This window comes from Mustela lutreola, chromosome X (genome assembly GCF_030435805.1).
Source record: "Mustela lutreola isolate mMusLut2 chromosome X, mMusLut2.pri, whole genome shotgun sequence".
NCBI classification, from domain to species: domain Eukaryota; kingdom Metazoa; phylum Chordata; class Mammalia; order Carnivora; family Mustelidae; genus Mustela; species Mustela lutreola.
The window spans coordinates 30163904-30288844 of record NC_081308.1 but is presented as its reverse complement, the minus strand read 5'-3'; the positions used below and the strand labels follow the sequence as shown (position 1 = coordinate 30288844).

The window sequence follows — 124941 nt, the reverse complement described above, 5'->3', positions numbered from 1 at the left end:
AGATTCTTTCTGTTCCTTACAGGCCAGTTATGTAAACACTAAGAGAAAGAAAGAATGTTAAATGTCTCTTTAAAGCTTTCTTTTGAAATGCACAGGAAAGAGATAAAGTGCAAGCTATTGATTTTCATACTCTAATGACACAATTAGAAACAGGAGTAGCAAAAGGCTTGATACTCTGTTTTGGATTTTGTTTAGTTTTTGGTGTTTGCAAGGTAGGTTAACACAGCCTCTCCTGCATTCTTTTCTATCATTTTTAATTAGAGAAGTACACTCCATTTGCCATGCACATGTGCATGTGCATATGAACAAATCCATAAAATTGAAATTTTGCATCATGTTTGTGTATATAAATGGTGGGTGTACTTGGAAGGAAATTTAAATGAGGCAATAAAATGCACTTGTATGGTTGCCAGAAATTTTTTCTTGAAGACCTAAATAGAGCCACATGTAATTGAATAAATTTTCTTGTATTGATAAAATCAGTTTGAACAAAAAGTACATATTTTTGTTAGGATATCCTTTCATGTCTCTTATGAACCCTTACATTTTGAAAGGTTCACAGAACTCTTTTCTGCCAAAAAATACTGTAAATCATCTGCAAGCCTATCCTATATTTAATCTCAGACTTTCAAAAGTATGCATATTTGACAGCCATAAGTTCTAATATTTTCTATCACTTTTCCTTTCAACTGCCTTAGACTCTAATTTGATGGAGTAACATCATTCATATGGTGTATTACATTTTCAAGATAAAGTAACTTTCATTTATATGTAGAATTCTCATGAGCAAAACACTTACAAACATGTCCTGCCTGGTAATTATCCATAACCCACTTTCTCTGAATACAGAGGACATGGAGACATAACTTTGCTCTGATTTGACAAGGGAAAATCCTTTGCCTTCAGAGATTTCATTGTGAACATGAAACAGGAAAGCGTTTTCAATTTGCTCTGCCATGATGGCCATACAGCCTGTTAGCAGTTTCTTTTATTAAGCCAGGTCCATCCTATGTCAATACAGCATACCATTTAAGTCATTTGGGTTAGAAAGTAAATTGGTAGTGAAGTCATTTTCTATTCTGTAAAATAATCCACCGAATACCTGAATTTCTGAATTTATCGAATTCTCATGACCTTCTGTTAATAGCTTTTCAGAAGCAGAACCTTAGGTGGGATTAAAAGAGCAAATAAATATTAGAATTATGTGCTTAGTATTTTCACTAGAAGCACTAATTTACTTGAATAATTTAACTTTTATGACAACTATTGGAATGTGGTATCATAGCTACTTAATGCCAAAGTTAAGATCGGACTAAGTAACAAAATACCATCTAATAAAATGCCAACAGTTTTTCTTATATGAGACAGGTCTTCAGACTGTTTGGGAAGTCCTCAGATTTTTTTAACAACTACATGTTGCTATGAGCAGAGAGTCCATATATCTATAATTAGAAAATCTGTTTTCGAAGAGTCACCAGCTGGGTGACTCACACATTTATATTCCAGCAGTAAGTCTAATAGTTCCAAAGTATAACTAAGAGAACAGGAGCTGAACTGTTCAAGAGGGAAGAATAATATGTGGTGTTTCGAAGCCAAGATTAACAGCACACAAAGAATGGTGTTCTTTATAAAACTAAAGCTGTGTTGAGTGGTTCACCAGAGAAACTCAGTTTTGGCAAGCAATTATTTCCAAGTTGAATGACTTCATAGGAATAATGATTATAAAGGAAACTTGGAACAAGTGCTGGAAAATCATGTCACCAAACCAGCAAAAACCTTGAATACTTCAATTTCTGCATGTGACCAGAATTAATGAAGAAAATAGTATCTAAACATATATATATATATATATATATATATATACACTAATAGCCATATATACTAATTATATATAGTAGATAATTATACATTACATATATGGGATGGTGGTACTGATGACTGCCACTTGGCAGCTTTGAATTTATCATTATAAAGGTAAAATAAACAAACAGCCTATTTTTAAATAAAAATACGGTTCACAAGAAGAGTTTAAAGAAATTGTTTGAAGTCTGAACAGACTTGAGCTCACTATGAACGAGGGATTACACTGTTAAGGGATAAATGGAGGAGATAACTTGTGTTAACAGATACCTCGTGCTAACTCGTTGATACCATGTATTAACTGAAAAGACATAATGCTCTCATGCTTGAGAACCTCTCCCACACACAAACTTCTCTATCAAAGTGTTTTTGGAGACTTTTGTGGCCATATCACTGCTCAGTGGGAATGTAACAACTCGACATCAAGAACAGTTTTCCAATTTCTAACATTTAGGAGATTCTTCTTAAACATTATCTAGCTATTATGATCGCATTACTTATTTGTATAGTGATGTGTCCGAAAGAAGCAAAATGAGAAATTGTAATCATTGGAAAGGAAAAATTTTCCTCTACCATTCAAGTTTATTTATTTATCTTTTTGGCTAGTCTTAAGAATTAAATTGATATGAGACAGCTAAACAGGAGAAAATCAAATTTAACTATGTACATATGGGGACTCTATAAGATGATGAGGCTCACAGGCAGTCAGGCATTTCAGCTAAGAAGCAGGTAGGGGTCTGGGGCTACAAAGGGAAGAAAGGCAATTCACTGGAAGATGAAAAAGTCAATGTTTGGTAAACAGTATTTGCTGAGCCTTCCAGAAACAATAGGACATAGAGAACTTGGCTCAAACAGGACTAGCTAGGGTTCCTCCCTATGGCACCTAGTTCATATTATACTATAGTTATCTGTGGTGATAGCTCTCTCTGGGAGCAGATCCTCTGTCTAAATCCTTTCAAGCAGTTATGGGAGTAGCAAAAAAGAAAAACTCCTTGAGTCATCTGTTTGTTAAAAACAATCAGCCTAAAGTAATCCACAGGCCAAAAGACACATTTGAGGAGGAAAATTTTGCTTCCCTAAATAATAAAACATTTAACACTTACGATAATGAAAATTATGCTTCTCATTCAACTCCACCCTCTGAATGCTGTTCACTGTTGGAAAAATTTTGGCATAAATTTGACATAATATAGAAATCCTTATGGAGGTGTAATGTTTCATATAAAATTTTCAGTTATATTTTCTGAAGACCTTGATATTTTTAAATGCTGCTCAATGAAGCAGAATTTTGGAAAAGTCTATTCTCAGGGTATTTCTGTGCAAGCCTCAATATTTAGAACATCTTTCTAGCCAATTTTCAAGACATGGAATACTTTGAATTACTTTCTCCCATTTCTTCAGGCCTGTATAAAATTATTTTTTCCCTATCTGTATCAAAAGTCAATAAACATTAGTACATAATTTGGCCAGGCCCTTGAGCTTTAGCAAGTTCAAGTATGATCCTATACACCAGGATCCAATCTCCTACTGCCAATGATTGGATAACATTTTTGAATTAGAAATGTTCTAGAAGTTGAAGCAAACACTAAGACTTCTCATACCCATTCAAACCAAAAGCACAGTTTGGCTTCAGTTAGGTTTCTTTGACTATTGTGCCGTTTGTACAGGGAAAACACATGCAACATGCTATTTTCCTAAACTAAGGCTGGTTTTGATTGATTAGTAGAAATATGTAAAAATTTCATGCATTTATATGCTTAGAATGGTTTTCATATTATCTATTTTGGAACTGGAACGTTTTTAGATTTACAACTTAATAGAAATACAAAGTTACAGTTAGAGTAACGATTGGGGAAAAATATCTATAGGAAAAGGAGATCAAACAGCTAGATCTTCAAAGTCTTACCATTTAGTCATAACTATGTGGTGTAAGACTGTGAAGGTATGAAAGCAGAAACCAGACAGGTTGTTGTAATTGATTAGCTTTGGAGTGTGTGCTCCACCCATAATGATTTTTCTGAGAACAGTGGACGACTTGGCAGGCGACCATATTTGCACCACATGACCCTGAACCCCTGGTCAGAGGTAATTACTGCAGAGATGGTTCCTGCCTTAAGCTAGCCTCGTCTGTTTCTCTTGCCCATTAATTTGGAATTGGTCTCTGCATGTAGCTAGTAATAAAATGCATAAACCATGGGGTTTTGGGGTATGTGTGCAGGGATGCAAAGAAAAACTGCAGAGAATAAAGGAATGAAATAGATATGCAGAAAGAAGCAGACAAGAAGGACGATGTAAGACCCAGAGAGTGGGAAAGTAAAGTGAAGCTGCCTGTGTTCCATGAAATACTCCCGTGTCCTTCCAATAATTTCCTGTTTTGATTAAACCAGTTTTATTTGGAACTAATAGAACTTCTGTTAGACAAAGCACCCTTCATTAGAGAGTTCAATATGTAGGTTGTGCTAAATGTCCAAAAGAGAACTGGGAAGATTTCCTGGCACACTTCTCATCCCAACCCAGGGTGCCCAACACTCCATTTCCCTGTCAAAATTTACTCCCACTTGTCTTATTCACATTACAATGCTTCATTCACAGTATAATATGGCTCAGTGAAAAGATTTTAATGTAAATTTCCCCTTCTCTGTACATATATTTTCCAGGATCAAAGTCATATGCTAAGGAGGAAAGATCAATAATTATCAGATGGCAGAAAAGCTGCCCTGGAATCTCGGAAGCCACTTATGGTAATTTCTCCCCCATCCTATATCTAAAATGCACTGGCAATCTACATTAGCCCCTAAGAGTTGTTGTGCTGCACAACCCCAGAGAGCACCATTCTCATGTGTTCTCCAAGAATGCCAGTCTTGCTGACTTTGCCTATTTCTTTGAATTTATGGCTTATTTTGAGGATTTCAGACTAATATCTCACACACACAATATATTTTTTAAATATTTTATTTATCTACTTGAGGGAGAGAGAGAGAGAGAGAGAGAGAATGAATGAGCAGGGGGGAAGGGCAGAGGGAGACAGAGAGGGAGAGAGAAGCAAATATCCTGCTCTGCAGAGGGCCCAATGAGGGGCTTGATCCCAAGACCTGGAGATCATGACCTGAGCTGAAGGTAGACACTCAACCAACTGAGCCACCCAGGTGCCCCTCACATGCACAATATTATCATCCAAAGTTTCCATTACCTTTACTCTACTGCTGCTTTGGGCTCAGGTGAATCAAGCCCAAGTAGAATCAAGCATTTTGGAACAAACCCAGTAACAGCATATAGTTAAAGAGTCTACTCATCCAACTTCTCTGGAGATTTGATCTGCATGGCTGCTTAAGCAAGTCAATCTGATGGTTACAGTTATTCTTAAACCATCCTTTGGCTACATAGTGGCTCCAACACATGACAAAGTAGTTACATACAAGCACAGACAACTAAACCCAAGGTCAAAGATTTAATCTATGATATAGATACTAACAACTTCAAGCGGAGGATTGTTCTTAAAAGAAAGAACATCAGACCAACAATATTTAGGTGTTTACATGACATAATAGGATGAAATTTTTAGTTCTTGGTGCAAAGTATTATAGGCAATCAAATTATCTGTCATCTCCACAGCTTTCATCCAGGGGCTAAGTGATCCACTTTGAGAGGTATTTTTTGTTCTTGTTTTATTGGTTTTTTTTTTTTTTCTATTTAATTTCAAAATGAAGTTCTATTGATTGATGTGAATTTTAGCCTTGACGGACATTTATTCTGTGACTCTGGATGACAGCTGATGGCCTCGTGCCCTTAAGACCAACTGATTCATTACTACTGGTATAATATATGATCCCTTCATTCTGTGAACAGTATCTTCAGATTGTCCAGGAAGCCACATGTACACACAATATTAGACAAAGAGTGGCTCTGACAACTAGTACTATTGGGTAAAGAGCCCGTTAAGACTTAAGTGATAGAAGGCTTCAGGGATATGGTGGACTTTCTCTGGCCCATTTTAGTTGTTTCAGTATCTGATATCACTAAATATCCTACATCATCATTTTTCTCATTCATTTACATTTCTCAGGCCTTCAAAAGATCCTTGAACACATCTAACAAAAAATTCAATCCTTTAGCACATTCTTTTTTCCCTGGCCTGTGCAGCAAAGGCCATTTGTGTTTTGAAATACCAGCAACTGTCCCATTTCCTCGGTTAAGGGAAAATACATGCCTTGGTATTTTCCATTCTTATTTGGATCTAATAATGTGAGGCAAAACAATTTTGCAATCCTGACTCCTTCTTCAGGAAAATGACATAAGAATCCACATAACAATCACAGTACAAGGCATTTAGGAGTGCTGTATTTTACACACTATATTTAAATGCTTCAGGAATAAGAATAGAGTCTTAAAAATACATCAGGTCAGGAACTGCTTCCTCCTTTCTCCAGTCTTTAAATGCAAACACATGCATAGTGACAACTCTCAGAAAAATAGCCCTAATGAGAATTTCTCCCTTTCCCAAGGGGTGCCCTCTGCCACCATCTATTTATGGAATAATAGTGGGCTCCCTCCTTCATTCTCATATCCTACATTTAAAAGAGCAATTTCCATTTTTAAAGTATTGCTGAAAGGAAAGAAGTCATCTTTTATCACAGTCAGGAAAGGTCAGCAAGTCAGTAATCCTCCATTCACTTACTGACAGAAATATCCTTCCCTCCCACAGCAGACCAGAAAAGTGATTTATTTGAGATTGGCATTAATACATAAAATGTTCAGTACACCTAGCTATGCCTGGGCAATCCCTTACATGGTCCAGAGGCTTCTTTTATTACCTGCTAAGGCTGTGAATTGAATCTGTTGGAGCAAGCATTGTAGATAGGATTCCCAATATCCTCTCAAGCACTCTTCCATAATATCTGATCCTGTCAAGGCCAAAATATTTTCATAACGAAGACGAACCAAAAGCGCTTTTTGCTTCTGTGCCCAGATGTTGACCTTTCCTTTATATTTGGGTGCCCACACACATGGACGACCCTATTTCCAGAAGTTTTCTTTGTTTCAACCTGCATGTTTGTTTTTTAGTCCTCTAAATATTCACTACGTTTTATTGTGTCTTTAATATGGGCCCAATGTTGTACAAGATCAAGGGACATTTCTAAATGTATAATCTGAGACTTCACAGGTCTTCTAATTCAAGGGGGCAACACAAGCATTGCACACAAAAACAATAATTTTGCCTCAAATTATGGAATACTTGAGTTCTCAAAGTAAGTCCACTGATTTTATTACAACCTGATACTTTAACAATATAGAGTAAATAGCAATATTCTGACCAAAATTAATACATGGTTAAACAAAATGATACATGTAAGAGTCAGTCTGGGTTTTCCTGTCCAGTTGTAGGTTTAATGTTTTCTTTTGGGAAATCTCTACCTGTGACTTGTATCTTGTACAATCTAAGATACCACTGGTTGTTAAGACCTTATGTACCAATAAGAAAGGAAAAACCAAGATTGTGCGGAGGAATGGTCTAACAGCAGTCCTCTGATTAAAACTGGGTCTAACCAAAGGCAATAGCTTCAGTATAAAACTAAGCAACTCAGTAGAGTGGCTACAGAGAAAGGACCGGCAAGGGAAACTTAGTATTACAACCTCGACACTGGGAGGCAAATTTGAACAACTAGTCAGTACTCATGCAGGTTTGAGGTCTAAATTCACACTTTTAGTATGGTCCAAGAAATCTCAAGCAGAGAATTTAATTTAAAATTGTCTCAGATGGATTGTGCCTGAAGTTGGCTGGCAAAAGCAAATGAAAATTCTCTCTGGAAGTCCTTAACATTGACCTAAGCTGACAAAGATTGAGGGTGCACTTGATTATAAGAGACACTCTGATTTCACAGGTGCAATAAAATATGTTTTAGGATTAATGAAATATGGTTATTACTTATTTGTAAGTGATTAAAAGACTTTCACCTCAGAATTAGCTCAGATTAAAATATCTGAGATTTAAGAAGAGTTATCATATGTTTTAGTTATTATTTTTCAGTGTCTTTAATTTTAGGAGACTTATCTATTCATCTTCCGAGATACGTTTCCAGCATAGCAATCCCAGGCTACTATGTCACTTATTCACAAAATAATAATGGTAAAAATATTAGATAAGAATTGAAGTAGTTCATTTGAAAGATTTGTTCTCTATAAAAGCAAACATTTAAAAACACGTGGTGCTTAATGGCAGCTTAGGCTAATGGAATACCAATAAACCAGAATATAATCATGTAGGTGTGCTTCCATATGAGATGTTTTAATTAATATTGTTTGTTTTTAAATATTTTTTTATTGTGAAATAAAATACACACGAAAGTGTACAAATTCATATGTGGAGCTCAGTAATTTATCATGGAGTGAACATCCGTATAACCATAACAAAGACCAAAAAACTGAAAGTGTCATGCTTCTCTCATCACAGTCCTCCCCATTTCCGCCCCCTCTAGAGAGTCATCTCCTTATTTCCTTTTCCAAAAAAAAAAAAAAAAAAAATAGCTTGACCATATAACTATTCATCCTTATATATTACAGTTTTATTTAGTCTGAACCCGGGAAAACAGACTCATGCAGTAGTAGTTTTGTTTCCGTCTTAGTTTGTTCAACATTACGCCCTTGAGATTTATCCGTATTGTTGTGTGTAAATTGTAGTTTGTCCACTTCACTGCTCTTTAGTATTCCATTATATGAAGATGCCACAATTTATTTATCCATTCTACTGTGGTTGGACATATAGTTTGCTCTCACTTTGGACTACTACAAATATTGATGGTATGATTATTCTTGTATAGATCCCTTGATAAGCTGTACACACACTTCTGCTGTGTATTTATAATTTGGAATGTAATTGATGGGCTCTTGGGGGAATTCACAAGTTCAAGTTAATAAGTATTTCCAAGCAGTTTTTGGAAGCAGTAGTATCAATTTGTATGCCCATCAGCCATGCAATAAAGTGTCAATTTTTTCAGGTTTTTGTTTGTTTGTTTGTTTGTTTTTAGTCATCTGGCCTGTGGAAATTTTTTTCAATGACTTTTAAGAATAAATACAAATTTGCATATAGCATTGTAGGATTAAACTGTCAGGATTGAAAACTACTGACAGGCTCAGACAATGAAACAATGACAATAAGGTAAAATTCAGCAGGAATGATACAAAGCTACTTCATCTGATCAGTACAAGGAGACTAAGTGTCACAGAATTTCACATAAAAAAGATGGCGGGAAGTTATGAAGGTGTTATGGTCAGTAAAAAAATTGGTATCCAAATCTGCACTAAGCAGGGTCAGTTTTCTCAAAGCAGAGCTTGTAAATGCCCAAGCCCTAAGGAAAAGTTATCATTTCTCTCAGTAGATGATTGTTAGTTAATGAATAAGTTGAATGAAGGAATGACTGAATAGTTTGTGTTCAAAGCTGAATACTAGAGAAAGACACTCAAGAGCAAAGCTCTTCTGAGCATTCTTCCTCTTTCCTATTTCAGAGGACAGAGACAATTAGGTGACAATTATCAGAGGAGAAATAAATGATTAAATAGGAAGCAGTGAAATCAAGGGTAGGATCTTTTGGAGACACTGATGAAACAATAGGTTTTGTATAAATCATTTAAGTATTAGTTATGCTTTCTGGAGAACTTTCTTTCCTTGTTCTATTTCATCTGTTTTATTTTTTAGGTTCCTTTTTTTCTTCCCTTTTGTTCTAAGTTCACTTTTTCTTTCTCTCTTTTTAAAAGTGTCAGTTCTGTGTTTTATTTAAAAAAAAAAAAAAAAAAAAAAGGACACCAGCAGACAAAAGCCTCCCAAATCAAGAAGTCCCACTTCTGGCCATACCTTGCTTAGCTTAGGTACACCCTTCCACCGAGAGTCCTATTTCTCTTCAGTTCTCCCCATTATTCATTTCACCCAGTGTAGCATTCTAGTTTTTTTTTTTTTTTTAAGAAAATAATAAATTTTGGAGGGGAGATGTTTGATATATATATATAAATGAAAAGTCGAATGGAATTAAAAAAAAAATCATGCCCATAGAGAATATTCCATGTAAATAAAGTCACACCTCATAAACTCAATGCCTATTAGCATCTCCAGACTTTTCTTTTTTATGTTTATTCCAATTTCTAGGCATAATCAGCTTCTTGTTTTGCACCATTTGTATTTGCATGCCTCTTAGAAGCTGAGGAATAAACGCCTGTTTCATTGCTATTTCCCTAGGTTATTTTGGTTCAGTGGTCTGATGTGTGTAACGCTTCATAAAATTAAGAAATATCTTATTAATGCCTTCATTTCCCCTTCAGGTTTTTTTGTCTGTATGATCTATGCTACAGATTACATTTACTGTAAACTTAATCTATTTTTAATGACACTTGCCAAGAAAACCATGGCTTTATTTTTCTGTTTACTTGGTAGTTGCCGAGCAAATAGCAGCGGTCTATCACCAATTCGGAAGGAAGGTGGCATGCTAAATTTCACCATTTATCAGTTTTCCCTATGTAACTGGTATATCAAAGAACAGTGCATTTTAAATCATCTAGTGCTTGCCTGGGGTTTCTTTTTTTATGAGACAAAGAAAAAACTTAGTTGGAATTTTACAGCATCTTTGAAAAAGAGTTGCAGCTTCATAATAATGACTTATATTTTTAGTGTGCTTTAACATTGACAAAGCACTTTCAAAAAAATAATCTCATTTCATCTTCACAAGAACAAAGCCATTCAGTATACTAGTTAGGATATGGCCTCTGAAGCCCAGCTCCATAATTTCAAACCTTTCCTCTGTCATTTATTGTCTCTTAATATGACCCAGGGCAGTTCATTGAACTTTTCTCTGGGTCACAGTGTCTTCTTTTGTCCAGAGAGGATGATAATAGAGCCTATAGATTTGTTGTGTGCATGAGATGAGAGAATCATTTATATTTGTTAGTTATTGCCACAATAATATGAGTACTGATATAAATCCTCTAGGGTATATGACTAAAAGTTTATAGTTGGAGGTTGGCTATACTAATCATACCTGATTTCCTGAACAGGTCTAGAAGTTGGCTGAATGTCAGTTGATCTAGAATGGCCTAGGCTGGAATGACTGGATGTTCTTAACTCTGTCTAGATGTGTCTTATTCTCTAGCATCTGTCCTGGACAGATTCCCGTAGTAAAATAGGGCAAGCCCCATTGCTAAAGTTCACTTCAAACCTCTGCACGATCTCACCCATGCTAATGTTCCATTGACAAAAATAAGTCAAGTTGTTAAGCCCAGGGTAGGTCAGCCAACTAGTGATGGGAGGACACTGAAAATATATTTTTGCAAAGGGCACAAATACAGAGAGGGGTAAAACATTGATGCTATCATTGTAATCTACTACAACATGTGGAACATAACAAAGTACTTATATGAAAAGATTCAATAAATGTATAACTCTTACTATTAGGTTGATCCAAATGAATGATCATTTTTATAGATAAAAATAATCAAATATCAGCAATTTTATATGATTCAAGCTCAAATTACCATTACAACTTCCTGTAAAAAAGAATTACCATCTACAGTTTTCAGTGGAAGAATCTAAAGCCTAATTAATTTTTAAGGTTACTCAACTCATAAATTTTAGCCTTTTATTTCAATGTAGTCTTCTGACTTTAAATTCAATTGTCTTCTCTTACATTATAGCAGCATTATGAGATTCTTGGTGATAGATAAATGATTGTAACTATGACATGACTTTATATATAATACAGTCATAATTTTCTCTCTTTTTTTTTAAAACAGGCTTTAATTCAATTTATTTTTCTTATTAAAAAACTCTGTGGTGGCCACATCTGGAACCTGTGTTCTCTGCAGAGAAACTCTGGTGTGAGTCTTTACAAGATGGTCAGTGAATTCCTAATAGGGTGACTTGGTGAACACAATCTCTTTCCAGAGGTCATAGGTGAGATAGCCACAGGTCTTGGAAATGACATCAAAAGTGGCCTTGGTGAGGCTGCCTAGGGTGGCAGTGCAGCCCCGGGGTGAGGTATAGCAGGTGTCAATACCGGCTGTCATCAGCAGCTTCTTGGGCAGCGCCTCTGGGAGCAGGGACGAGGCGCACCAGCACAGAGCCACAGAGACCAGTCAGCCTTGCATGGTACAGTACAGGCTTGCCGATCTTGCTCCACCAGTAGCTTTGCCCCACAGGGACAACGGAAAGTTTGGCCAGGAGGATGGCCCCACAGATGGCAGTGGCTACCTCTTTGGAGCACTTAACATCCAGACCAGTGTGTTGATTGTAATCGCCCATGACAATAAATGCCCTGAACATGGTCTGCTGACCAGCACCAGTTTGCTTTTGCACAGGGATAACCTTCAAAACATCATCCTTGAGGAAAAAGCCAATGATCTCAGAGCCCTTGATGGGATGGGAGAAGAGACAGATCTCCTCCCAGTCATGCTCTTGATCAGGTGGCCCAGCTTGTCGATGCACTCCTTGTCCTTGGCCTTGCCTCTGAGAGCCCCACCCCCAACCATGGCCAGGACCAGGTCTGGGCTGCTGCTGCCTAATCCTCCAGCCTCCCATTCCAGGGCCCCAGGGCCCTCTAGGGCCCTCCAGGCCCTCCTGCAGCACCGGCGTCATCTGCTATTTGGTGTTTTCTCAGAGAAGCAGCTAATTACCCAGCTCTTTATCCTCATAAAACTCATGCCGTGCCAGTGAGTACAGGCATCTGAAACACCTGGTCTTTTGCCAACACTAACCCTGTAGCATTCCATCTCCTGGTTACTAGCTCCCAGAAATAGAAATGAAGTTGGTAGTAGCTAAATGCTATATTGGTACTCTCAGAAAAGCCATCCCAAAAGCATTTGAGAATTTATGAGTTATAGCTAAATATATTATTTCATGCTTATTTCACTTGTATGTTCCTAAACATGCTGGCTATGGTATTTTTTCACATGTATTTCTTGTTTGTATATCTAATTATATTTTAGCCAGTTAAATAGATACATTCTGTATAAATACACATTTGGATTATTTTTACGTATGTGCCTATTACATATTTAACATTAAACTATGCATCGCAGGGGCATCTAGGTGGCTCAGTTGGTTAAGCTCTGCCTTTCACTTGGGTTATGATCCCAGGGTGCTGGGATCCTGTCCCAGTAGACTCCCTACTCAGCAGGGAGTCTGCTTCTCCCTCTCCCTCTGCCTGCTGGTCCCCCTGCTTGGACTCTCTCTCTCTGTCAAGTAAATGAAAAAAATCTTAAAACAAACAAATGAAAAAAAACTATGCATCACAATGTTTTTAGAGATGCTCTGTGCACTGTCTTTCACATGGCCTCTACTCAACAAATTGCCTTAGATTAGTAAACAGACATAGAGTTACAATACAACTGATGTCCCTATACGTGGATTTGGATGAGTCAATTAAATGAACATCCAAATCAAATTATTCTTACATTTACAAATCATGTTTCATATAGCTCAGAAGGAGAGAATATTTGCAAGGAGCAATAAGCTATTAAAGCTCCTCATTATAACATATTGCTGCTGAATTAAGTTTCCTTATCTGTCAGTTAGTATGTTATTTATAACGAATCTAATTTCACTCCTTCCTTTCTACTCACACTAGGGTCAGGATCTCGGAAGGATTCTTCATTCTCTGAAAAACTGGTAATTTCAAGACCCCAGAATTCTGTTACTTAATGCTTTTTAAATTAAATGATTGCACAGATTTATTTTGTTGGTGATGTCAGATCAAGACAGACATATATTTATTACTGGTGTAAATAGCCACAGTATCTTTTTAAAATTTTTTTATTTCTTTTCAGTGTAACAGAATTCATTGTTGATGCATCATACCCAGTGTTCCATGCAATACGTGCCCTCCATAATACCCACCACCTGGCTCCCCTAACCTCCCACCCCCCCTTCAAAACCCTCAGATTGTTTTTCAGAGTCCATAGTCTCTCATGCTTTATCTCCCCGTCCAATTTCCCTCAACTCCCTTCTCCTCTCCATCTTCCCATGTCCTCCATGTTATTTGTTATGTTCCACAAATAAGTGAAACCATATGATAATTGACTCTCTCTGTTTGACTTATTTCACTCAGCATAATCTCTTCCAGTCCTGTCCATGTTGCTACAAAAGTTGGGTATTCATCCTTTCTGATGGAGGCATAATACTCTATAGTGTATATGGACCACATCTTCCTTATCCATTCGTCCGTTGACGGGCATCTTAGTTCTTTCCACAGTTTGGTGACCGTGGCCATTGCTGCTATAAACATTGGGGTACAGATGGCCCTTCTTTTCACTACATCTGTATCTTCGGGGTAAATACCCAGTAGTGCAGTTGCAGAGTCAGAGGGAAGCTCTATTCTTAATTTCTTAAGGAATCTCCACACTATTCTCCAAAGTGGCTGCACCAACTTACATTCCCACCAACAGTGTAAAAAGGTTCCCCTTTCTCCACATCCTCTCCAACACACGTTGTTTCCTGTCTTGCTAATTCTGGCCATTCTATCTGGTGTAAGGTGGTATCTCAATGTGGTTTTAATTTGAATCTCCCTGATGGCTAGTGATGATGAACATTTTTTCATGTGTCTGATAGCCATTTGTATGTCTTCATTGGATAATTGTCTGTTCATGTCTTCTGCCCATTTTTTGACATGATTATCTGTTTTGTGTGTGTTGAGTTTAAGAAGTTCTTTGTAGATCCTCGATATCAACCTTTTGTCTGTACTGTCATTTGTGAATATCTTCTCAACAACAAAACCAATCAAAGGACAACTGATAGAATGGGACAAGATATTCACAAATGACCTAACAGATAAAGGGCTAGTATCCTAAATCTATAAAGAACCTATTAAACTCAACACCCAAAGAACAAATAATATAATTAAGAAAAGGGCAGAAGACAGGAACAAACATTTCTGCAAAGAAGACATCCAAATGGCCAATAAACACATGAAAAAGTGCTCAACGTCACTCGGCATTAGGGAAATACAAATCAAAACCACGACGAGATATCACCTCACACCAGTCAGAATGACTAAAATTAACAAGTCAGGAAATGACAGATGTTGGTGAGGATGTGGATAAAGGGGAACCCTCCTACACTGTTGGTGGGAATGCAAGCTGGTGCAACCACTCTGGAAAACAGCATGGAGATTCCTCAAAAAGCTGAAAATAGAGCTACCCTACGACCCAGCAATCGCATTATTGGGTATTTACCCTAAAGATACAAATGTAGTGCATGGGACACATGCACCCAAATATTTATAGCAACAATGTCCACAATAGCAAAACTATGAAAGAGCAAAGAAGCCTCACACTTCTCAAGCATCCTGTTTTCTGCAGGGGGCCCGAAAAGTGTGTGTGCATGGAACACCTGCCATATGCCATCTAAAGGAAGTATGAGGAGAAGGGGACACATCACAGTGTCTATAGTTGATTTTTATTTCTGTCTTGTACTAGTTGGGTAACTATAGGAAAGATATTTAAGCTCTATATTCTCTAATATTTGAATAAGCTGTAACACACAGTGTTAAATGGCATCATATGAGATCTTGTGTACACTTAAGTACCACGCAGTAGTTGGTCAAGCTATGAGCTGCAGAATCCAGAGTCATCTGAGAAATAGAGGCTGATACATCTAGTAAAGGAGAAAATGTAAAACAGCCCACACAGCCTCTAAAGCTGAGGAATTTACCCATCAAATCTTTCAGTTATGGTACTTTATTTTAGGGGGATTCTTTTTTTGCATATTATAATTACCACAGATTATTTTGATTTGAGAGCGTAGACTGCAATGTTTTTTAAATTTCTCTTTTACTGTGATACAGCAAGAAATGCATTTTTATTTTAGATCATTATATACATGCTGCATACATATATACACATCTGAAAGAAAAGTTTCATGAACTGTTGCTTACCTGCATTGCTGCCTAATATTTTCTACTCTGCCTTGTTCTACTATAATTTTTTAAATTTTTTTTAAAAATGGTGATCAGTATCCCAGCAGCAATGTGTCACAACATATGTTTTAAAATACTTTGAAGTATGACAGATCAGAATATAAATCCCAAATCATCCACTTACTAGCGTAGTGACTGTGAACAAATTAAATTCTCAGATTCATTTGTAGAATAAGAGTTATAATAGGAATAAACCTTATGTCATAGAAACACAGTGAGGATTATATCAGATAATTAATATAAAGCACAAACTATAGTATATGCTCATTATTTGGGGGTTTCAAATCACTACCTTTAATTGCATTAGAGATAAAGTTTTAAAAATGTATCTGACTGTATTCTATCAAATTCAGAAAGGTCAGATAATAATCTGGACATTTCAGATCTCAAATTTCTTACTCCCTTGACTATGTCATATATAGAGAAATCAAATATTATTTTAGGAGATTTAATATCCCTGAAGACACCAACTTAATATCTAAACACCACTGTCCTAGTTTGGTGGGAAAGGGCATGAATGCTTTGGAAGCAGCATTCTGGAACTTGACAAGTGCCTCACTGCACAAAGCCATTGAGGACACTGGCCTGGTATAATTTAACTCTGTTCCTGAAAGCTCTAAATCCAGGCCAACATTTGTAAACACTATTGCACGATTGATTGCAATGTCACTCTGGTCTCTCTTCTCCCTCCTTACCCTCCTTCATTTCCCAGCATGACTCAAAGTTTAAATTTATCTGAACCTTCCAAGTGTGTCTAAGAAAAGTTTATCATTGTTAGTCACTTAACCTCCCTGGGCTTAGAATACTTGGCGAAACCCAAATGTCTTATTTCATACCAGAACTCTCCCCGTTCACTACTGGTGCGAGAAGCAGAAATTCAACTTAATTTAATTTGTATTTTCTCCCTAATTTAGTAATGCAAATTATTATTTTCTGCCTTGTAGATGCTACAATGCACAATGCAACTGAGACCCTGTTGGCTAGTAACCCAGATAAGTGAATCAGTGGAAATGTTTACAGGGAAGCAAATGACATGCTTACTTAAAATTCATTTCTCTTTAATGACAAGAAAATTTAATTTCAAATTTCAATCTACAGGTGTTTGCTAACAGACCTTTCCAGCCATTAGGTCATTTCTTATCACCCACCCTCTTTTGCCATGCCTTATAAATACTGTTGACAATGGGTTTCAAAACATTTTGCTGGTATGTTATATTTCTAAGTCCTATAGATTGCTTATCATGTCCTCTTGATATCATCTGAAACAATGTGTTTTTATGAGGAAACTGGATGATTACTTAATTGCAGTGTTTCTGTTTTCACTGTACATGCTACTGAATAGAAATGAGGGTAATATAGTCTCCTACATAAAATTCCCTAGCTAAGCTAGAAATATGATTTTCATATCTCACTCATCAGGTGACTCTAAACCAAAATAATCCTCCATCTGAATGGAAATATTTCATGCCTGGTTTCTGATGGAAAGAAAAGCGTATTTTGATCCAACCTATTTCAGTTACTTTTCCATTAAAAAATCCTTAAAAATATTTTTGTGACCTGTAAAATGTTCAGGCAGCCTTAAAGATGAAATAAATTTAAACTAGCAGGAAATATTATTAATAAAATCACTTAAGTGTTCTGTGTTTAATTACAAGACCTTTGGAAAAAATCTCACTGTGGAATGAGATACACTCAGATTTCAATGAGAGAAATTTTAGGATTTGATATCTTGATAAATTGAACCTCAGGAAAAATATGGGAAAGGTTTATCATTCACAAAGTAGTGTCTTCATTATGTGTAGGCAGTCTGTATTTTTAATTATTTTATTGCATCTTTGTACCCTTATAAAAGGTGCTTAATTCCAGGGTTTCTGGTTTAATGGTAATGACCTGTCTCTGCTTAGGTTCCTGTCTATTGTATCGGGTAAATTTTGGGCTTGTCACTTCAATGACACTGCGAGTATACTGTTGAAATGTGTGTGTAATCTGGGGTGCATGGCTGGCCCAGTTGGTTAAGCATGTGCCTTCAGTTTGGGTCATGATCCCAGGGCCCTGGGATTGAGTCCTGCATTGAGCTCCTTGTTCAACGGGGAGCCTGTTTCTCCCTCTGCCTGCTGCTCCACCTGCTTGTGCTCTTTCTCTGACAAACAAATAAAATCTTAAAAAAAAAAAAGTATGTGAAATCTTAAGACACTCCAGTTTGCCCAAATACAATGAAAATGGTCACATCAGTTCTAAGAACTAGAATTTGGGCCAAAGGACCAAACAAAGAAAAAAAAGGCTAAATGAATGAAATGGATATGACCAGAGTCATGAACACAAGTACCTATGTGCCTGCCGAAATAACATAAATGAATGAGATTGGTTGTATGAAAGACACATTGGAGAACGGCAGGGTCTCTGTGCCACTGGGATTATAAGAATTTATTTGATCCTAAGCCCAGTTGCTAGGCTTATTTGAAAATGTGGGTTCAATGTTTCCAGGTCTTCCTATTTTCTAAAAAAGTTAGAAACAGATTCCATTTTTATTTATTTATGTGATAGGGAGAGAAAGAGCACAAGCAGGGGGTGCAGCAGAGGAAGAGGGAGGAGCTGACTTCCCGCTGAGCAGGGAGCCTGACAGGGGACTCCATCCCAGGACCCTGGGATCATGACCTGAGCCAAAGGTAGATCCTTAACCAAATGAGCCACCCAGACACCCTAGAAACACAGACTTCTAGGTTGAAAATATTGGCAGCCATTTTAAAAAATTACTTAAACATTAAGTTATAATAACTTTTGTTGTTTTTTTTTTCAAATTTTATTCTTTTCATTTTGGTAGTTTAATTCAGAATCCAAATAAGATCCACACTCTGCAGTTGTTTGACAGAGCTCTTACGACTCTCTGTTTTTTAAGTAGCCCCACACTGGCCGTGTGACCTCACGACCCTGACAGAGAGTTGCATGCTCTCCTGACTGAGACAGCCAGACTCCCCAAATTTTGTTAGTTTTTTTAACTTAGAGTCCTCGTTCTTCCAAACTTTTAAATATAATTTATATATATATTATTTATAGAGATTTTAAATATGTACTATGATAAATTTTGATAATGCATATACTCATCTAACCTTTACCCCAAACAAGTTATAGAATGTTTCCTTTACCCAAAAAAGATTCCCTTATTCTCAGTTCCGGTCAATTCCTTACCTGACAGTTAAGAATAGTTCTGATTTTACGATAACTTAGATTGACCTTTCCAAATACTTAATATAAATGGAATGATGCAGCCAATTTAGGTTTGGCTCTTTTTGCTCAATATAATGTTTTTGAGATTCATCCATGTTGTTACATTTGTTAGTGGTTTGTTGCTTTGAGTGGCTTAGTAGTATTACATTCTATTCATCTCAAAGCATTATGTAGACCAAGTCTCACGATAGACTTGGCCTGCAGGAAAATGGTAGGTTATTTCTGGATTGGAAAGAAGATAATGGGTGAAGGCAAAAAAAAAAAAAAATGCAGAAAGGATGAAAGAATAGATGATTATTGTGCTATGGGAGTGTTCGAATAAAACAATATAAAATAGTGGAAAGAGAAGGACTGGAAAGCAGAAGAGAGCAAAGGACCCCGTAGGTAGGCATTTCAAGAATCCGGGTGCGAGAGGGTCATAGAAGCAACAAAGGAAGTGAAGAAAATAGCTGATTCTGTGATGTGGGTATTTTCTTGTTCACCCAGTGTGTTGGAGTTGCTCAGCCAGTTTCTGGATTTCTTTTAGAGAGAATTGCTCTGTGTGTAGCTGTAGATTCTATGTGTTCATTAGAGGAGGTGGATTCAGGAGCCTCCTACGTCACCATCTTGTACTAAAATCCTTCTTATGGCTTCAATAGTACCCTTGATATTCTGCTACATGGATGACAAAGATTGTGCTTTTTTTTTTTTTTTTAAGGATTCTGTTTCTTTTCTATCTTCCTTTCTTCTGATCATCTCACAGTAGCCTCACTCTTTAATGATTTAGCAATGATTATCATTTTCCTAACTTGTGAACGTTAAGTTCACATTGTAAAATTATCTTTGTATTGATGATAGTTTAAGGACAGGTCATATTTTTCCTATTTATCACACTTAAGAGAAATAATCTGGGGGCACCTGGATGGCTCAGTGGGTTACAGCCTCTGCCTTTGGCAGGTCATGAGCCCAAGGTCCTGGGATCGAGCCCCACATCCAGCTCTCTGCTCAGTGGGGAGCCTGCTTCCTCCTCTCTCTCTCTCTCTCTCTCTCTGCCTGCCTCTCTGCCTACTTGTGATCTGTCTGTCAAATAAATAAATAAAAATCTTAAGAAAAAAAAAGAGAAAAATATCCATTCTGTTTTTCATCAGGATCTCATGCTCTGTCTGCAATGAAACCGAATCACAATTCCCTAACAGTGCAGAGAACTTCCAACAAGGCCATTGCCATATATAATCATTCAATAGTCATAGAGTAGATATAATAGAAATGACTTCTCCTTGAATCTCAATATTCTAAAATTACTATACTTCAGTCCAATTCCCTTCGGTTGATAATTATTTGCCTCTATGTTCTGTGTGTGTGTGACAATTTAATACTTGAGGCTTTTTCAATTCTGAGGTATTCCATACCTTAGAGGATTTTGGAATCAGTCTCTCAGCTACCAACAATGCTATCTTCTTACATTCCTAGAGACGGTTTGGTAAACCCCTTCTGAATTGGATTACATTATATGAACTAAAATGTATTCACTTATATTCTGTTGCTAACAATGTAGACAAGAATCATTTTAGCCTAAAACTCAGTCCAACAACAAAATATTTTACTATGAATCAAGGCCAGAGTAGATAATGACATACTTCCATGTTGTTTAGAAGAATAGTTTTTGATAAGAAATACTAAATTAAACTCTCCTAAACAATAAGGAAATATATTTTCTTGCATACCAGGAAGACTAGAGGTAGTGCAGGGTCAAGTATAGAAACATCAGTGATTCACCGATTCAGTAAAATATCTATTTCTTCTTTGCTTTCCTTAACAACTTCTTTTCAAGAAAATGCCAACAGCAACGAGGGTATTTACTTTCTTGTTTAGTAAAACAAATAAGAGTAACTTCTCTTCAAAACATGGAATAAAATTTATTCTGATCTAACTTAGGTCACATGACCTTTGTGGAGCAAGAATAACCAGAAGAAATTCTATGCTCTTATTCCTTTGGCAAATGGGAACTCCCTCTGGAGCAGGAAATGAAGTACATACCTAAACAAAACTGAGGTTCTGTTAGGAAGCAGTTAAGTGTGGCTTCAGCTATTTTCCATTCTGCTGTATTTTCTATTCTACTATCTCCTGAGATTTTATTTATAACACATGGGCATTTAACAGCTATTCATGCCATTTAACATGTGAAAAGGTGGGAAATGAAATTGCATTGGAGTCTAAGTACATAGTGGCTCACAAAATGCAGACACTGAACTTTTATATTGAAGAAATTATTCATAACTTTCAGGAACAAAAATCTTTCCAAATTGTTTATTTTAATTGGGTGTGTTTCCTGGCTGCAGAAATAAATAAAAGCTGATTTTAAATTTGTGCAGTATGTCTTCAAACACCAGAGATGTGCTGAGTCATTGATAAATAATTCACTTAGCCTGGCAACAGATGAACGAATTTCTGAAAGCTGCAGACATCTAAGTTTCCCCATACTTTTCCTTTTTGAGATTAGCTAGAACAGAAGAATGATGGGATTCTAATCAGGACCAAAAAAGGGCAGCCTCTTTAAATTTTCAGCAACCTGCTATGGTGAATTACAATGTCATGTCTAATCATATTGTTTGTGTCAAGAGTCCTCTGGTCTGCTGCATCTAAGTACTGCAAATAGTTGCAAATAGTTGATATTTCCACCAGAAAACAGCTCCATTTGCAAATTAACACACCTCCTAAAGGAGAAGTGATAAGCAGGAAAATAGGATAATTCTACTCCAACTAATTTAAAAGTAAGTTTGAATTCACTTTATCCAGACCACTAATGTAGTTTGTGATTTTTATCTGATTTTTATCCAGCACTGCAGATTAAAGGGTATTTTAGGGAGCATTATTCAATAATCTGCCTGGTGTATTCTCCAATATCCCTGAGCAAAATAAATTAATCCCCCCACTGCCCTTGCCAAAGCCAATAACTTAGATTCACAAAAATAACAGGAGTTTTATGGTTTATGTAGATTTGAGTTAAAAGTTGACAGGGTGCCTGGGTGGCTCAGTTGGTAATGCGTCTAACTCTTGATATTATCTCAGAGTCATGAGTTCAAGCCCTGTGTTGGGCTCCGTGCTATGCATGCAACCTACTGAAAAAAAAATTTTTTTTAATTAAAAAGAAAAAAATAAAAAGTTAAATTTTTTTTTTTAATTTTAGATTTTTTTTTAAATTTGTCAGAGAGAGAGAGAGAGCACCGGCAGACAGAGTGGCGGGCAGAGGCTCCCCGCCGAGCAAGGAGCCCGATGTGGGACTTGATCCCAGGATGCTGGGATCACGACCTGAGCCAAAGGCAGCCACTTAACCAACTGAGACACCCAGGCATCCCAGAAAAATAAAAAGATTTAAGAAAAGAAAAGCTAATGTTGACTGTAGAGTCAATAAATGTGCTTTGGTGACCTTGAATAACTCTTAAGAATAGAGCCAGGGAACAGAAGGTTGTTTTCACTGAGGTTCCATGGGTATATATCATAAAATATTTGTAGGTCAAACAAACTGGAACAGAAAAGAAAAATAATTCCATGATGAGCCAATGTCCCCTTGTATTATTCAGCTTAAAAATCTTTTCCCAAAGAATTAATGTATACATTTTTTAAATTGCTGAATTAAATTTATATATAATGAAATAAGCATTAATGCAAGTACACAATTCAATGACATTTTATTGTAAATGTGCCTTATTTTTTATTGCTAAATATTATTTCATTATATGAACATATCACTTTACTATCTTACTAATAGACTTTGGGGTTATTTCCAATTTTTGGTTATTATGAATAAGACTCCTATAAACATTCTCATATAAGGCTTTGTGTAACCAATATTTTTTTTTAAAAGATTTTATTTATTTATTTGACAGACAGAGATCACAAGCAGGCAGAGAGGCAAGCAGAGAGAGAGAGAGAGAGAGGGAAGCAGGCTTGTTGCAGAGCAGAGAGCCCGATGGGGGGCTCGATCCCAGGACCCTGAGATCATGACCCAAGTCGAAGGCAGCAGCCCAAACCACTGAGCCACCAGGCGCCCCCAATATTTTTAACTTCAAGCGAATACCAAGGAGTGGGAAAAAAAAATACCAAGAAGTGGAATCAATGAATTATAAGGGTGGTATATATTTAATTGTTTAAGAAATTGCCAACCAGTTTTCCAAGTGGTTGTACCACTGTGGTTTTAATTTTCATTTTCATGATGTCTAATAACATTGAGAATCTTTTCATGTACTTATATGTTATTCACATATCTTCTTTCAGGTAGCATTTAAGTATTTTGTCCATTTTTATTAGCCATTTTTGAGAGATTTTTATATATTCTGGACACAAGTCCTTAGATATATTTGTTGTTAATATTTTCAACCTCTGTGTTGCTTGCATTTCTTTTTAAATAAAGACAATAAAGACAAAAATTGAAAAACAGAATTCTTTTTTATTTCAAAGTCCAGTTTATTATTAAGTTCAATGTTTTTTGTGTGGCTGCTCTAAGAAATCTTTGCTGATTCTGTATTTGCAAAGATATTCTGCAATATTTTTTAAAGCTTTTACAGTTTTACTGTTACATTTAGATCTTAATCTACCTCAAATTATTTTTTGTGTATCATGTAAGGAAGGAGTCAAGGTTTTTTTCCCATATGGTTATTATACCCAACTTGTGGAAGATATTTTCCTTTTTCCTTTGAATTACATTGAACTCTTCCTTGAAAATCAGTTGAGAGTTTAAGTGTGAGTCTTTTTCTGGTAGATCTATTCTGTATTCTCTGGTGTATTTGCATATCTATTTATAATACGGCAATACCTGAGAATTGCAGCATTATAGAGAGCCCTCAACTTAGGTAGTCCAAGGCCTTTAAAATAGAAATTTAGTCATTGGAATCCATCAAAATCCTTGAGGAGAACACAGGCAGCAACCTCTTCGACCTCAACCGCAGCAACATCTTCCTAGGAACATCGCCAAAGGCAAGGGAAGCAAGGGCAAAAATGAACTATTGGGATTTCATCAAGATCAAAAGCTTTTGCACAGCAAAGGAAACAGTTAACAAAATCAAAAGACAACTGACAGAATGGAAGAAAATATTTGCAAATGACATATCAGATAAAGGACTAGTGTCCAAAATCTATAAAGAACTTAGCAAACTCAACACCCAAAGAATAAATAACCCAATCAAGAAATGGGCAGAGGACATGAACAGACATTTCTGCAAAGACGACATCCAGATGGCCAACAGACACATGAAAAAGTGCTCCATATCACTCGGCATGAGGGAAATACAAATCAAAACCACAATGAGATACCACCTCACACCAGTCAGAATGGCTAAAATGAACAAGTCAGGAAATGACAGATGCTGGCGAGGATGCGGAGAAAGGGGAACCCTCCTACACTGTTGGTGGGAATGCAAGCTGGTGCAGCCACTCTGATTTTAAATGTTATTTTAAAAATAAACATGTGAAGGTATAAATTTCCCTCTATATATCACTTTAGTATCACCCCACAAACTTTGGCATGCTGTTTTCATTTGAACTTCGTTGGATATATTTTCTAATTTTCTTTGTGATATATTCTTTTACCCATGGATTATTTCAAAGTGTTGATTAATTTCCAAAGTTTGGGGAATCTTCTAATTATCCTACTATTGTTGATTTCTAATTTATTTCTGTTGTTTTCAAAGAACATACTCTGTGAGTGTTTAGTCTTTTCAGATTTATTGGTACATATTTACTGCCCGATATATTGTCTATCTTGATAGAAATTTTATGTGCACATGAAAACTATGTTCAGTAATTGTTGAGGTGATCTATAAATGTCAATAAGGTTGAGTTAGTTGATAGTGTTGTTCAAATAGTCTACAGCCCTATATGATCTTTTGCCCACTTGTTTTATCAATTACTGAGAGAAGGGTAATGAAATAGCCTACTATGTGGCCTTTTGTGTTTATTTTAGCTCTGTCAGCTTTTATTTCATCTATTTTATAGTTCTCTTATTTGATCCATTCACTTTTAAGATTGTGATGTCTTCCTAATGAATTGGCAGGGTTTTATATTGTTTCATTTAAATCTATCTTCTAAGCTATTTCTTTTCTATTTGTCCCTTACATTTTTTTCAGTCCTCATTTATTGTTTCTTTTGTGTTATTTGAATATTTGTAGTCTTTTATTTGATGTCCTCTATTGGATTTTGTTTCTTATATTTGTCCTACTTGTACCACTTTCTCTTGGGATTATAATATGAATCCCTAATTTATCACAGTCTACTTAGAATCACTATCATACTACTTCATGTAAAACTTGAAACATTTTAAAAGACTATGATTCACAGGGTGCCAGGGTGGCTCAGTTGGTTGAGTGTCCAACTTCTGATTTTGGCTCAAGTCATGATTTTGGGGTTGTGAAATTGAGCCCTGTGTTGGGCTCCATGCTGGGGGCATGGGACCTGCTTAAGATTCTCTCTCTCCCTCTCCCCCTATTGTTCCTTTCAAAAATAAATAAATAAAAGAGTATGATTTTATTTTCCCTCCTATACTTTGTGCTATTTTATTATACGTTTAACTTCTACATATATTAAAAATACCAAGATATATTATTTATGCTTTAAATATCAGTTTTTTCTTTTTTTAAAAAATAGATTTTATTTATTTATTTGACAGAGATAACAAGTAGGTAGAGAGGTAGGCAGAGAGAGAGGAGGAAGCAGGCTCCCTGCCAAGCAGAGAGCCCAATGCGGGGCTCGATCCCAGGACCCTGAGATCACGACCTGAGCAGAAGGCAGAGGTTTTAACCCACTGAGTCACCCAGGTGCCCAAATATCAGTTTTCTCTTAAAGAAATATAGAAGCTAAAAGAAGAAGAGACAGCCTTTATATTCACCCACATATTTACCATTTCTATTACTTTTCTTTTTTGTTGTTGTTGTTGTTATAGATTTGAGTTTTATTCTAGTGCCATTTCTCTTTAGCCTGAAGAACTTTCTTTATCATCTTTCAGAGCTTAGGTCTCGTGGCAACAAATTTCCTCAGCTTTTGTTTATCTGAAAATGGTCATTATACCCTACTATTTTTCATTTTTAATGGTACAAATTACATAAGGTAAAATTAATCTTTTTAAAAAAATATTTTATTTATTTATTTTGAAAGAGAGAGGTAGAGAGAGCCAGGGGGAGGGCAGAGGGAAAGGGAGAATCCCAAGAAGACTCCACATTGAGCACAGAGCCCAATCCCACAAACTTGAGATCACTACAGAGCTGAAACCAAGAGTTGGATGTCCAACAAACTGAGCCACCCAGGTACTCCAGATCTTTTTTTTTTTTTTAATATAGTTCTGCTAGCTTTGACAAACTCACATAGTCAAATGTCTTCTTAATCAAGATATAAAACAATGTCATCACCCAAAATGTATTCCCATGTGATCCTTTAAAGTCAACTCATCCACACTGAGGAGGGTATGTGCTATGGGGAGCACTGTGAATTGTTTAAGACTGATGAATCACAGACCTGTACCCCTGAAACAAATAATACATTATATGTTAATAAAAATAATAAAATAAAAAATGCTTGATATAAAAAAAAAATAAAGTCAACTTATCCACCTACTACCAGTCAAAAGCAACCACTGAACTACTTTCTGTCCCCACAGTTTCACCTTTTCCAAAAAAATCATATAAATGAAATCATGCTCTATGTAGCCATTTGATACTAGCTTCTTTCACATAACAAAATACATTTGTGATATAACCAAGTCATTGCATATATCAATAATTCATTCTTTTTATGCAGAGTAGTATTTCGTCATGTGGACACACCACAATGTGCTTATCCATTCTGCATTTGAAGAATATTTGTGTTGTTTCAAATTTTGGTGACTATGCATGCAGAAAGCCACTATAAACACATGTGAACAGATTTTTGTATGAAAATATATTTTCATTCATTTTGCTTGTGTAAATACATGGCGTGTACATTTAACTGTATAAGAAACCACTAAACTATTTTCCAAAGTGGCTGTACCATTTAGCATTCACTAGTGATGTATTTCCAGGTGTTTCACATCACTGCCAGTACTTATCAGGATTCTTTTTTTTTTTTTTTTTTTTGGTCATTCTAATAGATGAGTAGTGATACGTCATCACGATTTTAATTTGGATTTCCCTAATGATTAATAATATTAAGCATCTTTTCATGCACTGATTTGCCATTTGTGTATTTTCTTTGGTGAAGTTGTTTGTTTAAAATTTTTTCCCGTATTACTGATTTTGGTTAATATATTCTGGACATAAATTCTTTCTCAAATATGTGACTTGCATATATTTTTCCCTGTCTTTGGTTTGCCATTTTATTGCCTCAACCATGTCTTCTGAAGGGCAGACATTCCCATAACGACCACACCACACACACACACACACACATTTGCTTCTGAAGACACCTAGAATTTCACTTAAATTGCTAATTGAAACAACTTTCATGCTCTTTCTTCAGCACACCACTTCTTCTTATAAATATTTAAATTATCATATTAAAAAAGAGACATAGAGAGAGAAAGTGTATGTAGCTAAAAAATTTTTTAAGTAAATACTTATGAACTCATTCCAATATTATGCACTGCCTTGACATAAGATAAAAGTAGAAGAGCCTCAAATGGGGTGACTATGAATTCTCTTTCCCACTCTGCTCTCATGGAAAAGATTCCCTAGCCAAATAACACTCCCCATTAGGTAGATCAGAAATAAGGCTTAGTTCACTGCCAAGTGGCAGAATTATTCAAAGGAGCCAATGACAACCAAGGTGCACTCCACCCTTTTGATACTACAAAGCCTGTCTCCCCACAGCCTGTTTTCTTACTCTGGTTCCAAATGCAACCTCTTTGTGGTTCTGTATAGTATATGAAATCCTTTTTCCCTTGCCTGTGAGTGCATGTGATAGTAACAAACTACTGCTCTCAATCTAAAAAACAAACAAACAAAAAAACCCAAACATTCCTTATTTTGATAAAGTTCAACTTACCAGTTTCCTCTGTTTTGTATTATGCCTTTGGTGTTATGTCTGAGAAATCTTTGCCTAACTCGGGGTCACAAATATTTTTCTTATGTTTTCTTCTATCATCCTCTTTTTTGAAGGATATTTTCAATGGATATAGAATTCTGAATTTATAGGTTTTCTTTCTTCTCTTTTTCTTCCAGCATTTTATTTTTTTTTATTTACTTTTTTTAAAGTAAACTCTACGCTGATGTGGGGCTCAAACTCATGACCCTGAGAACAAGAGTCACATGCTCTACTTACTGAGAAAGTCAGGTGCCCCTCCTCCAGCATTTTAAAGATGTTGTTCCAAAATGTTATGGCATCAATTACTTTTGGCGAAAGGTCATTCACCATTTATATTGTTTTTCCCAGTAGTCTACTTAGGTTCCAACTCCCTATTCTATCACCTCAAAAGTGGCCCCAGATAAAAAGGCAGACTGAAAAGCAACTCATCTCATGTGTTTCCTTCTCTTAAGTATCAAAGCTTTGAGCTATCTATGCTCAATACCTAGACATTATTACCACAAATAATTTGTGAAATGTTATAGTACTTCATGATAAGAGGGTAAGTCTGACACCTGTTACTCCATAATGGCTATATGGAGAATTCTAGCATGTTTAATATTCTTACTCTTATTTCTTCCATCCATGTATGCAGCAATCAATAATATATATTTGGATACCAACTATGAGAGTGTGCTTATTATTAAAGAGGCAAAGACATGGTCCCAACTATTAACTAGCTTATAATATTTTAAGCATATATATTTTTTAATTAACTTATTTCATTTTTTTAAATTGAAGTATACTTGACACACCATGTTATATTAATTTTAGGTGTACAACATAATCATTCAACAACTCTACACATTATGCTATGCTCACCACAAGTGTAGCTACCATCTGTCGCCATACAATGTTATTACAATACCACTGACTATATGTCCTATGCTGTACCTTTCATCCCTGTGACTTATTCATTCCCTATTGAAGGTTTATACTGAAAGAGAAAACAGGGCATAAAATACAAGTTTTGCAAACTTCTTGAAGCTCAAATATATCAAAATTTCCCTAATCACGGGTTGATAACTCTATAATAAATGTATGATTTCAAACCTCATAGTTGCTCAGCATTACCTTCTATTATCACCAATTGAAGCCCTCACCCATTTCTCACAGTAATAATTCTTAAGTTTATCTCTCTAACACTGAAACAGTTAAACATCCTTACTATAGATCCACTTACGGATAGTATGTTGACCATCTTCACATATATCTTCTCTTGCTCAAATTCAACCCAAATGTGTATATTCAGACCTGCGTGAAACTGGCCAATTGGGGGGCACCTGGGTGGCTCAGTGGGTTAAAGCCTCTGCTTTCGGCTCGGGTCATGGTTCGGGGGTCCTGGGATCGAGCCCCACATCTGGCTCTCTGCTCAGCAGGGAGCCTGCTTCCCTCTCTCTATGCCTGCCTCTCTGCTTGCTTGTGATCTCTGTCTGTCAAATAAATAAAATCTTAAAAAAAAAAAAAAGAAACTGGCCAATTGGGACCATTCTCTAGCTCATAAGTGTCAATGGAAGGAATGTACTTATTTGCTATTTGGTTGAAGTATTGTTAAAAGGATCTCCAGAATTTATTATTTGTCTTCCTTTTGCTTTAGTCTTTGAAAAACTGTTTGAGCTTGGAAATAATTCTTGAACAACTGTTTAACTTTCATAACAAATATTTCAAAGGAATAAACACTTGTATTTATGGTTTTAATCACTTAAATAGAATAATCAGGAAAAACCACTTTATTCTAGGTCATGTGCTAAGGGGGCAGAGCACAAACATACATGACTCATTTTTTACCCATGAGGAGTACACAGCTTAGAATGAGAGAAGGACATGTTAACAAATTTTGTGAATATAATTAAATTATAGTGCAATTATAGTGTTCTTGTGTGAGAGAGAGGGAAGAAAAGGGAGAGTGTTAGGGGTTTGGGGAAGTGGGAACATGTTCTTTACCTTTGTGAGAGACTAACTGGCCTTTTGGTGTAAAAAATGTGTAGAAGAGCTTAACCCAACTCATTTACTTCAGGAAAAACTGGGCTGAGCATAAAACCTTGACAAAAACCTCTTCTGGTCAACATTTGAACCTATAATATTGATTGCAACAGTGACTCTGAAGTTCTGGACCCAGAGGTTACAAATCTTTTTGCCAGCAGGATGCAGTCTGCAGTTTGACATGTGAGCACCTCCATCTCATGGCAGGGAGTTATTGATGGAAATTGCCTGATCCAGCCTCAGATGTGGCCCAATACAAACAGACCAGAGACATGACATGGATGTGCCCTATACCAAGAAATATGCAATTTGGAGTAAGATTCTTGGAACAGCCAAAGCTGAAGTCAGCAGGTGCTTTGTCAAACAAACCTGAGCTTAAGACCAGCAAAATTCAGGGCAAAGGTGGCAGCCAGGCAGCAAGGCAAGGTTTGAGGCAGAAACACCAGCAGGTTTTAAGTGAGGGGTCCCTTACTGAGTGTGACACTATGGGAGGCTGGAAGCCTGACATGTCAGTCAGCAAAGGGAAGGACAGTCATGTCACTGAATAGGACTGATACAAGATTGTCAGTGTAAATACCAGTATTTTGTGGCTTATAAAATGATTGCATCTACAGAAAAAACCTCCAATCCCAACAGTTGTGTTGCATTTTTAATGGAAGCAGGTCTTCTACCACGGTTCCTAAGGAAAAGGCAAATTCTATTAAAAATTCAACTTGCTTCTCAGAAGAGTGACCAATGCTATGATAGGAAGGCAATACAAGGCAACACATTTTCAATGCAGATTGTATCATAACTTTGGGTGCTTAAAGGAAAGCACTTAGTTTCTCAAATTACTGCACAAAGTAATCTATGAAATGAAAATCCTTGCAAACACCAAGTGCACTCCTAGAGCACTTGAAGTACTTGGCAATCATTCTGAAGCTCTTTATTAAAACCCTAAAGCTCACTAAACCCTGCACATCAGATGAAAAAAAAGTCATTTTGAATTATTCGTGGAGGTCAAGGGGATTCTTCAGTTGATACTTTTTAAAGTTTTCCTCTATTCCCTGCATTAATGATGATACCGGACAAAGATATTATTGTCCACAGATTGGTGTAAATGATTTGGTTTTAGCAAAATACTTCTGCTAAAGTAGTCTCATAGAAGGCATGAACTTGTCAAACATATGGGCAAAGTTTTTGCTCTCTCTCCAAGCTTCAATGCCCTTCATATGTAAAATGAAGATATTGAGGGAAAATTGGAAATCTGTTCTAGTGACATAATCCTTCTACATATGGGCAAATGATTATACACTAAAAATGTCCATTGTCACTTAATATAAAATATTAGTATTTTGAAAAAAATCTAAATATCCAAAACCAAGTTATGGTATAGTTGTTCAATGCCTTATCATGCAACTGTATAGAATCACATTCACAAAGGGCTCTAGTGGTGTGTGAAAGTACCTGTGATACAGTGTGATATTTTTTAATTAGGAAAGAATATCTATTTTTTTCTTTTGTTGCTTGTGCTTTGATTTTGGTGTCATATTTTAATCTTTTTAAAAAGATTTTATTTATTTCTTTTTGACAGAGAGAGAGTGTGCAAAAGCAGGGGCTGCTGCAGAGGGAGAGGGAGAAGCACACTTCCTGCTGAGCAGGGAGCCTGAGGTGGGGCTCCATCCCAGGACCCTGGGATTATGACCTGAGTTAAAGACAGACACTTAATGGACCGAGCCACCCAGGGGCCCTGTGTCATGTTAATTTTTATATAAATTTCATGTAGAGGCTGAGGGAAACAGGTACTGTCATAGATTGCTGTTTGCCACCAGCTTTGAGAAATGGAGGAGAATTTGGTAATATTGAACAAAACCACAAGGCATTTATCCTTCAATTTAGCAGTCCCAGTTCTCAGAATTTACCCTAAACATATGACTCAAACAATGTGAAAATACATATGATCAAGGCTATTTATTGGGATTACATATAATTGCAAAATATTGGAAACTGCCTAGATGCCTGAGCTTAGAGATAGGTTGAATAAACTATGATACGTATGCATGAGGATTATACAGTTGTGAAACATAATGAGGAAGATCTCTGTGAACTGATAGTGATTTCCAGGGAGATGATATTAAGTAAAAAAGGCAAAGTGCAAAAGGGCATAAACTTATGCTACATTTGTGTGTATAGAAAGATGGAGATAAGAAAACGTGCATATGTCTGCTTATCTTTACAAAAAGAAACACAGAAAACAATGAATCATTACACATATGGAGGAACAGGGTGGGAAAAATACAGAAGGGAATGAATGACACTTCTCTGAATGCATCTTTTTGAATATTTTTGACTTTTGAACATATGCTAATATTTTACATATTCAAAAAATGAAATTAAATCAGAATGAGGAAGGAAAAAATCTAAAACTGAAAGCAAATGGAAATAAATGAACTTTATTTTATTTCAAATGATTTTCATATCTACATTGGGGAGAAAGGCAGAAAGGACTAATACAATTAATTTAGGAATGAGGCATTTGATTATATATTCTTAGTCTTGGGCAAGGTTGTGGGGAGGACAGGAGATTTGTAAATAAATTTTTATTTTTTTTGAAGATTTTTATTTATTTATTTGAGGGAGAGAGAGTGCAAGAGAGCACGAGAGGAGAGAAGGTCAGAGGGAGAAGCAGACTCCCCATGGAGGTGGGAGCCCGATGTGGGACTTGAGCCTAGGACTCCAGGATAATGACCTGAGCCGAACGAAGGCAGTCGTTCAACCAACTGAGCCACCCAGGTGCCCAAATTCTGATTTAAAAAAAAATTCTTTTAAGATTTTATTTCTTTTAAAGATTTTTTTTTTCTTTTTATGTATGTATGTACTTATTTATTTATTTATTTTAGAGAGAGAGAGAGAGAGAGAGAGAGAGCACAAACAGAGGGTCGGGGGAAGGAATAGGGGTTGAAGGAGAAGAAGACTCCACAATGAGCAGGGCTTGATCCCAGGACCCCATGATCATGACCTTAGCTAAAGGCAGACGCTTAAGCACCTGAGTCACCAGGCACCCTGTGATTTCTTTCTAAAAGATTTCTTTATTTTACTGGTTTGGAGGAAGCAACTCTTAAAGTAGCATATGAGCAAAACCGATGATGTTGAGAGGCAGTGTTCTCACCGTGGAAGAAGGGACATTAAAGTATAGAATGTGAGGGGAAAAAGGCATAAAATGTGGAAAAGGCAACAGAAAGCTCTGTGGAGATGGATTAGATTTGGAAGTGTCACTGAGAATCCATGATTTCTAAAATGCGCATATGTGTGTATGTGCCCTAATCCATTTGCATGTGTGTATGTATGTGTGTATGCATGTTTGGTTGTATATTTAGATACCTGTGTATACACAGGCATATTTTCCTTGCTCTATCCAGTAAGAGGGCCACAGAGCAAAGTTACTTCAGGGGCAATGAGCACATATGACACCCAGATCTAGATCTCCAATATCATTTCTCATGAAGGAGTCAGGACTCCTTGGAGAAATAAATGGTTGAGTCCAGGAATGAGGCAGACAGATACAAGATAAGCTTAGAGCAATTTGTCCATCTGAAAGTAAGAAAGAGTAAAGAAAAAGTTGGTAAGTCAGTTCATAAGAGCATAGGAATAACTTGACAGGGCTCCTACTAATCAAATCTAGGACAATTTGAGCAACAAAATAATTAAGACCCATAATGAACCACTGATAAAACAGAAATTCAAGGGTTCACAATCATAATAAATAGATAAATAAATGAATGGGTGTGAGGTGGGGCAGGAGAGGCCTTGCTTATATTAGAATTCCTTTTTTTTCTAAGATTTTATTTATATATTTGCTACAGAGACAGAGAGAGAGAGCACAAGCAGGGGGAATGGCAGGCAAACAGAGAACCAGGCTCCTCACTGAACAAGGAGCCAGACATGGGGCTTAATCCCAGGACCCTGGGATCATGATCTGAGCTGAAGGAGGATGCTAAACCAACTGAACCATCCAGGTGTCCCTTATAGAATTCTGTGGATTGACTGGTAAATGGGAAGGGAATTACGAATTGGAAAATCATTATTTTGTAACCATAATGATAAGCATGGGGTCATTTAAGAATCATCAATAGATACTAAATCCAGGGTGAAGTTTTAATGAGGAATGGGATAACTTCACAGCTTTCAAGTGCTTACTCACAGATTGTTTATGAATTTCAATGTGAGAAAAATACTAATTACACACTGAAAAAATTGATAAACCTTTTGCAGAGTGATCAAAATTAACATTACCAATGTAGGGCAGATGGATAGGATTTGACACCCTGTGAAGGTCGCAAACTGGAATGTGATCATGAGGAATACCAGACAAACCTCAGGTAAGGAAGAATTCATATAAAAAGATGCATGGATAGGAAAGTTCATAATATCTTATAATAGCCCTTTAACTGGATATAACTGAAATGGTCAACAGTGAATGCATAAAGAGTGTGGTATAACCATACAAAGGAATACTACTCAGTGATAAAAAGAACAAATTGCCAATATATTCAACAATGTGGATGAATCTAAAAAGTATTCTGCTGAGTAAAAGAAGTCAGACATAAAAGTGTACACACTGTATAAGTCCATTATATGAAATCTGAGAATAGGAGGTGGTTTATGGAGATAGTAAATGAGCATTGCCTGAGGCAGGAGTAATTGTGGAGATTGACTATAATGTGCATAAAGGAACTAGACAGATGTAATGGAAATACTCTATCTGGAGTGGCTGGTGGTTACATGCATGTATATAGTGGACAAATGCATCGCACTGTTTACAGAAAAATGATGTATTCTATTGTGTCTAAATTATACTTCAATAAGGCTTGTTTAAAAAGGTGAAGAGGAGGAGTAATCAAGGGAAAAAATCTGCAAGGAAACAATAAAATAATCACACTAGTGACTGGGTGGTTTTTATTTTCACTTTTATGCTTTCCTGCATTTAATATGTTTGTCTAATGAGAGAAATCTTAATATTTATGATAAGGCTGTGTTTGTGTCTCCAGGCACTGTATTTTGTTTTGTATATGGCACTAGTGTGTGGCATTTCAGATTCCTCCATGTGAGGTGTGCTGTAGTGGCAAACATACCACTCAACTGAGAGACTTCACTGCTGTACATTTTGTGAAGGTCATTTGATCTCTCTCAGTTGAGTTTCTTTATAAAAAGAAAAAAGTTGACAGGACTGAAGGAACCAAGAGAGGTAGCATGAACATGGCCCAGACTCTGGAGTCCTGCAACAAAAGAACCATCATCATCACCTCATGTCTAGGTCAAAGCATGGAGATATCAAGTGTGTGCTAAATGAAGGTATGCCAATTTGTGATAGACCATATGAAAATGGTCACCTAATCATCAAATTTAAGGTAAACTTTCCTGAGAATGGCTTTCTCTCTCCTGATAAATTCTTTTTGCTGGAAAAACTCCTAACTGTAAGGAAAGAAATAGAAGAGACTGATGAAATGGACCAAGTAGAACTGGTAGACTCTGATCCAAATCAGAAAAGATGGCGCCATTACACTGGGGAAGCATAAGAAGATGATGAACATCATCCTAGGGGGTTGTTCAGTGTCAGACCTCTTAAAGAGGCCAATGCATAATACCACTGGCATCTTTTTTGGGGTAGTGAATAAGTGAAGGACTATAATCATAGCTCACTACTTACTATTGTTTTTTTTTAATATTCAACTATAGTTGTGTTTTGAAAGTTAAATGAAGAATAAACTCAAGCATAAAAGCTCAAAAAAAAATGAAGGAAGTTGATATACCTGACTCAAAATTTTCATGATACTTTTGGTACCAACTTAAGAACATAATATGTAAATCTTCTTAATTGGATTCTCAATAGTATCAGCAATGCATTTGCATATTCAAAAATCCTTTGAACTTTACATGTGTTACATGTTTCTCCTGTAACCTATTACAACACAAATACCCAGAGGCCAATTTAGAGGGCCTTTTAAATCCTTGACAGAAAGTATAACTCACAATCATCTTCAGTTTATTGCTATATTAAAGTGCTACTGATATTGCTTATTAAAGAAGAAAATGAGTCTTTTTTCTTTGTATTTTCTCTTGGCACTGAAAATATTGCAAGCCTCTGTTAAAGACAGTAGTAAACCTTCATATGTATAATCACATTAACAACCTTTTTCCTTCTCCAGTGAAAAAACCATAGGCTATAAAAGTTCCATATCCACTTTTTCTTTATTGAGTGAAAACTGGCTTTTGATTCCTCTGATTACATGATAATTGAATCAGACGTCTGGTTCTAAGCGATATGTTTCCTTTGCTTTTCCATTTGTTTATTGTTGTTTGCATTGCTGCAAATGCATTAAAACTGAATGCTGCTGAAAAGAGTTGAATTCTGTCAGGTGGGAAGAACAAGTTTGCTGGCTGCAGATGCCATTTTAACTGTGTCTCTCAAGTGTAGATTCTTCTATTTGTCTGTAGCTCATTCTCTAAAACACGCTTTTTTCTTTAAATCAGAACATCTTTCAGAAGGTATAGAAAATGAAAGAAAGCTTTTATCCCGCATCACTGCTTATATCAGGTGGCTGCATTAATGCCACAAAATTATAGGGAAAAGTTCTAAATTGGTTCTAGCAGCACTTTATGTCACATAAAGTAGAGTTTAGCTGGATTTTAATGATTTCATCAAGGACTAAATAAATGTAGCCAATATTCTAGATATTGTATCTATAAAATTCTACAACTTTATTTACATTTCACAATGCTGGCTAAAGGGCTTGTTCTGCGAATTACTGAAAGAGACAGGAAGAATATGGCTCAGTATTTTGTTATGTTATATTTTCACAATACTCATATACAAGACCCAGGAATCTCATTGATGTGACAGGAAGTGACTTAGTCCAACTCCTAATGACAATGCATTCCGGGAAATGTACATTCAACTGTGATCTTTACCTTCAACAATTTACAAATGAGTTTAATATGCCCAAGAGTGCTGTTCTCTATTGACAATATGTGAAGACAATTGTTCAGTGTAAGAAAACGGAAGCAGCTGGTACTATTGCGTATGCTTCAGATCACAAGAAAATGAGAGTATATCCTGTTTCCACGTTATCCAGAAAATCTCTATTGAATCTTACAAAATTAGGAATCAAATCATTTTTGAAGACTTTTTGTTTCTCCTGTTGTAATGAGATATAATACTTATGACTGAAATTTATTTCATTTCTAGAGATTCCTGCGATTTGGGAAAACTGGTAAGAAAGCATTATTAAGACAAAAAAAAATGGCAATGAATTGAGCTATAAAGTCATGGTTCTCCTACCTTCTCTTTTAGTGAAACACAGATGTTACATTTGCAGCAGACCTTCTGTGGTTAATGTGTTTGAGAATAAACACCGGCAGTTTCACTGAAACTAATTTACCTGCTTTTGATTAGTAATGCTTAGCATTTTAAGAGCCTGGGAGGAAATACGGGAAAAAGCAATCATCCAATCACTGCTACTTCATGGACATAGCAAGGAAAATTACTAAAAGGTCTATGCCCAAGTCCGTTCTTACACCTCCCAGATTTCTTAGCGAGGTCCTTCAACCCAGCTAAGGAAGTAATCTGGTGTTTTTGTTAAGTACTGACTCTTAAGAGCCAGAAAATCCACAAGAGCTGCTTGACAGCTGGTGAATTATTGCAAGAAGATGTAGAAAGAAAAAATAGGGTTAATATTGTAGTATCAATTTTTTTTTTTTTTTTTTTTAGTAACTCTATGCCTAACGTGGGTCTTGAACTCACAACCCCGAGCTCTACTGACTAAGCCAGCTGGTCACACCTTGCATCAGTTCTTGACAAAGTCCAGCATGTAGCTGCAGTCAGACTTTCCATTCTGAGTCAAAAAAGGATAACAGTATCTGGCTTACAATTTCTAGGTCAGAAAGCTGGCAGAGAAGGTTAAAGAAAACATAGGTAGTGGAACCAAAGTTAGACTCTCTGAGTTACATCAGATAAAATAGAGTTACTCAATCCTAACTCCACATTTGGAAACAATTGGAGAGTTGTTGGGAATGTCTGGACCTTGGTACAGAAAAATAAATCCATATATTTAGAGGTAGTCATGGACATGTGCAGCCATGGTTGAAAATCACTGATTTAAATAATCATAACTTTTTTTCTAGCATATTCGTATGATAGACCAATTTTAAATCGAGAATATTTAATTAATTATTTAAAACTATTTTTCTTGAGGCATCTGGGGGGTGCAGTTGGTTAAACATCCAACTCTTGGTTTTAATTCAGGTCCTGATCTCAGGGTTATGAGATCAAGCCCCACATCAGACTCCATGCTCAGCATAGAGTCTGCTTGGGATTCTGTCTTTCCCCCTCATGTCCATGCTCTTGCTCTCTCTAAAATAAATTTTTTTTTTAAAAACCTGTTTTTCTCTACTCATCATTTGCACAGTCTGAGGGTATTTAGTAGAACAATACTATGATAAAATATATTTAAAATATGATATCTTGTTTGGTATATGATATAAACTCAATAAGTGTTAGTTTCTTTTTTTTTTTTTTCCAATGAATCTATGTATTTATAGATACGTTCACATACACAAACAAACATACATATACTTACAGGACACTAAATAAGTACGACAATATTTTCATGGAAATATGGAATCAATCTTACTCTCCTTTAAAAAATATATATTTATTTTAGAGAGAGAAAGAGAGCAGGCACACATGCACGAGTTGGAGGTGAGGCAGAGGGAAAGAAACTCAAGCCAACCACCCCTCTACACCTCTGCTAATTGTGGCGCCTCATGAGGGTTTTGATCTCATGACCCATGAGATCACGACCTGAGCCCAAACCAAGAGTCTGCCACTCCACAGACTGAGCCACCCAGGTACCCTTCACTTTCTGTTATTATTTGAATGACAACCAATTGTTTTCCCACAAAGAAAAAATCCTGATTTGAGTTTTAGCCATCTTTTTAAAAAGATTTTCTTATTTGCAGTTACAAAAAGAGTAAGACATCTGTATCAGAATATTTTTGGTTGCAAGTAACAAAATATCTTTGACAAAGATGACATGTATTGGCTTAATTTTCTGAAACTTCTAAAGGTGTTTATACTGTAGGTTGGTGTGGATGGCTTCAAGTTAGAATTAATTCAGCAAAGTAAAAGTGTGATCAAAAGCAAATTTCTCTCTACTCTTTTTTTTCATGGGGTTGGCCTAATCCTGAGGTTAGTTCTCCTACCTCTTTCAAGATGGTTTTCAACACAAGCCATGCCACAGACTTCCTAGTTCCTATTCAGTGAGCATGTGTAAAATTCTCTTCTTCCAGTCATAAAACAGAGTCCTGATTAACACTTTACTTAGACCAACTAGGTCATACCACATGCTCATCCTTAACCAATAATTGTCCAAATGGGAAAGGGTTATGTTGATTGGTCTGGGTAGACCCAGAACTGGAACCAGGGGGATAGGTAGGGTGGGGTGGGGATGGCCAGCCTTGCTTAAATGACAAGATTGCCTCCTTTGTATGTATACGTGTATATGTGTGTGTGTGTGTGTGTGTGTGTGTGTGTGTGTGATGGTAAGTAGGTAGATTCCAGGGAAATTAATCATCAATGTCTACCACACTGCTCAAAATAACATATTTAAACAATTGATCAAATAAGCATTAATAAGTCAGAATTCATGAATGCATATAAATATTTTTGTTTATCAACATGTATAGCAATAGTATTAGATGGGATTAAGGTGTAACAAAAGTTTTCCTTTCTAAATTCATGAAGAATGTAAGGTATCCAGCATAATACTAACGTATTATACATTTATAAATCCACATTATCTATAATTTTGAGTAAGTTGAAAATAATTTTCCACTATAACATCCCTTGTCTTATTCAAATATTACACTGGAAATAATATATATATATATATATGAACTTTCTCACATCAAGATGCTCTTAGTGTTTAATAATATTTTCATGTGGGATCCTAGACCAAAATAAATATGCTAGAGTTCTGTTTATTGGATTGTTAGATCCAAACAAACATTTTTGTACTAATGATTTAGTAACCATTTGGAAAAAAATAATACATATAAATTGAAAGGAAATATATAACTTTTATTTCATTCTTAAATAACCACAATTTGTATTTGCCTGTTGGGCACAGCACATCTCAAATCTTGGAATCACTTTGGATACCATCACCCACATTTCTTGTTCTATATTGACTTGTGTAAGGTGCTTGCTTCTTCTTTTTTTTTTTTTTTTTTTAAGATTTTATTTATTTGACAGAGAGAGATCACAAGTAGGCAGAGAGGCAAGCAGAGAGAGAGAGAGAGAGAGAGAGAGAGAGGGAGGAGGAAGCAGGCTCCCTGTCTAGCAGAGAGCCCGATGCAGGACTCGATCCCAGGACCCTGAGGTCATGACCGGAGCTGAAGGCAGAGCCCTAACCCACTGAGCCACCCAGGCAGCCCATACGGTGCTTGCTTCTTATCATGGCAACTGCCAAAATCCGGCCTCACAAAGATACAATCTAATCAAAGGGAATTTCATATGATCTAATGGTAGAACTGTGAACTACTTTGGCCTAGTAGTGCAGATCATATCTGATAAATGTTATGATAAATGTTACTGGACTTCTTTTGAAAATTTAAAATATCTCTTAGTGTCCGAGGGTACCTTCATACACAGTTTGAGAACTGCAGTGACAGTTGTTAAACAGAAGACAAAGTAAAATTCAGAATTGGAAAGCCAGGTTCTCCAATTAAAAATATGAGGAGGTGACAGGTAGTATTAAAAACAGGAAGTTGCAATATAAGTCTCTCAATATCTTTTTAAAAAGTTAAATATTTGATCTGTATAACATGTTTTTTATTTATATGCTTTTTCCCCAAAAACACATTAATGGAAAAAAGTACATTATAAGGTATCAATTAATCTTTGGAATTTTAAAAACTACTTCAATATATTAGCATTCTATGCTCAATATTACCATGGAATTACAAACTCATTCTCATGAAAAATGGGGAGAGGCCCATCTAAGAAGAGATACAACCTCATATTAATGTAGATTTAAAATTTTAGTACACTTCTAACTAAAACAGAACCAGTACCTATGGCAATGATTGCTGGGACCAGTCGATATTCTGAATCTATTGGCCTTATCAACTTATCTCACATTTATGCCTAGGGAGATACTAGAACATAAAAAATTCATCCCCTCTGTTTTTCCTTTTACTGTCACAGAATTAGGGTGGATAGAGTCCTATTTTTTATCCTCCTAAAAAGAAGACCAGTAAAAACTCATAGGCTAATGTATCACAGTAAGGTTTTAGAAGGAGAAAAATCAATTGTCAGTAAGATACTTTGTAATAAATCTTATAGAAGTGACCTTGTTTGGCTGCTATATACTGTAAAAAGAAGAGAAGCCAATCAAAATGGCATGAATGATTAATGCATTTCATACAAAACCCACAATATCCTTAGAATATATTTGCTAAGGTGCTGCAGTGATAAGAAGGCAAACAAATGACAGAGCTCAAGTAAGGAGCTTCAGAAAGAGTTCTTAACAAAGACATATGCAGTTAATTTCTTAGTTTCTGTTGACTGTATAAACCAAAGTACTACTACCAGAATATATGTTGTAAGGAAAAAATGACATTCAGATATTAGGTTAAAGGTGTGAAAATAGGGCTATGTAGTAGATTTGATTATTGAACAATCCTATAAGAGGATGATGCATTCTGCTCTGCCGACATAAGGTTAGTGATATGATTTGGTTTGGCCAAATGCAGTGTGTCACTTTTTAGCACAAATTTTAAGACTGAATATGTGGTTCACCATATGTTCTTCCCTCTGCGACAATGACCAACACTATTCCAGGTTAAGACTGCTCCACCAATGTTGAGCAGAGCTGCATCTAACCCCGGCTGGGCATGTGAAATGACGGAACCACTGAAATATTCAGTGTTTGTCACTGCAACATAATCAAAACCATCTTGACTGATGCAAGTTATTAGCCAATAGTATTAGCAAAAGCTAAATATGAGTATATAGAAAAAGAAAAACAATAACAAAAAAGCAATTGCTTTCATAAAGGGTATATCAAAATTTTATAAGCACCTAAAAAAGTCAGACCTTGGAAATGGAGACAGGAGGAAAGAAATCCTTGGTAGTAACCCCATTGTTAGAATCCATGACTTGTAGTGGACTGTGGTGGTGAGAGCTCTCATGACTATCCTGAAACAGCCACTGACATATTTTTTCTAAGCTCAGAGAGTTTCAGTTGCTTTCTTGTGGTCACACAGCTAATAAGGGACAGGCCCAAAATGCTTTGCTTTAAATTATATTACACTGTCACCTGAGTACCTGGCTAGGTGTGGCAGCTGTGAGGACTACAATAAACACAACCTCCAGTTGCAGGGCTTTTAGGATTCCAGACTGTTGAAGGCATTTAAACCTAAGATATACTCTTCCCAAGAAGCCCACCACCTGCCAATGACTGAGCATGCCAAGGGTATTTGGGTCTGGCCATTTCTGCCCAATGCAATGTCTTCTTTATGGATAATCTTCATTATGGGGCTCCCTGTTGGAATGCTGGGGTTTTCTCAGAGCTGCACTGTGGTCTGAGGCTTTTCCAATCTCCTCCTCCTAGCTGCCCCCTTCCCTTCACAGGTGTCAGGTCTGTATCATGATCTGAAGGCTTTCCCTGCCTATTCCTGCTCTCCCAGCCCTTATCTTATATAGGTTTTGCCTGTGTAACAAATATTAGTCTGACACTTGTTACAATGGTAAGGAAGACTTTATTCAGGATCTTTGGGATAGATGTCAACACTATCACAATAGGGGAGAGAGCTCAGGCTCAACTTTTAATATAGCGAAGATAGCTGTGAATTAGAGCCAATGAACAGAATGAGGGAAGTTAGTGGTTAGAAAATTACTAAGATGAGACATCATGGCTAAGAGGTTTCTTGCTAAATTGACTTAATGGGATTCTTGCTGAAGGCAGGTGAGGGTGATCAGATTAAGGTGGGGGAGGTGGGGATTCTCACTCAACTGTCTTAGCAGGATTCTTACTAAAGCTGGGATGGGCAGGCAAAAGTTAAGGCCCAAGGATGAGGTATAGATGAAAAGCTGATTCAGACGAGACTATCTAAAGTTTAGTCAAGAGTCTTTGTCATGTCCCAATAAATCTCTTATACTTAACTCCATCTTTGCACCTACTTCCTGGAGGTTCTGAATTTTCACACTAGATGAACTCAGAAATCTGATCTGTACCCTGTTTTGTGCCAAAATATGTAGAACTTTATGCCTAGATTACTATGGCTTGAAGGATAAAGTTTCTCCTGTTTAAAAAGAGAGAGAGAGAGAGGCTTGAGTGCTGGTAATGTGCTGCCATCTATGGGCTATTTTCTTTCTTTCTTTTTTATTAACATAAAATATATTGTTTCAGGGGTACAGGTCTGTGAGTCATCAGTATTATACAAGTCACAGCACTCACCATAGCACATACCCTCCCCAGTGCCCATCACCCAGATATTCCATCCCTCCCACCTCCTCTCCCCTCCAGCAATCCGAAGTATGTTTCCTGAGATTAAGAGTCTCTTATGGTTTGTCTCCCTCCCTGGTTTCATCTTGTTTCATTTTCCCCTCCCTTCCCCCATGACCCTCTGTCTTGTTTCTTAAATTCCTCATATCAGTGAGATCATATGATAATTGTCTTTCTCTGATTGACTTATTGCTTAGCATAATACGGGCTATTTTCTGTTTGTTAAACACTGAAGGTAGGAGTTTATACAGATTATCTCATTGAATGCTCTTATAATGTTGCCTGTTAGATATTATGATGATTTTTATTTTATACATGAAGAAACTGAAGCTTAGGTGAAATGATTCCATAAGATGTTCCTTGCAATGCATGGCAGAGGAAAAATTGAGGCACACACCTGTCATATTCTAAACTATTGCTATTTACCCACAGTTAAAATCTTAGCTGATAAATTACTATTACGCAGGTTTGCTAAGTATGGGGAGAGGTATAATATTTGGAGTTTGCTTTATGGTAGGAAGGAATTGAGAGGTATAAGAAGTTTGTGAGTATAACATTTTATGCATACTGTTCCCATTGTTATGCCTAGCCCCTGGAGAATAAAACCTGTTGTGAGAGTCACAATTTGGGTATACAACTTCTTGAATGAGGAGTTCTACAGCTAACATAAACCTGAGAACTATACAACAAAATAGAAAACAGAGAAAAAATAAATGGCTCTAAATTCATGTTATGTTCAAAGTTCTTTTCACTTCTTTTGGATAAAAAGAATCTGAGAATACTTGGCCATGGACCCAGATTGTGACTCCCAGCCCTTCAGATGAGGAAATGCTTATACCAAGTATTATTCTTTCTTCTGTACCTGCTCTTTTACAACATCTGTTCTAACCTAGCTGATAGTGGAAAATGGGGAGAGTTGCTGATTATGCAATGGAAATTGAATAAGGATGCCGCATATTAAGAGAGACCGATGTCCATAGTCTAACTGGTATTGCTTGTTTTTCATCCCTACCTAAACCCTGACCTCTAGCCCATAGGTTCTTGATGCAACCTATTCCAAGTATACTGTCTTGGCCTGAGTTAAGAATAGATCATTCATTCTTTAATTCATGAAACAAAAATTAGGTACCATACCTGATAATATCATTGCTGTGTCCAAATTCATCTGATTCCGTTTTACCAGATAAATGTGTACCTTTGTACACTTTGATGTGCTTTTGCTTCCAACAGCCAGCAAATTTGGGTCATTTCCACAGGATTGCCCCTGGGCTACTGGTGCCTCTTTGTTTTAGTTCACACACAGAGCTGGAAGTACCTGAGGATGTATAGTCTGTTTGACTGGCAGGGCAATTCCTTTTCTTGGATCAAGATAACCATTAGAATTAACTTTCACTCCAGAGTTACACTATGGGATCAGGTGATGTTTTACTTTCCACAGGAATTTCCCTGAAATCACATCCTTGCTTGACTTCCTCCCTTTGCCTGTCCTGCTTGCCCCACTCCCCTACCAGTTTCCTCTGAGTCAGACACACTACCTTAATAAATCACTTGCATCAGGATTCCTTGTCCCAGAGTCTTTTTCTAAACCCAAGAAAAGCACCCGCTAAGTCTAAGCCATGATGTGAAGTAATAACAATAACTCTTGCCTTCAAATGTGTAATTGAATGATCACAATATTTTATGCTATAACACAGGAAACATATATTATAAAATGATACTACTGGTGAGAGGCAAGATGGTGGAAGAGCAGCAGACTGAAATGACATCAGATCCCAGGAGATTAGCTAGATAGTTCTCAAACAATTCTGAACACTTACACACCCAACAGGAGATTGAAGAAAAGAAGAGCAGCAATTCTAGGAACAGAAAATCAACCAGTTTCTGAAAGGTAGAATGTGCAGAGAAGTGAATCTGAAGCCATGGGAAGATAGACCTTGGAGGGGGAGGGGCCAGCTCCCAGCAAGCGGCAGAGCAGTGGAGCACAAAATCAGAGCTTTTAGAATTCTGCTCCACTGAGGACATCGCTCCAGAGGTTAAGCAGAGGTGGAGCCCTCCTGGGGACAGTGTGGTTTCAGGTCCTATAGGATCACAAAAAGTTTGTGGGTGTGTGAGTGTGGCAGAGCTCCCAGGTATCGGAGCCAGAAAGCAGGCAGCAGAGACGGAGCCAAGGAGTGAGCTTTCAGCTCGGAGTTACCTTAAACCATGAACCACGGCACAGTCAGACCACTGTTCTTTGAGCACGGACCCCACAAGAGGCAGACCTGGAGAGACTCACCTTCCTGTTCTGAGAGGACCAGCACAGCAGGAACCTGCTGGGTTTGGAGACTCCAGGTGGGGCCTTGTGCCAGAGATAGAAATGCTAGGTCATAGGCCAGGTGAGCTCGGAGTGTGGCCAGAGACCAGGGAGACAGGAGTAATTGACTGCTACCTCTGAGGGTGCACTGAGGAGTGGGGCTCTGAGCTCTCAGTTCCTCTAGCTGGAGAATGGGAGGCTCTCATTTCCATTCCTGTCCTCTAAAGTGGTATGGAAAGCATTCAGGGAACAAAAGCTTCGAGAGCAAGCCAGAGCAGATTATTTAGCCCAGTCCTTGGCCAGAGTGGGGCAATTCCATCTCGGGTAAAGACATCTGAGAATCACTGCAACAGGCCCCTCCCTCAGAAGATCAGCAAGACCAAGCTTACTGATCAAGGAGAACAGCAGAATTCCAGAGCTAGGGGAAAGCAACTCATAGAATTTCATGGCTTTTTCCCCCATGATCCTTCAGTCTTGCAAAGTTAATTTTTTTTTATTTTATTTTTTTCTTATCCTGTTTTTTTTAAAAAACTTTTCCTCTTTCCTCTTTTAACATGTTTTTAACTAGTTTATCTTAACAATACCTTTCTTAAAACTTTTTAAACCTTCATTGTTATATTCATATTTTATCCCTTCATTGTATTTAACCTTATTTTTTGTATACATATAGGGTTTTTTCCCTAAAAAGTTTTAGGATAAAATTCCTTCTAATAGATCAAAATATACCCCAATCTAGGACATGGCTTTGTTCTAGTCTCCAGCCTAAGCATATTCTCTCCTTTTTCTTTCTTTTTCCAACCAATTTATTGAATCAATTTCTTTTTTAGAATTTTTTTAAAATTTTCATCTTGACAGTCATAGTCCATCCCTACATCATGTTTACCCTTATTTTTGTATATACATGTTTCTCTTTCTTTAAAATTTTGGGAGATAGTTTCTTCTAAGAGACCAAAATAGACCCAAAATCAAGTAGGTAAGTGGGTGACTCTGTTCTACTCACTAATCTAATATATATATTTATATAAACACACAACACACACATGCGTGCACACACACACACACATATATATGTGTATGTATGTATAAAAATTTCTTTTTTCCCACTTTCTTCTCCCCCCAGTTTCGGATCTCTTCTGATTTGGTTAGCATACATTTTTCTGGGGTTTTTGCCACCCTTTTAGTATTTCATTCTCTCATTCATATATTCTTATCTGGATAAAATGACAAGGCAGAAAAACTCACCACAAAAGAGAGAACAAGAGGCAGTATTGAAGGCTAGGGACCTAATCAATATGGACATTAGTAATATGTCAGATCTAGAGCTCAGAATGACGGTTCTCAAGGTGATAGCTGGGCTTGAAAAAGGTATGAAAGATATTAGAGAAATGCTGTCTGGAGAAATAAAAAACTAAAATCTAATGAAGTTGAAATTAAAAAAGCTACTAATGAGGTGTAGTAAAAAATGGGGCTCTTACTGCTATGATAAATGAGGCAGAGGAGAGAATAAGTGATATAGAAGACCAAATGATGGAGAATAAAGAAGTTGAGCAAAAGTGAGACAAACAACTACTGGACCACGAGGGGAGAATTCGAGAGTGATACTATAAGATGAAGCAATATTCGAATAATTGGATTTCCAGAAGAAGAAAGAGAGAGGAGGCAGAAGGTATATTAGAGCGAATTATAGTAGAGAATTTCCCTAATATGGTAAAGGGAACAAGCGTCAAAATCCAAGAGGCACAGAGAACCCCCCTCAAAATCAATAAAAATAGGTCCACAGCCTGTCATCTAATAGTAAAACATACAAGTCTTAGTGATAAAGAGAAAATCCTGAAAGCAGCCTGGGACAAGAAGTCTGTAACATACAATGGTAGAAATATTAGATTGGCACCAGACTTATCCACAGAAACCTGGCAGGCCAGAAAGAACTGGCATGATATATTCAGAGCACTCAATGAGAAAAATAAGCACCCAAGAATATTATATCTAGCTAGGTTATCATTGAAAATAGAAGGAGAGATGAAAAGCTTCCAGGACAAACAAAAATTAAAAGAATTTGCAAACACCAGACCAGCCCTGCAGGAAATATTGAAAGGGGTCCTGTAAGCAAAGAGAGAGCCTAAAAGTAGCAGATCAGAAAGGAACAGAGAAAATATATAGTAGCAGGCACCTGACAGACAATACAATGACACCAAATTCATATCTTTCAATAGTTACCCAGAATGTAAATGTGCTAAATGTCCCAATCAAAAGGCACAGGGTATGCTCCAGTAGTACAATCAGTTATTGTGCAGTACTTATACAAAAGGGTTTCAGAATGGATAAAAAAACAAAACCCATCAATCTGCTGTCTGCAAGAAACTCATTTTAGACCCAAAGACACCTCCAGATTTAAAGCGAGGGGGTGGAAAACAATTTACCATGCTAATGGACATCAAAAAAAAAAAAAAAAAAAAGCCGAGGTGGCAGTCCTTATATCAGATACATTGGATTTTAAGTCAAAGACTATAATAAGAGATGAGGAATGACACTATATCATAATTAAATGGTCTGTCCAACAAGAAGATCTAACAATTTGAAATATCTATGCCCCTCACAGGGGAACAGCCAACTATATAAACCAATTAATAATAAAATCAAAGAAACACATCAACAATAATACAATAAGAGTAGGAGACTTTAACATCCCCCCTCACTGAAATGGACAGATCATCCAAGCAAAAGATCAATAAGGAAATAAGGGCCTTAAATGACACACTGGACCAGATGGACATCACAGATATATTCAGAACATTCCATCCCAAAGCAGCAGAATACACAATCTTCTCTAGTGCACATGGAACATCCTCCAGAATAAATCACATCCTGGGGCACAAATCAGGTCTCAACTGGTACCAAAAGATTGGGATCATTCCCTGCATATTTTTAGACCACACTACTCTGAAACTAGAACTCAATCACAAGAGGAAATCTGGAAGGAACCCAAATACATGGAGCCTAAAGAGCATCCTACTGAAGAGGAAATGCGTTCAACAAGGAAATTAAAGAAGAATTGAAAAAATTCATGGAAACAAATGAAAGTGAAAACACAACTATTCAAAATCTGTGGGACACAGCAAAGGCAGTCCTGAGAAGAAAATATGTAGTGATACAATTCTTTCTCAAGAAACAAGAAGGGTCTCTAATGCACAACCTAATCCTACACGTAAAGGAGCTGGAGAAGGAACAGCAAAGAAAGCATAAACCCAGCAGGAGAAAAGAAATAATAAATATCAGAGCAGAAATCAATGAAGTAGAAACCAAAAGAACAGAACAGATCAATGAAACTAGGAGTTTGTTCTTTGAAAGAATTAATAAGATGATAAACCCCTAGCCAGACTTATCAAAAATAAAAGAGAAAGGACCCAAATAAATAAAACCATGAATGAAAGAGGAGAGATGATCACAACCAACACCAAAGAAATGCAATTAAAAGAACATATTATGAACAACCATACACAAGGAAATTTGACAATCTGGAAGAAATGGATGCATTCCTAGAGACATATAAACTACCAAAACTGAACCAGGATAAAATAGAAAACCTGAACACACACATAACCAGTAAGGAGACTGAAGCAGTCATCAAAAATCTCTCAACAAACAAGAGCCCAGGGTCAGGTGGCTTCCCAGGGGAATTCTACCAAACATTTAAAGAATTAATTCTTATTCTCCTGAAACTGTTTCAAAAAGTAGAAACGGAAAGAAAACTTCCAGAGTTATTTTATGAGGCCAGAATTACCTTGATTTCCAAACCTGACAAAAACACCACCAAAAAGGAGAAGTACACATCAATATCCTTGATGAACACAGATGCGAAAATTCTCACCAAAATACTAGCCAATAGGATCCAACAGTACATTAAAAGGATTATTCACCAAAACCAAGTGGGATTTATTCCTGGACTGCAGGTTTGGTTCAACATCCACAAATCAATCAGTGTGACACTATACATTAATAAAAGGAAGAATCAAAACCATATGTTACTCTCAATAGATGTTGAAAAAGCATTTGACAAAGTACAGCATCCCTTCTTGATCAAAACTCTTCAAAGTGTAGGGATAGAAGGTACATACCTCAATATTATCAAAGCCATCTATGAAAAACCCACAGCGAATATCATTCTCAATGGGGAAAACCTGAGAGCTTCTCCCCTAAGGTCAGGAACATAGCGGGGATGTTTACTATCACCTCTGCTATTCAACATAGTACTAGAAGTCCTAGCCTCAGCAATCAGACAACAAAAAGAAATAAAAGGCATCTGAGTAGGCAAAAAAGAAGTCAAACTGTCACTCTTTGCAGATGATATGATACTTGATGTGGAAAGCCCAAAAGATTCCCCTCCAAAACTGCTAGAACTCATACAGGAATTCAATAAAGTGTCAGGATATAAAACCAATGCACAGAAATCAATTGCATTTCTATACACCAACAGCAATACAGAAGACAGAGAAATTAAGGAGTCAATCCCACTTAAAACTGCACCCAAAACCACAAGATACTTGGGAATAAACTTAACCAAAGAGGCAAAGAATTTGTACTCATAAAACTATAAAGTATTCATGAAAGAAATTGAGGAAGACACAAAGAAATGGCAAAGCATTCCATGTTCATGGATTGGAAGAACAAATATTGTGAAAATGTCTATGCTACCTAAAGCAATTTACACATTTAATGCAATCCCTATCAAAACACCATCAAATTGTTTTCAAAGAAATGGAACAAATAATTCTAAAATTTATACAGAACCAGAAAAGACCTCAAAAAGCCAGAGGAATGTTGAAAAAGAAAGCCAAGGTTGGGGGCATCATATCAAGACAGTATGGTACTGGCACAAAAACAGACACATAGATCAGTGGAACAGAATAGAAAGCCCGGAAACAGACCCTTAACTCTATGGTCAACTAATCTTTGACAAAGCAAGAAAGAATGTCCAGTGGAAAAAAAGACAGTCTCTTCAACAAATGGTGTTGGGAAAATCAGACAGCCATATGCAGAATGACACTGGACCATTTCCTTACACCATGCACAAAAATAGACTCAAAATGGATGAAAGACCTCAGTGTGAGACAGGAATCCATCAAAATCCTTGAGGAGAACACAGGCAGCAACCTCTTCAACCTCTGTGCAGCAACTTCTTCCTAGAAACATCACCGAAGGCAAGGGGAGCAAGGGCAAAAATGAACTATTGGGACTTCATCAAGGTCAAAAGCTTTTGCACAGCAAAGGAAACAGTAGACAAAACCAAAAGACAACTGACAGAATGGGAGAAGATATTCAGAAATGACATATCAGATGATGGTCTAGTATCCAAAATCTAGAAAGAATTTATCAAACTCAACACCCAAAGAACAAATAATATAATCAAGAAAGGGGCAGAGGACATGATCAGACATTTCTGCAAAGAAGACATCCAGATGGCCAACAGACACATGAAAAAGTGTTCAACATCACTCAGCTTCAGGGACCTACAAATCAAAACCACAGTGAGATACCACCTCACACCAGTCAGAATGGCTAAAATTAACAAGTCAGGAAATGACAGATGTTGGAGAGGAAGTGGAGAAAGGGGAACTCTCCTACACTGTTGGTGGGAATGCAAGCTGGTGCAGCCACTCTGGAAAACAGCATGAAGGTTCCTCAAAAAGTTGAAAATAGAGCTACCCTATGACCCAGCAATTGCACTACTGGGTATTTACCTAGAGATACAAATGTAGTGATCTTAAGGGGCACATGTACCTGAATGTTTATAGCAGCAATGTCCACAATAGCCAAACTATGGAAAGAACCTAGATGTCCATCAACAGATGAATGGATAAAAAAGTTGTGGTAAATATATACAATGGAATACTATACAGCCATAAAAAGAAATGAAATCTTCCTATTTGCAATGATGAGGATAGAACTAGAGGGTATTATGCTGAGCGAAATAAGTCAATCAGAGACAGACAATTATCATATGATCTCCCTGATATGGGGAATTTGATTGGCAGAGTTGGGTGTTTGGGGGGTTAGGGAAGGAAAAAATTAAACAAGATGGGATCAGGAGGAAGACATAATATTCTCTTAATCTCACAAAACATACTGATGGTTGCTGCGGGAAAGGGGGTGTGGAGAGGGTGGTTGAGTTATGGACACTGGGGAGGATATGTGATATGGTGAGTGCTGTGACATGTGTAAGCCTGACAATTCACAGACATGTACCCCTGGGGCAAATAATACATTACATGTTAATAAAAATAATTAATAAAAACTAAAATAAAATGATATTACTAAGAAGGGAGTGGTTATCATTAGCAAGTCTCATTAGAGAAATTAATATTTAAACAAATTTTGCAGGGTGAACAAACGAATAGGCATCCACTAGGATGAAAAGAAATGAGGGGCATTTTAAGCAAAAGAAACAGATTGTACTTTGATATCAGTTTGCCTGGAAAAGATTTGGTAGGCTATTTTATTGTGGGAGAAGAGCTCCACTGTGAACTCTGAGAAGGGAAGGACCCTTCCTGAATTACACAGGTTATATCATTAGCATCTAATACAGGATTTAAGACAGGGTTTAAAATATTTTAAACAAAAGAACCCATTTCCAGAATGCATTTTATCCTTTCTCCATTTTCTCCCATTGGCCTCAAATTTAAAAATAATAACAAGAGAATCCTTAACCCATAAAAAAAAAAATGATAGGAGTGATTTAAATTTCCCAGCCTGCCTGCATGTAATAGGAAGCTACCCTTTTTTAATGTACTAATTCATAAAAGTAGCATTTAACTACTCTCACTTAATATTTTTAAGTCTCTACTGTGTTTCGGAGACTCTGCAGTATTCTGATTATTAATCATAGCCATTAGGAATTTAGGATTTAGAATTTGGGTTTTAATACACACTCAGCTGCTTATTTATATGCCTTCAAGCAAGTCATATAAAATAAACATAGTGAAAATAAACACAGTGCCCACCCTGTAGGGTGTTGCAAAAAGTCTATGAGTTAATGCATGGAAAATTCAAATCAGAGTGCCTGGTATATACTAAGTGCTCAGTAAGTATTAACTGTCACTGGTGTTGGTATTAGGGCTGCACTTGTTGATTCTGTTATTCTGTCATACACCAGATTTGCATAGGTTCTGTGACTTTTCTGATGTAGAGTCAAACCGTTATTGTGTTCCCTTCTTCTGAAATATTAAAAAGAATGGATGATTGCAGCATACATTTACAGAAACCTTGACATACCAATCAGCTACAGAATGCTTAGTATCCTCATTCATCTCAAAAACTAAATGATTAACTCTGCATCTTGGCAAGATAAATTCATATGTAATCAGTTGGCTTCCATTTAGTGAATGACTAAGACTATGTAGATTTTTAGTGTAACCAAAGGCACTGTTGTGTGCTAAAACTTCTTCCCCAGCAAACAAGGAAAAACAAACGTTTTTTACATAGTAAAAAACCCCAACTTTAAAGATGTTCAGTTAAACAACTTATAGATAGTTAAATGTGCATCAGCCATTGTAAACCAATTAGGAAAGGTCAGAAGTTTTTAATTTCAAAGTTAGAATGTATGAATTTTGAACATCTAATTCTGTTCTGTGGTGCTAAAAATCATTGCTCAACTTATTTGAAATAAGTAATCAGTTATGGGGGTATTTTTGGTAATTTTTTTAGAAATACAACTCCCCTTTTAAGATGTTTCAATTATTTTCAGATTAAAATTAGACATTTTAATCTGAAAATAATTGAAACATCTTAAAAGGGGAGTTATGCTGAGTGAAAAAGTCAAGCAGAGAGTCAATTATCATATGGTTTCACTTATTTGTGGAGCATAACAAATATCATGGAGGACAAAGGGGTGTTAAAGAGGAGAAGGGAGTTGGGGGAAATTGGAAGGGGAGGTGAATCATGAGAGACTATGGACTCTGAAAAACAATCTGAGGGGTTTGAAGTGGCGGGGGTGTGGGAGGTTGGGGTACCAGGTGGTGGGTATTATAAAGGGCATGGATTGCATGGAGCACTGGGTGTGGTGCAAAAATAATGAATACTGTTTTACTGAAAATAAATAAATTAATTAAAAAATAAAATAAAATGTCTAATTTGACAAATTAAAATTAGGAACTCATAATCATTACTTATCTAAGACTTTAGTATTAAATATATGATCTAAGCATTTATTTTATTTGGGATAACTGATATGTCAGTCACTTGCCAACTACTTCAATATAATTTTCTGCACATAATAGCTGGAAGAAGACACTGAGAATTTTAAAAAGATAATTTGAATTTCAAGTCCAGTGAGGCCTGTCATTTCTCATTGCTTGGTTAAGTAAAACCTGCATAAAGACTTAACTGTGAAATATCATATGCTCCTTGACACCTATACTTCAGACATAATAAAGCCATCAAAATAATGGTTATTAAACTTGGGAGTTTTTGTCTCAACTCATTCCTTTGTATTTACAGTTGAAAGAATATAATTAAAAATGAGGTTTGATATTTTACACTACTTTTATGCACTTAGCTTATTCCAAAATAAAAATGATGTACAACACATAAAACTTTTATTCAGCTTCTCACTGTGGTGTAGGAAATGGTGTTTGTTTTTTAGTATAAACTTGAAAAATGGCTCTGACAAGTTTCCAATACTGTTCACACACTGCTTTGAAAATTTTCTTTAAGGGTCTTCAAATCAATATTTTTTCATTTGGTTCTAGCAAAGATAGCCTTCCCTGCTATTGTGAAAATTACTTCCCTTTGCAAGTAGAATGGTAAAATCTAAATCATGAACATCAGAAGTTCATGAATTTCTAATTTACATTGGAAAGCCCTTAAATATTCTTTACACATTGAGAAAGCTTTGTAATTCAAACAGCATTTTTAACAAAGTTAAAATATCACCAAAATTGTTCTTGGAATTCTTGGCAAAGTGTTATATGAAATTGTATTGCAATGCTTAGGTACTTTATTGAATTGTGTCCTCAAGAATCACCAGTTTTTACAAGTCATCTGAATAATTTCTTATTATCAAGCAGTCTTACCAAAAGATGTTTATTGGACCCCAAATTTCTTTAAATGTTGTATACAGTGCAAAATAAACAGAAGATATGGTTTTGACTTTTAGGAAAGTTGGTTATTATTTGGGAAAATACACTAAATGGAAATAGTTCTGTTAGAGAACTGTTAAGCAAAATCTGTATGGTAAGTTTAATAGTTTATAAAAGAGAAAGATCATTAAAGTCTGATATTTATTGAAAAGTCTCCAGGGGGAATTTGGGCTCACAACTGGATTTGAAGAATGACTAGGATTTGAGAATAAACATAAGTGACTATCACCATACTCCTTAGGTTTTCATCTAAAAATATCTTTTTCATCTTTAGAGAAAATATTAGATTGTTAGTGAAGGAGAACAGAATTTGACACCCTAAAATATGCCATTTTGGCATAAGGATTATCTTGAGTGTTTTTTTTTTTAAGATTTATTAATTTATTTGGGCGAAGAAGGTGCAGAAAGAGAGGAAGAGAGTGTCCCAAGCAGACTGTATGCTGAGACAGAACCCCACAGTGGGCTTGATCTCAGGATCCTGAGATCGTGACCTGAGCCGATACGAAGAGTCAGAAGGATAAGTGACTGCACCACACAGGCACCAGTGGAGCTGGTTATTTTTAAGAAATGTCAGGCAAAGGAGAAGCTCTGAAAACAGAGAAGTTACCCTTTGTAAGAGACACTTTATTTTTAAGGGAAATCCGTTTGTAAGGGTGTCTTCCTCTCTGTTGCAGGAATAGGAGGATGACTCTAAATCTCTTGAAATTCAATTAGTAAAAAAGGCAAAACATAAATCTTCATAACTATATCATTGTTAATAAGGCTTTTCATGGTAACCTCCTATAACTGGCAGCTCCACCCCCCCAACATGTTCTTTTGTCTTTAGTTGGAGATAGTATTTAAGGGGCATTACTCAGTTTTCCTGGGTCTCTCCCATGTTTACAGGAGGTATACATGTTATTAAACTTCTGTTTGCTTTTCTTCTGTTAATTTGTCTTTTATTACGGGATTTTGGGAAGGAATCTCTGTAAGAACCTAGAAGAGTAGAAGGAAAATTGCTTTTCCTTCCCTACATTGGTGAGTAGTATAAATACTAATGAAAATACATGGGGGCGCCTGGGTGGCTCAGTGGGTTAAGCCGCTGCCTTCGGCTCAGGTCATGATCTCAGAGTCCTGGGATCGAGTCCCGCATCGGGCTCTCTGCTCAGTGGAGAGCCTGCTTCCCTCTCTCTCTGGCTGCCTCTCCGTCTACTTGTGATTTCTCTCTGTCAAATTAATAAATAAAATCTTTAAAAAAAAAAAAAAAAAAAAAAGAAAATACATGCCTTGGAAAACTGGAGGTTTGTATAGACTTTCAATAAACAATATTAAAAATACAAAAAGATAATTTATATATTGTATCTGTTTTTTCATATCAGACTACAATTTTTTTAGTGGTCTATGGATCAGCTATGCAGTCAGACAGATCTTGGTTCAAATTCTGGCTCTGCAGTTTAACAGATATATGATTTAGGGCCAGTTATGGATCTCTGTTTCTCCATCTATAAAATGGGGGTAACATCTAAAATCTACTCCATGAGTTTCTGAGTAAAATTTTTTAAAAATGTAGACATGTACTACATCCATAAGACCCAACTAAATATTCTACTTATGTTAACTATTAGTATATTCTATTTTTATGTATTCTGCTCTATTTCACAAAGGATTTGGAATGATGGCAATAATATATAGAATAAAATAACAATAATACATAAATTGAGTGATTCCTCTAAAATTAAGTCAAGGGAGGTAAGTGGGAGGAGGGGATAATTGGGTGATGGGCATTAAAGAAGGCACTTGATATAATGGCCACTGGTGTTATATACAAATGCCGAATCACTAAATTCTAACCATGAAACTAATAATATACTATATGTTAACTATCTTGAATATAAATAAAATCTTAAGTACATAAGTAAATAAATAAATAAAAATTAAGTCAGATTATTTCAACTCATCCTCTCAAACCCTTCAATGGGCTTGCATTTTAATCAGTAAAACCCAAATCTTTATAGGGGCTAATAACATCCTCTAATTTCTGGCCTGTAATTCCTTTTGATCTTATCTCCTGATACTGTCCTCAGAATTCATTCTAATATAGTCCTATTGACCTCATCAATGTTTTTACGTGTGACAGGCAAATTCTTATACCGTTTTGGCCTTTTAATGTCTCCTGTGCCTTGCCTGTGCATCCTCCAGCTATCCACGAAGTTCCCTTCCTCATATTACCTCTGTGTACTCTTCCCAGGCCAACCTATCTAAAACTGAGTAACTCACTCCTGGTTAAGTATATTTTATCCTCTTACTCTGCTTTTTCTCTATAACACTTGTCACTCTTTTTTTTTTTTTTTTTTTTTTTTTTTTTTTTTTTTTAAAGATTTTATTTATTTATTTGACAGAGAGAAATCACAAGTAGGCAGAGAGGCAGGCAGAGAGAGAGAGAGAGGAGGAAGCAGGCTCCCTGCTGAGCAGTGAGCCCGATGCGGGACTCGATCCCAGGACCCTGAGATCATGACCTGAGCCGAAGGCAGCGGCTTAACCACTGAGCCACCCAGGCGCCCCAACTTGTCACTCTTTTATTACAATTTTTTTTAAACTTTTTTTCTTGTTTGGCTTTTCTGCTAGAAGGTAAGCCCCATAAGGGCAAGAATTTTGTCCTTTTCATGTGTTGTATATATGGTGCAAAGAACATTCCTGTTGCTTAGTAGTTGCTCAATAAATATTATTTCTGTTCATCTAATTATGTCAGTAGGTCTCTTGCTCAAATATAGACCCTAACAATTGAAACCAGAAATAGACAAGACCACTCAACTCATGCTCTAATTGAAAACCATTGTGCTTATTTCTTATTGTACTTCCTTGAGGCACTGAACAAGATGTTTTGCAATGACCAGAACATTCCAACCACCAGGCCAGAAAAACCTTGAGAGCAACAAGGCTTAGAAGACCACACTCCACACATCCCTTTCCCTGCCCATGATGAACATGCCTCTGCTGAACACATACTGCTCCCTAACCACAATCATGCACTCTTTACCTTCTGTCTTGCTTGTACCCCCTGAAACTCTCCCTTTAAAACTCTAGGTGTCCATCTTGCTGACAGAGAGGTCAGGTAGTAAAGCTTGAGCCTGCCAACTCCTCTAGCTGCTGGCACCTAAACTAAATTTCACCCTTTTTCTTTTCCAAACTCATCTTGAGTTATTGGCTTCTCCTGGTATGAGTTTATCTGAGTTTGTTTCACAACAGTATTGGCAAACCCAGCCAGGAGCTATGATTTCGACTTTTCCAGCCCCCTTAGGATTCCCCAGAATGGAACAGTTGGCTATGGCAGTGTGGCAGGGCTCACCTATTTGGTTCCTGAATTTGAGGCTATGATAATCAGTTAACAACTACTTGCAGATTCTATGAAATGCCATTTTGTTTCAAATAAAGCTCTTTTTTTGATATTGCTTTTTGTTCAAGAAATGTATTACACATTTATTATTGCATTTAATCTTCAAAGCCACCCAGTAAGCTAAGTAAAATAGGAATTAATATTCATTTTCTCACACACTAGGAAGTAAAGAATCCAAAAGAGGAAATGACTGGTTTAAAGTCATACCATTAGTAAGACGCAGAACAAGGCTAAGAGGTTATTTTCCTTGGCTAAGTTTCCTTCATTTGCTGTTTCCAGAGTTAGATAAATGAATGAAATAAAACTTAGGTTATACATCCATGCTGTTGAAATTGATCTAACATTTTAGATTCACTGGGAATTAAGTATTTCAGGGCTTTCTTCAAGCATCCTTCAGTTAGTTGCAGAACTCTGTTTCTAAGGAACTCGTGAATATTTTCACTTACTGACTGAGAATATTTTACAGATTCATCGTCTTAAAGAAGTGTACATCTGTATAATAATGAATGCTTACTGCTTGCCTAACATGCATAAAGATCTACTTGTTCCTGTATTGCTTGCTGTTTGCTCATTCTGGAATGCTCTTCCCCAATCTGAGTCCTTATCATTACTTGGGTCTCTGCTCAAATGCCATCTTCTTAGAAAGGCCTTTGTTGAATATCTTATCAGAAAGATCCCAATCTTTCTCCTTTCCCACTTCTAATCCTTCTGTGTTAAATTTTCTTCATATCATCTATCACATTATAAAAGGGTTATTTATTTAACAAATACATTTGTTAATTAATTATTATGAGCCTTCCTTAATAGAACACTGGCTGCAGGAAGGTAAATTTTGGGGGGTCTTGTCTCCAGCATTTAGTATAGTGACTGGTACATAGTAGTAATTTAATAATAAAGGGGAACAGAATTTGGCGCCCCAAAATATGTCTCTTTGAGACATAGATTATCTTGAACTGTTTTTTTTTTTTTTTTTTTAAAGAAACAGCCGACATGGGAGAAGCTTTGGAAAACCAAGTAGAAGTTACTTGTTTATAGGAGATACTTACATTTATAGAGGAAATCTCCATTTGATGGGTGTCTCCTTCTCTGTACCAAGAAGAGAAGGATGACTCTAAATCTCTAGAAATTCTTACCAATGGAGAAGACAACAACATAAATCTGTAAAACAACCATACCTTTGTTTACTGTGCTTTTCCTGTAGCCGCCCATAAATTGGCTCCCCCATCCCCAAACATCTTTTGTCTTTAGCTGGAGATAGTATTTAAGGTGGAGACTTGGGTCATTTTGGAGAGTTACTCAGTTTTCCTGGGTCTCTCCCATCTATATGGAAGGTATACATATCATTAAATTTCTGTTTGTTTTTCTTAGTTAATATGTCTTTTATTATGGGGGTCTCAGTCAAAAACCTAGAACAGTAAAGACAAAATTGTTTTTCCTCACTTAAAATAAAAATACACTGATTAAAAGAATACTCATAATATACTTTTATGCCCCAGAGCATCCATTTACAATTGCAATTAAATAATAATCATGGAGTTAATTGTATACTTTTATCCATTCTCTCACTGGAATATAAAATTCATAGAACATGAATTATATGTTTCTTTTTCATTGCATTTTAGTTAAATGGTTTGAATACCACAAAATTCTATTGTTTACTCTCAAGGAATCTAGTGATTTATTCTCTATGTGGAAAAAAATGAGGACATGAAATGACAATAAAAAAGAATTTAACAGATCAAGGTAACTTTAATAAAAGTAAGAAATCTGATACATGATTGGCAACTGCAGTGTAATATCTGTTATACATAGTATGAGACTAGATACTAAATAAATATTTAGCATATATGTTTTTAGAAGTGTTACAAAAACATTAAAGTATAGAGAAACCAAAAAAGAAAAATAATTCAAATGTTCGATGTTTTAAAGTTAATAACTCTTAAAAGGGAATAGAAAAATTATGAGGGGTACATTGGGATAGATGCAGCTAAGGGTTTCCATTGTGGGTAAGTAGTGAGAGATAAAGGCTAGAAATTAGGCTGCCAGGGAACTTGAAATACAGTTTCAGAACTTTAGACTGATAAAATTAATTTGTATATCAGGACCCACAAGATGGAGGTGCCCCTATTGTCCTGGCCTATAATCACAAATCTAAACCTAAATCAGCCTGCACTTAAAAAAACACCTGTGGAGGAATCCAAACCTATACCAATCACAATCCTACAACTCAGCTTTAGTTAGCTTACCTTTTCCTAGAAAATAGGACCTGGTAGCCTTATAAGAAAATCCCTGATCTCCTGGCCAATTGTGCCCTTTTTCTGTATTATCTCTTTAATGCTCTATAAAACTCAGTCTTGCCGCAAATCCCTCAGGAACAGTACTTCACTGCTAGTGAGGCACTGTATTTCATCAAATTATGGGTTTTTCCCCTTAAATAAGGGGCACCAAACTTGTTAGTAAGTTGTTTATTTTGTTACTTGACAGGACTTAAATTTCTAACAATGAGTGGTAAGAGCGCAAGAAGTCTTCTAAGCAGCTTAGTGAAAATATAAAAATGATATTTTTGAGATAATTAAGAGGTGTATATAATAGTAGAAATTGGACAAAGGAAAATTGGATAGTAGACTAGTGATGATGTAAGTAGCAAACACTTCCAATAAAAACTAAAAGGCAAGTGATGAGGTAAACATATTTTCCAATCAAGACTGTGCCCCCAAAATACTTTCTGACTTGTGACACAAAGACAACCGATCTGCTGTACTCAGAGCAGGTATCCTTCATTTGCTTCTTCTAATTGAATCACTTGTCTACATAGTCCTAAAATATTATATTCTCTAAATTGCCCAGGATTATCCAGATAGTTCTCTTAAGAAGAAAGTGGGGGGGCGCCTGGGTGGCTCAGTGGGTTAAGCCGCTGCCTTCGGCTCAGGTCATGATCTCAGGGTCCTGGGATCGAGTCCCAAATCGGGCTCTCTGCTCAGCAGGGAGCCTGCTTCCCTTCCTTTCTCTCTGCCTGCCTCTCTGCCTACTTGTGATCTCTCTCTGTCAAATAAATAAATAAAAATCTTAAAAAAAAAAAAAAAGAAAGTGGGGATATCAGAGCAACAACATCATTTATTAGAGATGTAGTTTCTGTTTATGCACTTCTGGTCAGCAGCGCTTATCTTACAAAAGCATGGTTCAGCAGTGACCATCTGTTTAGCTGTTTAAAACACTCTTGTTCCTACCTTTAGAAGGGAAAATTCCCTTTCTGATACATGTGCAAAACTCCAATTAGAGTTAATTGGGATTATATGTGAAAAACACAACGAAAATTATTTCCAAAGAATGAATAAACCCGCATACATTCATGACCATTTATCATTCTCTTTTAAAGGAAAAAAAGAGCCAAGCTTACATATTATAACTTACAAATATATTAGACTATCTTCAAAAGAAAAGAGGCATCTAACCTCTCTCAAAGCTAAAAATGAAATATAAGGGGAGGTCAAATAAAAGAGCTTGTTAAGATCTATTCAATTCTGAAAAAGGTATCCTCTAGCTATAATTGATGATATAAAATATATTTCATTAAATGGGAAAAACTGAAGAAGAAATGATCCCAACTATTCTTCTAATTTATGTTAAAATTGGGCCCACAAATCTAAGGATATTACTTAAGTTGTAATTTTTGCAGAGATTGAGGTTATGTTACATGGCAAACCACAGACTAATTCAGCCTTGTCAGGGTATGATACTAAATGCCAGTAGAACAAAAGGATAATTCACTTCTTGAGGTAGAGTTTGTAATTCCACAGGAATAATTTAGCAATTTAGCCTAAAATAATGTACTACAATGTCTTTTATTATTATATGGCTGCATCTCTGCTTGTCATAAATTTTGCTCTTAGGTAAAACATCCCAAAGATCGCAATTATTTTGAGTAGCTTTGTTAAAATACTCTTTGGAAGGAAAAGGGAAAAATTCACACTGACAGTAAATGTTATTATATTAACAGCAGTGGCTTTTTGCTAACTGCAAAACTGAAAGCTGAATCCATTTGCTTTTAATTATTATGAAAATTATGTTTCATTTTTGTAAGAAATTACTTTATTATTTAAAAATAATTATTATTGTTTATTATTTTAGGAACATAGTAGAAAGGTCTCCTGCTTTATGAATTTATTACAAATTAATGAAACTTCAGTTCCAGAGGTTATGGAACAGCAAAATTATCTTAAGGAAAAGGAAAGTGCTAGAAGAAATTATTTCCTTCTGGTTTTCACCTGTTTCTTGCTACCCATCCCACAATATTTGGTAATGGGAAACCAGACTCTTGTTGCTCTGAATGTCTAAAACTAGTTAAATGGCTTAGTTTAAAACTTATTTTATCATCTCAACTCTGAGGAGAAAATGAGTTACTAAGAAACAGTTTTGACATCATTTTCCCTTGGTGTTCGGTTAATATTTCTTTGAGAATTGTGCCTTTAATGTTGACAAGCACATGCAGATTTTCATATTTATTCCAAGAGGTCATGGTTTTTTATAGCTCTATAAATCCTCCAGGCCAGCCTATTTTTATTATGCTTTCCAACTTTCAAGCCATTCCTCCTGTCTGTGTGAGTGGATAGGCGGCCACTGTTAACAGAGGCCAACACATTTCTGATTATTTAACAATGCTTTCTCTACCTTATTAGGTTACAAATGATAAGGGAATTTTCATGAATGTGTGACACAATATACAATATCACAGGAAATTGCAGGAAGCCTTACACATCTGTTCAGGAGACTCATATGATCCAAGGTATTTGTCTCAGAAAGGGGAAAGGAATTTTTGTGGAATGTTCAGTACATTCCACAATAGCTGGATGAATCATTTCCTGTTTGTTCCTGGGACAACTATGACCTTTATTTCCTGTAACATAATTAGGACATGGCTTTAGAATGTGCTTAAGAAAGGCATAAGGAAAAAAAAGGCAAAAGAAATAATGTTAAGCGAGTTTGGTTAATTAATTTTATAAATTATTTCTATAATTCAATCTATACCCAGTACCTCTATCCTTCTCCCTCTATCCCCCTGAACAGATAATAAAAGCAGGTATTACTATGCAATTTTGTATAGACTTCTAAATATTCTGAGCAAGTAGGTTATAGTTAATTATGGTATGTTTCTTTTTATCTTTTCTATACTGTGATTTGTGAAATTACATAGATGTTCTTTTTTTTTGTCTGTTTTTTGGCTATTGGGAAGCTCAGAGGTAGATTTCCGTTTGATCTGTGGCAAATATGCAGGAGTCAATGATTTTTAATTACTTTTTTGAGATGTAATTTCTATATAACAAAGGCCACAAATCTCAGCATATAGGTTGGGAGATTTTTTTTTAAGATTTATTTGACAGAGATCACACGTAGGCAGAGAGGCAGGCAGAGAGAGAGGGGGAAGCAGGCTCCCTGCTGAGCAGAGAGAGCCTAATGCGGGCTCGATCCCATGACCTTGGGATCATGAATGGAGCGGAAGGCAGAGGCTCTAACCCACTGAGTCACCCAGGCACCCCAGATTGGGGAATTTTTATGTTGTGTGAGTTTTCATGCACATGAATTCACCACCTCATTCAAAAGTATCTTTTCAGCACCCCAGAATATTGCTTCCTTTCCCTATCTATACTTTACATAAGGTAACCACTATTCTGACCACTATATAATGTTACATTTGTATAAGACATGTCATACTACATGAATTTTTCTTGTTTTTGGTTTGACTTTCTTTTTCTTCACCTACCTGTAAATTACATTTTCTTGACTTACTTTATTTATACCTAAAAGACATCTTGAATTCTTAACTTGGACCAAGATGTGTCATCAAATATCCTTACAAAAGTGTTAAATAATTTGCAAAACTATTCAGGAAGTGAGATTGGAATGAATATGTAAGAACGTGGGAGTTAATTATTGATATACTTGTTCAAAAGAAAACCACAGGCCAAAAATGGAGTCACTTATGTTAAGAGACCCATGTCAGTAAATCATTATTTAATACCTAACCTAACTACAGTTTCAAGTCCCCTAAGCATGTAACCGTTAACCTGTCAACCAAGAATTTCCTGGTCAGCACTAGGAAATTTATTGATAGACTCATTCCACTCCCCTAAGGAAAATGACCTTGACTAAAATAATGCATTCTTTGCTAATAATTTCCTTTTTTCCATTCCCCTCTCTGCCTTTAAAACTCTTACCTTTCCTGCAACTCAACTGCTTTCCTTTCTATTTGTTAGAGGTGATGCTGCCCAATTCATGAATCATTTAATAAAGCCTATTAGATCTTCAAATTTACTCAGTTGAATTTTGTTGTTTAACACACTTTTAACACTACTGACTTTAAATTATGAAGCTTTAAATTATGAAATACTAATATAATCTTGCCTTTTAAATTTCAAAAGACAACCCTTTATCCAACCTCCTCCCCTTATCTTCCTTAAAAATATTATTAGATTCAGGGACACCTGGGTGGCTCAGTTGGTTAAGCAGCTGCCTTCAACTGAGGTCGTGATCTTGGGGTCCTGGAATTGAGTCCCAAATTAGGCTCCTTGCTCAGCAGGGAGTCTGCTTCTCCTCTGCCTGCCCCCTGCCACTTGTGTGCTCTCTCTCTTTCTGATAGATAAATAAATAAAATCATAAAAAAGATATTATTAGATTCAATGTGTACACTAAATATGTGATTCTATAACCAAGAGTGTCCCTGATTAAACAATAAATCATTAACAGTAATTCATGTGAGACACTTACTTTAACCAAGATGGAGTAACAAAGATTAGATTTACCCTCCTGTATGAAAAAATATTATAACAGGCAGTTATATTAGGAATATCCAATGTATTCTAGGTACCTAAAAATGGAAAATCTTGGCAATAACCAAAAAGCCTGGAAATAACAAAAATATAGTGTAGACAGGGGAACCTAGGTAGAGCCCAGAAGACTCCCTGAGATGAAGAGACAGATAAGAATTTTGGGAAACCAAAGAAGCTGGAGTTCATAGGACAGATTACCTGAGAGGAGAGTTGAACAGAGAGAAGCCTGGAGATCCAGAGAGTGGCCTTCTCAACTATTTAGCTGAGGACTGATGTGCACATGTGTGAAGAAACTATACAAGGCCCTATATATTCTGTGGCTCTCTACTCTGATCTGGGTCCCAGAGAGATTCTCCTCACAGACTATATCACCCAGCCTTCTTTGCCCTTGGCTTTGGTTGCATTTAAAAAACAGGAGTAACTTCTAGAATGTGGCCAGAGTAGAGAAAGAGAGACTGGTGTGCTTATTCTTCCCATTTCTTCCCTGCCTCCTTGTGGTTCTATGATGATTGAGTAGCTAGGCTCTTGTTATTTTCAGTAGACCATCAGCATCAGCATTACCTGAGAACTTGTTAGAAAACACATAATCTCTGGCTTACCCCAAGCTTGCTGAATCAGAATCTGCATTTAAATAGAATCTCTATGTATTTTATATGCTCATAAATAGCACCCCTTCTTCCAAGGCTCCAGATTTCACCAACATAACACTTTATCCTCCTCTTGTCTCTTCTGGCCCAGGAGCCATAATGGCTTTCTGTTGTCACTAGTCCCTTGTTAGTTTACTTAACTGTACATATCTCCATAAATAAACTCTTAAAATCTATTTTCCAGTTAAATGTTTTTGAGTATACAATCTGTTTCCTGCATACCTTAATGATACAGAAATATATTATCTATATTTATATCTATATATCTGTGCTGATAAATATATACATATAGGGGCTCCTGGATGGCTCAGTTGTTGGTGTCTGCCTTCGGCTCGGGTCATGATCCCAGGGTCCTGGGATGGAGCCCCATATCGGGCTCCCTGCTCTGTGGGAGGCCTGCTTCTCTCTCTCCCACTCCCCCTGCTTGTGTTCCCTCTCTCACTGTGTCTCTGTCAAATAAATAAATAAAATTACATATATTACATATATATATATATAGATAGATAGATAGATAGATAGATATCTGTCTTTATTGTCTCTATCTCTAAAATTCTTTCCTAAATATCTCTTCCTAAAATTCCAGTCTTCATGCTTTTCTTAGTTACAGCTCAGTGATATCAAATTATGTACATGATTTCCCAAAAATGCAAATTCAGAGTTTTCTATGCAGAAAAAATATTATTCCTAATTTATTAGCAAATTTTGTGAATCTGGAGAAGAAAGCATTAGTATCCTAGTGTGGTGAGCAGCCTCTAAATTGGTTCCCCAAGATTCCTGCCTCCTGGTATTCACTCTCTGGTGTAATCCTCTCTCCTTGAGACTTGCTAACCTACTGACTCACTTTTAATAAACAGAGTGTGGAAGAAGTGATAAAGTGTGATTTCTGGTATTAGGTTATAAAAAAAGTGACAGCTTTTGTCTTGGTGTCGTATCTCACTTTCTTTCATATTGCTTACCCTTGAGGAAGCCAGCCATCATGTTGTAAAGAATTCCCACGGGGAGACCTACCTGGAAGGGGACTAAGGCCTACCAATATCCACATGAGGGGGTTTGGATATCCATCCCAACCCTCACACCACTTAACACTGCAGATGAGTAGCCCCAACCAAAAGCTTAACTGTAGCCTCTTAAGAACACTTAAGCCAGAGGCAAGTAGTAAAACTCTTTCTGCATTCTTGCCCCACAGAGACTCTGAGATTATAAAGTTTGTTGTTTTTAGCTGTTCAAGTTTTAGCTGCTAAATTTATGTACTAAATTAGCTGGAGTAATTTATTATATAATAATAGATAACTAATGTAGCTAGATTCGTTTAAAGCATAAAAATAACTTGAGAATTTTGTTAACAAAAACAAGATATTTTATTTAGTGTTTTTTTTCTTTCAAAACTTACAGATTTCAAAACCTTAATTTTGAAATATATTTGGAGTCACTTTTGAATCCAAATCAAGTTTTTCAATAAACTGAAGTCCTGGAAATGAGAATTTAAATATGAATAGTTTAAGAAGGGAAAAATTAACAGTTTTAGTTAAGATAAGATCTTCCTGAGAAAATGTTAATTTAACTGGAAGCAGTATATGTCTCCAGGAAAACAGGGAATGACTTATGTGTCATTTAAGTACAGAGAACGGAATTTTATAAACTGGTTTTCCACTTAGATACCAAGGTTTGCCTTTCACACTTGAAGAAAGTATTTTGAGAAAAAAAAAATGTATATGAAGGAATAAAGAGAAAGCAAAAAATGAGTGATACTAATGAGCTGACAAACATATATGGCTGTAATGATAGCACAGTCATACTTGCTTTAGAAGCAACACTAAAGAATACAGCTTAATCCAGTGACCTTGAAGCTCAAGTTGAAAGAACTTCAAGTATCTTTTTCAAATTCAAATAGTTTCCAAACAGTTCAAATAGCTTTTTTTCAATATTTAAAAAACATAAAATTGAAATGAAAATTCTACGTATGTAATAATAGGTATTCTCATTTGTGAGAACCATCAATTTTTCCTTCATTTTTAATTTCCTTTCCCCTTGCACCTACTATTCCCTTTTTAGGAGAACAGAGAGAAGTCATTAAGAGTTGTGGAAACAAAGAAACATCATCTCCAGAATCATGTACTTTTAGAGGGCAACATAGACCTTGGATATATAGAGGTCTGGACTCCAGTGTAAATAAACATTATTATTTTGAGGAAGTCTCTTGATTTCTTCTTTTCTGGATGTGTGAAATGGTAAACTGGTATACATCATTACCAAAGAGGTAAAAATAGAGTCTTAGTACTAAGTACTCTCATGAGCACAGGTAAGATTCTCCAGACTACTGACAAAGATGTATGAGGAGAAAGGAAAAAATGTAAGAAAAGTCTTTGAGACTTATTCTTTACCCTTTTGACATTTGAGTGCTGTTAATGCTAATCTATTGTTTAATAGATTAAACATAATAGATTTAAACAATAATAATTAAATAGTAGTTTTAAATAGATTCACAATAATAGTTTAATAGATTAATATATTGTTTGTTTATTTATTTATTCATTTTTTAGGATTGTATTTATTTTTTTGACAGAGAGATAGATAGCCAGAGAGTGAGCACAAGCAAGGGGAGTGGGAGAGGGTGGCAGAGCAGGAAGCCCAATGAGGGGTTCCATCCCAGGACCCTGGGATCATGACCTGAGCTGAAGGCAGATGCTGAAGGACTGAGTCACCCAGGAGCCCCTAATCTATTGTTTAATACCAAATCGAAACTCTCTAAGAGGTATGGGTTCACAAGTTGAATTCATTAGAATGTGTCTAGTACAATACCAAATAATGGAAATTCATAGCTTAAAAAAATTAAAAAAAAAATAGGTTTTGAGAAAATTACAAACACAAGTTTTGATTCAGTAGAATCCCCAATAACAATATTGCTATTGAAAACATCTTGGTTTTCACAGGAAGCATTTTTAAAGAATAATTGGTTTACTAATATTATAAAATTGACACATGCTTTATAATATAAATATTTATATTATATTTATATTTATTTATAAGTCATTGTAATTAATTAAATTTTTAAATTTAAAATTTTAAAATTAGAATTAATTACATTTTAAAATTTTAAGTTTTAAATAATTAATTATAAATGGCTAATTAATATAAATATAAATTTTTGTAAATAATTATTTGTAATATAAAATTGACACATGGTACATAATATATTATAAAATTGACACATGCTCAATAATGATTCAAATATTAGATAAAGATGAAAACAGAAATGTAAACTCCAATTCAATGATTCAGAAATAAGTGCTACCAGCATTTGGTAAATATCAATGCTTATATTTCTATGTGATTTTTGGTAAAAATTTAGATTCATAACTTTAGAAATATTGGGTAATTTAATAATGTTGTTTTTAGGGATGACTCAGTGGTTCAGTGGGTTAAGTGTCTTCCTTCGGTTTAGGTCATGACTCCAGGGTCCTGGAATCAAGTCCCCCACTGGGCTCCTTGCTCACTGGGTAGCCTGCTTCTCTCACTGCCTGCCACTCCCCTGGTTTGTGTTCTCTCTGACAAATAAATAATAAAATAAAAAAATCTTTTAAAAAATGCTGTTTTTAGTTAAAAGCATTTCTGGAAGACATTCTTAACTGCCTAACATCTTTTCACCTCTTATTCCTTCTTGATAAAACCCTGGCATTTTTTTTCCTTTATTCCAAAACTGACAAAGACCCCACCAAAAAGGAGAATTAGAAACCAATATCCCGGGGTACTTGGGTGGCTCAGTGGGTTAAAGCCTCTGCCTTCGGCTCAGGTCGTGATCCCAGGGTCCTGGGATTGAGCCCCACATCGGGCTGTCTGCTCCGCGGAGAGCCTGCTTCCTCCTCTCTCTCTCTCTGCCTGCCTCTCTACCTACTTGTGATCTCTGTCTGTCAAATAAATAAATAAAATCTTAAAAAAAAAAAAAGAAAGAAACCAATATCCCTGATGAACATGGAACCAAAACTTTTCATCAAGATACTAGCTAATAGGTTTCAACAGTACATTGAAAGGATTATTTCCCATGACAAAGTAGGATTTATTCCTGGGCTGCAAGGGTGAGTCAAGATCTGCAAAGCAATCCATGTGATCCACCACATTAATAAAAGAAAGGACAAGAACCATTTGATCCTCTCAATAGATGCAAAAAAGCATTTGACAAAATACAGCATACCTTCCTGATAAAAATCCTCAAGAAAGCAGTGACAGAAGGAACATACCTCAGTTTCATAAAAGCCACATACAAAAAAACCACAGCTAAGTTCATCCACAGCAGGGAAAAGCAGAGCTTTCCCCCTAAAGTCAGGAACATGACAAGGATATCCACTTTCACCACTGTTGTTCAACATAATACCGGAAGTCCTCGCCTCAGCAATCAGAAAACAAAAAGAAATAAAAGGCATCCAAATCAGCAAAGAAGTCAAACTTTTGCTTTTCACAGATGACATGATACTGAATGTAAAAAATCAAAAGACTCCACCAAAAAATTGCTAGAACTGGTACAGGAATTCAGCAAAGTCGCAGGATATAAAATCAACCCACAGAAGCCAAGTACATCTCTATACACTAACAATGAGGCAAAAGAAAGTGATATCAAGGAATTGATCCCACTTAAAATTGCATCAAAACCATAAGATATCTAGGAATAAATTTAAGAAAGAGGTAAAGGATCTGTACTCTGAAAACTATAGATCACTTATGAAAGAAATTGAGGAAGGTGCAAAGAAATGGAAAAACATTTCATGCTCATGGATTGGAAGAACAAATATTGTTAAAATACATATACCACCTAAAGAAATCTACAAATCAATGCAATCTCTATCAAAATACCATCAACATTTTTCACAGAGCTGGAACAAACAATCCTAAAATTTATATGGAACCACAAAAGACCCTGAATAGCCAAAGAAACCTTGAAAAAGAAAAGCAAAGCAGGAGGCATCATAATTCTGGACTCCAAGGTATATTTCAAAATTGTAATCATCAAGACAGTATGGTACTGGCATTAAAAACAGACACATAGGGGTGCCTGGGTGGCTCAGTGGGTTAAGCCACTGCCTTCGGCTCAGGTCATGATCCCAGGGTCCTGGGATCGAGTCCCGCATCGGGATCTCTGCTCAGCGGGGAGCCTGCTTCCTCCTCTCTCTCTCTGCCTGCCTCTCTGCCTACTTGTGATCTCTCTCTGTCAAATAAATAAATAAATTCTTTTAAAAAAAAAAAACAGACACATAGATCAGTGGAACAGAATAAAGAACATAGAAATGGACCCTCAAAAACATGGTCAATGAATCTTCAGAAAGGGAAAGAATATCCAAAGAAAAAAAAGACAGTCTCTTCAACAAATGGTGTTGGGAAAATTGGACAGCCACATGCAGAAGAATGAAACTAGACCACTTTCTTACACCATATACAAAAGCAAATTCAAAATGGATGAAAGATCTAAATACAAGACAAAAATCCATCAAAATCCTAGAGGAGAAAGCAGCCAGGCAACCTCTTTGATCTCGGCTGCAGCAATTTTTTCTTAGACCCATCTCCAAGGCAAGGGAAACAAAGGCAAAACTAAACTATTTGGGCTTCATCAAGATAAAAAGCTTTTGCACAGCAAAGGAAACAAAACTAAAAGGCAGCGCACAGAATGGGAGAAGATAGTACCAAATGTCTTATCAGATAAAGGTGAGTATCCAAAAATCTATAAAGAACTTATCAAACTCAACATCCAAAAAACAAAAACTCTGTTCAAGAAATGGGAAGAAGACAAGAACAAACATTTCTCTAAACAAAGTATACACATGGTCAACAGACACATGAAAAATGCTCAACATCACTCACCATCAGGGAAATACAAATCAAAACCACATTGAGCTACAACTTCACGCCCACCAGAGTGTCTAAAATTAACAACTCAGGAAACAACAGATGTCTGTGAGAATGCGGAGAAAGAGGAACAGTCTTACACTGTTGATGGGAACGCAAACTGGTGTAGTCACTCTGGAAAAGAGTATGGAGGTTCCTCAAAAAGTTAAAAATAGAGCTACCCTATGACCCAGTAATTACACTACTAAGTATTTATCCAAAGGATACAAACATAGTGATTTGAAGGGGCACATGCACTCCAGTGTTTATCGCAGCAATGTCCGCAATAGCCAAACTACAGAAAGAGCCCAGATGTCCACTGACCGATAAATGGATAACTATATGGTACACACACACACACACACACACACACACACACACACACAAACACTGGAATATTACTCAGCCATCCAAAAAATGACATCTTGCCATTTGCAACAATGTGGCTGGAACTAGAGGGCATTATGCTAAATAAAATAAGTCAGCCAGAGAAAAAAACAAATACTATATGATTTCACTCATATGTGTAATTTAAGAAACAAAACAGATGAACATAGGGGAAAAGAAGGAAAAATAAAATAAGAGGAAAACAGAGAGTGAGGCAAACTATAAGAGACTCTTAACTGGAGGGGAGGTAGGTGGGGGGGATAAGGTAACTGGGTGCTGGGCATTAAGGAGGGCATGTGATGTAATGGGCACTAGGTGTTGTATGCAACAGATGAATAACTGAATTCTACCTCTGAAATTAATAATATAGTATATGTCAATTAAATGAATTTAAATAATATATTTTTTTTAAAAACCTGGCACTTTTTTGCACCTAGACTCAAAGAATGCTAGATACTAATTTTCTACTATCCTTTACTAGAATAATCTTTTGGATCATGAAATCCAAGACAATATTTCTATGAGCCTTCTGAAAAGATTTTTGTCTGCTGGGTAAAATTTTTGTTTTCTCAGGGAGAAGTCCTATAACACTTCTGTATTACTTTATGTTTGCGATGCTGTTATGAGAATATGATGCCTACAGTTGCAGCAGCCATATGTGATTGTAAAGTGGCAAATCTGCATATGGTGAAGGTGGTAGACTGGAAGGATGAAAAAACCATTTTCTGTGGTTATACAGTTGGTTTGCTAGCAACTCCTATAACTCCTTATATCCAGACTTCTGGGTAAGAAAACAAAGAAACTTTCTTTTTTTAAAAAAGATTTTTTCAAAGATTTTTTAAAAATATATTTGACAGAACAAGAGAGAGCACACAAGTAGGGAGAGTGACAGGCAGAGGGAGAGGGAGAAGCAGGCTCCCTGCTCAGTAGAGAGCCTCATGCGGGGCTCCGTCCAAGGACCCTGAGATCATAACCTGAGCCAACGACAGATGCTTAACTGACTGAGCCACCCTGCCACCCCAGAAAAAATGTTCCTAATCAGGAAAACATTTTTAATTAATACAACCTTTATTTTAATTTACTTGGATTTAATGGAGGAGGAAGAGCTAAAAAGTAGGTTGGAATAATTGTTAAATTTAAGATATGTGTCTTTCACTATAAGGAGACAATAGATCTAAAAGATTTCTATAGAGGGGTTCTTGGGTTGCTCAGTCAGTTAAGCATCAGACTTTCTTTTTTTGATAAAGTATTTTTTAAAATATTTTATTTATTTATTTGGCACAGAGAAACAGATCACAAGTCGGCAAAGCAGCAGGCAAAGAGAGAGGAAGAAGCAAGCTCTCTGCTGAACAGAGAGCCTGGTGCGGGGCTAAATACCAGGACCCTGAGATCATAACCTGAGCCAAAGGCAGAGGCTTAACCCACTGAGCCATCCAGGTGCCCCCAGCCTTTTTTTTTTTTTTTTTTTCAAAGATTTTTGACAGAGAGCGAGCGAGCACACAAGCAGGAGGTATGTGGGGCGGGAGAAGTAGGCTCTCCGCTGAAAAGGGAGCCCAATGTAGGTCTTGATTCTAGGACCCCGGGACCATGACCAGACCCGAAGGCAGACGCTCAAGAAACTGAGCCACCCAGGCGCCAAGCATCAGACTCTTGATCTCAGCTAAGGTCTTGATCTCATGGTTGTGAGTTTGAGTCCTGCACTGGGCTCCACATCAAGCATAGAACCTACTTTAAAAAAAAAAAAAAGTTTCTATAGAGAATATTAGAGGGAGGGGAAAAGATTGTATTTTTAGGACATTTGCATCAGTATTTAAACATATAGTAAGTGTAATAAGTCAGTTACAGAAGCACAAATGCTACATGATTCCACTCATACGAGGTATTTAATTAGCCAAACTCATAGAAGCAGAAAATAGAATGGTGGTTGCCAGGGACTAAGGGGAAAGGAAATGAGAGTTGCTGTTCAATGAGTATAAAATTTCAGTTATATAACATGAAAAGGTTCTAGAGGTCTATTGTACAACACTGAACTTACAGTTAACAATATGTTACTGTACAGATAAATATTTAAGATGGTAGAGCTCATGTTATGCAGGTTTTTTTCACCACAATAAAAAAAAACACTAAAAAATTGAGTTTTATCACATACATTTAAATATATGACCCACTTTGAGTTAATTTTTGTGTATGATGTGAGATAAGAGCCTAACTTCTTTTTTTCTTCTTTTTTCACTTGTGGACATCCCATTGTCTCAACATCATTTTTTTTCTCTTTTTAAAAATTTAAAGTATAATTCCACTACTGTGTATTTATCATCCAAAAACTAAAGTCACCAATTCAAAAAGATATATGCACTCTTACATCCTTTGCAGAATTATTTATAATAGTCAAAATATGGGAGCAGCCCAAAATGTCCCTGGCCAGATGAATGGATATAGAGATGTTGTATATATATACACAATGGAATATTACTCAGCCATAAAACAGAATGAGATCATGCCATTTGTGACCACATGGAAGAAATTAGAAGATATTATGCTAAGTGAAATAAGTTAGAGAAAGACAAATACCCTATGATTTCATTTATATGTGAAATCTAAAAAATAAAACAAATGAATAAGCAAACAAACAAAAATCAGAGTCAGACCTACAGAGAACAAACTGATCGCTGTCACAAGGGAAGGAAATGGGTGAAATAGGTAAAGGAGAATGGGAGATACAGGCTTCCAGTCATAGAATGAAGAAATCATGGGAATAAAAAGTACAGCACAGGGAATATGGTCAATGTTATTATAATAGTCTTGCATAATAACAAATAGTAGGTACACTTGTGATGAGCAGAGCACAACATACAGAGTTGTTGAATCACTATGTTGTATACATAAAAATAATGTAACTTTGTATGTCAAGTATACTCAAGTACCAAAATAAAAGTATAACTGACATTACATCTTATTAGTTTCAGGTCAGCATCAGCTCCTAAAAAAGACTATCCTTTCCGCATTGCTTTCATTGTCACCTTTTTTGAAAATCAATTGACCATAAATGTAAAGCTTTAGTTCTAGACGGTTAACTCTTTTTCATTGTACTATATGCTTATCTGTGAAACAATACCACACTGCCTTGATGACTATGGCTTTACATAAGTTTTGAAATTGAATAGTGTTTTATTCTTTTTCAATTGTTTTGGCTACTCTAGATCTTTTGCTTTTCCACATAAATTTTAGAATCAGCTTGCCAGTTCCTATATTAAAACCTGCTAGAATTTTGTGAATATCAATTTCAAAAGTCAGAGTCAGTTATTTTACCAGCAAAATGGAATTATTTGGGAATAGCAGCAGAATTATAATTTGGGATATAAACTATTAAAAACCTCTGGCAGGGGTGCCTGGGTGGCTCGGTGGTTAAAGCCTCTGCCTTCAGCTCAGGTCATGATCCCAGGGTCCTGGGATCAAGCCTCACATTGGGCTTTCTGCTTGGCAGGGAGCCTGCCTCCTCCTCCTCTCTCTCTCTGCCTGCCTCTCTGCCTACTTGTGATCAGTATGTCAAATAAATTAAAAAATAATAACAATAAAATTAAAAAAAAAAATAATTCATCCCTGGGCTACAAGAATGGTTCAACATTCACAAATCAATCAATGTGATAGAACAAATTAATATAAGAGAAGAACCACATGATCCTCTCAATTGATGCAGAAAAAGCATTTGACAAAATCCAGCATCTGTTCCTGATTAAAAAACTTCAAAGTATAAGGATAGAGGGAACATTCCTGAACTTCATAAAATCTATCTATGAAAGACCCACAACAAATATCATCCTCAATGGGAAAAAGCTTGCAGCCTTCCCGTTGAGATCAGGAACAAGACAAGGAGGCCCACTCTCACCACTCTTGTTCAACATAGTATTAGAAGTACTAGCAACAGCAATCAGACAACAAAGAGAAATAAAAGGTATCCAAATTGGCAATGAAGAAGTGAAACTCTCTCTCTTCGCAGATGACATGTTCCTTTATATGGAAAACCCAAAAGACTCCACCCCCAAACTACTAGAACTCATACAGCAATTCAGCAACATGGCAAGATGCAAAGTCAATGTACAGAAATCAGTGGTTTTCTTATACACTAACAATGAAAATACAGAAAGGGAAATTAGAGAATTGATTCCATTTACTATAGCACCAAGAACCATAAGATACCTGGGATTAAACCTAACCAAAGAGGTAAAGGATCTGTACTCGAGGAATTACAGAAAACTCATGAAAGAAATTGAAGAAGACACAAAAAGATGGAAGACCATTCCATGCTCTTGGATCAGAAGAATAAACATTGTTAAAATGTCTATACTGCCTAGAGCAATCTATACTTTTAATGCCATTCCGATCAAAATTCCACCGGTATTCTTCAAAGAGCTGGAGCAAATAATCCTAAAATTTGTATGGAATCAGAAGAGACCCCGAATCGCTAAGGAAATCTTGAAAAACAAAAATAAAGCTGGGGGCATCACGTTACCTGATTTCAAGCTTTATTACAAACCTGTGATCACCAAGACAGCATGGTACTGGCATAAAAACAGACACATAGACCAGTGGAACAGAGTAGAGAGCCCAGATATGGACCCTCAACTCTATGGTCAATTAATCTTCGACAAAACAGGAAAAAATATACAGTGGAAAAAAGACAGTATCTTTGATAAATGGTGCTGGGAAAACTGGACAGCTATATGTAGAAGAATGAAACTCGACCATTCTCTTACACCGTACACAAAGATAAACTCAAAATGGATAAAAGACCTCAACGTGAGACAGGAATCCATCAGAATCCTAGAGGAGAACATAGGCAGTAATCTCTTCGATATCAGCCACAGCAACTTCTTTCAAGATATGTCTCCAAAGGCAAAGGAAACAAAAGCGAAAATAAACTTTTGGGACTTCATCAAAATCAAAAGCTTCTGCACAGCAAAGGAAACAGTCAAGAAAACAAAGAGGCAACCCACGGAATGGGAGAAGATATTTGCAAATAACAGTACAGACAAAAGGTTGATATCCAGGATCTATAATGAATTCCTCTAACTCAACACACACAAAACAGACAATCATATCAAAAAATGGGCAGAAGAAATGAACAGACATTTCTCCAATGAAGACATACAAATGGCTATCAGATACATGAAAAAATGTTCATCATCACTAAGCCATCAGGGAGATTCAAATTAAAAACACATTGAGATATCACTTTATATCAGTTAGAATGGCCAAAATTAACAAGACAGGAAACAATATGTGTTGGAGGGGATGTGGAGAAAGGGGAACCCTCTTACACTGTTGGTGGGAATGCAAGTTGGTGCAGCCACGTTGAAGAGTGTGGAGATTCCTCAAGAAATTAAAAATAGAACTTCCCTATGACTATGCAATTGCACTCCTGGGTATTTACCCCAAAGATACAGATGTAGTGAAAAGAAGGGCCATCTGTACCCCAATGTTCATAGTAGCAATGGCCACAGTCACCAAACTGTGTAAAGAGCCAAGATGCCCTTCAATGGACGAATGGGTAAGGAAAATGTGTATATGTAATGTGTATATGTACACTATGGAGTATTATGCTTCCATCAGAAAGAATGAATACCCAACTTTTGTAGCAACATGGGCAGGACTGGAAGAGATTATGCTGAGTGAAATAAGTCAAGCAGAGAGAGTCAATTATCATATGGTTTCAATTATTTGTGGAGCATAACAAATAGCATGGAGGACATGGGGAGTTAGAGAGGAGAAGGGAGTTGGGGGAAATTGGAAGGGGAGGTGAACCATGAGAGACTATGGACTCTGAAAAACAATCTGAGGGGTTTGAAGTGGCGGGGGGTGGAAGGTTGGGGGAACCAGGTGGTGGGTATTATAGAGGGTATGGATTGCATGGAGCACTGGGTGTGGTGAAAAAATAATGAATACTGTTATGCTGAAAATAAAAAAAAATAAAGAAAAAAATAAAAAACCTCTGCTAAGTCCAGAGATCAAAGGAGAGGAACATCAGTTTATAGAGAAAAGGAGAAAGTTGGGAAGTGCTGCTTTGAAGGAAAGTCCATTGGAGGAAAGCAAAAGCTCAAGGTGGTGATGTTTTTCTCACTGGCTGAATTGTGGTATTTTCTTATTGGCTGAGTTTATTGCTGAGCATGGAGAAACTCGTCCTTCCTTCCCCTGGAGGAGTAAAGCAGGCTTCTTTCTGTTGGTGTCTGCAACTGATGATGAGTGGTAGGGGGAGAGAGCTCCCCATTCTGGCCTCCCAACACCATTTTAAATAAGGTTTTCTTTATTTGGTTTCACAAAGAGAATTGGAAGAAATTAATAGGTCAATTTGGGAAGAATTACCATCTTCACAATATTGAGTCTTTTGATTCATGACTATTGCCATTAATTTACTTGTTCTTTATCTCAGAAATACTTTATAGTTTTCAATATACAAATCTTATACAGCTTTTGGTAAATTTACTTCTAAGTTTTTTATCCTGTTTGATATTTTGTGAATTAAATTGCTTCTTCATTTCATTTTTGGAGTCATCATTGGTAATATATAGAAGTACAATTTATTTTTATAGTTGGATTTTATATACTACATAGGGAAGAAAAACAATTTTCCCTTTCCCTTTCTAGGTTTTTGGCTGAGACCCCTTATAATAAAAGATAGATTAAAAGGGGGAAAAAAGCCAGAAGTTTAATAACATGTTAAACATGGGAGATACCCAGGAAATTGAGTAATTCCCCAAAATGGCCCAAGATACTAACTTAAATACCATCTCTAGGTTAACACAAAACAAGATGTTGGGGGGGGCAGCTAATTATGAGAGGTTATCATGCAAAGCACAGTAATGAAGGATAAGGTTGTTATGCAGAATTAAGTCCATGCCCTCTCCATCATCAAAGTTTCTAGAGATTTAGTCAGTGATCTCATTCTGGTACAGAAAGGGAGACACCCTTACAAATAAGGATTTCTCATAAATGTAAATGTCCCTTACAAAAGGATAACTTCCACTTGGTTTTCATATTTTTTTCCAGTGTCTGCTGTTTCTTAAAAATTAACCCAGTTCAGGATTGTCCTTATGCCAAAAAGACATATTTCATAGTGGCAAATTTTCTTCCCCTTCTAGGAAAGCATAGATGCTTTCCTTTAACTCTCTTCCCCTGTGGTTCTGTATTATACTCTGCAGGGACCTCTTCAACCTTTCCTGTGACATTAGATCTCAATGTGTTCTAACTAAAGGAACACTGGCAATACCTTTTAGGATATTGGTGCTTAACTTTTAATAGGTCTATGGTGGCATTGGTAACCTTCATCATTGTTTCAGTTCTGACTTCTCACTCTTGGTCATATGGGGTTGAGGAGATTATTTGTTGTATTGTTTATCCTTCATTTTGTTCTCTATATTTTCCTTTTGGAGATTTGAGAGTGGATATGTAGAAAAAATTCTCCTACTTCATTACATGTTCAACCAATAGTCCTAAAGTATGTTTTATCTTCACACTTGCTTTGTGAACTACTACCATCCGTAAGCTGGGAAATAAAGAATACAGAGATTAATTACCTAAGGTAATACAATTAGCCATGAGGAAAGGGAAAAAAATGCATCTAGCTCAAGGGTCATTTTTGGCTAACCTACTAATTACTTTATAATCTTGGACTTTAATTCTTATAGAAATGATTGCCACAACATGACAAGGAAGGCAAAGCAGAAAAAAGGAAGATGTTTAGTATCAAGAAAAATTTTTTCAACAGTCAACAGAAGCTGGAGAAAATGAGCCAAAAAGAACAGTTAATGTAGGTTTATATCAAAGTTTAAACCAGTTATTTAAAACTTTGATTTCATCTTCCAATCTTTTCCCCACATAACACAGATACTATTTAAACGGTTGGATGCCTAGCCTAAATGTACATCTAGGGTTGCCACTCTCAGGTGGGACTTCAAAATCTTAAGAAATTGCCCCAAAGCAATCAATGGGCTTTAGGATCTCAAGTATTTTCTTTCAGGTTCAATTGTATTGCAATGCTTTTTAAAGAAATAGTTGCCATGGAAACTTCAGTAATCTACCTTTTGAGATTTACATGATTTTTTTTCACGCTATTCCTCTGATGAATTTATTGTTCCTATAAAACAGACAGTGGAGGGAAGTCGGGGCTAAATGCTATGATTTTATCTTCTTACTTGCTGGTTCCAAGTGAGACTACAGGAAATGATCTTCTGCCATGTAGAGTTTGTTTTTTGGGGTAAAGGAGCAGTCGGCCCTTATACTCACACAGCTGCAGGCTATTAAAATCAAACAGAATGCAATCAAAATAAATTCCAACATCAGAATGCAACACTTTTAAGTTATTCTTTAGTTGTGCCTATTCATACACAACTCTTGGAAAATCAAGCACGAGATAAACTGCTCTAACCAATAGTTAGTTTTCAAACAATATGTAAGTAATCGATTGACTGTATTCTACTATTGGTCCAAAGGGACATGTGTATACTGGCCTAGACTTTGTTAATAATTCATAGAAAACAGAGAGGATTCCCTAGCTTTCTGAGCTGGTAGTTCTTAAATGAATTTTTAAAAACCTACAGAATTTCTCATAATGACTTTTATCCAGATGCTGCTTCATAAATGAATCTATGTTTCTTACTCTCTCTTCATCTCTCTTTAAAATGGTTTGTACAGCCATTGTATTGCCTGTAAGGTGACTGTTACTGTATATGGTCTCTGTCCAATGGAAAAAAGACAGCCTCTTCAATAAATGGTGCTGGGAAAATTGGACAGCCACATGCAGAAAAATGAAATTGGACCATTTCCTTACACCACACACAAAAATAGACTCAAAATGGATGAAGGACCTCAATGTGCGAAAGGAATCCATCAAAATCCTTGAGGAGAACACGGGCAGCAACCTCTTCGACCTCTGCCGCAGCAACATCTTCCTAGGAACAACGCAAAAGGCAAGGGAAGCAAGGGAAAAAATGAACTACTGGGATTTCATCAAGATCAAAAGCTTTTGCACAGCAAAGGAAACAGTTAACAAAATCAAAAGACAACTGACAGAATGGGAGAAGATATTTGCAAACGACATATCAGATAAAGGACTAGTGTCCAGAATCTATAAAGAACTTAGCAAACTCAACACTCAAAGAACAAATAATCCAATCAAGAAATGGGCAGAGGACATGAACAGACATTTCTGCAAAGAAGACATCCAGATGGCGAACAGACACATGAAAAAGTGCTCCATATCACTCGGCATCAGGGAAATACAAATCAAAACCACAATGAGATATCACCTCACACCAGTCAGAATGGCTAAAATCAACAAGTTAGGAAATGACAGATGCTGGCGAGGATGCGGAGAAAGGGGAACCCTCCTACACTGTTGGTGGGAATGCAAGCTGGTGCAGCCACTCTGGAAAACAGCATGGAGGTTCCTCAAAATGTTGAAAATAGAACTGCCCTATGACCCAGCAATTGCACTATTGGGTATTTACCCTAAAGATACAAATGTAGTGATCCAAAGGGACACATGCACCCGAATGTTTATAGCAGCAATGTCCACAATAGCCAAACTATGGAAAGAACCTAGATGTCCATCAACAGATGAATGGATCAAGAAGATGTGGTATATATACACAATGGAATACTATGCAGCCATCAAAAGAAATGAAATCTTGCCATTTGCAACAACATGGATGGAACTAGAGCGTATCATGCTTAGCGAAATAAGTCAAGCAGAGAAAGACAACTATCATATGATCTCCCTGATATGAGGAAGTGGTGATGCAACATGGGGGCTTAAGTGGGTAGGAGAAGAATCAATGAAACAAGATGGGATTGGGAGGGAGACAAACCATAAGTGACTCTTAATCTCACAAAACAAACTGAGGGTTGCTGGGGGGAGGGGGTTTGGGAGAAGGGGGTGGTATTATGGACATTGGGGAGGGTATGTGCTTTGGTGAGTGCTGTGAAGTGTGTAAACCTGGTAATTCACAGACCTGTACCCCTGGGGATAAAAATATATGTTTATAAAAAATAAAAAATTAAAAAAAAATGGTTTGTACAGCTTTTTTGTTTCTCAAAAATTTTTTGGGGGCGCCTGGGTGGCTCAGTGGGTTAAGCCGCTGCCTTCGGCTCAGGTCATGGTCTCAGGGTCCTGGGATCGAGCCCCGCATTGGGCTCTCTGCTCAGCAGGGAGCCTGCTTCTCCCTCTCTCTCTCTGCCTGCCTCTCTGCTTGCTTGTGATCTCTCTCTCTCTGTCAAATAAATAAATAAAAATATTTAAAAAAATTTTTTTTGATTAAATTCATTCATTATCTCCAAAGAATTTAAAAGTGAAGATTTCCTTTATGCCATATCTAAGTGTGAAGCCCCCAAAAGTTACAACAAGTAAAGAGTGACTATGGAAAATGACTATAAATAGTGAAAAATGGAAAATGTCAGAAAATCGCAAGACATTCAGGCAGATGGATGTTTTCGTGACATATAGCATATCTATTTTTCCTCAAAATAGCATTTTTTTCTCCAATCTCTCTGTCCATACACAATCATGATGATAAACAGAAAAATCTACTTCACATTCCAATTACAGTAATGTATATATCCATTTTTATATGATATCCTTTGAGTGGATGATGTAGGGATCATTTCCACTTTTATTGCAAATATACTATAGGTCTCAAACTTTTGTACTTAGAAAATTAAATCATGTGTTCCATTTGGACTTGTGTACAGAGTCACTTGAATTTTTCTACATTATTTAACTAACTATATTTTCATAAGTTGATCTCACATTTTTATTACTATTAGAGTTTAACCTGAAAACATGACCAATATCAAATTTGAAATATATGCTCATTTACATTGAAAATTTTGTTTTCAAATTCATTGGTAAGGTGAAAGGAGGGAAGGAGGAGACTATTAAGATAAATACATATCATATTAAAATCAATTAAAAAATACTGGCATACACTCTGGATATGAACTTGGTCAATTTTCATTTTATAAAGTCATAATGCAGGACTTTTTCCAACTACTCACAAGAATGTTATTCTCATCATTTATTATTTTTTATTAATAATGTTAAAAAACATAATTTGATATTGAGTTTTATTTTTAATGTTTTATTAATGCTCCACTTTAAAATGTTTTTATTTCTTCCCTTCTTTTTGAAAGGTACATCCATTTTCTGATTAGGAGAACTACACAATTCTCCATTATTGCAAACTTTTGTTTATTCAAAATTTTAATAAACTAACATTTGTAATTCTAAAATTTTCTATTAAGTTCTTTCGTATGTTTAATCTATTTATAAGTGATTCTTATTAAGATAATATAAATGTTCATTTCTGAGCATTTGTAAGCAATAAATATTCATTTTTAAACAGGAACCAAGCAACATTTCTTAATATAGGATTTTATAGTCAGTTATTATAAATATTCAGTAATGTTCTCTTCAAAATGACATTTCCTTTATGGGGAGCAAGGGTAAAATTACCCACTAAGAGTTAGCAGCACTCACTAAACAATAACTATTCTATAAAACTTTGACCTAATTTAGATATTGGAAAATAAGGACAGACATTCCTACTTACAGGCTTTGTCTATTATAGTCAGAGCTCACTACTGCTAAGAATGTAGGCCATAGTCTTTCTGAAAAGGTAAAATTGATATTTTAATAAAGTGCTTTATAGCAAGATTTTACTATGCTGAAAAAATGCTTATGAGAGAGTTCTGAAAATGCACATCTACACTGAGCTTCAGAAAAGCAAATATGGGGATGTGTTATATTCTCAGAAGTGCTTTGCTTATCCATTATTTAGCATGTTTCAGCTGAAGTGTCAATATTTGCTAATTCAGTGAGCTATAGATAGGTAATGACTTATAAATTCTTTCCCTCTTCTGATTTTAGATGTGCCTGCATCTCTTTTCCCATCCATTGTATCATGAAGAATATTAAATTACTGGTCTACTGAGGGTTGCCGGGGGGAGGGGGTTTGGGAGAAGGGGGTGGGATTATGGACATTGGGGAGGGTATGTGATTTGGTGAGTGCTGTGAAGTGTGTAAACCTGGTGATTCACAGACCTGTACCCCTGGGGATAAAAATATATGTTTATAAAAAATAAAAAATTTAAATTACTGGTCTAGCTACAAGGTGGAAAAAGGAAATTCCCATGAGTTTTTTGTTTTATTTTGTTTTTACTTAGTTTGCTAGTTTCTTCTTTTTAAATTTTTATTTATTTTTTAAATTTCTTTTCAGTGTTCCAGAATTCATTGTTTATGCACCACACCCAGTGCTCCATGCAATACATGCCAGTTTGTTTCTTTCCTTTCCTCTCTCTCTCTTCCTCCTCCTCTTCTTCTCTTCAAAAGTATATGTATATCAAGTTCTGGATTTTAGTGGGTCCCAAAGGTTTAGGAGAGAAATAATGTGATCAAAGCATTATTTCATGTGAGTATGTCTAAGAATTATGCAGAATTCATGAAAAATCATAATCCATAAATTCAATAAATCCAATGAATCTCAAAGCAGAGAAATGAATTTTTTAAAACCCCACAAAAAGTAACATCACAGTGAAACTTCAGAATTAAAGAGGCAAATATAATATAGTAAAACAATGTAGAATAAAAGATGGTCTTCAAATGAACAGCAGTTGCACTTATAGCTGATTTTTAACAGTAATTAAAGTTGGAAAAGAATATAATAATATCAAAGTGCTAAAAAATATACTACATATCAAAATCTTTGGAATGTTGTTAAAGCTGTAGTTTGATGGAAATTTAGAAACTTAAATGCATATATGAAAAAAGGAAGGTTAAAAACTAATAAACTAAATGACCACATCAATACTATGGGGCAAAAATTAGCAAAATAAGCCTAAATGATTCAGAAGAATGTAAATGGTAATGATAAAATCATATATTAATTAATATAAAATAAACATATATTAGAGATCATGAACAAGCCAAAAATTGACTCTTTGAAATGACTAACAATTTGAAAAAATTGGTGAGGACTAAGAAATTCCATATGTAAGACAACACAAATAATTAACTACAGGAATGAAAAAGAATGCATCTCTACAAAGCCTCCAGTTGTTAAAAAATAAGAAAATATGTGAAAAATTTTATGCCAAAAATTTGGACAAAATTAAATAAAACTTTCATTTAAATATAGAATTGCAATCACCTAGGAATATATCTAAACAAAAGGTATCCAATATGTCTACATGTAAAACCATATAATTTCAAAATTCATTAAGGGAATAGACATAAATGGTATACCATGTTTATGGATTGGTAAGCTCAATAATATAAAGATACCAATTGTTCCCAAATTTATTTATAAACTCAATGTAATTCCAGTCAAAATCCCTACAGAATTTTTATGGAATTTTATAAGCTGTTTCTGTAATGTACCTGGGAAAAAATGGGATACATACAGATAAGTGATTTTGAAAGTAAAGTTATTAAGTCATTTGGACACAATGATATATTAACAGAGCAAGGGAATGGACTAAAAAGACCCAAAATGACTGTTGTATGTCAAATGGCCACTTGATTCTTGATAGATATAGTTCTTGCATAAAAATGGCAAAAAGGGGTCATTTTAATATTTGGTTTTGGGAAAACTGTTTATCCTTATTAAATAAAAGTAAATTGGATCTTTAATTTGCATAGTACACAAAAACCAATTCCACATAGATATATGCTTTAAAGTGTAAAGTCTAAAATAATAAAGGTTTTAAAAGATAATACAGTAGGAAATCCTTCAGAATTCTTAAGTAAGACACATTTGCACCAATGATTCAGAAATAGGACTGATAAATTTGAAAATGTTAAAATTAAGAACTTTTGTTTATTAAAAGACAAAGAGCAAAAAGATATCCTACAGAGTAGGAAAATAGACTTATCATATATATAACTGGCAAGTGACTTAAAGAACTCTAACAAATTAATTAGAAAAAGACAGATATCTTGATAGAAGAAAAGATGGGAAAAATATTGAACAGGGATCAATAAAGAGTTGCTGGAGAAACTTACAACGTACTTCCATATTGCACAGTTTGTTGAAAAAATTAAAAACTATGACATACCCAAGTGATGAGAATGGTATAGAACAATGGAAACTCTTATAAACTGCTTATAAACTTATAAACTGCTGTGTGGAATTTAAATTGTAAACCATTTTAGAACATAGTTTGTCATAGACTAGTAATTTTGAAGATGCATGTAGCTGATGGTTTTGCAATTACATGTCAAACGCTTTAGAAAAGCATGTGCATAAGCACGAGGATTTCTGTACAATATTTATTTCACTGTTTGTTTAATAGTCTGAAGTGAAAGTAATGTAAATGTACACTAAAACTAAAATGGTAAGTTGTAGTATATTCCATATGAGAGAACAGTATCAACGATAAAATCAAACAATTTACAGCTGCATTCAACAAGCCTTATATTAAGAGAAAGAAACCAAATATAAAAGGATATGAGTTGTATTTTTGTGTTTATAAGGATTTCAAGAATAGGTAAAGAAAAGTATATTTTCTAGAAATATATGATCAAACTTTAAAAAAAAAAACAATGAAGTATGAGATAGATAAGGGAGCCTCTGAAAACTGGTCATGTTATATTTGACAGGCGTTCACATTTTCTACTTTCTGTATCTTTGTTGCATTTATCTTTTAAAATATTTTTTAAAATATTACTTAGAAACCACATTTTTTTTGGCAAAATCTTCACAGCTACACTGCTGACATACCTTTAACTATTACTTGCTAATAACAGAAGTAGATCTGCTAGCAGTAATGGAGGAATGAGAGAGAAGATTGTTTCTGCCCCAGTCAAGCTCAAATTTCCTTTCTAGCATTGAACTTGAGAGCAAGCAATCAACAAATTCTCTGCCTCTTTAGAAAGATGCAGACATTCTGATGATGGTAACTTAGTGGTCACTGTTACAACCTTTTCTTGGGAAAATATATAAAAGAATGTGACAATGATGGGCTTCTCTCAAAAGCACTCAATAGAAGATCACAAAGAGGAGCTATTCAGAAAAAAAGAGGTTATGAAAAGAGAGATAATTCAGGAAATGTGAATCATGTAATTATTTTGAACTACAGGAAGAGGTCAAGTTGGTGGAATCAATATTGACTATCTGACAAATAATTTAGGAAGGGGAGCAATATGGTATGTATTTTTAGCATGCATATAATATGTGTCATTAAAAAAATTATATTCTGAATTGCCTATCCCAGAGTTCCCTTAAAATCAATTATCCCTTATTAGGAAAACATCATGATAAGGGCTCTGATGTTAGCATCACCCAAGAAAACAAAATAGATTTACTGCTTTACTCGCTAGTAAGGCAAATACGTGCATGTGTATTTGTATGTCTTCTCAGAAAATAGTAGGAAGCTAAGGACTAGGTGGAGTGAAGCAACCAGTCAAAATTCTGTGGCAGTGATATGGTGAAGGATATTTTATAAATAAGGCTGATTAATATTTATTGCATAGTGTATTACATTGATGTAATACATTTATTTGGTCTCCTCATGCCCATATCTGTCTCACTCATGGATACTTCGTGTATGTTCACTAACTAAGGTCACTATGACCAAGGTCAACCATGAAAAGCTAGATTCATAGACACTACTTGAACTAAAAACAACTTTAATATGTATTATTAATATGACTACCAAAGCAGTGTGTGCCTTCTTCATAGTATAGTCCAGAGAAGTAACTCCACTTTCTCTCTCAAGTCCTACTTGCCATGAGTCACTGCTCTTTGAATATAAATCATCCATTTTTACCCCATGCAAAGATCCCATGAACCATACAAGTTATAGAACAGCTTTCTGTTCTTCCACAATTTTTTTATAATGTGCAATTCTTCATCAGTGAAGTGCATCAGAACTGCCCACTCATATTGTCTAGGTGTATGCAGGCCTGCAATTATTTGAAGCACATATATAAGCACTGTAATCCCAAATCTTCTAGGGCAGTAATTCTAAAAGTGTGATTCCTGGGCAGCAACATCAGCACCTGGCAACTTTTTAGAAATGCAATAACTTTTGGCCCCACTCCAGACCTATTGAAGGAGAAACTCTCAGGAATGGAGACCAGTAATCTGTGTTAAAAGTTCTTCAGGTGATTCTGATGTATACTTAAATTTGAGAACCACTGATCAAGGTGGTTGGTAATAATGATTAAGTTTTCTGTTCCTTCTGAGAGCCACACATTTTTGAGACCTATTTCTCAAGAGCAGGTGAACAAAAACAAGAGCAGACTTGTGCTAGCACAATGCTTACATACCAGATCATTCTCTAGTTAGGCTGCCATGACAATATAAGTTAACAATAATAAAGATTTTATATCTTGGAAAGTGATTCTGGACATTTTTTCAAAGCACAGACTATGAAGCTTGTCTGTGTGGATTTGTTTTCTAGTTCTGACTGCACTAATTGTGTTGCCTTGAGCAATTTACTTAACCTCTCTATGCCTCTTGGGCTCCCTGCTCAGTGGGGTTAACAATATAACATTATTCATAGGATTATGTGAGATTAAATAATATACATAAACTTTTTAGAGTAATATCTGGATTGACAGCTTTATATAAATACTTGACATTATTAATACTAAGGAGAATGTTAGAAAGAACAGACAGCTGACATAGGAGAAAACCAGGTAGGTAGCAAATTTGTTGAAAGAACAGACAGCAGTTAACCTGGACAAAGGAAGACTAAGAAAATACATTATAACTGTCTTTATAACCTGTTGCACACAATAACAATGTTATAAACAAAAAGTGGTCATAAGAAGGCAATCTTTGGTTCAACATGAATGTATGCCATATAACATATATTTCAGATGTTAAAATATCGAAATAGGGTAAAACTCAATGATAATGTGTACTGGATATAGCATTAGTGATTGCTGTCCCTGATCTCTGTCTTTTGTCTAACATGCTCTTTTTTTTTTTTTTTTGAGATTTCATTCATTTATTTGACAGAGAGACAGTGAGAGAGGAAACACAAGCAGGGGGAGTAGGAGAGGGAGAAGCCAACTTCCTGCTGAGCAGGGAGCCTGATACAGGTCTCAATCCCAGTACTCTGGGATCATGACTTGAGACGAAGGCAGACACTTAACGACTGAGCCATCCATGCACCCCTATAACCTGTTCTTTAATGTAACTGGGAAAAGTTCTTATATTGGGAATGGGAGGGTGTGAGAGGATTAGGAAGTGATAGCTACTGTATTTTGGGGGAGTTTCTGACTTCAGTGTACAGTCAGTTATGTAAAGCATAAGCTTCATTCTCTTTGCTTTTGTGCTTTTGACAGTACAGGCTGTTTGAAAAACGTACTTTTCTTACACTCACAATAGAGTGACCCCATATTTTATGGGATTAAAATTTTGGATACCATACAGTATGTTATATTGGAGTTTTAAGGAAATCTTATTTAGATTACTAAAGAGACTCTATTCTAAGCCCCTCTGAGTGGACCTCAGCTGCCTGGACTTCTAAACTTCACTCCTAGGACCCCTCAAACCTTTCCACGATCAAGAAACTGCCCAGAAGGTCACCTCAAAGATGCTGCTCCAAAACAAAGTCTGTTGTTCATTTGTCTAATCTGATTTGTCAATGAATTGTTAAAGATATTGAGTAGCACCCAAAGTCCCATGTACTTCTTTGTTTTTCCTTATGCGACTTCCCAAAAGATACTTACCTACTTGTTTATTTATTTAGCACCAAAAGGGCATGATCCTGTTCTGTTTGATTCATCACTGTAAATTCAGTACCAAAAAGAGATACAGCATGAACAAGTACACTAAATAGGTGTTGAATTAATTAACAAGTAAATAAATGAACATATATATCTTCTAAGAACAGATGACCACGTTTAAAATAATGTACTATATCTAAAATCTGCCAGGGAACTACCAACAAAATTGAATACATACAATAAATTTAGTGTTGCGTACATTTAGTAAACATCATGACCAGACTTAAGATATTAATATTTGCATTTCACTGATATTAAAATTCGTGTCATTTTCCTCATAAGAGATGAAAAAGCTCACTTCTTACTTTATCAATGTTAATTATAATGTAAAACACATTTTAATGTCATAATGGATGAGAAAATTAATCTCTGCAAACTGGTGAAGCATTATTTAAATTACTAATTGGATTTCAATAAGCATTTAGTAGATTATCAATGATTTTAACTCTGTGTAATGAGTGATTGGAAACCTTATAAAATATGGCATGTTAATATCAAAGAATCTGAATAACAAAAACAACTCAGAAGTATGAGATTTTAGGGAACTGTTAAAAAGACAAACTGAGGGTTGCCGGGGGGAGGGGGTTGGGGAGAAGGGGGTGGGATTATGGACATTGGGGAGGGTATGTGATTTGGTGAGTGCTGTGAAGTGTGTAAACCTGGTGATTCACAGACCTGGGGATAAAAATATATGTATATAAAAAATATATGTTTATAAAAAAAAAAAAAAAAAAAAAAAGACATTCAAAGTTTAAGGACATGGAGCTCATGTTAAATAACCAAAGTCTACTTATCTAACATGTAGATAAATATTTGATTATAATAATCATTTTTCAGAATGCAGAAAAATGCAGAAACCTACGGAAAATTATAACTTCAGGGAGAGAGAGCAACAGAAGGAACAATTTGCTGTGGAAATCATACCAGTGACAGAAATTCCAGAAGCAATATGAGTTAGTGATTTGGCAGCCTTGAATTCAGATTTGACTCTACCACTGACAAGCTGAAAGACTTAGGCAAATTATAAAAACTTTCTAAGCCTGTCCACCCTTTTCAATACATATCTTCCTTGACTTATGATGGTGTTACATCCTGATTAACTCTTTCTAAATTGAAAATAACCTAATCCAAAAATGCATCTAATACACTAACCCACCAAATATTGTAGCTTAGCTCAGCCTACCTTAAACCTGTTCAGAACACTTGCATTAGCCTAAAACTGAGCAAAATCATAACAGAAAGTCTAATTTATAAAAAGTGTTGAATGACTCATGTAATTGATTGATCACTGTACTAAATTTATTGTATGTATTCAATTTTGTTGGTAGTTCCCTGGCAGATTTTAGATATAGTACAAGGGTATATCAGTTGTTTACCCTTGTGATCACATGGCTGACTGGGAGCTGGGGCTCACTACTTCTGCCCAGCATAATGGGGGAGTATTGTACAATACTCTAGCCCCAGGAAAGGATTAAAATTCAAACTCTGAGGTAATACATATCATTTTCATATCATTGCTTGAAAAATCTTAAATTGAATCATTTCAATTTAATGAATTAAATTTCATTTCTCTTTCCTCCTTTATTTTTCCTTTCTCTTTTCCTCCTTTGCCTCCCAGCCTCCCCTGCAACCACCTTCATTCATATGCCCACACACAGAATTTGTGTTTGAGAACTCCAAATTTCTTTCTTTATAAATATAGTACATTTTTTAGCAGTATTATGACCATAAAATCTCATTGCTTAATCCATGCATAAGTCCTATTTTCCTTCTGTGGGAGGGGGACATGTTCCCTATACAAAAGGCTGGTAAACATAAGGACAGATACAGTGAAGACCAAATTTAGTACAGAGAAACATTTTACTCCAACTGAAATAATGGACACAAGTGTTGTAATTTTTTTAGTCTTTCTCTCTCTCTCTTTCTTTCTTTCTTTCAGAGGGAGATATAGAGAGAGTGAGAGCAGGATAAGGAGCAGAGGGGGAAAGAATATCAAGCAGACTTTGTGCTGAGTGTGGAGCCAAACATATGTCTCTATCTCATGACCCTGAGATCATGACCTGAGCTGAAATCAAGAGTTGGATGCTTAACCAACTGAGCCACCCAGATACCCAGTATTGTAATTAAAAGTAATGGAATAAAGTATCTTGGGGTTCAACAACAAGGATTTCTGTAATGAATTTGAATATAATTAACAAGATGTAAGACACCTGAAGTTACAATTTAATGAAACATTTAACTCCTATAGTAGATTTTCATAGTCTTCTGAGAATGACATGAAAGTTTTCAAAGATTTATTCAAGTAACCTCCCTTCCTACCCCAACAATTATCATACATTCCAAGCCAGATATTCCTTTTGTCAAGGAGAGGGATAAAAACTATTTTGTCTCAATGGCCTTCAATGTTTTTCTTTTTTTTAAAAGATTTTATTTATTTACTTATTTGACAGAAAGAGAAAGAGAGCACAAGCAGGGGGAGTGGGAGAAGTGGGCTCCCTGCTGAGAGGGAGCCCAATGCTGGGCTTAATCCCAGGACCCTGGGATCATGATCTAAGCCAAAGGCAGATGTTCAATTGACTGAGCCACCCAGGTGCCCTGGGCCTTCAATGGTTTAAAACAAGAATCGATTTCTTTAGAAAACTACCACAGCAATTAGAGCAACACTTAGCTGTACTTTTCAAGCTGCTATTTACTATACTTATTCTGGTTAGAATGAGCCACAGGAATAATTTTAAACTAAAAACTGAGGTCTGGCTTCCATTTTAGCACCGGACAAACTAGCACTGGTGCAGGGAAGAGGAGTGGGGTTTTTCTTTTCTTTTTCTTTCTTTCTTTTTTTTTTTTTTTAAATCATGCCAATCATCTCAGCTCTGTTTTACAAACTATTTCTGGAAGTACAGTGAAAATTCATGGGCTCAGATAGGCCAGAAATAGGAACTTACCTTAGGGAGATTTGACCAGTTGGTTGGAACTTAATAGTAATGAGACTGAATTATCTGTTAGGAACCAATGGAGCATGTTCTGTTCTACAGCCTCAGGCTAATTCATGAAATTTAGCCAATCACCTAAGCATTGCATACCAGACTGAACTGGATGAATCAGCAAAACTATCTCCTGACTACAAAAATGTCTAAAATATATGCCCTACTCTTCTGAATTAGTATCATTATGTTAGGATTTGGTGTGAAACAAATGGATTTGATTATAAACTAATAAACTAAGCTGAGCCCATCTCCCAAACTTCCTCTGATATCAATTATCTTTAAGTTTTAAATTATACCTGTAAGCCAGAGTCAGGTCCAGCACAAGAAAAAAAAAAGGCAGGATAATACTTGATTAATAAGGTCTCCCTGTCTGGAAATGATTAATTCTAGGATGTAGCTCATGCTAGACTGAGAGCTCATATTTATGATCAAGTCTCTCAAATCCCACCAGCATGCCTAGCATATCCCAAGCACAAAAGAGACACTTAGACAGTGACTGATAACATGTCAAAAGACTTTGGTTGAGGGACGCCTGGGTGGCTCAGTTGGTTGGGCAGCTGCCTTCGGCTCAGGTCATGGTCCCAGCGTCCTGGGATCGAGTCCCACATTGGGCTCCTTGCTCTGCAGGGAGCCTGCTTCTCCCTCTGACTCTGCCTGCCACTCTCTCTGCCTGTGCTTGCGCTCTCTCTCTCTCTGACAAATAAATAAAAAAAAAAAAAAAAAAATCTTTAAAAAAAAAAAAAAAAAAAAAAAAAAAAAAAAAAAAAAGACTTTGGTTGAGCATTTTGTCAAGGATCAACTCCCAAAAGACCACCAGAAATAACTGTTGATCAAGCAAGTCTAAGTTTACTGGATACACTGTAATTAGAGAGAATACCTTAACAGGCAGTTAGCAGCATCTCAAAGTGAGAAAATTAGGGAAACATCTTTATAGGGTTTTGGGGCCTCGGATAGATGATTTTAAGGTGGGTCTTGCAATGTAGGAAATTGACCAGGAATGGACAAAGTTTATAACATAATAGCCTTCAATTAATTGATAGGCATAGTGAAGCAAGGGCTTGAAATAGTCTGGATGTTAGTCTTCATAAAAAAGCTCATTAATTGGCTTATACTTTTACCTTTGGGGAGTTGTACTTCTTGGTGTAAAAGCTAAGGCATTTTTTTCTTGCTATTGGTATAATTTAATATAGGGAAAGAACATATGCCTGGTCCCAGTATTGTTTAACATAGAGACAGGAAATAATGCTGGTTTTAGGTAATTATAAATTAAATGAAAAGTAATTAAACCTTTATAGAACCACTTAATGACAAAAATCATCTTCATGAATTAGTCACATCTACCTAATTGCAAAGAAATTACTATCTCAGTGTAAAGAATTTAGTAATATATTCTTAGTTAATTCTTTCCATGTTTACTCTATGTCTTCCTGAAGTAATTGAACAGACTGGTAGAGTAATCACCCCTTTTTTGAGGTACTCAATGCTTTGTATCAATTTTAATTAACTATTTTTGACACTCAAGAGTTTTTGCCTCTGTACATCTGCCTAACTTATCTTTCCATACTCCATGTGGGAGGCATTAAAGGATAAGAGAAGACTTTGAATTTTTTTCATCTTTCTGGTAATTAATATTTATGGCATTTCAAATGTTGGTATTTTATCATATATAGGTAAAACTTTCATTTTTTGAGTTAATTATTTCAGGTTCTGATTGGAAGATTAATCCTTTTGGCTACATTACCTTCCATGAATATTCTAGATTTTTGCTTCCTCCACTTTTCTTCACTAGCCCATAACATTCTATCCTGCAGTAAACTTGTAGAAATCCCTTTGTTTCCACTTTCTCTAAAATATAATTTTCTTATTCCTTTCTTGATTTACTGTTGTTTAATGCAGTTTTAGAAGGAAAAGGAGAAAAGAGTGCATACTTGGTCTGTCATTTTTACCGAAAGACTTTTTAGTTGATTTTGTGCACTAATTTGAATATTTGTTTTTAAATGGTTATTAGGTAATGAAATCTTACTACTCTAAAATATACATCTTAAGGGAAAGCAAAATAGAATGGTGAAAAATAACTGTAGATTGAGTTAATCCAGTTCTAGTTCCAGTTTTGATGATTCTAGCTTTATGAAGTTGAACAAGTCACTTAACCTTTTTGATTTCAGTACCTTCATCTGTGAAACAATTGAGTTGTTTTGCATGTCCTTCTAAGTTTCTTCTAATGCTAATATGCTGATTCTATTTAATACCAAGACAAGATATCTAAATCAACTGTGTTGGAGTACAAAACAACTTGATTATTTTAGCACAAATTTTATGACCATTAAATCTCAAATCCCAGCTTTTTGGTCTTAAGTCTCAGGTCTACATGCATTAAAGTATTTTAATACATTTGTCAATATAGACATAGGGCAACTAAATATACTACAATTCAATTCAATTCTGATACTATCTGATGTTAGTATCAGATTTCACAGGTATGAGAGCTCAGTCCCACAAGACTACCTCCACTTCAGATGCCAGTCACAAGTATCAGGTCCTGAGGTTATCCTCATTTCTGTCAGACTTGGCTACTAAGTTTGAGATTCTCATCACCTACTTCAAGTTTGATAATTTGCTTGAATGAATCACATAACTCAAAAGTTGTACTTACTATTATTTTTGTTATGAAAGATACAAATGAACAGCCAGATAAGAGGTACATAGGGCAAGGCCTGGAAGTATCCTGAGTGCAGGAGCTTCTGTCTTGTGAAGTTGGGATATGCCATTCTCCCAGCACATGGATGTGTTCTCCAATCCAAAAACTTCCCAAACTCCTTCATTTAGGGGTTGTTAAGGAGGATTCAAGGCATAGGCATAATTTTGGCCAGTGGCAATTAACTCAATGTCCAGTGCGTCTCCACTCTCCTGAGGCTGTGCATAAGGGTGAAATTTCCAAGGTTCTTATCAAGGCTTGATGCATTCTGGAATCAGTCCCCAACCTATAACTATTTATTGGCCCATCATGACTTGCCTCATTAGAACAAAAGATATTCCTATCACCTTTATCATAAAAAATTCCAGTGGTTTTAGGAGCTCTGTGCCAGGAAACAGGAACAAAGATAAAATATTTTTCTTATTATAATATATAATATGTATGTATATTTACATATACAGAGAGAAATTTAATGTCTATTTCCTTCCCATTTTAAAAATCAGTAAAAATATCTCTTAAAAAAGTCTTAGATTTTGATTCATTTCTTTATTAAAGAAACTTTTATGAAACTGATTAGACTATACAAGCAAACAATATATAGAATTTTACCCACATCTTCAATTTGTTTCATCAGGGGCATGACTACTCCCTTGTGGTATATTAGATATTTAAGGAAGCTATGTAAGCCCTTCAAGTCACAAGAGTACCATTTTGTAAATTGCAACTTCAATGGATTATTAACTTTTTATATAATATATTTCAATTAAAACAAAATTGGATCTCAATGAAACCAAATGGTTGGTGCTATGTTTAGTCTATGAGCAGGAGAGTGAGCACTGGAAATGCTGCTTGAAGACATATTACCTACAAGAAATCCAATCACTTTAGAAGTGAGCTCACTCATATTTGACTGCAGGCAACCACACAAAATCAGTGGATATATATCTTATCACTTCATCTTCCTCAGAAATTCTCCCAGATATTATCTCCAATATAAAGTAATCCTCATCTGAATACTACAAAAATATCCACTTTTAAAAATCCAGCTTGAAAGGTCTTGGTAGTAATTTCCCCTCACACAGTTATTTTGAATAAGTTAGAACTCTTCAAACCTACTATATTTATTGACCTAGATTGTTTCTGTGCACTTAAAATTATACTCTGATAATGACAGACTCATTTTTGAAAGTAGAATTAACTATTTATTGCCCACTAAGGGCACATCTGAGTGCACTGAAGAACAGTTATTAAAAACCCACATCGCCTGCACTTTCATAAACTGGCTTATTTTTGAATTCTAATTTAAGGCCTTAGTACAGTCACTGAATTCTATAGAAAGAAGAGACATTTTGACATATTTATTTATAGTATTTCTCATTTATTGATTTTTGTTATACTACTTTGTAAGGTTTTTCACTAGCCACTCCTGTTAGTGTTCCAATTGGCCTGTATATACAACCCACTGAGAAATGAGTCCATTAAACTGTGTTCCTATTAGTATAATACAAGTTCTATATCATGCCAGCTTAGAGTAAATATTTGATGGAACATTTTTCTCCCTCTTGAGATCTTTTGACTTTATCCTCCACCCACACACATCTGTGCTTCTAATTTAAATAAATTGGCTTAGTACTTCCTTATTCTGACTGAATTAAGTCTTTTGTGATACCTATTTCTAATGTAGCCAAGTTTTTAGTTCCATCCTTCAAAAGTGTATCTCTTGGTTCTATTTGTAAGCAAATCTTGATAGTAGGAATATTTCTTAGTTCCTAAGGATAGTATTCCTTCTTTCCTTCCTTTCTCCCACTCTGTTAAAAACAAAAACAAAAGCAAAAACAAAAACAAAAAACAAACAAAAAAAACCCACAAGTGAAATTTTTATTTAAAAATTACTGCTTCGGGGCACCTGGGTGGCTCAGTGGGTTAAAGTCTCCACCTTTGGCTCGGATCATGATCCCAGGGTCCTGGGATCGAGTCCCACATCAGGCTCTCTGCTCAGCAGGGACCCTGCTTCCCCTCTTCTCTCTCTCCCTGCCTCTATGCCTACTTGAGATCTCTGTCAAATAAATAAATATTTTTAAAAAATAAAAAGATTAAGAAATAAAAATACTGTTTCATCATTTGACCATTGTGGGTGTATTGCAATTTTTCTCACTTCATGGAGTAAATGAACTAGTTTATAAAACATGATGAACTTGAAAAAACTCAAGTCAGTTTAATATAACTTTACTAGATGAAAAACGCCTTTCAGATATGGGATACCAACTGATCATTTGTAGCTAGCACCTCCCGTGGCATGGCTTTTCTAATGTAATGGAGAACACCCATGTTATATAAATGAGCCAAAATGGCTTCTGTATGTTGTTTATTTCTTCACTGCAGGTTTATATCCATTAGTTTAAAGGGCCCTGAAGCCCACCTCAAATATTTCCACATTCCAGTTATTATTTTTTTCATTAGGATATAATTGACATGTAACACCATCTATGTTTGAGGAATACAACACATTAATTTAATACATTTACATATTACAATCCAGGGGAAGGAGTCAAGTTGGCAGAGGAGTAACTGGCTGAGACGACATCAGGTAGCAGGAGATCAGCTAGATAGTTTATCAAACCATTCTGAACACCTACAAATCCAACAGGAGATCAAAGAGAAGAAGAGCAGCAATTCTAGAAACAGAAAATTGACCACTTTCTGAAAGCTAGGACTGGCAGAGAAGTGAATCCAAAGCGACGGGAAGATAGACCCCGTGGGGAGGGGCCAGCTCCCCGCAAGTAGCAGAGCAATGGAGCACAAAATCAGAACTTTTAAAAATCTGCTGCACTGGGGCACATCACTCCAGAGGCTAAGTTGGGATGAAGCCCACACAGGGACAGCATGATCTCAGGTCCTGGGGGGCCATAGAAGGATCAGGGGTGTCTGAGTGTCGCAGAGCTCACAGGCATTAGAGCAGGGAAGCTGGCTACAGAGACGGAGCCAAGGAGTGAGCTCTCAACTTGGGGTTACCTTAAACTGTGATCCATGCCATAGTCAGTCCCTGCTCATCCAGTCAGTCCCTGTGAGCAGGGACCCCACAAGTGGCAGACCAGGGGAGACACCCCCCCCCCCCGGAAGAGCAGTAGGGATCTGCTGGGTTTGGAGACTCCGGGCGGGGCTGCATGCCAGAGACAGAGACGCTTGGTCACAGGCTGGGTGATCTCGGAGCGCAGCTGGAGGCCAGGGAGATGGGAGTGATTGAGTGCTTTTCTCTGAGTGCACATTGAGGAGTGGTGCTCCCAAGTTCTAGGCTCCTCTGGGCCAGAGATTGGGAGACCACCATTTTCATTCCCATCCTCTGGAACTCTACAGAAAGTTTTCAGGGAACAAAAGCTCCCGAAAGCAAACCCAAGCAGATTACGTAGCCCGGCCCCTGGCAAGTGCGGTGCAATTCCGCCTCAGGCAAAAACACTTGAGAATCACGGCAACAGGCCCCTCCCCCAGAAGATCAGCAAGAAATCCAGCCAACATCAAGCTCACTTATCAAGAAGTACAGCAGGATTCCAGGGGAGAAAGCAAAGCATGTAATTCATAGCTTTTTCCCCATGATTCATTAGTCTTGCAAAGTTAATTATTTTTATTTTTATTTTTTTTTCTTATTCTAATTTTTTTAAACTAACAAGTTTTTTTTTTAAGATTTTATTTATTTATTTGACAGACAGAGATCACAAGTAGGGAGAGAGGCAGAGAGAGAGGAAGGGAAGCAGGCTCCCCGCTGAGCAGAGAGACCGATGCGGGGCTCGATCCCAGGGCCCTGGGATCATGACCTGAGCTGAAGGCAGAGGCTTTAACCCATTGAGCCACCCAGGCGCCCCTTATTCTAATTTTTTTAAACTTTTATTCTTTCCTTTTTTAATGTTTTTTAACTAGTTTATCTTAACAATACCTTTCATTAAAAAAATCTTTTTGAACATTCATTATTATAGTCATATTTTATCCTTCACTGTATCTAACTTTATTTTTTTGTATACACATAGGGTTTTTTCTTCTAAAAAATTTGGGATACAATTTCTTCATCAAAATATATCAAAATATACCCTAAATCTAGCACAGGGCTTTGTTCTAGTCTCCAGCCTGAGCAAATTCTCTCCACTTTCTTTTTCTTTTTCTTCCTTTTCCCAACCAACTTATCAACTCCTTTTTTAGAATTTTTTTTAAATTTTCATCTTTATAGTCATATTCCATCCCTTCATCATGTTTACTCTTATATGTGTGTGTGTGTATGTTTTTCTTTCTTTAAAATTTTGGGAGGTAGTTTCTTCTAAGAGACCAAAATACTTCCAAAATTAAGTGGATGGCTCTGTTCTATTCACCAGTCTAATATATATATATTTTTCTTTTTTTTTTTAATTTTTAAAAATTTCTTTTACATATTACAATTCAAGCAAGCAGATTTTCAACTTTTTAGAGCATGCTTGGTTTGCATATTTCACAAAACCACACCCAACATATGCCAGTCATAGGTAAGGGAAGCCTTGTTAAAAGATCCAAGTTGCTGCTATCCATCGGAACTCTTTGACCCAGGCACTTCCTGCTGTGCTATTGAATGACATCACCTTGATATTTAGACACCTTTTCTGAGAGCTCCTGGGAGTTCTCATGCTTTCAGCCCCTTCTGACTAAGGACAATGCAGCTAGCCTCTCTATAGCCCAGGACCCTGGGATCATGACCTGAGCCGAAGGCAATGGCTTAATCAACTGAGCCACCCAGGTGTCCCTTTTTCTTCCATCATTTTAATGTGTTCTGCCTCTCTTCTATTTTTTTCTCTCTATGAAATTTACTATGCATATTCTATATAAGCAGCACTATGTCAAGAGCCATGGGGTATACACAGATTAAAAATATACAATTCACATTCTCAAATTTTCAGTATAAATCATTTTAAAATCTTTTATTTATATAAGATATATGAAAGGATTATAGTTTCATTTACTCAAACATAATGGTTCTAAGAAATTTATTTTATTTGAAGCAGTGGCTATAAAAAGAAGTAACGTTTTCATTATTTGAAGAAATATCTACCAAGCAAAGGGAAAAAGGCCCAAATACTTAATTTATAAAGAACAATGATTTTGGAAATTGAAAAGATATTTGAAATTTACATTATTTCAGGAAAAAAAGGACAAAATAGAGAAGAAGAAACAAACATCTCTTCAACTCTATGTCAATTTTGGTTTACTTCTACACTTAGATTAACTTACACATTCATATATTGCAAAATATATATGTGCACATTGGCATTTGGTTTTGTAAATTGAAAACTTCTGCTACTTTCAGAAATTTAGATTCATCTTTTGCAACATTTGAGTGTCTCCCATGTGCCAAGCAGGGTTCTAAAAAGCAGGTTATGTTAAACCAGGGCAATGACAGTTTTGCAGGTCTCCAGAGAAAACAAGAGAAAGTGTCAGTATAATAAGGACATCCCCTCCCACCAAAATAAAACTTCAGCATCCATTCAAAGTGCCTTTGAGGGAGCTGTGGAATTCTAGACCATATACCAAGGAACCTGGGAGGAGGCTTGCCTAGCTGTGTTGGGTAATAGGCAGACAGATCTCAGTCACAGCTGTGGAACCTTCAGCCCCTCTCAGTCAGAGTGTAGGCACCCCTGGGAAACAGTCTTAGACAGTTGCCTATGGACAAGAGAACATTTGCAGAAATTCAGGTCTCCAGAAGAGAAGTCCCAGCACATTTCTGGAACAAAAACATATATATTTGGACATAACAGAACGGGTAAGAGAAATGGCTTGACTTTGCATCATCCCTACCCCAAGGCAACACAGCTATGGCCAAGAAAGGTCTCCTAGCCCATCATTTCTCTTGCAGAGGAAAAGGAGAGTGTGTACATGAGCACCTGACTTTCCCCCTGGTACGGGAACTGCCAAAGGAATTCATTTCTCTCTCACCCCATCCAAAGTACTAAATTGTGAGCCACATGACTAAAGGATGAAAAGAAGCTGTGAGAGCTGCAAAGAGGACTCTCAGAAAGCATTCAAGATACACAGATCCTCCTAAGTGCTTCACAGATTTCATCAAGGAGCCCATCCATGGACAGGTAGGAATGCCTCACTTATGGATCTCCCCCATCCCAGCTGGCCCACAGGGAAGCCCAGTGTGCAGTGTACCTCATGCACACACCACTCCACCCTGTGACTGGCTCTCTGTGCAAGTTCCTGATGGTGGTGCTGAGAACAAGCTTTGGCAGATGGAAAAACTGAAAGCTGGCCCAAATCTGCAGGCCAGAGAGAGAACATAGTTGTGAGCTTTAGCTCCACCTTTGAGAAAACTAGAGAGGTTGTCAGCACTTGTCCTGGTGCCTAGCAGGATACTGAGAAAGCATACAAGCTTAAGAATTCTGCCATGAGAGGGAGCAAAAAGCATGGGACAGGTGTGTCCATAGAAAGTTTGAGATATCGGTGCCTGGGTGGCTCAGTGGGTTAAATCCTCTGCGTTGGGCTCAGATCACGATTCCAGGGTTCTGGAATTGAGCCCAGCATCAGGATCTCTGCTCAGCAGGGAGCCTGCTTCTCTCTCTCTGCCTCTCTGCCTACTTGTGATCTCTCTCTGTCAAATAAATAAATAAAATCTTAAAAAAGAAAAAAAAAAGTTTGAGATAGCCTCAGAATCTCTAGAAGGGCTGACAGAAGTTATCTCTCTCCCAAAAGCAGATAGTAAAGACTTGAGGAAGTGATGGCTACTTCAAATGGAAAGAGTAACACAAACTTCATGAAAAATCAAGGGATTTTGACACCACCTAAGATCACAATAAATTCTAGTAATTGAACCCAAAGACGTGAAGAACTGTAATTTACTTGACAAGGAATCCAAAATAGCTTTGTTTTTTTACCTTTAAAAATACATATTTGCAGGAACAATTCTCCATTCTCTAAGACTCTTAGGAAAAAAGATCCATTCTGGGGGAGGTAAAACAAACAGTGGACAAGAATGTAGCACCATCCCCCCAATCACCAGCCCCCAGGTCCCCAGGCCCCGGGCTTGGCTAGTGCTGACTGGAGGTGAGCCCAGGAGTCCATTGAACTTGCTCTCTCTAGCCTGGAATTCATACAGGACAGGCTTTATGTCTACATTCCTCTCTCCAAACTCCAGAAACACTTAAAGGGTTCTTTGTACCCGCCCACAGGAAACTAGGAAGCTGGGAAGGGGGAGCTGAAAACACACATTTGGTATCAAAAATAGCTGTTTTGAGAAAACTCAATGAGCTACAAGAAAACACAGACAGACAATGCAGGAAACCAGGAAAACAATACACAAAACGAGAAGCAAAGAGATAAAAACCATATAAAAGAACCACACAGAGATTCTGGAGCTGAAGAATACAATGAAATAAATGAAAAATGCAACACAGACCATGAAGATCAGGACAAATAAAGCAGAAGAAAGAATCTGCAAGTTACAAGGAATTTTGAAATTATCCATTCAGAGGAGAACAAAGAAAAAAGATCTGTGTGATATCATCAAAAGTACCAATTTGCAAATTATTAGAGTTCCAGAAGGATAAGAGAAGAAAGAAGGCAGAAAGATTTTTTAAATTAATAACAGCTAAGAACTTGCAAAATGTGGGGAGATATTTGGATATCTAAGTTCATGAAGCTCATAGTCAACAAAGAAATCTGAGGAGATCCTCTTCAAGACACATTATAATAAAATTGTCTACCAGAAACTCACTTCAACTTTAAGGACACACATAGGTTTAAAGAAAAGAGATGGAAAAAGATATTACAAGAAAAGAGAAACCAAAGAGAGCAGGGTAAATTATACTTACATCAGTCAAAATAGACTTTAAGCTAAAAAGAATAACAAGAAACAAAGGTCATTATATAATGATAAAGAGGTCAATTCACCAAGAGGATAAAACAATTATAAATTTAAATGCTCCCAACACAGGAGCACCAAAATATATTAAGCAAATATTAGCAGATATGAAGAAAGAAATAGACAACATGTAATACTAGTAGGGGATTTCAATACCCTACTTTCAGCAATGGATAGATCATCCAGACAGAAAATCAATAAGGAGACTTTGGACTTGAAGTATACTTTTAACTAAATAAAACTAACAGATATAATATAGAACATTCCATACAACAGCACAGATTACACATCTCAAGTGCACATGAATATTCTCAAGAATAGATGATATGGTAAGTCACAAACAAGTCTTAATAAATTTAAGAAGATTGAAATAATACCAAATTTTTAATATTTTGGTTTTGACCGAACTTTTTATTTAGTATTCTAGAGTTGCTTAACACACATTTAAATGGTTTTATTGAGGGAAGGGAAAGGGAAGGTTCCTGTAGATTCCTAGGAAATGTCAGAAAGGCAAAATACGGCCATCATGATCCATTTGCTTTATTGAATTTACTGGGCCAAATAGCACTCTCCTTACGTAAGCATCTACTCTCAGGTTTTTTATACTAAGAACACTGAGATATCAGTTTGAAGACCCTCTGAAATCCTACTCCTACCACCCTCTAATAGCTAGTTTGTGGGTATAGGCAGAAGGATTTCCCTCTCCATTTTAGATAGCTAGATGTTTGTGGAAGGTCTCAAAATTGTTTGCATCATTTACTGGGAAAAACCAGATATAGAAAGTGGCCTTTGGGACACTTTTATTTGGAAAATTAAAACACTAGTACACAAGTCAAGTCTTAACACATTTAACATTTGGTTGTTGAAAGCAAAGTCATAAAGTCAAGTAGGGTTAAACAGGTTTTACTCTTCCCCTCGCAAGAACATAAAAATTATGTTGGGGGAACTTAACAGGATATTTTTAAAAGGTAACACAATTTTTCCTTTTAGTAGTCCTTGGGTCTGACAGAAAATGTTTGATTTTTTGGTTTGTTTCCTTGATGGGGATTTTGGTCCAAAGTTTTGTTTGTTTTTATATCTGCTTCTGCCTCACCTCTGTCAGATCAGCTTCCTCCATAGCTTCCACCTCTGGGTGCTCTGTGAACTGAAGTGGTGTAGGAATCACATGGAGGAGGATACCTTCTTTTCCACAGAAGGGGGAAGGCCTCTTTCTTGTCTGCCAGCCAGATCATGACCACATGAGTAGAGATCACTTCCACTGCCTGAGTAACTGTCTTGACTTCCACCATACCCATCATATGAGCTGCTGTAATCATCACAGTGACTGTTTCCCCTACAAGATGGCAGGGGTCCTCATGTAGTTAGAGCACTAAGTGAGTTACCATAACTCTCATATCAATCTCCATAGGAACTTCCACTTGTATGATCTAAATAGTTAAGATCAGGACCATAGTCATCTCTAATACTACAGCCTCTTGATGGGTAATCATCATGTGAACTGGAATGACCATAATCACAGTAAGTATAATCTTCTTGGTGGTAGTACTTAATCTCTGGTATCACAAGAACTTGGGAAATCTCTCATTGAATAACTATCTTTAGTAGAATACCCATCATCTTTTGGGGACAAATAAACATCCCTATGAGAGGGCAGGGGTTTCTTTCAAGTTTTGCCTCCCTAACTATCTCTTCCATGTTGTACAGGAGCTTTACCTTCCATTCCATTGTTGATATGAACTTGTCCTGAAGGGGCATATCTTTTAGGAGGAGGACAGCCACTTTGGGGTAGTGGTCCCCTTTTTATTGGAAGTGGTCCCTTGGAAGAATTTATATTAAAAATCACAGAATAGCCACCATGATCCATAGGCCTTTTGCATGAGGGAGGTCCCCTTGGTTCCTCCACTTCATCTTCTTCCACCTCTAAGACCTTTTGGAGGGCTTCTGCTTCTTAGAGGTGAAGGTGGTCCATATCTACCACTTCCAAATGATGGCTCAGTGGCTTGTTCTACCTTAATGGCTTTTCCATCTAAGGACTTTCTGTTCACATCTTTGGCTGTATCCTTTAGCTTCAGCTGGGCTTTCAAACATGACAAAAGCAAATGCTCTTGATTTGTTAGTTTCATGATCTTTCATCAATAGAACTTCTATTATTTGTCCATATTTGCCAAATATGACTTCAAGGGCTTCCTTATTTGTTTCTGTTTCAGGCCACCAATGCAGAGCTTTCCTGGGTGATCTGGTTCAACTAATTTCATTCCCTGATGAGAGTCAGAGGGTTGGTTGTAGTTTCAAGCTCTTATGAGCTTGCCATCAGGGGCTTTGTAGCAACTCAGCATAAGAGAGAGCTGATGGTTCTGAGAACAGAAGAGGGAAGCTTCTACTGCTACTACACAACAAGGGTGAACCTCATACCAAATTTTAATTCAGTAAGTTAATTGACTGTCTATTTGACTTTATGACAATGCTTTCAATAAGAAGATGTTAAGTGTGTGTTAAGACTTGACTTATGGGGACGCCTGGGTGGCTCAGTTGGTTGAGCGACTGCCTTCGGTTCAGGTCATGATCCCAGCGTCCTGGGATCGAGTCCCACATCGGGCTCGTTGCTCAGCAGGGAGCCTGCTTCTCCCTCTGCCTCTGCCTGCCATTCTGTCTGCCTGTGCTTGCTCTCTCTCCCTCTCTCTCTCTCTGACAAATAAATAAAATCTTAAAAAAAAAAAAGACTTGACTTATGTACTAGTGTTGTAATTTTCTAAGTAAAAGATGAAAACTCTCCTATAACAACATAGAAATTTCATCTGTTACAACATAGGAGAAAACAAAAACACTTTGGCTCCAAGTACAATAATGAATTTCATAGTTTTACTATAGCTTATCTGATTAACAGGATATATATGGGTATGCAAAGTTCCATTAACTTTGCTAACTCAATACTTACATCCATATTTCAAAAGAAAAATAACAATTTTACTGTTTTTGAAATATAGAAAGAAGTTAAACATATCCTCTTGATACACAATAAGTAAACATTTTTAATTGCAATATTTCTTTCAAGTTAAATTTGTTAGAGTCTAAATATAAAGATAATTTACTTAATGTCATACTATCATTTTCTCATATGGACTATAATGTATGGATGTATATTGTATATGGAATGACCAAAATACTCTTCAAAAATCATTGATTTTTATGGAGAAAAAAATATGTTCATACCTCAAACAAAATACTGGAAATGAAAATGGTCTGTCATATTATGCTGGCATATGGCCATGTAAAGACATCAGGCTTTTCCTATTTTATCAAGGTACCCAATACTTTAGGTAAATTTATCTTATAAAAGTCAGTCAGTGAGTATTAAATATTACACATAAGCCCTGTGAAATTTTTTCTTGTAGGTGAGCTTATGGCTTTATAAATAATTATACAAGTTGCATTCTATCAGGGTGTTCAAAGCATAGTTGGGGAGATTAGTTGGTCTTTCATATGTTACTCAGAAAAGTTATTTTTCTTTCTTTATTTTTAAAATGTAATATATGAAATATATTGTGATAACCAACACCCAAGATGGCTCCCAATACTCCACATTTCAGATATTTATACCCTTGTGTGGTTTCCTCCCATACTGAATAGGTGTCTGATGGTGTGTGACTTTCAAAGCTAGGTCATAATAGGCGTTACAGTTTCCACCTTACTTTTTCTTGGATCACTTCTTCTGTGAGAAGCTATCTGACACATGGTAAAATACTGAAGCCGCCAATGGATAGGCAAAGTAGGGAAGAACTTAGTCCTCCTTCCAAAAGCCAGCATAGGCATGTGAATGAGGCACCAGAGAAGCAGATTCTTTAGCTTTAGTCAATTCTTAAGATGTTGGCAGCCCTGGCTACCATCTGAACATCATGAAAGACCCTAAGCCAGGGGCGCCTGGGTGGCTCAGTGTGTTAAGCCTCTGCCTTTGGCTCAGGTCATGATCTCAGGGTCCTGGGATTGAGCCCTGCATTGGGCTCTCTGCTCAGCAGGGAGCCTGATTCCTCCTCTCTCTCTCTGCCTGCCTCTCTGCCTGCTTGTGATCTCTGTTCATCAAATAAATAAATAAAATCTTTAAAAAAAAGAAAGAAAGAAAGACCCTAAGCCATATCCATCCTGCTAGGCTGCTCTGGAATTTCTGCCCAGCTAAGATTTGAAGTAATGTGCACCACAGATAGACAATATGCCATAAAAAAGAATATATGTAATGTATACTTTATTATAAAACATATAATAAAATAAGTATCTATGACACCACCCCCCCAAATTTATAAAATCCAACATTATTAAATGGTTGCATCCATCTCCACTTGTTGGCTTCTATGTTAGTATAGCACTTTACAATGACTACTGATTGGTATTATCTCATTTTCTAGCAAAGTATGTACCTCTTCCAGCTTTTGTTTTCTCTTTTAAGAATGGCTTGTCTATATCTTTTGCCATTTCCAATACAGATTATTTTCAGTTACCATAAGCTCAAGAACTCAGGATCCATGAAAGGCAACTGAGATATTTGTTTGAATGGCATTTCGGACAATTGAGTATTTGACACCGAATCCGCCTATCCACTACCTCTATTTGTTTAGATCTTACAGTAAATTTTCATAATCCTTATACACGTTTCACATAAATTTTGTTTGATTTTTTTCTTGGCTACCTTATATAGCCATAAAAGTTGCTCTTTATTAGCTTATTCCATTTACATTTAATTCCTAATTTTCTTTGGCTAAATTGCCCCAAAAGTAGGAACATAAATATCATTATTTAATTTTTTTAAGAAAAACAAAAGCATTTATTCAACATTTTATTTTCTTAGCCAAAACATATTCCATGTGACTCATGTGCCCCCGCCAAGGTGAGCTTAAAATAATGTAATCTATGACGTTTCTGACACATTGCCAGATATAATGGTTAAAATATAGTAATAAAACCACATAAGCTAGGGGGGCCTGGGTGGCTTAGTCAGTTAAGCATCTGATCTTGGCTCAGTTCATGATGCCAGGGTCCTAAGATGGAGCCCTGCATTGAGATCCCTACTTTTCACTCTTCCTCTGCTCCTCCCCCTGCTGATGCTTTCTCACTCTGTCAAACAAAAAAGTAAAAATCTTTAAAAAAAAACTACATAATCTAAATCAGAAGGAATCAACCAAAGTAATACATAAAATATTATGTATTACTGAAAACAGCATTTCAGTGGCTCTGTTCGATATGCTTTACTATCTATTTCATTATTGTCCTGGTACATTTAGTTATTTACTACTGAAAAGAGAGATAAATACCATTCAGTCAACTTATGGATGCTACCTGTAGAATATGCACATATCTTGTCTATATTTCGCTTAAGAAAAAAAAAAATGGTTCGCTTATATAACAATTGCTCTGTGCAGAGTTAATAGTAGTCAACCTGAAGTTCAATTCTATTTTCAGACCAACCATGAATATTTCGATCAGAGTACACATGAAATATTGCCTCATAGTCTTTAAATTTATAAGTGATTTATTAACAATAAATATTATGAAACTGGTAAGAAGCTAAGTAATTTCCTAAGACAAACAAGGTATGAAACCTAAACAAAAGATTCCTTAGTTTCTTACCTTTAAACAATAGCTTTATAGAAGACTCATACAATAAATCTGAAGGTAAACTTAATAAACTGCATGTTCCTCCTTTTTTTTTTTTTTTTTTTTGAAAGACAGCATGTACGCAAGCAGTGTTGGGGAGGAGGAGAGGGATAGAGGGAATCTACAGTAGGCTCCATGAGCATGGAGCCTGGAGTGGGGCTCAAACTCACAACTGTGAGATCACAACCTGAGCTGAAACCAAGAGTCCAAGGCTTAACTGATTGAGACACCCAGGTGCCCCTCTGCCATTCTTGAAGTCAGTAATTCTTGAGAAAAAAATCTAGTAGCACCTGTTTTTTAATATCACAATAAAGGCTGCGCATGGTATTAAAGTCTTGATTCTGAATCACTCTGGGAGTGATCAAGAGTTATTTCCTTTTCAGAATCCTCATTATTGAATTTAAATAAGTATGTGTGAGCACTATCTTCTCTTTCCACTCTGCAGTATTTTCCTGTAGAGAGGTCCACTGTGATTCTCCAACTCAGATACACTTACTATGACTTCTGTTTTTAAGAACTAGCATACCAGAAGGAAGGTAGAAGTAACATTTCGAAGCAATCAGGGAAGCACTAATGAATGAAAGTGGAAACCACTGGGAAAGATTATAGGTACTGCCTTTGAGTGAAATTTCAACATCCTGTGGGGAAGGAAGAACAATTTTAACTCTACCCTTCTAGATTCTTGGCTGAAACCCTCCTATATAAAAAAAAAATAAAACAACAGGAGAAAAACAAACAGAAGTTAAATAACATGTATACCTCACGTATACATAGTGAAGACCCAGAAAAACTGAGTTTTTCCTCCAAATGGCCCAAGCCACCATCATTTTCTTAAAAGACTTTATTTGTTTGAGAGAGAGAGAGAGAGAGAGAGAGAGAGAATGAGAACACAAGCAGGGGGAGGGGCAGAGGGAGAAGCTGTTTCCCTGTTGAGCAGGGAGCCCAATGTGGGGCTTGGTCCCAGGACCCTGGAATCATGGCTTAAGCTGAAGGTAGATCTTTAACAAACTGAGCCACCCAGGCACCCCCAACCAAGCCAACATCTTAAATCTCATCTCCAGCTAAAGACAAAAGATGTCGTAGGTGAGGAGTCAGTTGTGAGAGGCTACCAGAAAAAGGACAGTAAACAGTAATAAGGTTGTTATGCAGATTTAAGTCACTGCCTTCCGTATCAATCAGTTTCTAGAGGTTCAGAGTCAACCTTCTCTTCCTGATACAGACAAAGAGTGACCTTTACAAGTGGAGATTTCCCTTATAAATGTAACTATTTCTTACAAAAGATTAAGGTCTACTCAGTTTTCAGAGCTTCACCTGTGTCTACTGTTTCTTAAAAATAACTAGCTTAAAATAATTAATATGCTAAAGAGACACATTTTAGGGTTGTATATTTTGCTTTCTTTCAGTCCAATATAAAGGGGTTTCCCAAAGGATATTATATCTTATTCTTCTTAGAATGCAACCAAGGTTTTGGCTTCTCAGTTCCCTGTCCTGCAGGACCCAGTGGTGGGTATCTCTTTTTCATCTGCTATGAAAGTTATAAAAGAAAGTTTGACAATTGCATTCTTAGTCACACCATCAAAAATGTCACCCTGTTGCAACTTAGCATAGCTCCAAAAACAGTCTTTTGATACCTGAAAAGGTACATTTTTATGTGTCTACATTTATTTTTGACTTCTGGTTGAAGTAGAGAAATGGAGCTATAAGCTCTCTTACTGTGGGGTGTCTAACTGAGAAGAGCCTCTTGTAATCTGAAATATTTTTCTATCTCCTGATGGAATTAATGAATTAGGTCACAGAGTCTCTAAAATTAACGGAGCTTTATTTTAATGTTTATAGAGATTTATGAATGTGTTTCTATACCTAACATTTCTAAATGTTTACAGGAAATAAAGAAGCTGAATCTTATGCTAGTCTCTTAAGAGAAAAACATTTTTCTTATAGAAACTGTGAACATGTTTATGTTCACGTTTTCAAAATGAATCTTCGTACAAATTAGACTGGTTTCAAAACAATTTTATGACTTTTCTCAAATTTTTATGTGTTAAATATAATGCAATGTATTTTTTTTTATTATATTGTTTGTTTTTTCATGAAGAGACTAATAATCCTGAAATTCACAAACTTTTCATATTGGATTATTGTTCAGGTAGCAAATTTATTTCTACATACTAATTATAATTGTGAAAAATTTAAAACTATATTGATAATTCTTAAAAAATTCTCTTTTTAAGATTTTATTTATTTATTTGACAGAGAGAGGTCACAAGTAGGCAGAAAAGCAGGCAGAGAGAGAGAGAGAGAGAGGAGGAAGCAGGCTCCCTGCTGAGCAGAAAGCCTGATGTGGCACTTGATCCCAGGACCCTGAGGTCATGACCTGAGCTAAAGGCAGAGGTTTATCTCACTGAGCCACCCAGGTGCCCTAATTCTGAAAAAATTCTCACACAGTAGTGATTACGTATAAAGTAGTATGGATGACTATACATGATTTTCTAAGATTTTTATATGGATTCATGAGTTTTGTTCATCTGTTAATTATTTTGTATGATAGATGTTTACTTTGTGAAAAAGAAGTTAATTTGGTTAAAAGTTACTGTGGGTAACTGAGACTCTATTACAGTAATAATAGCAGAAAAGCACAGGCGTGTCTGCAAGGTAATGGAATGTATTTATTTATTTTTTTTTTTGGAATGTATTTTATCAAAAAAAAAAAAAGAAGAAAAGAAAAAAGAAGTTTGTAAAATAAGGTGTCTGTTTCAAAAGATAAATCCTGGATCCATAGAGGAAGCTGTGGAATCTTTACAGTAAGGAAATTTAGTCTTGGTTTGTATAACTACAAATAATGGGACTGAAAAGAAGAGTTGAAATGTATTAACATTTTGACAAATTTTGCTCAATGTTGATGAGCTTATTCACAAGATAATTTATAAAAAAAGGAGCTGTGAATCTTTTAGTGGGTTTTCTTTTTGTTAAAATGACAATTGATCTTAAAATTTTAAGCCTTAACAAGGAGGAGTAAAAAAGTTGTCTCTGTAATCTGCTAAGAGAGCAGAATTAAGTATCTTACTCAAAAAAATTCAGTGCTTGGTACATCTTACAACCATTGTCACCTTTTTCTGGTTTACTTTAAGACATTATATTGCCATTTAGATCAAATAAATAAGCAAATATTGTAAATCAGGTACCCATCATCCCATCATAATCAAGTATCTAAATCTCCTTTGATAACTGTTTTGATTTTATCTTCCCAAATCAGACTTTTAATTTAAAAAAATTAAGATATCTATACACCAAAAAATATCTTTGAGATTTCCCAGTAGGCCCTAAAAAAAATCACAAAGATCTCTTCTTTCTGCTTATTAACAACAAGAAAAAAATACTATTAAAATTAAGGCTATTTGGTCTGTTCCATGTTTATTAATACTATTATAAGATGAATAAAAAGAATAATCAAAAAATAAAGAAGCTCATCCTTACCTAAGTTACTTTTCCACATAAAATGATTTATATATAAAACTTAAGAGATTTTACATTTCACAGCAAGGCCCTGGGTATTTGTCAATGTGCTCATTATTTATAATATTTAGTTACTATCTTCAAATGACAATGGATTGGGATCTCATGAAGTAGTATTGGGTTGTACACTCTAATAGCTCACTTCCATTTTGATACTCTTGATTACTGTAATAAATTAACAACAGCCATTTATTCTCATCTGTAGGTGAACTTTACTTTCCTCTGATTTTTACTTTAAGACACACAGGTTAGAACTCTTGTATTCTATAAAGAAGGTTAGTCTCTGTGACCCAAGGACTCTACCAAATACCTTAACTATTGATAAAGGAAAGAAAAGACTCTTAACTAAAGATTATCAAGCTTATATCACTTAGAAGTCTTTCCAAGAGGTTAGCTTTGCTAGAGGACTGAATTAGGCTTAAGACTATTTCACAAGAAGCTGACTTCATGGAGGAAGACTACTGATCCAAGGTCCAAGAGAACAAGAATTAATTACACAGGACTGAATAAACTGATGAGAAAATCTGATTAGTGGTTATTTGTCTGGAATATTGTTGATGTTGTTTTAATTCTCTATTTACTGATGAATATACAAGGAATCACTTTTTTTTCCTTCTAGATCTCTTATCCTCAACTTAGAATTTTTTTACCCTTTTATAAAAAGAGATGAAGCATTTTTTATTAACATATAAGATCTCTTACCCTCAATTTTTTTACCCTTTTATAAAAAGAAATGAAGCAATTTTGGTTTTTGCCCAGTTTGTTTCCTGAGATTAAGAGTCTCTTATGGTTTTTCTCACTCTCTGGTTTCCTCTTGTTTCATTTCTCCCTCCCTTCACCTATGATCCTCTATCTTGTTTCAAAAATTCCTCATATCAGTGAGAACATATAATTGTCTTTCTCAGATTGACTTATTTTGCTTAGCATAATACCCTCTAGTTCCATGTCATTGCAAATGGCAAGATTTCATTTTTTGATGGCTACATAATATTCCATTGTGTGTATATGTGTGTGTGTGTGTGTGTGTGTGTGTGTACACAAATATATACACATTCATACACACACTCCATCTTCTTTATCCATTCATCTGTTGAAGGACTTCTAGGCTCTTTCCAGTTTGGCTATTGTGGACATTGCTGTTATAAACATTGGGGTGCAGGTACCCCGTTGGATCACTACATTGTATCCTTAGGGTAAATACCCAGTAGTGTGATTGCTAGGTCATAGGGTAGCTCTATTTTAAACTTTAGTAGGATAATCTTTAGCCTCCATGTATTTGAGGTCTTTCTAACTTCCTCTTGTGGTTGAGTTCTAGTTTCAAAGCATTATGGTCTGAGAATATGCAGGGAATGATCCCAATCTTTTGGTACCAGTTGAGACCTGATTTGTGACGCAGGATGTGATCTATTCTGGAGGATGTTCCATGTGCACTAGAGAAGAATGTGTATTCTGTTGCTTTGGGATGGAATGTTCTGAATATATCTGTGATGTTCATCTGGTCTCTGTGATGTCCATCTGGTCCAGTGTGTCATTTAAAGTCATTTAAAGTCCTTGTTGATCTTTTGCTTAGATGATCTGTCCATTTCTGTGTTGGGGGGGTAATAAAGTCCCCTACTATTATTGTGTATTGTTGATACAATACCCTTTTTATAAAAGGGTATTAACTGGTTTATATAATTGGCTGCTCCCATGTTAGGGGCATAGATATTTTAAATTGTTAGATTTTCTTGTCGGACAGACCCTTTAAGTATGATATAGTGTCCTTCCTCATCTCTTATTATAGTCTTTGGCTTAAAATCTAATTTGTCTGATATAAGGATTGCCACATTCTTTTGATGTCTATTAGCATGGTGAATAGTTTTTCAGCCCCATACTTTCAATCTGGAGGTGTATTTGGGTATAAAATGAGTCTTCTAAAATTTTTTTAAAAATTAACTTTGAAAGAATAAAGAATCATGGGAGAAAAAGCCAAGAATTCTATGTGCTGCATTCTTCTATTGCTAGAGTGTTGCAGTTCTCATTGAGTGGTAAACATGCTCTTGGCTGGATGTTCTTGTTGATCTGCTGGGGGAAGGGTCTGTTGCAGTGATTCTCAAATGCCTTTGCCTGAGGCAGAATTATACCACCCTTGCCAGGGGACAGGCTAAGTAATCTGCTTGGGTTTGCTCTGAGTAGCTTTTGTTCCCTGAACATTTTCAGTACAGCTTTGAAGGACAAGAATGAAAATGGCAGCCTACCAATCTCTGGCCCCAGAGGAGCCAAGAACTCAGGACCCCACTCAGTGAGCCCTCAGAGAAAAGCAGTCAATCACTTTTGTCTTCCTGGTCCCGGCAGCACTCTGTGCTCATCTGGCCTATGACCAAGCATTTTTATCTCTGGCACAAGACCCTGTTTGGAGTCTCCAAACCCAGCAGATTCCTGCATTGCACTCCCATGCTGCTCCTCCTAGGGAAAGAAGGGAAGTCTCCCAGATCTGCTGCTTGTTAGGTTCCTGCTCGAAGACTAGTGGCCCAGCTATGCTGCAGATCATGTTTTAAGGCAGACCTGAGCTGAGATTCCACTCCTCATCTCTGTCTTTGCAGCCAGCTTCCCCACTCTGGTACTTGGAGCTGTGGCACACTCAGGCACCCCCAGTCTTTCTATGACCGTGAGGGTCCTGAGGCCACACTGTCCCAGCAAGGGTTCTACTCCCCCAGCCTCAAACCCCGCTTAGCCACTGGAGTGACATCCTGCAGTAGAGTAGATTTCTAAGTGTTCTGACTTTGTGCTCTGTTGCTCTATCACTTGCTGGTAGCCATCTGATAGAGGATCCCTTCCCATGTGGTTTATCTTCCCAGATATCACCTCTGATTCACTTCTCCACATGTCTTACCTTCCAGGAAGTAGTAGCTTTCTGTTCATAAAATTGCTACTATTCTTTTCTTTGATCTTCTGTTGAGTTTGTAGGTGTACAGAACAGTTTGATAACTATCTAGTTGAAATAGGTCTCCTATTGCTCTGCCATCTTGTTCCCAACCCTTGAAATGAAGCATTTTAATAATGAAATCTTATTCTCAGTGAAGTCTCACAATTCAGAAACAAATATTTTTAGTTTTCTTATTTTTGTGGTAATAGTTATCATCATAAGAATCTGTCTCCATTTTACCTCAGATTGGAAAAGTTGATCGTGTAACCAAAAACCAACAGGTATTATATTTGGGAATGAATCACTTTTAATCAGGTATAGCAAGCTCACCATTAAAGAACAAGGCACTCATGCCTACAAAACCTTCATAGGAAACTGGCCTGGTACCTAGCTTATACAGCTTCAACTTACAAGTGATACAGTCACTTCCTGGCAGGCCAAGAATCAGAGAATATTTCGGAGACTTTGAGGAAAGAGGAATTTACTTACTCTACAGATTCAACAGTAAAATCTAGGGGAGATTTTCTTGGTCTTGACTTCCTAGCCTAGATTTTACAGAAACCTTTAAATGGTTCAATCTTGGATTCTTAAAAAAAATTTACAAACAAAAGGTAATAGTTTTAATTCAGTATCTGTTAAATACTACATGATCAAGAAATCTTATGGGGTTATTTAACATCTCATTGCATTTGTGAAAATAAACAGTCTAAACTATAATGAGACCAACTTTTTTTTCTGATCAATATTTGGAGACTATTTATGGCCAAAACAGGGAATGCTTTGGACTGAATGTGTACTCCCAAAATTCATATGTTGAAACCCTAATTCCAGTGGGTTTGGAGATGAGACTTTTGTAATGCAAAAGGTGAAGGTGGAGCTTTCATTAATGGAATTAGAACCTTTACAAGAAGAAACATGAGGGAGATAATCTCTCTCTTCCTGCCACATGAAGACACAGCAAGAAGATGGCCAATTGCAAACTAGAAAAGGATCCTCATGAGAACCTAATCATGCTGATACCTTGATGTTGGTCTTTTCAACCTTCAAAACTGTGAGAAATAAATGTTTAAGCTATCCAGTCTTTTATTTGTTATACTGGCCAAAATAAGACAGGGAGATTGTTAAGAAAATTATTAATACTTGAAAAAAAGCAGTAAAGGTGGGCAGCATGTCTTTTCAATATGATTCTAACACTGTTTAATAAATTCAACCTAGAATTATACAGTTTTCTAGGGGAATGTTTCTGTGTTTGAGTTTACTATTTACTATTTGATTAGAGCCTAGACCCTATAAAGTTACTTGCTAAAATGTAAGTTTCTCTCTGATAGAAAAGATAATCCTAATGGTTATGGTTTGACTGTCCCATAGGACAATAATGACTTAGTAGCCTTACTTTGATAAATTTTAGATGGTTTTCTTATTAGACGATATAAACTCCTTCTCATGAAATGCTCTTGGAGCCAGTTTTACTATCTTAGTGGTTTTCTTCATTAGTTAATGAGTTGAATAAAATGTTTATTTTATATTTCTATAAGTCATTTTTAACTTTTTAAAAGTCATAATTTGATCCATATAATGTATTCATGATTACAGAAACTTGCATTTGAATATAAGTATAAGAATTCATATGGGTATTCTCATAAGGCTTCATTATCATAAAGAAGAAAATAAGGCCAAAATTTAGTCTCCTTTTACCTTGGGTTATATTTAAATTTTCTGATGCAGACTTCAAATTAATTAGATGTGTATCCTGTAATAACAAAGAGGATGACAGACATTCTGAATATAGATTAAATGGTCTTAATGTCAGGAACCAGAAATTGTTTCTAGAAATAACTGATCCTATTTTCCAATTACTTTCAGAAATGACAGAATAATAGTAAATCTGCCAAAACCAAAATTGTGTTTGGTAGATATTTTCCAAAGGTCATATTGTGAATACTAATGAAGCCAATGCAACAATTTGTTTAGTTATTTCAATGTATATTTAGTAGCTGACTCAAACCCTACAGGCCACTGAGAAATGGTATTGCACAAAAATCAGAATTTTTTTTTTTACCTCCACAGAAACAATACTGAAATTTTCCTATGACCAAGGTGAATCACTAAATACACATGTACTTAAAACTTTTCTATGGAAAGTATGTATATTGTATTCCGTAAAGTAGAACTCTGGGGTCTTCATCAACCATTTGCTAAGGCACGTGAAATAATGTAAGGGTGAACTAATGGTTATATAACTAATACATATATAAATTACATTCTAATTTCTGGGAGGCTTTGCCTTCTATATAGTGAATGCTTGTCTACAGGCAAAATTATTTGGAGGTAAGAAAGTATTTTGTTACTTCATCTAGGTGAGAATAAAATTCTCTGGTATCTTAATTTGAAAACTCACACTCCTCCCACCCCAGCCTACGGTCCTTAAACTGACCAACAATTACCAACATACAACATGTATCATACTTTTTATTTGTTAATTTTCTCTCTCTCTTCTTTAAAGATTTAAAGATTTTATTTACTTTATTTACAGAGACAGAGAGATCACAAGTAGGTAGAGAGGCAGGCAGAGAGAAGGAGAGGGAAGCTGGCTTCCTGCTGAGCAGAGAGCCTGATACGAGGATCGATCCCAGGACCCTGATATCATGACCTGAGCTGAAAGCAGAGGCTTAACCCACTGAGCCACCCAGGCACCCCAATTTTCTCTTTTCCTTACTAAATTATAAACTTTGTGATGTCAAAGATATTTGTCTGTATTCCATTTTCCTGCTATAACATATCAGTTAATATATGTGTCTGGTACATAGTAATTGCTCAGTACATATATTTTTAATAAACTGAATGAAGTACATGAATGAATGGATGGATGGGACTTAAGTCCATTTAACACTATGATAATATAAGAATTTTTTTTTTTTTTTCCAGAGAGGGAGAAATGGCTGGATGGGAGGGACAAAGTGAGAGGGAGAGATAGAATCTAAAGCAGGCTCCATGCCCAGGGCATTCATATGTTCTGAATCTTACTATTTCTATATTAGATTCAACTTAGATTTTATGTTTTTATTATGCTTTAGCAAAGTTTAACGTTTTTTTTTTTTTTTAAAGATTTTATTTATTTATTTGACAGAGAGAGATCACAAGTAGACAGAGAGGCAGGCAGAGAGAGAGAGGAGGAAGCAGGCTCCCCGCTGAGCAAAGAGCCCGATGTGGGACTCGATCCCAGGACCCTGAGATCATGACCTGAGCCAAAGGCAGCGGCTTAACCCACTGAGCCACCCAGGCGCCCCAACAAAGTTTAACGTTTAATAAATGACAGAAACTGTTAACCCCTGTCATTATTATATATTACCTCTTTACAAATTCAATAACAAAATTTTTTCTTTCCATTTTGGTACTTTTCTTGTGTATTTTTAAAGGTCCTTTCAAATTCTTTTGTTAAGCAGATAAAGTATACATTTAAAAAATATAATTTACTTCTAACGCATGAAAAATCTATTTTTAAAAACTCTGAAATTATTGTTAATATATTATTCATGTATCTAGTCTATCAAAACACTTCAGAAAACAAAATAAGTTTGCAATAAGTGCTTCTATCTACTTTGTATCAGTGGGCAATTATGAATTTTCAATAATTAAATAATTTCTGTTGCATACATTTAAGTTAATTATTAAAGTAATGGGAGTTTTGTTTTAGGATGTGTGCTGTAACAACATTGGTAAGAGAATTGCAACATTTTCTTTTGAGAAAAATATAATCAAAGGTAGTTTGTTAGTATAGAAAAATCACTAAATATATATAAAAATCACATTCTAATTTCTGGGAGGTTTTGCCTTCAATATAGTGAATTCAAATAAAAAATTACCTGCACAAAAATAAGTTATTAGGTTGTATTACCTCACCATTAATTTACACTGAATCAAACATACTCATTTTCCCACAAATGTTAACTAATCAGTGTACAGTTGATTAAATGAAACAAAAGATCTGATATTGCCTATGAATATATATTTTGTCACCTATAGTACATGCTAACATTCTAATTGCTATTTTGAACAGTAAATATAAACATAAAGATATTATTGGAGTTTAAAATTTAGTTGAAAGTACAAAAAAAGACAAAAATTCAAATACTGATAGGTGGTCTAAACTTAACATTTTTTTACATACCAGAGTCTTTGTCAGTTAGTCCTTAGAATCTGTAATCATGTTCTCCATAAGAATGCTGTAGATATTAAGTGGGGATTTTCAAATTATAATGGCCGATAATGACCACTACTTTGCTCTCTAACCACTGGAATACACATTAAATATTCCAAAACGTTTCAAAATTTTAACAGCATTGAAAACTAAGAATCTTTAATCACAAGGCTCAAAGAAGTATTTTTATTTACTAAAGCATGAGTGACGTCATGAAGCAGAAGGTAGTAGACAACAGAGATAAGGAGGGACCATAAAAAACTTCCATTCATCTATCTGTTAAACTGACTCACTCTTCCCCTCAAAAAGAATGAATGGCATCATCTGTTCTTCCAAATCTGCCTTATTTGTGCCTCTCCTTTTACAATCAATCCCATTCTGAGTTGAAAGAAGTATAGGAAGGTGCCCTTTGGAGAATATAGTTATTTACCATACCTGCTAATCAAAGAAGAAAAGGATTTCTTAAAATATCCAGAAACAATTATCTACCTCATGGGCATACCAGGCAGTGAAACCAAGATATCCTTCCTTAGACCAGAAAACTTAAACATTACAAACAGCATTACATTACAAAAACAAAACTTACAATTAAAAAACAGCCAACAATAAAAACTATTTTACACCAGCTGCTGGATGGGCTAATCAGTTATCTATCTCTTTGTTTTATAAATTAAGAAAATAATTTTAATAGTAATCTCATAGCTATTATAAGAAAGGAGAATTTACTGATTTAGACCTGAAACATATAACAGCAGATAAAGTTTTATATCTTCTATTTCATAGATGTCACAAGTCACAAAACAAACCAAAAACTCAATCTTTAGGAGAAAGATGTACATGAGTGGAAATTAGTTTTAAGAAACTGATACTGTATTATGTTCTCAGTAAGACTGTTGAAAGCTATGTGAAAACATGATCGAAACTGAGTTGATTTCAAAGTCAGGAAGAAAGGAATTAAAAAGAGTTCAGTGAGACTAGGCAACCTGGTAAAGATTTAATACTGCAGACTAAAATTCAGTCTTGGAAACAATGAAGTATAGTGATCATTTTGGAAAAACTGATCCAACCTCCGGAGGACAAACCTAGGACACTTTCCCTGAACACAGAATAACAAAAAAGAGGAAGATGATCACAAACTACAGGATAAGACATGGGGAAGGTAGAATGAGAAAATTTATCTTCCCAGGGAGGAAATCAAAACCAAAGGGTAATGAAAGAAAATCAATATGAGATATAATTTAAGAAAACAATATACAACTGAAGAAAGGTTTGACTTAAAAGACAAAGTGCTAACCAAGAAAAATACTTTTCCTAGTGAATTTATAAAAGTTAAAAGTATAAAAGAATTAAAATTCTTATCCTAGTAAATTTATAAAAGTTTTCAAGAAAAATTAGTAATTCTTAAAATCAGGAGGCAGAAAATCAGTCTTACTCCTAGGAATTAAAAAAATGACTTTTGAAACTTCTGCAATAATAAATGCAGAAGACAATAGAGTAAAATCCACAATATTTTGAGAAAGAAAGTAAAAAATACTTAATATACTAGGTGGTTTGTCAGTCATGTTATGTGCATAGAACAGAGAAAATGAACCACTCACGTTCTCTTATAAGAAACACGTGAAGATATATTCTAGCCAGCACAAATATAGGTTATTAATTTAGTCATCAAATACTTAACGACAGCTATGTGTGTACCACTGTTACAATAGATACTACATTAGACACTAAGGATAAAAATTTCACACAGTACTAGAAGGTGATACTTGTAATTACACATTGCTAGAGAGAAAACCAGGAGATACGACCCAGAGATGGAATCAAAAAAGATCCCAGACAAAGTTTTCATTGTGTTGAGAAGTAAAAAAATGAGTGGTAGTAATCAGAGTCATTGGGATAAAGGGGAAAGTATTTTCAAAGATCCTGGGAAGAAACTAACCATGACATGGCTATGGAACTGAAAGAAGCCACTATGGCTATAGAGGAGAAAAGAGGATCATAGTGCCACATGATGCATGGGAAGTAGTAGGGACCAGAACATGCACGGCCTTCTAGGCCATATTAACAATTTTGATCTTTATCTGAAAACCATGGGAAACCACTGACTGATTTACAGTGTGTGTGTGTGTGTGTGTGTGTGTGTGTTGTTTGTGTATTAGGTACATGTTCAAATTTACATTTTTAAAAGTTTGCACTGGTTGCAGTATTTAGGAATAGATTAAAAGGGGACAATTTAGGTATAGGGATAACATCTCTGACACCATTTTATTTGTGCACCTTCAGAGATGATGAATTACAGTGGTGGTGATTAATACAGAGAAAGTATACATCTTAAAGATATACCAGACAGGAAACTAGGTTTTTGATGTGTGCAATTGATGGCGCATTAATATCTCTTCATGAAGATAAAACATGTTAGAAGAGGAGGGCTTAGTGTTGCGGAGAAGGTTACGTGCACAGGGTCGGGAAATTCTAAGTGTGAGTATCCTTTGAGATGTTTAAATGAAAATCTCAGATTTCAAGAAAGCAGTTGGGTCTGGATTTCTGAAAAGAGTTCTTATACAGAAATGTAAGTCTGTGAGTCATTACATGTGGGATTTATTAAAAACTTTGGAACTGGATAAGACAGAGAAAAGAGTCACAAATATACAAGCTTGGTAAAGATGAACTGAAAGAAGTTAAAGTTAAACTAAGAATAAATATTTTTGTAAACATAATTTTTAAAAAGGATACCTAAGAGAACATATATAATTAATGGCTTTAATAAGATAGAGGTTTATTTCTTTCTCATCTAAAATAACATACATGTGCAGCAATCCAGGCCTTAACTGGTACTTCCAAGGTTATCATCATCCTCAGCAAGTAATTTTGATTCTGTTCTCCTGTAGCTCTAAGATTCCTTCTATAGCCCTATTTTACATCCTTATTCCAAGCAGGAAAAGGAGGAGGAAGAATGTAGAAAATCCAGAAGACTTACCTCATTTATGCTTCAACTCGTCGATCACTCTCGGGTACAATGTCACTGGGAAATGTAGTTTTGGGTTGAACACATCTGTAATGAAATGTGCTTTCTGTTAGTAAAGAAGAGGATAGGCATTTGGGGAGGGAATGGTAGGAAATCACTCTTATACACAACTGTTTATGGTGTATATTACTATAAAATTTCTGAATGAAATTTTGGCAACCTTTATTCAAATATTTAAATTTGTATACTCTTTGGATAGAATGTTTTCACTTTTACAAAGGTATTCTAACGAAACAGAAATTCTGCCTCACTAAGCAGATTTGGGATGTTTACAGCTATGGTCATCCTGGTATTTAGATTGGAAACAATCCAAGTGTCAAGAAAAGCTGTCAAAGTTGTACGTTCTGGATATCAACTAATTAATTCTTGAGTGAGGCATGGGATATAGTTGTGCCCCTTAAGATAATTGAAACTGGAGTTGCTGTTCCCATTATTTTAATATTAAAGCTTTAGTAATTATATCAAACTTAACAATATTCCTTGCATTATCCCAGCTACCTTTGAAATCCTCCTCATTTTGGGGCAGTCATAAATGTTCCAGGTCAAAAGATCAGCTATTACCTAAGAAGTGCTAGTTCTTTTCTTACAAAGGAAGAGAAAATGTTTCAGAAAGTAATTTCTGGGCATTGGGGGTTGTGCATCAGATTTTTGCACATGAGTAAATCTGGTAGAGAGGATGATATTAATGGTGGGTCAAATTCAAGCTAGAACTAGAAAAGTTACTACTTTTAAAAGGCCACAAGTTCATAATATTTCTTGTTCCATGTTGTTAAATCTTTTTTTTTATGTGAAGCTGAGTTTATCAGTAACATGCACTCTTAAATTATTAATCCTTCCCTAAAGTTTTAAAAGTGCCCTTTTTTTTTCAGTAATTCATATACTCCATTGACTTCCATTTTAGAGTCACTTTATTGTCTTTCACTATTGGTTACAGTAAGAGAAAGAAATATTCTCTAACATGTTGATTCTTTTTATTGATAGGTAGTGAAATAAAATACATAGAAATAAAAGTTCATTTTATTTTCAAATTGTAGAAATGAAGTTGCAGATAATCAGATGTTGAAATAATTATTTTTATAGTAAGATGCTAGAGTGTGTGCTGTTAAAATTATGTTTTGTGACATATATACCAATTTAGATTTTTTAAAATTTTTTATTTTTTATAAACATATATTTTTATCCCCAGGGGTACAGGTCTGTGAATCGCCAGGTTTACACACTTCACAGCACTCACCATAGCACATACCCTCCCCAATGTCCATAACCCCAACAATTTAGATTTTTTTTAAAGATTTTATTTATTTGACAGAGAGAGATCACAAGTAGGCAGAGAGGCAGGCAGAGAGAGAGAGAGAGAGAGAGAGAGGAAAGCAGGCTCTCTGCTTAGCAGAGAGCCCCATGCGGGACTCGATCCCAGGACCCTGGGATCATGACCTGAGCCGAAGGCAGCGGCTTAACCCACTGAGCCACCCAGGTGCCCACCAATTTAGATTTTAAGTGAAAAAATAAACCTCATTGTATGTAGTTATTTTTTGTAAATAATTAGTGATACCCTTTTGGGTGCTGTTACAAAGCACAACATTTATTATTTTGTAGGTCTCAATAATATTTGTGTAAATATGAAGTGTAAATAGAGAATTAGCTCATTTATTAATCATTCATTTAAAATATTATGTACTCTGTGTCAAACATTCTTCAAGGTCTAGGGATACGATTATAAACAAGATACTTACATATCTTTCCTCCCTTAAGTTACAAAAACAGTTGAGAAAACATCCAGTTAAATAAATGATTATAATGCAGCTTGATGAATATTATGGTAGGAGAAACTAGAATTTTATGGGAGCCTATTGCAATTGTACAGACCTGTCTTAGTGATTGTTTTCCTCTGAATGCCACATTTAGGTTAAGAAACAGAGCATGAATAGGACTTAGCCTGACAGAGGGTAAAGGTTGCATAGTAGAAGCGATGGCCTTGCACAACGAATGTGACCTATTTTTAGGAGTCAGACATTATCCAAAGGGCCAAAGTGGGTCATTGAAAGGACTTAAATAGTTAATAATTAGATTTCCATTTTTAGAAATATTATTTAACTGAAATTTAGAACTGTAAATGGACAGGGCTAGAGGAAACAGATCAATTAGGAAGCTGTTTCAG

At 36.0% G+C, this 124941-nt stretch overlaps 2 pseudogenes; both read right to left on the bottom strand.

The window, feature by feature from the left end:
• Positions 1 to 10204: 10204 nt before the first annotated feature.
• LOC131820910 (small ribosomal subunit protein uS5-like) lies at positions 10205 to 95702 on the bottom strand (annotated as a pseudogene).
• Positions 95703 to 95766: 64 nt separating this feature from the next.
• On the bottom strand, positions 95767 to 105757 carry LOC131820909 (uncharacterized; annotated as a pseudogene).
• Positions 105758 to 124941: the final 19184 nt, after the last annotated feature.